Below are 144,179 nucleotides of genomic sequence, written 5' to 3' on the forward strand. Positions count from 1 at the left end.
ACAACTAAACTCATTCTGTTATTCGTCATGCTATACAGAGGTGTATACTCAGGTGAATACTAGTGAACCCCAGTTGTGGTATCTTTGTTTCGTATTGGTACGTCAGGTGTACGATCTCTTTTTGCGTCTACTCTATACACTTTCTACGGAATTTATTTACTTTCTGACCATTAAACTTGTCTTTGTGGTTCTTTATTGATATATTCATAAAGCTTAGTTTTCATTATTCATATTGTGTGTGTTATTACACTTCTTAAGTTTTCTGTTTCTTTTTCGCAGGCATTCTCGTTTCATTAGCATAGGTGTACGAACACTTTCTGCGCTCACTGTATGTACAGTAAATACAAATTTATAATTTTTGACTTTACGAATTATACAATGTAATTGTTCAATAATTAACATAAGCAGGCATTCATTAATTTATATTAATATAATAATTAATAAAACGAATAAGCGGGTGATTGATGACTCAGTGGTAGTTTTCATCTATGGTATTCTAACCCAGGACATGTGAGTTTTCGATGGCTAATTTTGTTCGAAAATTTTTCCGGTGGTAGGCCTACTCTTGGTTCCCTTTCTTATATTTGTTCCATCATCACTCATTAACGAATTTAGTTTATCAAAACTCTATAGCCATATATTCATTCTGTCCGTCAGTGAAACAAACAGTCTCAAGAACTATCTGATGGATTACCACCAATTTTGGCCACGATGTACAGAGTCAATTGTTAAGAATCGAGTTCCCTGATGAATGTAATATTCAAACCGGAAGCGGTACAGATCAACCATTTCCGGTTTTAACGTTAATCATTATATAGTAAATATGGTAATAGATAGCGAGAAGCGGTTTCCAGTAATCGACATATATAACATTCATGTAGATAGAATGTTACCCAATTTGTGCATCTGTTGAAAATAATGAGCTTAGGTATTTAGAGAGCATTTTTCGCTTTAGAAAATGTGTGCTTGGTAAAGAATGTAGAGAATTAGCTGAGTCAGGCACATAGCTAGAATATGGTAATAGGAGGGGGGGGGTCTGTCACGAAATACTGTGGTTATTTACCAGGGGCTCAATCATTCTACACTATTTTATTGGTAACATATATTGGTTCGTTTAGCCAAGATTTCTAATGGAGGGATGATATGAAATACTGTGGTTACACACCAGAGGCTCGATCGATCTAAATATTTTACTGACAACATACCCATATTGATTGGTTAGGACAATAAAATGAGGATATATTAGTAAGTATTTTAATAAGAAGCTATGAAGAAATCTCGAGTAAAAAAATATTAAAAAGTATTGAAAAAGATATAGTCTTCCGAGGTCATTCGAACGGTGTCGAGAATTTTGCGTCTGGGAAATTTGCGCCCTACCTCAAGAACAGGGAAAATTGCGCCTGCGATGTACCTCCACCGGGAAGTTTGAGCCCTGCGAAATAAAAGAACTTATTGGAGCTTACGCATTTGCTCGGAGGGGCTGACATTACAGCATAAACAATCCTCCCCCAACAACCATGCCATTTGTGATTTATTTTCATTGTGGCTATATAGGGGAAGAATAAACTTCAATATAAGCCAAAAGAACACAACGGATCAACGCAATCACTGCTTCTTCCAGAGATGATTTTGGGGGAAACTGGCCTCCCCAGAGCTCTCAGAGTGCCCCCTCGGAGGAGACCAAAATAATACGTCTATAATATAATAATAAATAGAATAGTACCAGCAGTGACCCCCTCCGGAATACTAAGTGTGCCCCCCGGAACATTTTTTCTGAAAGAACGACTGAACGTAATTGTGTGTTTGAAGTGTAATTCCAGCAAGTAAACACACTGTACATAGTTTTTTTGATAATATTACTGAACTGATTTTAGATTCACTTTACATTTTCTTTTCTATATTTTGTGTCCTAAAAAGCCAAACAACTCGCAAGGATTGTGAACAGAGATATCTGGGTAGAGCCAAACAGCCTTTTGTAGATTAAATTATACTCTTTGATTATATTCATAAATAACTATATATCAGTCATTTATACTTTTATTGTAAATTTTGTAGTATAATGAAAAATTGTATTTGTATGGATTGCCCTTTAGTGAACTAAAATTGTATTTTTTTCATTTATTCGGAATATTATAACGGATGGAGTAACTCACTGAGACGATGAGAGGCAAGCCTAGTTCAAGTGTGAGTGGAAGTTACTTTACACAATACAAAAATAAGTTGAATTGTAGGGCGCTAACATCCCAGTGCATATATATAGCCGGCGCATTTTCCCCTCTTTTTGCGGTAGGGCGCAAACATCCCAGTGCAAATATATTGCGAGCGAATTTTTTCCTATTTTTGTGGTAGGGCGCAAATTGCCCGGGCGCAAAATTCTCGCATTCAAGGAAAATATAATGTCCGTGAAGTTGACAAGCCTCTTATGTCAGACTCCAATTTCGACTTTAAACGTCGCTAGTGCTATGTTAGTGTTCGATAGTGACGCAAATCGTTAGTACTCCACAGATAACGTGTGCTTTTTAAATAATGGATATAAGTCTTTTAACTGCATGCCAACACGCCCACTTCTAAGAATCATCTCAAAAATGAGGTTAACCGTTAGAGCAAGTAAGTGCTCATTAGTGCCATTAACATTAGCGTTAATGCCTCCATCGTACGGCCCTTTGAGTAATAATAACACAACGCTCTTTGCTAGAGTCTCAATGCGTCCCTATATTCTCGCGAACATTCTGACATTCCCAAGTTAGTTACTTTTTTTTTGTAACTATTGTTTATCTGTTATTGTTTATTGTTTATTGCTAGTCTGCAGAGTAGTCCTTATATTAATATGCCATTGTCCTTGATAATCATTGCGTATTTACAAGCAGTTTGTTATTACTGTTAGAAGATATCAAAAAACAACAGATAAAATCTACTACTTAACGGTTCATATTTTTCTTTTACAGTACATAAACGATTAATAATAATAATAATAATAATAATAATAATAATAATAATAATAATAATAATAATAATAATAATAAGACTATTCCAGCATAAAAGTTATCAATTGCATCACACTGGCAACAAGCGACGCATATTTTAACTACATAAAAATTAGTTTCTCACGATTTTCTGGAAAACTACGTATGATAACATCTTCATTATGTCAAGTTGTTTATCTCAGTGTGATATATGTATTACCTCTGGACAATATCACAGTAAAACAAAAATTAAATATTAGGAGTACGTCGTACTTTTGGACCACATCTCATTAACCATGGGAAGATTGAGTAGTGTATACTTTAGGATGTAAGTTTCAGCTTAACTTGCATCATACATTCTTAGGATTACAAAAAGGAAATTTGTTCGTTTGCATTTGAACAAAATTCTTAGGATTACAAAAAGAAAAAATAATTTTTCCGAATTCCGGATTTTTTTCCGAAATCCGGATTTTTTTCGAATTCCGAAATTTTTCTGTATTCCGGATTTTTTCCGAAATCCGGATTTTTTCCGAATTAAGGAATTTTTCCGAAATCCGGAATTTTTCCGAATTCCGGAATTTTTCTGAATTTCGGAATTTTTCCGAAATCCGGAATTTTTCCGAATTCCGGAATTTTCCGATTTTACTTTCCGGATTCCGGAAAGTAAAAATTCCGGAATTGGCCATCCCTACTTAATACCTAATACCAAATACTTTACCTAATTAATACCTTACAGTCTTGTAAATGAGCTCCATACCTTATTCTTCATTTCGGCGAAAATATTAATAGCTATTTCTTTGAATTCAAATATCCTACAAAGCTTCCATACCAAGTTCTTTATTGTAAGTGTCCGTAATTCAGAAAGTTTGTCATGGTGTTCGTTAAGTAAGTTACACACTTTTCAGGGCATTCATTGAATGTTTACAAACAACTGGAGTTGATGGAATGCTCAATACCATATTTAGCAGCTTCGTTGTTTCCTGATATATGGTTTGAGGTTCATTACTGAGAATATATTTCAAGTATTCGGGAAGAGAAATGTGTTTGTTCTATCGGAACATATGTTGATAAGTTCATTCTTAAGCTGATCTGAGCAAAAAGTATTAGGAAAGGTGTATATCAAGTCATTCAGTTTGCCGTATGGAATAATTTGTTGATGCATACTAAATATTCTATAATTTATTAGTTCTACAATGACCAGATTTTTGTATTTTTCAAATCTTTCATCCGCACAATTATAGAGCGAAGAATCTAATATAAATAAAGTAGAGTTTCTTTGTGTGTCTATTTATCTATCTTTGTGTCTGTGTGTGCCAGCGGACCAGACGAGTGGACCGAGTTACCAAAATTTGTCACGGCTACCTTGATCCAGGCCCCAGACCAAGACAAAAATATTTCTCTTTTTCAAAATTCGAACGGGGGGGGGGGCAATTTACCGGGACATATAAAAGTAGTTGTCACTCTCGAAAACATGAAAGTGATAGAATTGCCAATACATCTAAACTTTTCGTTAGGGAGTCTTCTTTATTTATTCTGATGTTGGAGACATATAGGGACAATATATATATACTAATGTTCTTCAAGGATACGTTACAACAATTTAACATTTTATAGAGAGAGCTCGAAAGATGGTTTAAAATAAAAACAAATAAGAAGAAATAGCGGTCTGTTTCTTTCACTTACAAATCCAGCTTAAAATGAAGATAGGTAGCCCTGTAAACGTAGTCAGAACAGCAACTATCTTTTCGCAAGTACTACAGTGAAACCTCTACCAACGGACACCTCCCGTAACGGACATATTTTGTAATCCCCAAACACTGTAATAGGAAAAAACATATTGATAAATCTCTCTAAAGCGGACACTCTCTAGTACGGACACGGACAGTCTTTCCTGTTTTTTATAGGTATTATTTAACTCCGTATTACGGACACTTTCTCTAGAAACAAGTTGGAAAGTACAGTAAAAATACATTTTTAGTAATTTATACATGTGTCATCAAGGAAGCATTGTGACATTTTGCCTCCTCAACTGGCTGCTCAGCAACCCAGACAAAGTCTCTGTTTAACAAGACTCTCATGTCCTTTGCGTGCATCCACTCCCACCCAAACTGTTTTAGACAGAAAAGTGTTTGACAGTTACCCACAATTTGGGATGATACGTTATGGTACTGTTCCGCTAGAATCTGTAAGCAAGCAGAAGACAAGTTTGGTATTTGTGGCCCGCGGGTACACATATTGTCTGAAAAAAGACACTACTGGACTGCAATTAACTCACAAATTAAAACAACATACCGAAAATGTAGTAAGTAGTAGCAAGTGTAAAGAGCAGAGAACTATATCATCTTATTTCCATGTTGTGCCTCGAACATAGAGTATTGGGTGGCGGAGGATAATTCAGGCATTTTTGTAATATTCGTAAATACATGATTCATGCAAAAATATTTGTTTTCTAATTGCGTATTACCTTGTTTACTAATTTACGTCATAAAATATTGGAACCTCTCAAAGGCGGACACCTCTCTATAGCGGACAATTTTTGATTCCCCATGGCTGTGTGCTTTAGAGAGGTTTCACTGTACTACATAGCACGAGACTTTGGACTTCGCACGTGGTTGTTTGTTTCTCCTACGCTTCTAAAGGAATAATGTTCAAAGTTTCGCGAGATCCATTGCTTTCTGTCTTTCATACGCAAGCATTAAAAAAAAGCTCAGAATAAATTATAGGAAATTTTAAGTTCAGAATCAAAATTGCAAAATTTTAAGTTACTAATTTAGGCTTAATGGCTTAATACATATATCATTCTAAAGGGTAGGCGCTGTCTACCCTGTCTCCCCTCAGGCCTTGCCACTGCGTTAAACTCAAAATCAAAACTCAACACATACCTCTTTTTATTTAAAAATATTTTGTGATATACAATATGCGGAATTCAAGATGGCTACTATGATGTATACTAAATCATTTAACGTAGTTTCTATACCAATGCCAAATTGTAACATTTGCTTTTTCCGTCTATGCATCTCTTTGTTAGTGCCCTATCATGATACATTTTTTCTATTAGATACATATGTCAAATATAGCACACTCTGTCTCAAACAAATGATGTGTAATAAATGAGTTCACATTCTCATTTGTGGGAATATTCAAGACTAAGTTGAAGTGTAAAATCATAACCTTTTACATTTAAAACAATATTGTGTGATATGCAATATGGCGGAATTCAAGATGCCTTCCATATTGACCACACTCCAAATCAATGCAGGTTTTGCAATAATACCATTTGTAACATTTATTTTTCCTCCGTCCGCGCATGTCGTTATTATTGTTCTGTATCAATACTTTTCACTAACCCTGTATACAGATCCACATATGTATTCTCACCGTAAAATTAAACTAATCTTTTCCACAGAATATTTTTCATACTATACTTTGATCCAGGGGTAGAAATGGAATTTTACAAGTAAGGGGAAAATCAGCAATAGATAAAGTTTCATTGGGCTATGTCACGAGAATACCAACTCAGAAAGACGGGAGTCAGGGGCAGACTGGCCAGAGTCGTTAGGCCGCAATTGCGGCCTAGGCCCTCTCAGAAAAAAATTAAGAAACAATAAAGAAAGAAAGAGAAAGAGAGAAAAGCTAAAACAGAAGAAAGCTAAATAATTCGGTAGATCACTGTTATTATGCGGCCAACACACACTCCTCTTCCATCCTTTCATCAATCAGTAAGTTATCTCTTTCAATAAGGTCCTTTTGTTACTGGATTTGTGGCTAGGTCCATCTTTCATTATGGTCTTTTATTGTCAGAAACTGATTTAGTTTGTACCTGGGGCCTTGGACCATTCTTTCAATATATTGGAGAGTTGGGGCCTTCTTTCATTACATTGAGAAGTTGTGGCCCTGAGTCCTTTATTCATTATATTGGGCAGTTGGGGACCTTCTTTCATTTCATTGAGCAGTTGGGCTCCTAGGCACTGTCTTCATCATGTTGAGCTGTTGGGATCTGGAACTTTTTTCATTATGTTAGGCAGTTGGGGCTCTTTCATCGTTGAAGACTGGGGTCTGGTTTGTAGCTGGGTCCATATTTAACCACAGGCTGATTGGTCCTTTATGGATGTTAATACATCTTGTAGGTCTATATTTAATAACTCAAAAATGGAAAAACAGCGTATTTTTTTTTAAAAAAATATTTTCTATCAAAAACGTTTACAAAATTGCAGGAGAAAACAGTGAAAGACGGCAAGAAAGCGGGCATTTTCAGCATAATGGTTGATTCTATTTAAGATGTTTCAGTGCTGAATCAGCTCACTATAGCAATTCTCTGCGTTATAAGCGGTCAAATATTTGGGCGGCTGTTAGCAGTTTTCGTAAAGAGTGACACTATAAGACAAGTAACTTAAAATGAAAACAAAAGAGTACTTTGTGCCAACAATGTTTTGATGTCTGATATTGTAAATTGTTCTTTTGATGGAGCTGCTAACTTGAGTGGATGCTATAAAGGAGTTAAAGCATTACTGGAGAAGGATAATCCTAAAATTATTTACACCCAATGCATGGCTCATGCTCTTAATTTGGTTATGACAAATTTGACTGAGTAGATCCCTGAAGCTGCAAATTTATTTGGTGTGGTTGAAACCAGTGCTGTGTTCTGTCTGAATACTACAAAAGAAAGAATGTTTGGAAGAAAATGAGTTTTGTTACGAAACATGAAGCCAAGACGAGACGACTGTCTATCATCATCAATATTTCTTTCATTTTTATTGTTCCTCAATGATGATGCACAGGACAGGAGTTTTAATGCGAAATCAACATTTCAAGCTAAACTTTGCTGAATAAATTGACAGAATTTAACACTGTAATGATGTGCTCTGTGTTTCAGGACTTGTTTACAGAAACGAAGCATGTTTCAAAATACATGCAGTCTCAAGGATTGGACTATCGTACGACCTGGAGACTTGTAGACAATTTGCTGCAGCAGCTTCAGAAGAAAATAGGGGCAAAAGATGTCTAAGCTTTACGAAAATACAAAAATATTATGTGTGAAAAAAAAACAACAGGTTGTGCAATCTGGTGTAGATAGCAATGGAAAAAGACATTCTGCCCAGAAGAATCTTAAAGAAGAAGAAAACGCCAGGAGAGCTTGCGGCAGTTGAACTGGAAAAGAACTTAAATATAAGTGAAAATGATTTATTCAGAATAAAAAAATTTCAATGAAAATTCTGAATACAGCTATTACATGTGTCAGTGATAGATTTCAGCAGCCAAATGAACTCCAAATGCTGGATCCCAAGCACTTTTCGGAAATCAGGAAGAATGGTGTGTCTGCAGGAGCTTTCAGATTTCTTGCGAAAAAAACTAAATATAAAATAGGAGGAAATATACAAAGAGCTCCAGGAGTTCTTTGTCCTGTATGCTGTCACAAAACGTTCTGGTTTTTGATGATCCTGAAGAGAATGATGCCCCTGAATCCGTAGAAGATGAAGATGATGATAATTATGCATCTGAGCATGCTATGGGAGATGGAACATTTTGGACGGGATTCACGGCAAGAGTGATAATGATGCTGCAAACACATTCTGTAAACATTTTTTTTTGTCTTGTGCAGGGAAAATTTTGTACTAATTTCTGTCAGTCTAGTTGTTTTAATAACTTATACATTGCATACGAGGGTCACAACGAAAGTTTTGAGATGTGAAATAACTTACATACTTAAAATCAATTTAGCACTTACATTTTCGCAAAGTATTCACCATTACACTGTACCTACTTTTGCATCCTCGAAAAACCACTTTTGGAAGCTGTGTTGCCAGTCTTTTTCTTCAAGTGTTGAAAGTTCATTCTCGTAAGCCACTACAGCTTCTTCAGGGCTGCGAAATCTCTTCCCACACATGCGATCTTTGATCCTGGGGAACAGAAAAAAACCACACGGAGTCAGGTCAGGGCTATACGGCGGGTGAGTCATAAGTTTGACCTCCGTAGATTCTAAAAACTGAATTGTGATGTTGGCCGTGTGTGCGAACACGTTGTCATGATAAAGCAGGATCCCACGCAATCCAGTTCTTGGATGCCGTTCCCGAAGCTTCTGGAACACTTTTGTTAGGCAAACAGTGGTGTACCACTGAGCAGTAACAGTCCTTTGTTCATCAAGTGGAACAGTTGCAACATGACCAGTTTTGGAAAAGAAAGTTGCAACCATCTTCTTGCTTACACTTCGCGGTCGCTTCACTTTCGTGGGTGGATTTTCGTCTGGAAAGATCCAAACTGTTTATTTTCAGGGTCAAATTGATAGATCCAAGTCTCATTACCAGTAACAATGTCAGAGACGCGTCGAGAATTGACTCCATCAAATCTTTGCAAGCATTTCTTCACACCATTCCACACGCATGCGCTTCTGCTGTTCATTCAAAGTGTGACACACCCAACGAGATTAAAGCTTCCTGAGCCGAAGATGATCATGAAGCATTTTTGTTACTGCTGGCGATCCACTGTTCACTGTAGATTCAATGTCCTTGAAAGTTGTTCGAGGATTTTCTCGAATCATTTGTTCCACAGCGGCAATGTTTTCATCTGACATAGCTGTTGCCGGCCGTCCAGCTTTAAGCGATGTCCGGCCTCTTCTGAATTCATTGAAAAATTGTATCACGGGAAGGAGCAAGGTCCCCAAATGCCCCTGCAAACGGAAAATGCTTCGTGTCTCGTTCAAACCACTTTTGAAATCGTAAACGATCATTGCCCGAAAATGTTCCCTTTTGAGCTCCATTCTAGACAGCCGAATACTGCTCACATCAAAAAACAAGTGAAGGCGATACGGCCACGCCGATAAGCGAGGCAAGTTGAAACTTGCTTCGCTTCTTCGCTCTGGATACCACTACCGAACGCAATTGTTGGAATTCAAATACTGTGCCACAACAATGCCTATCTCAAAACTTTCGTAGTGACCCTCCTACAAACATGTGTTGTCTCTACCATGCACATGAGTGACATGTGAAAGGTGCTTCTCAAAGTTAAAGTTAGACAGTAAAGAAATCTCAGAGCTAATTTGTGTTAAGACATTTTGGACACATTTTTACTAATGAAAATGGAAAGAGATATGTTCAATTTAGTGTCTGTGAACGAAGTTATTCAGGAACTCTGCTATTCATAATCTGAACTGAAAAGAATCTTAACGTTGTAAAATTATTAGTTGTTTAGTGGTTCAGCAGAGTTTTTTATCTTCAGTAAAACGTCGTGTTCATTCCACAGTCAAAAGTTATTATTAGTTGTTTGTTCCAATTTTCAGTAAGCTGTTCTGTTCTTTCCATAGTAAAAAGCTATTGGCTATTATTTGTTTAGTGTTTCAGCTACTATACAGAGTGTCTCAAAAGTCCCATGACATATGGTAACTCTCTTATTATCAGAGCTACAACAAAATGTAGGAGGGGAAACCGTCTCCAAATATAATGTTTTCAATCTAAAGTGCAAGAATTTTTCAAATCGGACAAGCCGTTCAGGCTGTACGCTCTATATGCGCATAATGTTACATAAAAATGCAACGTTACCATTTACCTGGACCCAGAACATAAATGAATGAAGTTACTGTCTATTAAAACTTTATTTGAAGACGGTATCTTCTCTTACATTTTGTTGTAACTCTGATAATAACAGAGCTATCCTAAGTCAGGGGTTGTTTAGACACCCCGTGTGGCAATACAATAATAATTATAAAATATTCTCTTGAAAGTCTGTTTCTGGAAATCGTGTGCTTGATATGACATCAAATTTCCAATGACCAATAAAAAATCATAGCTTGCTAAAACTATCATGTAACAACGAATTTACCACTACTTAACGCGATGGCTCATCGCATATATTCATTGTACGCACTGCCGCAACCAGGAATTTATTTCGGGAGGGGACAAGAATATCCAATACAGTAGTCCGCAAACAACGTGCTGCACCATTTGATATGGACTAAATTGAAAGTTTGAATTCTCCTCATTACAAGCAATTTAGTTATCCTTATTATTAACTTGCTATAAAACCTTAAAGTGAAAATTCCAATTCACAAATTCCCTATTATTAACGGTTACAAGTTTTAAAATTTGCACTATAATTATTATTTTGTTCATCTATGTTTTTGCATAAAATGTTGCACTCTTTACTAACATTTATTACTCTAAGAAATTAATGTAGGGGTTTTCTCTGTGTATTTCTCTTTCGACAGTGCTTTGACTTAATTCAATATTCATTTATGCATTGATCTATTTTGAAATTTCACCGAAATTTGTCTGCAGCGCGGCTGTATAAGGTAGACCAGATTTGTTTCGGGGAGGCATGAGCCCCCGAGCTCATAGCTGGTGGCGCCACTGATTGTACGATATTTTAGAAATTGGTGTTATAGTCTGAGGGCCCTCCATGGTAACCGCGGCCTAGGCCCTAATACACCCAGTCCGCCTATGACGGGAGTGCAAGCAAACTTTCATGGAGAACGACTTAAGAGAAAGCGATTGTTGCAAACCAATCAACAAGCAAACAAAACTAATATCACCATTCAAATTTCCTATTTGTTACTAATAACCACAGATATATTTCCTTCTTTTGCACAAACACTTCAATTTACTAACAGGACAAAAAACCCTTGTGCATGCTTGATCTCCAATCATGCTTTGATCTAAGGCTTTTTACCCGTGAAACCGTATTTACCGGGCCCTTTTGACGCGGGACCCTCTTGACTTGTGCCACTTTGAAGCGAGGCTCTTTCGACTCAGGCCCAGCTGACGCCTGGCCATTTTAACCCGTTCCCTTTGTAGCGGTTCCCCTTTGACCAGGGCCCGTTTGACGTAGTTCCCTGTTGACTCGGGCCAGTTTGTCGCTGAACCCTTTTGACCCAGGCTCTTTTGACGCAGCGCCCTTATGACTCGGACCCTTTATTCCCGCAGACCTTTTACCTGGGCCCTTTCGACGTGGGGTTGTTTTGACTCGGACATTTTGTAGCGGGACCACTTTTGACCCGGGTCCGTTTGACGCAGAGCCCTTTTGACTTGGACCCTTTTGTCGTGGGACTCTTTTGACCCGGGCCCTTTTGATGAGGGGCGTTTTGATTCAGCTCCTTTTGACTCGGGTCCTTTTGTTGCGTAGACTTTTGGTCCAGGCTCTTTCGACACGGGACCGTTTGACTTCGGCTTTTTGTAGTGGATCCCCATTTCACCCGTGCTCCTTTTACGCTGAGCCCTTGCGATTCGAGACCTTTTGTCGTGGGACTCGTTTGACCCGGGCTCTTTTGATGGGGGCGTTCTGATTCTGGTCTTTTGACTCCGGCCCTTTTGTTGCGAAGACATTTAACCCGGCCCATTTGACGCAGGTCCGATTGACTCTTACCCTTTTGTAGCGGAGCCCCTTTCTGATACGGGACTGTTTGACGCAGGTCCTTTTGACTTGGGCACTTTTGTCGTGGGACCATTTTAACCCGACCCCTTTTTATGAAGGGCGTTTTGATTCGGACCCTTTTGACTCAGGCCCTTTCGTTGCCGAGATCTTTTGACCCGTGACCTTTTGACACAGCGCAGTTTTGACTTGGCCCCTTTTGTAGCGGGACCCCTTTTGACCCGGGCTCGTTTGAGAAAGGTCCCTTTCGACTCGGGCTCTTTTGTCGTGAGGCCCTTTTGAGCCGGCTGTTTTGATGAGGGTTGTTTTGATTCGGGCCCTTTTGACTCCTGCCCTTTCGTTGCTGAGATATTTGACCCGAGCCCTTTTGTTGCTGAGACGTTTGACCCGAGCCCTTTTGTCATGGGTCCGTTTTGACTCGTGCCCTCTTTAGCGGAGCCACTTTTCACTTGTAACCTTTTGTTGCGGAGACCTTTTGACCCAGACCCTTTTGACGTGGGGCCGGTTTGACTCAGGTCTTTTGTAGCGGGACAATTTTGACCAGGGACTGCTTGACGCAGGGCCCATTTGTCGCGGGACCCTTTTGACCCAGGTCATTTTGATGAAAGGTGATATGACTCGGGCCCTCTTTTACGGAGACCTTTTCAACCGGGCCCCTTTGATGCGGGGCCGTTTGACTGGGCCCTTTTGTAGCGACGCCCATTATGACCCAGGCCTGTTTGTCACAGGACCCTTTGACTCGGGTCCTTTTGTTGTGGGACCCTTTTGACCAAACCCTTTTCTTAAGAGGCATTTTGATTCGGGCCCGTTTGACTCAGGCCCTTTTGTTGCGGAGATCTTTACACCCGGGCACTTTAGTCGCGGGGCCGTTTTGACTGAGGCCCTTTTGTAGTGTAGCCCCTTTTGACTCGGCTTGTTTGAGGCAGTTCCGTTTTTACTAGGACTCGTTTGTCTTGGGACCCTTTTGATCCGGCCCTTTTGATATGGGTCGTTTTGATTCGACCCCTTTTGACTCTTGCCCTTTATGCGGAGACTAACTCGGTCCCTTTTGATGCATGACTGACTCGGGCCCTTTTGTAGCGGGGCCCCTTTTTCACAGGGCCCTTTTGACGCAGAACTTTTTGCTCGGTTTCTTTTTTGTGTGATCCTTTTGGTCAGGGCCCTTTTTATGAGGGGCGTTTTCATTCGGGCCCTTTTGAATTAGGCCATTTTGTTGTGGAGACCTTTTCACCCGGGTACTTTTGACTAGGGGCCTTTTTGGTCTGGCTCTTTTGTAGCGGGTCCCTTTTGTCGCGGGCCGTTTTGACTCGGGCCTTTCTGTGTTTGCCCTTTTGTCTGCCCCTCTGACATGAAACCCTATATATAAGGCAGCAGCTGAAATACCTGGGACAGGGGGCCTGGTGGAGTATGAGTCAATCAATAATCGATCGATCCAGGGTGCAGTAAAACTAATTACGCAACTGTTCATATCTCTTTCTTTCTATTCTCTCGACATCATGTCTGGAGATGAATGTTCTGACTAATGGGCTACAGCGGCGAAAGACGATACACACTATCAAAATTTATCTTATGGATTTTAACTTAACATATATAGGGCAATAAAATGAAAAGCTCTATATCGGTATTTTGCCCTCCTCCCCCCGGTTAGAAAAAATCCTGCGGGCGCAAGTGATTATGATGTTTCTTAGTTACTGTATTATATTGTTCTATATACGGAATAAATACTTCTGTGTTTTGTATAATAATAAGAACCTTATCTACATTTATTACGGTCCTTGCTTTACGACAGCGAAACATATTTACGTTAAGCGTAATCAGTTTCCATTCTCAAATAATTACAGTGAGAGGAATGAAATAATTCACGCACACATTTAGGACTTACAAAAGTGTTCTGCGAACATGTAGTAAAGTCCTGAAGAGTGAAAAGCGTTTGTTAGCAGTTATTAACTTAACATATAAGACAGTGAATTGAAAAACTGAGAATACGAATCTTTTTAGAGAGGACAGTGCGCTGATGCTTCTAATCTATGCCTTTACTCCCTATACCTACGTTATTTTCCTAGTCAAAATAAAAACTCTTCAAAATTAATCACAATTTCTTATGAAACCATCCCTTCCTTAGAGCACTGCGCGGTCACATACCCGTCACGGCGATGTAAAGGCACTTTTGGCGACGAGGATACATTAATTGGAAGCAATACTACAACACCACTCAGCATCTCCGTTTGAGAACACAAGTAAACAAAAAGGAAAACTCCATGAAACAGAAACTGTAGGGAAGTAACAATGAGAGGAAGTATATAACTGCTCTCCAGAAACGAACCTGGAGGAATAATGTCATATAAAATCTTAGCATATAAGTAGTAGGAGAAATGCATTGTAGTGGTGATAAATCATTGTTACAAAAAAAGTACCAAGAGGTACCAGTAAGTTTCCTGCATGGGTGTGAAGGACAACATGTATAGGTAACGTACATAACAAAAATTGTTGCACATGTTTGCACATTTTCAGACTAGTCACCTGTTAACATGGGTCAGTACATAAAACAATGCATAATTTGACCCATACTATATCCGCATTATGTACTGTCTTGACACGTTTCGCTTTTCATTTGGTCTTTATCAGAAGGAAGATAGGTGAACTACTAAACCGCACATCGTTCGCTGTACTTTCGAGGGAGAATGGTTTGAGAACAGTATGTATTGGATGTGCAACAGTGGAAATCGCAATCTAACGTAGATTTTGGTGTTGAAGGGACTATAATTGACAGTGATATATTTGTTACATCTCTTGTTCCGTTGCAGTTATAAGCTATGTCATCAAACGCAAAGCAGAAAACAATCATTTGGCAAAATCCAAGGCCATCATCTGTACGCTTCTGCAGACCTCTGCGGCTTCAGTTTCGTAAAGAAACTCCTCAAATATGCAAGAAAGAAAAGGAGCACATCGAACAGCAAATTTCATCCCTCAAATAAACGGATGTGACGCATGCAGATAGACATATTTCTGTCACTCATAATTTGATATTAACAATGGTTGATGGCAAGGTATGTAACGCTTTAACGGACACATCATCATCTCTGAGATGTTACATTTGTGGTGCTCTCCCGAAGGAGAAGAATGACATGACTAAGGTACGGAAGAGTCATGCTAATCCATTGCACTTCTAATTTGGGCTATCAACGTTTCATACATGGATTCGGTTCTTTGAATGTCTTCTTCATGTCAGTTATCGTCTTGATATAAAGAAATGGCAGACCCGTGGTCAGGAAAATATCAACAAGATTGCACAAAGAAAGAAGGACATCCAAGAGCGGTTTAAACAACAAACAGGTTTATTGGTAGACATACCTAAACCTGGCGGAAGTGGGTACACTAACGATGAAAACACAGCACGTAGATTCTTCGCTGATCCAAAACTGTCTGCAGAAATAACAGGCATAGATGAAGTTCTAATTCATCGCTTTTCTTCCATCCTGCTCGCCATGTCTAGTGGTTATGACATAAACGAGTCATCATTTCGGAAATATGCACAAGAAACTACAGAAAGATTTGTCAACCTTTATCCATGGTACTACATGCCAATATCTGTTCACAAGATTCTTATCCATGGCCCCGATATTATCACATCTCCTCTACTGCCAATTGGGCAGTTATCATCGGACGCTCAGGAAGCGCGACACAAAGATGTCAGAAGCTTCAGAGAAAACAATACCAGAAAGACATCAAGAACGGAATGAAATGTGGACCTCTTTCATCGGTTGCTTTTAACATCAGATCCTGTTATTTCCACTCTTCGGAAGCTACCCCATAAGAAGCTTGCTACACTTTCTTCTGATGTTCTTCAGCTACTAATTTCACCTACGCAGCAGATGCATGTAGTTCCAGTTCTGTGGACGTAATGGATACACACCTCTCTGCAGACAGTTCTCACAGTAGTGAGAGTGATTAAGGTAAAGTAAGTAGGTTCAAACTTCTTAGATACATACATATATCTAACTAACTAACTCTATGGCCTATGGAACTCGGAGGTTCAACGCCGCGTTCACAAAAGCTCTCCACTGACTTCTATCCTTAGCTAACTGCATCCAGTTTCTACTCTGTATTCCAATCTCTGCGAGATCCATCTTAATATTGCCCTCCCATCTGCGCCTAGGTCTTCCTAATGGTCGTTTTCCGATTGGTCTTAAAGTCAAGACTTTGAAAGCGTCTCTACTTTCTTCCATTCTATCTACATGACCCGCCCATCTAAGCCTCCTAGACTTGACGACCCTAACAATGTTGGGTAAACCATATAAATTATGTAGTTCGTCGTTATTAAGTTTCCGCCATTCCCCATTCCCGTTCCTCTTGGGTCCGAATATTCGTCTCAGGATCTTGTTCTCAAATACTTTCAGTCTATGTTCTTCCCTCAGAGTAAGTGACCATGTTTCGCAACCATACAGAACTACAGGTATGATTATCGTTTTGTATATTTTAAGTTTCAACTTCCTCGACAGAATTCGCGACGACAAGAGATTTTGAACCGAATAGTAACACGAATTCCCTGCTTTTAGTCGACATTTATTTTCTCTGTGAATATGATTTTCCTCTGTTAATATTGATCCTACATATTTGAAAGTATCCACTTTATCAAAAGTATTATTTGAAATAAACAGAAATGAATAGAAATAAACAGATATATATATATATATATATATATATATATATATATATATATATATATATATATATATATATATATATATATATATATATGCATTTTTGTTTATTTCTATTCATTTCCCCTATATGGGGCCACGTGCCCCGTACCTTCCCCATGGCTACGGACCTGGTTCTCGAACATAATTTACGATTTTTTTTTTGGGGGGGGGGTTATGTTATAGTACCATGTTTTCCACATAGGAACAGCATACACCATGATTTGAATTTCGCTCACACAATCATGCCTTTCGGACGACTGTGCACTGGAGTGGTCTAAGAAAATGCCCTCTTAGGTCCGGTCGGACCCACGATTTCTAATTCGTCAAATTGTCGTTAGAGTACTTGTATTTTAAAATGTTACCTCTAGTGTTAATGAACTGTAGTGTTTCTATCACACACAATGTAGGAGATATTTATGCTGTAGGTTTTGTGGTTAGATGTTGTCGATTAACGCCGCTAGAGGCGCTGAATATCAATTAACAAGTATTTGCTGTTCTCTAGGGCCGATCGGACCTAAGTATTGCTTTTTGAATGACTTTTATTTTGATATGCCAGTGTTGTGAAATCCCTGTCAAATTGCTGAATTTTCAGAAGGATCTAGATTACTATACTGTTATTACAAATGAGATCAAGCTCTGCGTATATTTTTTCGGTTTACATTGCACAAAGGAACTACTTACTAGCACTAAAACCAATAGAAACTCATCCAGACTTCTCATACAAAAATAGCTTTTTCATATAATAATGAATAAACGACTATCAAACAGAGTTGCCAATTCAACAATTTATCTCCTTGCCCATAAACAAAACATACACTAGTAGATCCGATCGAACTCCCAACTTTCATGCGCGCGGATTCAATACATCGCTTTAGATTATGTTTTAAAAAACAAAAATAATGTAAGTAAGTATGTTTGGCACTCTACCGGTGAAGAACAAAATTCATCCATGACAGCTAATGTGTTAAGCTTTTCAGCCCTGACACCTGTCGAGCAGAAGCACATCCATCGAGGGTCCATCATGTTCAGACCCCCCTAAACTTTCTTTCTTATCCTATTGTACACTTTCTTAATAAAACTATACTCCTTTAACAGGAAAATGATTGATGTAGCATGAAAGTGATCTTAACAGTTCATCTGTACTCTTTCTTTTATCTAAACAATCTAGTTTTATATTTTTCTCTAAAAATATAGATGGAAATATTTTACAATTACTTATCGTCTTTTCGAATGCAGAATAATACCGATTTAATATTATATAGATGTAATGGTTTGTAGTATTAGACCCTTCTCCAAAGCTTGGATCCTCCCTCCGAACAAAAATTTCTAAGTGCGCGCCTGCTGTTGACAGACAGTCGGACTGATATAGTCGTTCTGTAATATTTGCAAAATTTATACATAACGTGTTTTCCATATTGAAACGGGCCCGCAGTGGTAGAGTGCTCACCTCTGGTGCGTAGGGTACTTCATTCGATCCTAGCTAAATGGCATTTATAGTGGGCGAACATGATGCGCATGGGATTTCATGCGGTTTTCCCCCGTTTCCTTCCATTTTCTCCATTCCACTATTTTCATGAATCTCATCTCTACCAAATTCCCTTAGCCTCGGTACATTACATACTTGTGGAATGTTAAAGAAAAAACAAACTGAAATTCAAATTTACACTTAAGTAATGTTAGCAATTTATTAGCAATTTGTTCGAATTTTTTTTCTGACAAACTGCCTCTCTTATAAATTTGAGGTAGAGGACATCACAACTTTCTAAATACTTTTATTGGAATATTAGCTGAACATACCCATTCTTCGCATGGGGCTGTATTTGGAAGTCAATGCCTGAGGGAGTATCACCATTCATTTCACCGACCGCGAAAACTATGATTTGACACTAATATCGGTCATTTTGAGCTATTTTTACATCTCTCGGTATCCCCTCCCCGCTGACCCCTGGTCCGCATATAATGGTAGCTGAATTTGCAAGTCATCGCTAATGGAAATGTAACCATTTATCTCGGTCATTTTGGATTACTTTTACATGTCTCGGAACCCCCCGGGTGACACCCGGCCCGAAGCCGAATATGGTAAATTTCGAAGCTAATGCGATCGCAATTACACAATTGGTCTCCGCGATCGCGGAGACTGAATTTGACACTCATATCGATAATTTTCTATTACTTTTACATGTCCCGCTAAACGCCTCCCTGAGACCCCCCTGTTTCGAATTAAAATAAAACGCTTCGCCTTGGTCTGGGGCCTTGACTAAGGTATCCGTGACCAAACTTTGGTAACTCTCGGTCGACTTGTCCGGTCCCCAGGCCGGTCCCTCCAAACGCCAACCCTGAGACTCTCCCTGGTTCGAAATTTGAAGAAAAAAAAGCGCTTCATCTAAAATAAAAGTTTGTTTGTATGTTTGTCTGTCTGTGTGCAGCCCGGACCAAGGTATCCGTGACAAAAATTTGCTAACTTTCGGTCCACTCGCTCGGTTCACAGGCCGCACACAGACAGACAAATATACAAACAAACTCTTTATTTTATTTATATTACATTATTTTCTTCATATTAGATTATTTTATTTATATTGCAATGTAGACTTCCAAGTAATGGCATACGTAAGTACGGGAAATCTTATAGAACCTTACATATATGTCCGTCGGTCTGTCAAATGGTTTGAGAGATCAAAACAAGGTCAGATATAGCAAGAAGCTGTAACGTTAACTTTATGTTACATTCCAGTCCACAGTTCACGTAACTTTTAGCTATATCAACACGATCAAATTGCATTAAATAAGACACGTCACCTTGTGTGATTATTACCTTTTATTATCCTCAAAACTTGATTAATAATACTTTTCCTTTTCAGTGGTTGTCATAGCAACTTTTAGATAAACAATTATTTGCTGTTATGGTAACTAAGAGTGCAGATTATACATTAAAATCAACATATAATTTGAGCTACTGAGATTAAATCTTATTTTTTTCTATTTAGAATCAACAACATATATATTCTTTTCTTCTTCTTCGTCTTCTTCTACACAACAGATTGTGTACTTTTATGCACCGTTGCTCGAAATCAAAATATAAAAATAGAATAAATTCACAAAATAAATATGCAATATCGTTGTATATATGGCTCCCGACGATGACTTCTTGAATTGGTTACAATTTAAGAAAGAATCCTGGACCGTTACCTATTTTTACATATATGGTTACATTACCTTCCGAATAGCCCTCCTATATATTACAATACATACAGGCCTATATATATTAATTTCATTTTATTTCATTCTTGTATTCATTTAACAATTAATTCCATTTTAATTTTATAAACTTACTAACAAAGATGACTTATTCAAAATGAAATTAATTTATTTAATTATTCAGGTCCTAAGGCATAATCTTTAATTCAATATTACGGGAGCTCATCGACGAATCAACTTAGTATATGTTGACATACTATATAACTTATTATTTCCATTTGAGCAAAAGTACAACACTGATAAACAATATTTGTATCGATGCATAAATGTAAATTACATAGAATTCAGAAGAAGTACGAATTGCAAAAAGATTACAACAATACACAAAATGGAACAAAATAATCAATATCATAACAAGGATTAATACAAGTAAAGAAATTATTATATTAAAAATGAGTAAATTTTATGTGTGTTAGAATATGATGTTCTATTTATTCGGGCATAATAACTTTTAGTAAGCAATATTCGTGTTAATACCACTACTTGCTGCAACTTTGTATCCATTATTTTTGATGGATTGATTGATTTTGAGTTTTACGTCCCGTTCAGCAGCGAGGCTATATGAGACGTAGACCTACTGATTAACGTGGAATCCGAACCACATGAGCTCCCGCCGGGAATCGAACCCGGGTCTCCCACGCCAAAGGCGTGCACGCTAACCGCTTAGCCACGGAGGAGCTCTCCTTTATTTTTATTATCTGTATAGAATTCAAACAAAGTACGAATAAGAAATGAAATCATAACTGTATCCAAAATAAAATAAAACAAAAATCAATTGAATATGTTTTGTCGGACACCACAACGTTAGCTTAAGTTACATTGCTAAAGGGTTCGGTTAAGTTGCATGGTACGCTACAATCTTGTGTACCGTCCTGCTTTTGTGTACTTCAACAGTATTCTGACTTCTATTTTAATGATTTCTGCCACCTATGAATCTATTATGAAATCCATTTCGTGGAAAGTTAAAATTATTGTTCGCTTGATTCCTGAATGTATTACGATTATTGTTCTTGTTCCTCCTAAAATTGGGTTCAGTTCTATTACCGATAAAATTAGGTTCAGTTCTATTCTCATTACAATGGAATCTATTATTATTTCTAGCATTAAGATCACCTTTTTCTCTGACATTAATGTTGCGAACAGGTACATAACTAACTTGATTACGATTAGTATTGGCTTGATTAGGATTATTATTAGCCTGTAACATAGAATGACTTTCAAAATTTTGCACTATCATAATAACGTGATTGAAATTAACGCATTGTGCATAAATCAACATTTGTTGCAACTTAAAAGGTAACAAGATTCGGATTGACGCTATTACTCTTGATTCCTGTTGATATGGATTAATTAACTTCAATTCATTGTATACGGAGATCACAAAATCCATTGTGTACGGAGTGAGGCTCTTATCCAATTTTGGGTTATAATATCTATTTTGAACTAAGGCGTCTCTGTTAGCCAACATGAAATCGTTTTCGAAATTAGAAAGTAAGGCTTTTTTTAAAATCTAGATAATTCCGTAAATTACTTCGGATTGCTTTAAACCATGCGGAACAGGATGGTAATAAAATATGAGGCAGAATTTTCAACAATTTAGATTTATCTATTCCCATTAAATCACACTCTTCCTCGAACTTTTCTAGGAAAGTGCTAGCTGAGATGTCATCTGATCTTCCACTAAATTTTGTTAGGGATCTAATTTCACTAAATCGAAAATGATTATTTTTACTATATGCTACAATATTTAGAATTTACGGGAATGTTTTTCCGATGGTGAGATGGATGATTTCTTCTCTTATCTCTCTCCATACTAGATTCACTATCGTCCTTGGCTGAGTTTCCTTCGTATAAATTACTATCTTCCACTACTGTTCGGAATTCATATGGTATGGGTTCAATGTTGACAGCCGGAACTCGATCACCATTTGCAGTGTTAAGCTTCTCCTTGATCGTATTTACTTCTCCCTGCAATTCCCGAATCTGACTAGTATGCTCATTGATTAAAATTTCTACCACTTCTACCGAACTTTGCACATCAGTAAATCGATGAAAAATCTGTTTCATCTTGTAATTTGCTTGTTCTAATTTGGAGTGTATTTGTTTGTTGGTCTATTTGTCCCAATTTAATATCAATTTTAGTGTCCATTTGATTAGTTATTTGTTCAAACTTAGCATTTATGGATTGTGTTAGTTGCTCCAGCTTGGTATCCATTTTAGTGTCCATTTGATTAGTTATTTGCTCAAACTCAGCATTCATCTGCTGTGTTAGTTGCTGTGTTTGATGTGACAATTGCTGACCAAGCTGTCTTATAACATCAGCCACGTTCGTTCATGAATTCGTATCTGGTTGCTCTACATCACCACCTTCCTCATTTATATTTTCACTTCCAGAAACATTCATTTCGATGTTTCTATAGATTCTTTTTTTTACTTTTGGGTAAAGTATACTCCATGTTGAAAGCTATGATGAGACTGCTTTACTGAACTTCAAACTAATCTCAAGGTACTCCTGATCGGTAAACACCATCTAACAATCTAACGTTATATTTATGTTACATTCCAGCCCACAGTTCGCGTAATTGTTAGCTATATCAACACGATCAAATTGCGTTAAATAAGACAGGTCACCTTGTGTGATTATTACCTTTTATTATCCTTAAAAGTTGATTAATAATACTTTTCCCTTTCGGTGGTTGTCTATTTGCTGTTATGGTAACTAAGAGTGCAGATTATACATATAAAATCAACATATAACTTCAGCTACTTAGATTCGATCTTATTTCTTTCTATTTAGAATCAACAACATATAAATTCTTTTCTTCTTCTTCTTCTACACAACAGATTGTGTACTTATATGCACCGTTGCCCAAAACCAAGATATGAAAATAGAAGAAATTCGCAAAATAAATATACAATATGTTGTAAAGCGACCTTTACGGAACCGAGTTAGCGTTCTAAAAGTAGGTTTCATCTCCTCCATTAACCCTCTACTTAAGCCGTAAGTGGTGGAAATAAACCATTCGCGATTTTAATGTTAAGATTCACAGTGCATGAATTTCAATATATATTGAGAAGCGGCTTCCTGAAATTAATTCAAAAACAAATTTCATTTCTACTCTTATCTCTATATTAAAACCATAAGTAGTAGAAATCCTCTAAAATTTTCGGTTTACACATTGATATCCAAACACCAAAACACTAAGAGATCATGAGAAATGTCTTTTTGCTATGGATTCAGCGTTCCAAGTATAAGTTACAGCTCTTCATTTCCCCTCTGTTCATACTGGAAGTGGTGAAATTCTAGCCTAGAGTTTAACGCTCTATTACTGAGCCACCGCGGTTCCTTCAACTTTGGAAAACAATAGAAACGCACACGATCGGGTGCAAGTACGGTAATCTTACAGATTACAAGTTCACTGCTGCAGACTACATTGAAATTCGAAAGACAACAATGAAATTATCATATGAACTACTGGTGAACCAAATTTTTAGAAATTTGACACAGAAAAAAGTAGGCAGATCAATATCATTTACTGGAATCAACTTTTGTATATTGTTCACAATTCTTATAATACTAAGCCCTATGAATGATGGAATGATTGAAGTTTCCCATAACCTGGTTCCAACTGGGATGCACTTACTCTCAGGAATTAAGTTACATGGTCATCTGTCAGTCTGTTTCTAACGCAACTCTGTCATTGTAACCCTGCTCTTTAATTCATCAGATTAGGAACCATATCGTGAGTCTGTTAGAACCTCTGAGGGGGTCATACCTGGCCCACACGCCGTAGTTTGCCCATCACTGGTATAGATGATTGCATAATTAAAAAATTGCAATGTAGGCTATTCCCGTGGAAACTCTAGGTTCGGCAGACAAAAAGGTTTGCTCTTCAACCGGCAATGCATAGGCACCCGACGAAGGGATATACACGGTGTTTCAAGACAACACCGACAACGTTTGGGAGGTGATTCCTGACACCAAAATAAGATGAAAAGTATAGACCAACCAGGGTGCACAAATGCTTCCTTTCGGGGTTATAGGGTACCGAAAACATGAAAAAATGAACTTTAGAGCTCTATACCTCCAAAACTATGGGACTTACCGTAATCGGGTCAAGACTTTACTTAAGAACTAGTGTGTGTGCTGTCCAAAATTATAAATACATGTTTCAGGATCCTAACGTACTCACGCAACATTTTTTATAGAGGGAGTTTGGGTACGGGCATATAGTTTGAAGTACTCACTACCTACCTCTATAAAAATTGTTTCATGAGTACCTTAGGATTCTGAAACATGTATTTTTGGATACAACACCTATTAGTTCCTAAGTGAAGTCTTGACGCGATTACGGTAGGTCCCATAGTTTTGGAGCTATGGACCTTGAAATTTCATTTTTTCACTCTTTCGGCAACCTATAACTTCGCAAGGAAGCATTTGTGGACCAAGGTTGGTCTATACTTTTTATCTTATCTTGGTGTCAGGAATCCCCTCCCAAACGTTGTCGGTGTCTTTTGAAACACATCGTATATATATTCTGTGTGTATGTCCTTAGGTACTCAACATAATATAGCATTCATTCCATAAATTATATTTATTTTCATGATTTTTTCTTAGATTCTTCGAGTTTCATCTTGTCACATCTTTTAAACTCTTTTGTTTTCTTTTTTCGTGATCTTTCCTCTTATATTTTATAGAAAGAAAACAATTGCTAGAGAAACACATACGAAAAGAGTATCAAAAAGTTAGTGCAATCACCTAAAGAGGTGATAAACTACGAACTCCCTCGGATATGTATTTCGTAGTTAGATCCATCTATATTAACCATGTAAATTCTAGACTCATTTGAACAACTCCTCCTTTCTTTGTTTTATTGCAAGTAAATCATTAAAGGTGCGATAATGGAGTAGCTCGAGGCACGGAGCGTCATTATTTTCCTCTAGCTTCATGGGAAATCAGGAAAGCAGGCCCACGAAAAGACGAAATAAGTCTATGGGGATTAACGCCCATCCTATGAGATGGTATTCAAGTGGAAACGGCAATTACAAACTAGACACATGACTACTGCGGACACCTCTAGATCAAGAAGACCACCTTTCACTGATGATGTCGCTTTGACGGAGAAAGTTGAGAAGATTATAATGGAAGATAATCACTGAAATTGTTATGTGTGTAATAGGTATAAGTTAATGGCCTGACTGGAATATCATTCACATCCACCTGCATTTTCAGAAAGTGTCAGCACGGTTGGGTGCTACAACTGCTCACACCTTTCTAGAAGAGAAATCACGAGTGCGCTGCAAGAGAAATATTGCATCACTGTAAGATGGATGAAGAGGACTTTTTCGGCAGACTAGTGATAATGAATGAAAAGTTTGGTTTATGTTTATGAACCAGAAACAAAGAAATTGAGCAAACAATGAAAATACTCATCCTCCTTCATCTCTAAAACAGCACAAGTGCAGCAGTTTGCCGCCAAAATGATACTTTCCGTTTAATGGGACTGTAAGAAGTCGTCATGACAGATTATCTACTACAGGAGCAAACTATTATTAGTATCAATCATTCCCACCTCCTGACTAAGTTACGAGAGGAACTGAAGGAAGAGAGATTGGTCACAAAAAAGGGGTTGCTGTTGGCAGACAATGCACCACCTCATTCCTTCCATGCATCCATGAACGAAGGCAGTGGAATTAGGATATGAAATATTGTTCCATCCCATACTCAACGGACCTAGTACCGAGTGACTTCTTTCTCTTTTCAGAAATGAAGTATCCTTTCAGAGAACGTTATTTTGACGGTCAGGATGACGTCATTTCTGAGGTTGAACTGTGGTTTCAAAGCCAAACTGCACTTTTATAAAATGAGCTTGCAGAAAGTGCAGAACTGCTAGCAAAAATGTGTCACTAGGCACGGTGAATAGATAGAGAAGGACTAATATCATCATGGTTTCAAAGTTCTCCAGAATAGATTTCTTCTAGCTAATTGGACGAACTTTTTGATACCTCCTCGTATGTAAAAGCTGATAATTAAGAAATCCAGTCTTTCTGCAATATAAATTAAAACGAATTAAACTTACCAATGAATACAATCACAGAATAAATAACAGTGGTATTAAGTAGACTTTTTGTTACAAGTGTAGATTAAATTTTATTGTTTAATTAAACTGAATCTCCTTTCCTCGTTTCGTGTGCGATAATATTCAATCACAAAGAAGATAATCAGGTGTCAAGATCAGTATGTTATGACGTATGAAGGAGATAAAGATGTGCAATTTTTCAGACATTACGAGACATGTATACGTTGTGTAGTCATGACAAATTTGAATTGTGAAACTTTGCTTATAATTTTTTGCACATGGCGAAGAATTGGATACAACTCTGGATATGCTTCATTGCATACTACGTCATTGCACTACCGGTAAGACTACGAAATCTGTTTTTTTCTTATTTCGATTGCAAAATTATTAGATGTACTGTAAATAAAGAAGAAACTGCTATCGCATTAGTTATTAAGCAGTTTATGTTAGTTATTCAGGAGAATTTTCCAAAAGAAGGGATACATCCTAGAAATGTCAGATAGTCAAACAACTCTAAATCGGGCCTACTTCCATAAAACAAAAATTTCAGTCACTGAGCTTGGCGAAAATTAAACCAAACTTATTATATAATTTTCAAATTTAACTTCTGCCCCCCTGACTGCCACCTAGACTGCCCCCCAGACTCCTACAAGCTTTAAACATTCTAGATGTAGTATTTTATATCGATCTTACATCGGTTCGCCTAATCCACGTTTCGCCTAACCAATTATCTGACACTTTTATGACAGATAAAAGATAAGATTGATATCCGCCATTTTAGGCGAAGTAAGGATACTCCTTTGGCCTAATCCTCGTTTTGCCTAATATGGTGGACTGTAAAAAAAATCGTGGAGGTAAAACTGGAGGGAAATTTTTCGAAAAAAAATATTCCCTACTATGTGAAGAAAAAACAAGTTAAATCCCTCTTTCATATTCACTTTCATAAACTGTTAAATCCCAAACCTGCAAATAACCTAATGAGAAAAGCAGAATCAAACCCAGTTAATTCCATATTTCAAACAATTTGAGGTTTCGTACTGTATAGGATTAGTTTAGTAATCTGAATATTTATTACAACTCTTCGTAAATAATTCGAAATTTTATTTGGCAGAATTTGAAGTGTGCTTTCATTATTTTTTTTATTTTTGGACTGAAAATTGAAAAAAAGAAAATGAAATCTTTAGTTTTACGTCCCATGGTTATGCCGGTTCGGCTAAAGGAGACGGTGATGATAAGAAATGAATGAAATGGTGGAATGAAGAAAGTGGGAGGAAACGGGAGAACCCCAAGAGAACCCACGAGCACGGTGTTTGTCCACCACAAAGTCCACATGGCGCGAGCTGGGATCGAACCAGGGACCCCAAGCACCGGAGGTGAAACTACTGTCGTGAGCCACCGCGCACCTGGACTGAAAATGGAGACACTATACGTCTTAACCTAACTGTTCGTGAAACTTTTCTGTGCTTATTTGCTTTCTTTTTTGTGCTTTCTTTTCTGTGCTTTCTTTAATAATTACTAGACAAATGCACGCAAAATCGAAAGAAAACGATACTCTAAGCAGCGATGATCATAATTTTGTTATCAGACAACAACGAAATTGTCTAGAAAACGTACAAGATACATGAAAAACTGGAAACGAAATGTAGCCAAAAAGACAAGGTGAATGGACTATCTATGGTTAAAAGTCATTTGTTTTGTATTTCAGGGTAACTCTTGACTTTGAACAGAACATAGTTGGATTAGGTTCTTCTCTAAACGGTCTCTTCAGCTTCAGCAGAACCTCTTTCTTAAAATGTCTCGTGTCAATTATCATTCAAAATTATAACATGTTTCTGGTACAACATGTTAAAAAATGTTACCACTTATTTACCATTTCTGATTCTCTTTCTGCCACTGTTTTGCTCAAACTCAACATTTGCACATTTTGTTTTGCTATATTTCAAATTCATATATTGGGATAATTGCAAATTAATATTCACCCTATGTTAGTCCATAAAAGGTTACAAACTCTTCCAAAATATAGTCATTCAGTTTAGAAATGTGTACGGATAGGTATAATTAACTCCGCTTGTAGTTACGAAGGGTTTGACGATTGAAAGCAGCTCAAAGCTCACGTTTTACAAAGAGGTTTTTGAGGAATAGAAAACCGAGAAAATGGTGATGCACCAGAAGACGACGACGATATGGATTTCCATTTAATAGACGATTATGGAGAGGAGGTTACATAATTCAATTTTATGCACATTTGGATCCATTGTTTTCCATTTAGAACAAAATTAATGTAGCATTTATGTATCCATATTCATTTGTGCCAATCGTGTGCAATGTATAATTGATAATACATTCTCCCCCCCCCCTATGTTTTAGTAGGCATAATACTGATTTCTGACTCTTTCCCCCCTTTCTGATTTTTGACTCGCTTTCTTTTTGATAGGTTTTGTATCTTGAGCCTCGCTCATCCAGATGCAAAAGCTGTTATTTCCATTTACATACGCAAAACCTGTTAAATCCAAACTATTTTCTTCAATAACGCAATTCACAGACTAGTGTGATTATACAGCTTTCGACAGACCAACACACATTATTCTTAATTTTTTAATGTTCTCTAGTTTCTAATGTTATTTTACAATTATGATGTGTTTAAACAGTTTTTCTCGGTTTGTCACAAATTTTAAAATGTGAATTTAACGGGTTTTGCTATTCACCTACTCATATACGAGTATATTCGTATATATCCATGGTCCTAGTAAATACATAAAGGAGTTTTGGTAATCCCACCTAATCGAAAATAGTTAATATAATATTAATCTATATATTTTGCATTTCTTAACTCTTTATATACTAGGGAATTTTCTCTTATATAATTTCCCTCTAGTTGAATTTCCACAATTTTTTCTTATTGTCCGCCATTTTAGGCGTAACGAGGATTAGGCCAAACGAGGATCCTTTTTCGCCTAAAATGGCGGACACATATATTATAATTTATCTGTCATAAAAGTGTCAGATAATTGGTTAGGCGAAACGAGGATTAAGCCAAACGTGGCGACACGTTTTATATCAGTATCATAACCAATCTCATTGTCAAATTGTACTCTACTTTCCATGCATTTACTATGTGGCAGATTAATCCTCAAGCTTTCTTCTTTGAGCGTCTGGGTATGCACGCATACTTCTGTTTTCTAATTTAGCGCCTTTTGATGTAAATTTTAGTTATACTTCTTTCCTATGATTTTTAATTATTGTGCCTAGCGAACAATAGTAAATTTGGTTGATCTGTTTTCTTCTCATTGGATCAACTTCGGTTGGAAACAAAAGAAAGGTAATACCAGTTACGTAACTTGTTTGTATTTATCCAGGTTTGAAGTTTTCAGTTTCATATTTTGTTTTATTTAAAAGTTCTATATTTCTTTTTTCTGAAACAGTAGTCTCGGATTTCAATATTCAGAAGATGTGCTTATAATAGCTTAGTTTGCAACTACCAGACATTAATTTTTTGAATGGGATAAAAAGAGTTGTGTTTTCCCTTCCTCGAAATGATAATAATAAATTTATAGAATTTTAATAATAATAAATGTATGATTCCCAATAAAACGTATTGTCAGAGTGCTGATCTTTCGTTAGTAATTGGTTTATACTAGTGCTCCGTTACGTATTTTGTTTCAAAGTACTGACGTGACGTCTACCATATTGACTAGGAACTGCTGAAACATTCGTAGCCCAACCCAGAAGGAATGCACGTGGTGAAGTTTTACTTCTTCTTCACTTCCCCCGAGAGTCAATATACTACCTTGTACAGCGCTCCAGTTTTTACAAAAAAGTTAAAAAATCTGAAGATTTCCTCGCACCACTGTTCATAGCACTACCCCTATCAGTTCTAAAATGGCGTCCTTTTAAGTGTTATTTAAGTTTGGGAAATAAGTACACGTAATAGTTAGACGGAGCTAAATCTGCGGAATAAGAATGATGATATAAACATTGAAATCGTAGATTATGCAATGTCAGTTGTGTTCGCAGGGGCTTGATGGACAGGTGTATTCTCCTGAAAAAGAAAAAAAAAAAAAAAAAAAAAAACAGAATTCCTTTCTTTTCATTTTCCGCGGCTTGAACTTCGAATTTTTCTTTCAGTTTTGTAAGTAATGTAGAGATTCTGGATTAAATATCTGACCATAGCGGAGGTAGTCTGAGTACGACTCCATACTTATCCCAGAAGAATGTTGCAAACAGTTTCTCAACCTACTTCAGTGTCTTGAACTTCTTGGGGCGAGGGAGAAATGAGTGCTACTACTCCATTGACTGTTGTTTCGTTTCAGGATCATAGTGTAGAACCATATTTCGTCCATGTTTACTATTCGTGAGCGAAATTGATCAGCACTACGGTCAAATTGGAAGAAGACTTCTCTTAATGCCGTCACTCTTTTATTCTCCTGACAGATTTTTTCGGAATCCATTATGCCGAGAAGTTGCGCATACCCAAGCCATTCTGAATTATGCTACCGACGAGTTCCAAAGAAATGCCCAGAATCTCTGACACAAGTTTTGCTGAGGAGGTAAAAACTGAGAAAGCGAGGTGTAGCCAGACCTCAGACTTTAATAAGTATATCGTGAGTTTACTATACCCTTTAAAAACTATATAAATAATAGTTTAAGTTTTTTTTTTTTTTAACTCAAACTGGGGTGACCTCCGACCCCGGGCTATATCCACCACTGGGTGAAATGCTGCAATTTTCAAGAGTAATTCACAAATTGCATCCATGATTTCGGGAAGATTCATTGTTTTTAATCATCCTGGATGTAAAGCATAATTTGTTGAGAAATCGCCACGTTTATACTAAGCCACTTACTTCTTCACCACTGTATATAACGGAGGGGAGTCCCGTGGTGTTTCACTGATTTCCTAATTAATTTACTTCGGTGAGTTTCCTTGGTGGAACAAAAATGTTATAACAGTTATTATCTGGATGTTCGTGAAATTATTTGTTTGGGCACACATAATCACTTCAGAGGCCTGAGAAACAATAAGAATTTCATTATTAATATGAAAATTTGTATTTCTACATACAGAGATATGTTTTTCTAAACTACGATTTTCTTTTTCTACCTAGTACCTACACTCCTTCTGGATTGGACTACGACATTTCAGCAGCTCCTCGTAAATTCTCTCTCTGTCTTAATATATGTATATATCTATCTATCTATCTATCTATCTATCTATCTATCTATCTATCTATCTATCTATCTATCTATATATATATATATATATATATATATATATATATAGAGAGAGAGAGAGAGAGAGAGAGAGAGACGTAGCATATAGTACTAGACGAATGTGTTACTTGTAGCATACGCGAAAGTAATTCAATTTATGTTTATGCTTGAAAAGTTTCATTGAAAAATATTTCATGTGTAGACGTTACTTATTTGTTAGTTACAAATTTTACTTGGAATAAGTTTAATTTCTAACCGTATAGGTCTAGTATGAAAACAGCTGCGAAATACACAATGTAATGTAAAATAAGTCAAACGTAATAAATATGTCATTTTTGGTATGGCAAATAGTCGCCCACCGAAAATGTATTTGCCCCTCCTTTGCCCCCTTAAGAACTTAAAGCTGGCGTCGTCACTGATACAGATCTTCGAAATGTGTGTCAAAACATAACTACTTACTTATTTACACACTATAGTAATTAAAATACTTATTTACAGTATACGCAATAGCACTGTAGTTAATAAATTTATGTATATGCATAAATAAGTGCTGTTTTACATGAAATATGTACATGAGTGTATCAAGGCGTGTTGTATTAGCGATTGTGCTTATGTGTCAATTTTTTACCACCCCAATTCACTGGAAAAAATCCTGCAGTGTTCCTGATACTGTAGGTCAGTTCTTGAAAAAGAAATTAAAACCTGTTATATGATACGTTAATTTGCATATTATAGTTAGAAATTTGTAAAGTCATTCGGTTTATTGCATTATTATTTGAGCGTGTCATTTGCATAATAATAATTCTTTACTTACACTAGTGTCCATCTTAAGCACAATGCAAGAAATTGCATGTAAGGGCCAGGTAGAATGTCGCGAGCACGAGAAATGTGGTGGATCGCGCGTATTGCATGTGAAGCTCATTGAACTAACCCGTGGAAAGCGTTAGCCTGGGAACATATGCAAAAAAATCGAACACTATTGCTTGGAGCCAAAAATGCCAGCATTCTGGTAGGTTCAGTTTAGTGAACGGAATGTACTGCCGAGTTTAATATGCAAACAGACAGCAACGAATATGACACACAGACAGTTCATTTCGGACACTTAAAATGAGGCGGCACACAGACAGCAATAGTAAGAGCTATCAATGTATCGCAGTGTCATGTTCGGGTCGTAAAAGCAGGTAATCGACACAGAAGCAGGTAATCGTCAGCCGTAGGCTCGGTGGAGATCATCCACATGTGATAGTTCTACAACAGGACCGATATCTGATCTTAACTGCGTTCCGCAAGCGAACTATGTCTGCAAGACAACTGTCAGCAGAGCTAGCAACCGTCAAAGAGGTGGTAATGTGGCGCCAAACTGTGTACCGGAGACTGGGTGCCAGTGTTCTGCATGTCAACGACCAGCAATATGTGTTTTATCGTGGTTTCCACTGACTCCAGCGCAAAAAGGGCCAGTTTACAATGGTGTAGAGAACATTGCAGTTGGACCTGCAATGAATGAAGCCATGTCCTGTTCACGAATGAATCCCAATACAGTACTCAGAGTGATTCCCATCACATACTGATCTGACGCAAACAAAAGCCGGTTTTTATCCCGTGAATATTGTGGAAAGGGATCAGTATGGCGGTAGTGGTGTGCTAGTGTGAGTAAGCATTATGGTGATGGTTGAGCAGACCTGAGCATGTTCGCTGTAAAATCCACCACAGGTATAGGGGACGAGATTCTGCATGTCTACGTACAACTTTTCAGGGACACAGAGGGCTCACTGTTTCTGTTCATGGGTGAAAATGTCCTTTCTCATCATACCAACGTAGTATGCGGTTACCTAGCGACGGAGGTCATGCAACACATCAAGTGGCCAGCTTGATCTTCCGACTAAAACACGATTGAAAATGCTTGGGACACAATAAACAGACGTGCTTGAGCCCGAGAGACGCCCTGCATAACACACACAGAGCTCTGCACTTCTTTTCGTGAGGAGTGAAATCAACTGCCCCCGGAGCTCCTCAACATCCAAGTCTTTAGTATGAAGCGTCAGTGTCAGACTTATGTGCTCGAATTATCTGGATAGGAATTAACTGGAGAAAGGATAAACAGAGATGGCCATACCTCACATTAAGCTGTTTTAGTGCCAGCAGAGAGTATCACATTGTTTTTGTTGTATGTGACTTCAGGTCTTTATTTTATTTATTTATTTATTTGCGTTTGCGTCGTGTGATCTCTGCTATCATTCTTCTTGCAAATACTGCTTGTCCTATGTGGGATATGTGTGTGTTAGTATCTTAGTATAGTGGTTCCATTTGGGGAAATTTATTTCCGTTCTTCATGCCCTATACTCTCGAACAGTCATTATGCTTTAAGTTTTGGACACTAGTGTAATTATTTTTACACCGAAAAATTTCGTTAAGTGTATAACGACAGTGGCGGATCTACAAGGTAAAAACTTTGGGAAAGGCACCCAGAACCCAAACTATGATAAGTATGTCATGAGTTTATTATAAATTTTCAAAACTATATAAAAAGAAGCTTACATTATTTTTGTCACTCGAAAAAAACTGAGGGGGAGGGGGCTAGATTCACCTGTGTATAACAACCTATCAAAATCGTGACGTCACTTCTGTTATTACCTAGTAGTATATACATATATTGAAAAAATACCACCAAATGATGCATGTTATTACCATGGTGGCTGCTGTTGAAGGGCCAATCGCAAGAAAAGTAAATTAGGAGCACAAATTATCTCTAACCAAAAGCCTGATTATAAGGAATGAAAATTAAACTTTTGTCAAGCTTGAGAACGAGGAAGTGATAAGTGGTCGCCATATTTGAACAATGGAAAAAATTCAAGTATACTTTAAGCAGGATCTCTTAACCTGTATCATAGCATGACTCCTCTTTTACTACATACATCCTCTTGCCAGCAATCCCTAAAAGTAATTTCGTTTGTAATGAGCTTTAGGATTATTGTTGCTTATCGCTTATAGTTGTATAAGTGTGCAGCCATCATTTTGGATTGTAGTTTAAACGTCAATTCAGCTGCCATGCATTATAGAAATAAAGTTATATGGTTGGTATTACGCAACAAAGTAGTGATTTATACATTTATATGATATACAGGGTGTTTCAAAACAACACCGACAACGTTTGGGAGGAAATTCCTGACACCAAGATAAGACAAAAAGTATAGGCCAACTTGAGTGCACAAATGTTTCCTTTCGGAGTTATAGGCTGCGAAAACATGAAAAAAAGAACTTTGAAGGTTCATAGCTCCAGAGCAATGTTACCTACCGTAGTCAGATCAAGACTTCATTTAGGAACTAGCATACGCTGTATCCAAATATCCATGTTTCACAATCCTGAAGCACTTCTGCAACATTTTTTTTTATTGAGGTAGTTGGTGAGTACTTCAAATGATATGCTCGCAGCCCAACTCTCTCTATATAAAAATTGTTGCGTGAATACCTTAAGATTCTGAAACATGGAATTTTGGATAGAGCACATATTAATTCCTAAGTGAAGTCTTCATCCGACTACGGTAGGTACCATAATATTGAAGCTATGGACCTTTAAAACTCATTTTTTTATGTTTTCGGCAACCTATATCTCCGAAACGAAGCATTTATGCATCCAAATTGATCTATACTTTTTGTCTTATCTTGGTGTCAGGAATCACCTCCAAAGCGTTGTCGGTATTGTTTTGAAACACCCTGTATACGTTGTTTTGTGTAGATAAAGGAATTACGAATGACAAATTCGATTCGTCATAGTCAGTAAGAGTCCCAAATTCGTTCTGCGGTGAAAGTGAGTTTTATTTCACGTTCTACTCTCGGTTCAAAGTGGCACAAGACTTCTGTAAAATGTATTCCTATGGAAATTTGAGATGGGATGTAAAGGCATCCAGTGCGTGATGCTGATTCATGTTGCCCCGAGACGAGAAGTACCTCATTAACTTCAGGACGAGATGAGAAATTTCACAAGTCTTGTGAGTAACACTAGTTCACCGGAATCTTAGATCTCAAACACTGTTACATGAAACATACCATAAAAATTATAAATTGATATAGTGATTTACGAGAGCGTTTATTTAAACATTTTTGAAAAACAATGCGGGTATTTAGTGCAGATTAAAAATAGATTAGGAATTAGATTTCTGGGCTGTTTGCATCTAAGGCAATTGTGCCTGTCACGTATATGAGGGATGAGGTCCCTCGGCGAGCACACTATCCGATGAAAGGAAAGGAAGAAAGTATTGGGGAAGAAAGGAAACGGCTTGGGACCATTCTGTTAGGTACCATCCCAGCATTTGCCTGGTGTGAATGAGAGAAACACAGGAAAAAACCTCACTTAAGATGGCTGGCCTGAAAAAGTTGTGACACTTTTTCAATCGAGTGGTCGCACCAGGAATTGAATCCGGAACCGTTCGCACCAAAGGCGAAAGCGTTAGCGACTACGTTAAAAATAGATATATGAATACGAAATCATTTCATACAACCTGCGAAAATACTACTTTTTCTAGATGAATTTCACCACATCTAATTTATTTATATTTTTACTCTAGAACAACACAGGATGCTTCAGCTGCTAATACAGAAATAATTTTTCTCTACTATTTCAAATTTTGATAAATTTAAATCCGTTTTGTTTTATGCCTCACAAGAGTGGTACTCAAGTATATCAGTCTCAAAACTAATAAATACTGTAATTTATATGCATGAATATTATAACAATAACAAGGACGACTCTAAAATACTCCTGTATACCGCTCTGTAGCATATAAAGAAAATCTACTTTGCAGCTTCCTATCGTTAACAGATGAAATATCAGAAGTTTTATTGATTTACCATCATATAATAAATGATTTATGCCATACGTTTTGAATATTGCGTTGTGATTGCAGAGACTAAGCGATTGGCAATAAAACGGATTTACTATAAAGAGGAAGTCAAAGAGGATTAACCCTGATAAGAAATCATAAATTTTTCAATAGTCTATATGATGTCTGAAACAAATTCACTAACAGATTGTGGTAGAGAAAATATCAGGTTGTAATAACAATATCGAAGTAAAGAAAACGCTGTAACTTATATTTTTCTGGGGGGGGGGGGTCAAGCATTAATACTTTGGGCCCCCTAGAAAAAAGTTATTTTTATAATTCTTAGGCCCTTCTTCCATCTTTCACTTATTCTTTATGTGCCCTCCCGCACGACAAGGTCTGCGAGGCCGATAGTTACGCTTCCGTTCCATACGTGACAAATTAATTAAGGGTACAATATTGACAAATCTCAAAGCCATACGAATAAATATTATTTCTAGGGCCCCTAATACTAGACATTTTTTAGGGCTCATGAGTCATTTTTGTTTTATTTACCTTTTGTTTCCTGTTTGGTTTATGTAATCTAGTGGACCTGATTGATGCTTCATTTATAATTTCATGTTCGTATCGTATGTGGAGTGAAAATAAAATGTCTTAAAATGGGCCCCCCTCGAATGTCTGGGAGCTTCCCCTGCGGGAAAATTGCCCCCTGCCCCCCACAAGTTACGGCTCTGAGTAAAGACGTATTTTATCTTTTATTAGCCAATTCAATAGAGAAAAGGATATCATTTTTAAAATTAGTTTGTATATCAAATTATTCAAGATGTATGTAAATACTGTATATTATTAGAGATAAAATGCAGAATTTAGTCACACCTGTCTGACTCGTCGACCAGGACGTGACATGTATCTGTTCGAAATATGCTTCAAACTACAGATCTACTCTTAAATATGAGTCAGTTCTCTTCCCTAGTTTATTAGCTAGCATGTATGCCTTTTATTCATATGGTTAGCGAATCGATTTCCGGTAAGAGATCATCAAACCACTATAGTGGTTCCGATCCATCTTTAAACTGCAGGTCCATTACTACACGTCCTCACTGCTGATAAAGGAAAAATAAATCAGAATCAAATATGTGTCGGAAAGGAAGACTAAATACTAATAACAAGTGAGTTTCGTTTCAAAGTGAGAAACTACAGCAGATTTCCAAACTATGGGAAATCAAACTTGATGTATGATCTGTAACTACTGGTTGCAATAGATTAATAGGGTTAAAAATTAACCTATTCCTTGGGTACTGAATCCGTATCAAAAAGCCATTACTCGCTATTTCTTACTGGTTTTGTTCAATAGCGATAAAGATTGAAACCGGAAATCTTTAATTTGAACCAATACCGGATTAAATAGATGGTTAAGGGAACCATGGAAATAAAAGCTACTCTTGGAAAACAGAATCAATTACAAAAAGCTGCATCTCGATGTCTCTTACCGTTTTTTTTCTCTAGCCGAAATCAGTATTGAAACCAGAAGCAATAGTAAATTTCAACCACTTCCGATTTTGGTAGAGTGTTTCAGATCAGGTGGTAGAGTGTTTGGTAGAGTGGTACAGTGGTTGTGACAATATGCTGTTGAGACACTGAATTGATTGCAAAAAGTCACTTCCCGCTATCTATTATAAGGTTGTCCCAAAAGTTCGTAAGCACTTGCTAACAATTGACATTTTATTCGCCAAGTATTTACATACCAAACATTATTCCTCAAAATAAAGATCATCATGTTCTAAGACTTTCTGCCACCGAACTGCAAGCATTCGGATCTGGTCAAAGTACCATTCAGCCGGCTTCGAATTAAAGAATTCTTGACACGTTTCCGCGACTTCATCTAACGATTCGAATCGGCGGCCCTTCAGAAAGTGTTGCATTGAGCGGAAAAGGCCGTAATCTGATGGAGCACAGTCCGGACTGTATGCAGGATGTGGCAAAACTTCAACGCCGTCCAGCTCTGCAAACTTGTCTTTTGTCTTCCTGGCGGTGTGTGGCTTTGCATTGTCCTGCTGCATCAACGCGCGCTTTCGGTTGATCAGAGTCGGGTACTTTTGCTTCAACTTGTCGTAGACACGCTCCAGTTGCTGACAGTAAAGTTCGGCACTGACGGCAGGACCATTCGGAACCAACTCAAAATGCACGACTTCTTCAAAGTTCCACCACACGCATAACATGACTTTCTTGCCGAAGCGATCTTGTTTTGGAACTGACGGTCTTTCTTGTCCTTTCTTAACCCATCGCTTGTCTCGATTGCGCTGGACCAGATAGACCCATTTCTCGTCCGATGTCACAATACGCTTCCAAAAACGGTCGTCCAATGGATTACTGAGCAATTGACGGCAAATTTCAACTCGTTTGTTGGCTTGTTCTTCGGTGAGTTCGTGCGGATCTTGGCGTGCCTTTTTGTGAACAAAATCAAGTTGCTTCAAGTGTCGGTGAATTGTCGATTTGCCAACTCGAAGCTCAGCAGCCAATTCCCGAGTGGTCGCTGAAGGCGCAGTGTTTAACCCGGTTTGCAAGTCTTCATCATCCAACTTCAAAGGCCGTCCGGAACGAGGATTATCTTCAAGACTCATGTTGCCTGACTCGAAACGGTTGTACCACTTTGAGATCGCAGCATATGCAATTGTTCCTTCACCTTCGGCAGCACAAATCTCTTCTGCAGCTTTTCTGGTTGAGAGTCCTCGCTTCCAGCAGTAGCGAATCAAAACTCGCAGCCCCATTTTAACAATTGCCATCTGGAATACACAAATGAAGAGCATCACTATCACGATATAAACACACAAAACACTTAACAATTGCATAAAAGTTCAAGTTTTTGCATGTGTTTACGAACTTTTGGGAAAACCTTGTATAATTTTTGTTTTATAATGATACGTGTTGAAGTGTGGAAATGGCCAACTTGAACCATTTCCAGTTTAAATAGAAGGTTAATGAAATAGATGGCATCTATCCTTGGAACAATGAATCAATTGCAGAAACCCACGTCTCGATATCTCTTACTATTTTTGCTCTGTGGTAATCAGTATTGAAGCGGGAAGTAAGCTTAATATTGAATTTGAACCACTTCTGCTTTTGGTAGAGTATTTGAGATCAGGGGAGTGTGTCTGAAAATGTACGGGGACGGTAGGTAGCAGCATGATGTCACGCTGTCCCCCTGCCTATCTTTGTCCATTGTAATTTTTTAGAAACTGGGGGAATACCGTACATATCTTTTGGAGGTGGGAGGATGGCGATTTAACCACTTGCCAGTGGCGTAGCACACTTTTTCGACCCCCCCCCCCCGCAAAGTATAGAGAAGGGGCCCTAGTTGTAAAGCCGACAGAAATAAGGTTGAAGTTCTATTTCTTTAAATCTTTATTCATCGCAAGACTTGGGGGCCCCCTATACCTCGGGTGCCCCCGCACTGCATGGGTTGCGGGGGTTGCGGGGGCAGCTGCTACGCTACTGCCACTTGCGATTTGAGTAGAGAATTAACAGAGTAGAGAACCTATTTCCAGGACGCTGAATCGAATGCAAAAACCACATCTTGGTATCTTTTACCGTTTTTGCTCTGGTGTCTGTCAACAGTCGGACGGACGGACAAAGTTGTTCTATAAATCTTCCGACATTTATGCATAGTATATTTTGGAAGCCTAACAAGTGAGTTTCATTTCACTACGGCAGACTTTCAAACAATGCGATTTCAATACTCAAACTTGAAGTAATTAGATGTAACAAAACTACGATGACTTCAAATATTCTTCAAATACAATAAACGGTGTTACCATCTACCATCTTTGGTAATCCTAAAGCGGCCTGATTGCTCATGCCCAAATTTGTACACAGAGAAATATATATTTTCATGAAGCAAAATTTAAATCAAAAAAGACACGAAACAGAAAACCTGTAGCGTCTCCCTGTCTCCCTGACGGGTAGTTGAACAGAAGTTATCAATTATTGAACCTGTCAAAGTAAGGTATAACCTTAGTGGCTGTGACTTCACTGCTGCTAACACGATTTTTTGTTTGTACGTATGTCTGATAGAACGATATCATTATATCGACAGTCAACGATATGCATCATAAATTGCTATTTACAAATGCCACCAGTAAATCCTGTTTCTTATGTTGTGCTTTGGATAATACGGCGTTCCACCATATAGACTAATGCGTGTCTCGTGGGGATAATTCAGGACGCTGAAAATTTTCTTAAAATTTCGCGATATTCTGCCTCATTCAGAACAGGTGACAACCCTAGCAATACCTTGAAGTAGTTTGCCGCAGAAAATTCCAAAGCACTTTGTGTTAACACAGGATTTATGAGCTTTCGTTCTTTCTGCAATATTTCTATGAAATCCTCATTTGTGTCAAAAATAATTCTGAATATAAACTACTCAAATAGTTCCCTAACACGTGTAGAGTTACGTATTTGATTATCATAGACCCATTGTTCTACCTTCGCTGCTTTGGTTAAAAAAAAAACCTCAACTTTTCCTCATTCGATCGAATAGGAAAAGTCATCCTTTCCAGATTCACACATTTCTTCCTCATGCGGAATAGAAGTAAACGTCCTTCATGCTAGACCAACTCTTCTTTTGAAAGGAAGAAACAATCATAACACTCGCACACAAACAATATAGAGTGAGTTAATCTTGGGATATTCTTAGATTTCTTCCTTACTTGGATTAGATTGGATATGAGTTTAACATCCTTTTCAATGTGAGGCTATATAAGATGTAGACCTACAGATTAACATGGGATCCAAACCACACTAACTCCAGCTGTTCCGCGCCAGACGCACGTATTCTAAGCTATAACCACGAAGAACCTCATACACTGTACTATTGACAAATGTATATACAAGAATCTACAGGGTCTCAAAAATTGATTCTCGGAGTCTAGGCTAACATATGCATAAAATATATTTCTGAATTCAAAAATTTCGTTTCACATTTCACTGAGCTGTGCGATACATCTATTGAAAACCACTGAGCTATAGGTTCACGAAGACTCGGTCTTTTTGACCCTTAAAACTACAGTATTTACCCACAAATATTCCCGAGATATCAGACTGCAGAAATTTCTAAGTTTGGGGTGAATTTATCCTCTTTGCCCTTTAACTAAGAGATGATTTCCAATTCTTACAAAATTGAATTTACTACTTTTATTTAAGGATTTATTATTTTCACCGAAGTTATCACGCGGAAACTATTTTTATAAGTATATGTAATGCGCAAAATTTCAATTTGAAGTTGATTTTAAAAACCATTTCAACCTCTTATTCTTTACGGATTTCAACCTGCAATAATATATTATTTTCTGAGCCTCAAAGAGAACACATGCTAATTTTCACTAAATAGGATTAATTTCATATAAATTATTATGTAACAGATACACTGACTGAGAAATTGATAGCCATACTCAAATAACAATTTGTATTGTTTGAATCGAATGATAGAACCTAGCTTCACTTATACAGAATTAGTCATTTTAACTTTATATTTTTCATAATAGGTCGTGACGTAGTTGAAGTTTTTAATTGGCTATTTTGTTCTTTATAACATTAGTCGAATGCGAAATCAAAACCTATTTCTGATTCTCGTTTCTTGTTGTTTATACGTTATTATTACTACTACTAATGCGCGTAATAATAATAATAATACTGAAATGTTAGTTCATTAAAAATACCACGATATATATAATTAAAGTAAGCTTTAAAATGAAGTAAGAAACAATCTAAAAAATAAAGCGGGCAGAGGTCTCTTAGACATCTCACACAGAACAAGTCGACTCCCAGTTCTCCCGCCCCATCTGACACACACACAAGTATTTTATTTTATAGTTTTATTTTAAAATCGTCACTGTAATTTTTAAGTTATAAAATATTATACAATATAGAATGCAATAATGAATACAAGTAGATTACAATTATTAAGACAATAAGTAATGAAAATAAAGAATAATTTAATGCTCATTATATAGCCATTTCTCTTTCATTTCATTTTGGTTCAATATAATACCCTTTTTTTGTGCTTCAGCAATTATAACTAATTGTTCGATTAGTAACACTTGACTGATAACATTCAATTTAACATTATCAGCTTAATGTATTGATAGTGAAAGCACGTATAAACATGGAGGAAAAGACTGAATTGTAAGTATTTTTTCTAGATCTATACGTGCTTCATTCTGCAGTATGTCGCTTCGTATTATTACTCACCGTCAGACAATGTAAACACATATGGAGGTTGGGGGGAGAGTGAAAAGCAGATGAGATATAAAAGTTGAGAATTTGTCCCTTCTGATATGGCGATATATTAGTTCTTTTTACGTTTTAAAGGGACTAATTTTATAATGTTATTTTCACGTCATACTTTCTTACAGTTGTAGTTTATTTTGCTAAACATTTCCGTCACCAATGCCTGGTTTCAAACCATACTTTAGGTAAGCACGAGAAATCAAAGAGAACTACTATGTTTATCCGTGAGCAGGGTCGGATCCAGGATTTTCTGAGGGGGTGCACGAACAACTACTAAGGATGGCCAGAACGGTTTTCGGGTCTGAACGGAACCGGTTCTTCGGACCCAGGTCTGGAACCGGTTCTTTGGATCCAGGTCTCGAACCGGTTTTTCGGATCAAGTCTGGAACCGGTTCTGAAAACCGGATCTCCAAGAACCGGTTCCTCGAGGGGCCGGTTCCTCGAGGAACCGGTTTCGCTGGAACCGAAACTTTGTCACCATCCCTACGCTAAACCCGAGGCTGCTGGCAGTGAACAGTGTGCTAGATGTTATGGTGGAAGTGACAGGCAGGCGCCCAGGAGGCCGCCGCTTGTTTCATTTGGCTAAATAAACTGGGTAACTGGCAAACTCATTGGCTAAACAGGCAAACTGGCCAACTCATTTGGCTAAACACCCACTGGGGAACCAATTTTTTTTCTGGGGGCACAAACGGGTCTGGGCGGGGAGGGCACAAGCGCATGGTCATTTTGCAGTGTTTTGAAGGTGTACTTTGTGCCTCCTATACTAGTCTTTGGGGGCTTTCAGATCCAGATCTGGAACCAGTTCCTAAGATCCGGTTCTGAAACCGGGTTTCCAGATCCAGGTCTGAAACTTTTTCTGAAAACCGGATCTCCGAGAACCGGTTCCTCGCGAGACCGGAACTTTGTGGCCACCGCTAATAACTATCAAAATAATCAATCATACTGAAACTCTTCAAAGTGGCATGCGAAAATATTCTTTACCCCTGACAACACTGGTACATAGAACGGAGAGGGGAGGGGAGTATTTTAAAGAGGCCCGTGAGTGATATGTAGCAAAAAATGTTCTCTCCTCCTGGCTTCTGTTTTTTCCTACTTCATAAATGCTATCTTGTTTTGCTTGGTGAATCCTTTTCCTTTAAGAGCTCCTTCGTGGCTAAGCGGTTAGCGTACGCGCTTTTGGCGTGAGAGATCCGGGTTCGGTTCCCGGCGGGAGCTCATGTGGTTCGGATTCCACGTTAATCAGTAGGTCCACGTCTCATATAGCCTCGTTGCTGAACGGGACGTTAAACTCAAAATCAACTCAACTCAACTCCTTTTCCTCCAACCTTCAGAAAATAGACTTAAACTATTGCTTTCTCAAAGCTCTGCTTTCTCTTAAGCCCCAAACGAAGAAATAATGGCAGAAAGTTTCGGAAAGTGTTGCTATTTTCACCGCTAGCTTCTCATCTTAAACAGTTAATATTTACAACGAAGGGGGGGGGGGATCACTTGCACGTCCACCGATGCAGACCCTCCTAAATCCGACCGTGTGCGTGAGACTGCGGTGGCTCAGTTGGCCTAGAGACTAGGGAGTGTGCCTGTGACGCACATGGTTCCGCGTTCGATCCCCGTGGAAGAGTTTTGGGATCTTAACTGTCTTCGACCTTTATGAGTTCTTGCCCCTGTAATTTCCAATGAAATGAAAACGAAATCTTTCAGTTTTGCATACTACAGTTATGTCGGCCAGGCTAAAGGAGATGAAACGGGTTATACCCCGAGAAAACCCATGCACACGGTGTTTTTCTACAACAAAGTTCCCTTGCGCGAGCTGGGATCCAACCAGGAACTTCATACACCAGATATGAAAGCTCTACCACTGAGCTGTTATTTCCAATAGTTCTCAACACTTGAAAAATATACCTAATAAAATAAGAGTAAGGAAGTTCTTTTTTTAAAAAAAAAAAAAAAAAAAAAGTTGCTGAGCGTTCATCTCTGACGCATGGGGCCTGGCTTCGATTTTAACTGTCGTCAAGTAGCCGTTGTGGTGGACAAACACCGTGTGCATGGGTTTCGCTGTAGTTCTTACTTTCTTTATTCTACCATTCTTCCACTTTCATTCCACCATTCTCCCATCCTTCCTTCCTACCACTTTCTTCATTGCACCATTTCCATTCATCCCATGACCACCGTCTCCCTAATCCTTGGTGCATAATCGTTGGACGTTAGACTAAAATAATTACGGTATATCAATATATCTGTCCATCTACTATCTGTTTTCATGTATTAAGAGCAAACATGATAAGAGCTATAGCCGAAAGCACTTTTTCGATGTGGATCCAGTGTCACAAAAACAGGTTCCACACTTTCTCTTAACCGCCTATTGAAACCTTAACCATTTCTGGTTTCAACATTGATCACTATAGAACAGAACTATAGTACTTTTTTTCTACATATGTTTGAATAATTTTGGGGTCCATTTTTCTGCACTCTTCATATTGACTTTGTGCAAATGAATGACATATTAGTGTTACATGTGGAAAATATTTCACCAGAAAAAAAAAAGTATGCCTTTATGTCTAACAGTTTGAAAGAAATATGTAATTACAATAATATTTTCTTTCCTTCGCGATACACTGTATTTTCAGTGATAAAATAATTTTCCCAAATGACCTGTCATTTTACGCGTGACTATATTCCACATCCCACATATATTGAATTCGTGCATACAAAGGAGATATCTTTTTTTTTTCTGATATAGTGGTTAGAGTCTTTAATGCACGAGATTCCGGGTTCGATTTTCGGTGGGAGGGCATCGAAGAATTATGATTGTGTAGCTTCGACTATAAATTGCAGAACAATTCTACATAACCTCTTTGCTTATGAACCCGTAAATATAAATTAATTAAATGATATATTTGTATTATCTGTATCAATCTGTCCTTTACTCCCAGCTTTTAATACTTAAATTTGTCACACATTCCAATCTTATATGATTTTTTGGACTTCCAAGATATGCATAAGTATTGGAAGTTTTATAGCATGACTTTGTCCGTTTGTCTGTCAACAGGTATCAGATCAAAAATGGTAAGAGATACCGAAACGTGATAGCGTTTGTAGCATTCGACTAAGCGTTCCAAAGCTAGATTCCATCTCCTCCACTCTCTATTGAAACCGAAAGTGTTCAAATTATTCATTTCCAGTTACAACGTTTTTCGTCATAGAACGAAAACGGTAACAGATAGCGAGAAGCGCTATTTTTCTTTTCAAACGATTCAGCGTCTCAAGACAACATACCATGACTATCCACAGCTCTCTACTAAAACCTAAAGTTTCTCAAATTTACTGTAAGTTTCAGTTTCAATACTGATTTCCGTAGAACAAAAACGGTAAATGCTATCAAGAAGTGGCATTTTGAAATCGATTCAGTCTCTCAGGAATAAGATCTATCTAATTTAGCCCTGTATTCAAACTGATTTTTTTTTAAATAAATGATTTTTGGTTTCAACTTGTACCGCCTTAGAAAAAAAAAAAAGGAAGCAGTAAGTGATAGCAAGTAATGGCGTTTCGATATGGATTAAGAATCCAAGGAATATGTTCTATCTTTAACCTTGTTGCTTTATTGCAACATGCGCTACTTCCAAGTTTGTGTATTGAAAATGAAATGAAATCTTTGAATTTTACGTCCCATGGTTATTCCGGCAAAGCTAAAGGAGAGTGTGATGTTGAGAAATGAATAAAATGGTGAAATGAGGAAAGTGGGAGGAAATGGGAGGACCCCGAAGAAACCCACGCACACGATGTTTGTCTACCTCAAAGTTTACTTGGCGTGAGCTGGGATCGAACCAGGGACCCGAAGCACCAGAGGTGAACGCTCTACCCTGAGCCATCGCGGCCCCAAGTTTGTGTATTGAATTCGCATTGTTTGGACGTTTCAGTTTCAGACTGTAAAACGATACTCATTTGTTTTAATAACGGACTGTCTTTAATATTACTTAAAACTAGTATGTGCATAACTATTAGGAGTACTTATGTCATTGTTTGGACCGTTCTGAGAACACAAATAATAACACGGGCTACATACAATATGACAGTACATAAATAAATTAAGAATATTCTCCAAAGTAAATAACCTCCCAATAGAAGAAAACTTCCAAATTAATATTGATAAAGAACAACATAGCTACTTTTACCACAACTATTTTTCGTTTAAATTATACAAAAGGGAATTTAACCTCAACCATGTCATTTTGTCTAGCCTAATATCATCTATTGAACAATGTATGAGCAATTCGGAGGAAGACAAAGATACGTAACATTTTCTAACTTTTGAATAAATTGAAAAATAAATAAATAAATCAGGGGTGCCCACAAAGGAGGGCTATGACGCAAACTGAGTCATAGAAATATTTGGGGGGGTTAAAATCTATATAAATATGTTTGAGATTTTTTTCATGGAAGAACACCTACGGATAGACAATTGAGGGGGGTGCGTCATGGACACGAGGGGGGGTGGGCACCAGTGAATAAATAAACCAACATCTCCACGCAATGCAATGCAATGACACATACCAAACAAGTTTGCACCATCATCTGCAGGTTATTTCGAAATTAAACTGTTCTATAGTTTGATTCCAGCCCATTCCAACCTAACAACTCAATTTCACTGGAAGAAGCCTTTACTCAATTGTCTTCCCCGAGCCGCTCTATGTATCAACTTTGAACATTATTTTAGTTATACAGAAATTAAATTTTAAGGATTGATGATAATTTGGGGCTATATCTCATTAACTATACTATTGTTGGCGCAACAAGAGCTGGCTTCTGACAGCTGGATAGAGCACGTGGAGCATTGGAGGCGCTGTTGCCAAATGCGCGGCACCTCTGGCGCAGTGGCGACCGGTGGATTGTGGTTTCGGGTGTTGCAATACGAACGACAAGAGACAGAAGATATAAAGTTGAGTCATTGACTAATCATCAAAACTTTAGATGCAAATGCTGTGTGACATGTTAAATTAAATAAAATTCTGTTTTAAAAAGTAAAAAATGCAGCACATTTTATCCGATTAATCACCTTAATTAATTAGTAAGTTCATTCTCCTCTCTTTGATTGGAGCAAATCTGTCTAATACATGCTGGTTGAACTCTGGTATTCTTATTGTCAGGTCTTTTTAGATGGAAAGCATAACCAATGGCGATAACCTTTCTTGAGACATTCAATTCCTTGAAAGTGGCAGTTCTTTTTCATGTGGAAAAAAACTTTTCGTCTTTTGCTGACGCCATAGGTACACTTAATATTAATTTCAGAAGTTTTGTAGATCCACTAAATATTTTTTCTAGATTATTGCGAACGATTCATTCTACTATTAGCAAACTCAGTCCCTGACAATGATCCGAATTCCTCTTCAACGTTGACTGAAGAGAGTTCGTAGCAGAGATTAATGTTATAAAAAAGTGTACATTGAACACACTTTATTCACAGTTTATCCAGGAAAATTTAAAATAATTTGAGAAAATGTATCTGGTGCAAACAACACTACTGCCATAAGATATCCTGTAAATTTAAACTGTTTTTTTTTTTTTTCAAGCACTCTCCTGAATTGCCCTTTGCTTGTTTTGTCTAACCCTTAATTGCAAATTTTTCCTCAGTTGAAAGCTGGTCAATGTTTGTAAGTTATTTACAGAAGTCATGGTATACAATTCATTCAGAACTTGTAGGTTATTTACAGAATTAAAGCACACACAATAAAATTAAACCTAATAATTAAAGACCAAAACAGCTGATACAAAATTGGTACTGGTATATGAATTACGAATGTCACATATTCATACATCAACACACACACACACACATGTGCGTAAAAGAAAAAACTACATTTCAAATCATCCGTCTTGGTTGTTACGCTATGCACGATGAACACAATATACTTCCACATGAGGCGAAACAATGTTTACCAATGTGATATGTTCTGGAAAGGAAACCTTGAAACCCGCCAGATGAAGGATCAGCATATAACAGAAGCCAAAAATCAAAGAACATCAAAACAAACAGCATTACCGTACAACAGCAAAATAAATTATATAGCCTACATCAATCGTTTCTCTGTTAAACAAGTATAGTTCGTTAAGAAAGTCTACAAATGTTAGTCAAGTTTTGAAATTTTTTAGAGGTCCGGACCCGGTGGACCCCCCTCGTGGCTACGCCCCTGAATACTGCTAACTAGTCCCAAATTCAATGTGGCGTTCCCCATCATACAGTTATATGTGGAAATTATCAAAAGTATAAAATATATTTATTTTATAAAAGAAATATGTTTATACTAAAATACTATCCACAGAGGGGGGGGGGAGCGATTCTACATACTGACTTATTAATATTTGGTTCACAAATTACTGTAGAAGAAACCTTCATTATCAATATAAGCTAAGAATTAACTTGTAAATGGGGGTCTACTTTCATTTGTTTTCTCCTCTACTAAATATTTTCTTTCTTATTTCGTAATTCTGCAATCACTTTTTTTAATTGTCATTATATTGACTTGCTTCAGTATGGTCCCGTAATTTAAAAATATGAATGCATAAAAACAAATTCCATTTGTTAATTGCTAGTGAAAGAAAATTCAGAAATATTATTTAGCGTGAAAAACCTTCTATTTCACTGGAAACCGTGCTGTGTTGCAGAAGCACTGCAACGATCAGTCCCTTTAACTTCTGAGATAGGGGAAAGGAGACTTAACATTTGCTCCAATTGCCGCGCTGAAGGAATCTGGTCGTTGTATGCTCGCTGCAACAATATAAATTAGAGACTCTGTGACGGATTATTTTTCGCTTTTTAAAACGGATTAACTGAGTGAACAGTTACAGAAGTAAAAAAAAAAAAAAAAAAAAAAAAAAATGTGTTATTTAAAGTGTATATAGGCAAGTATTAAAAAGTATTTTTTCTGTTCTTTACTACTATTGATAATAATATTTTTTTCTTGAAATACTTTGGTCGTTGCGCAACGCTGCAACACTAACATTAGCCGCCACTGCTCTGGCGACAAATTAGGGCGTTTAACAAGTCATAATTTTATAATCGTAAAAATATATAAAAGGAACATATGATTTCCAAATAACAACAATTGTAGTACTTGGAATATTGATATTCTACAACAAAAGTAAAGCATATATTAATAAACTTTTTTTTAAACCTTGAGTTTATATCAACTTCGAAACTTATGCAGCTTCAAAATTTTTATTCACCTATCGGAGAGACTTCCTAATCTTCTAATACTGAAAGAAACACCGAAAAGTATTTAAATTAAATTTTCATTAAATTTTTACCAAGTTAGGCTAATTACTGAGTGGCTTTCCCAAAATATAGCAAGTTACAGCTGCCCTATACTTCGAATACAAACTCTTGTGCTAACTAAAAGATCTTTTTCTTTAGAGTAACTGGAGAGCAAAAAATTATCAACAGCAAATAATCTACTTGGTTTGGTTCTTGTTATACTTTCAGAACTTTAGTTAACTCTTAGTAAATCATTTTCGTTATAGTTGATCTTTCGTGCACAGCCAACCAAAATCCTGAAGTTTGAAGGGAAATAGTGTTGCCCACAGAAGCGAGAAGGGAAATAAAGTTTTCTCGTCTCGTCCCGTAAATATTTGTCTATTGTCTTACGCGATGTAAACAGAAGAATAATGTTTGGTATGAAGCTCTCACATGTGCCTGCATGCAACAAAATCAATCTCCTTCTTTTATTAATTGAAACAGGCATTCTACGTTTAAGTATCAAGTTAGGTTAACATTTGCTATTTGAGTGGTTAGCACTTACCCGTGTTTCGTCAAGCCATACTATTTTCCCGGTTTTGTTATTTTTCTTGAAAAAAACGACAGCGTATAATAACTATATCCACCTTCTCTAATAAAATCTTCCTTCCTGTAACTTTCTTGTATCGAAACCCTATCATTTTTAAGTACTTTCCGCAGAGTTCACTTTCCAATCAAGGAATAACGAATCAAGGAGAAAATTTAAAGTGGAAAGAAAAAGAGTCCTTTATTCTTTTTCTCATTCTCGAAATAGAAACGAGCGTTATATATCATTTCCCGTGACTAACTTCTATATGTTGAACCACTTTTGTTTTAGATTGTTGTTCCAGAATTTTCAGTTGTCATATTTATTTTGTAGCTACAGCACATACTGGAACTATTCACAATCAACAACTATTATTAATTTGGAAAGAACACTTAACACAGGATACAGTATCGCACACTGAAACAACTATTTTACAGAAGATTCAATCCTCAACTACCGGCAACAGCGCGGTTGTTGCCTAGAAACAACGTGAAAAAATACTGCAGTGATTGCTAACAATCCTCCCTTTCGTTTTGTTTATAATACGTGCACTTACCTGTCAGAGGCCAGGTGTTGTTATGCAGACAATAAGTACTGTCATCTTAGTAATGCCATAATGAAGAGTTTAATATCATACTTTAGTATCAGTCTGATCTCAATCTCGTACACAGTGTTTCTTCCAAACCTGTTTTTTGGGGGGCATTCCCCCCCGGAATTCTGAGAGTGTCCGCCCGGAGCAGATCTAAATAATATGTTTAGAATATAATAAATATAATAGTATCAGCAGTGTCCTCCAGAATACTAAGTTTGCCCCCTCCCGAACATTATTTCTGAAAGAACCACTGCTCGTACAACATCTCTTTTTTGGTTTGCAGAAACAAATTCTTTTTTCTTGATTGTTTCAAACAGCTTATACCCTTACCGATATAATCTGTATGTATATCTGGTGTCTGGACATCTCTCCCCCAGTTAAATGCTAATAGTTTTGTAAAAGAGATATAACTTTCCGTGTATTAATAGCAAATGTCCATGCATGTCTACACGATACATTTTTTTTTTTAATCCTTTTTCTTCCCCGTCCTTGACATTGACTTCGCAGAAATCAATGATACAACCATTCATGATATTTGAATCATGAAACACTCATGTATCATGTCTTTATGATTAAAGATTCAAAAAGAAACATATAAATTATAACATTGTTTCCACTTTATTCCTTTTCGACTGGAATTTCTAGAATTCACAGCATAATGATATTTACATTTTGTGTAACAAGAAATTAACTTACACTATATAAAAATGTTCGATTCCGTCATGAGTTTGTGGTGGACAACATCGTTTTCGTAGGTTCTTCAGTTTGCTTACACATTTTTATTCCACGAATTTTTTCACAATCATTCACTTTCATTAACCCGTAAGTGCTCGCGTGGGGGTCTCCTGGACCCCCAGCAAGTTTCCTTAGTGATTTTCTTGAAAATGGAGTTGGTTATACTGCTGCCACTTACAGTACCTTCCTAAAATAGAACAAGCGTTCTATCAAGGCCCGAAAAGAAAGGTTATAAGGAATGTCTCTAGCAATTCTCACCGCAATATTTCAATTAACAGCTAAAAATATGGGGGTCTGTGGCACCCCCACGCGAGTACTTACGTTACAAAAAATGGCGCGACTACTTACGGGTTAATTACATGTCTCCTTTAGCAATAAGGACACAACTATAAGGCGTTAGTTTTTTTTTTAAAAATCTATAATGTTATTAGCGTTTACCAGGAAAAGATTCAAAATAAAACATAAACCAATCAATACATCTTATTGTACTGAACAGAATGACACGCATGAATGTAAAACCTTTTTCGAGGAAATGAAGAAAAACAAATTCAGGTGAAACTGAAACTGAAATTTATCCTTATGCATTATGACATGCTCAAGATGACAATACATAATGTGGATAATAAGATACATATAGCCTAAAACTATTATCTTAAATGTCAACTTCCGTTGAACTAAAATTATATTCAAATATGAGAGATATATGAGTCAATGGATCACATCACGCTGAACAAAATAGCGTGCTTGTAAGTGAATTCTCATGCATAGTTTTTGAGAAAATCAAAAAACGTGAGCTTTTGTGACACTAAAACTGTATATTGTTCGTTGTCAATAATAATTTGACAGTTTTCAATTTTGCTGGCAGAAATTGTTATTTATTTACGTGCTTGTAATATGTAAAAAAAAAAAAAAAAAAAAAAAAAAAAAAAAAAACCTAGAAATAAATTAAACATTCTTATTTTGAGGAATAAGAAGTTTCCATGTTCATATCCTCCACGTACTTTCAAGGTTTAGAAACGAGTAATAAAAGTAAACAGGTAGAAACTTCTTATCCATTTTCGGATGTCATTTCAAAACAACTTGAAATTTTACAAACCTGCTCCAGTAACCAGTTAATAGCCTATAACAATATCAGGGAAAGCTCTGATACAGAAACCACTTAATGAAATGTACATATTCCACTTTTATGTAGTAGAGCTTTTCATCCATAACTATCACACTTCGTGGATAGATTTTCAAACCTTTTACTCCATATGAAATATGAGGCGTTCAGTGCACAAGGGATTGAATTCCAATTTGGTCAGTTTGGACACGTATTTAAGATCTTTACCTGAAGCTCTTTCCACTATTTAAAAGTGTCATGTCTATATATTGTAAATAACTCTTATAACGTAAAAAAACAGTATTCACTTTTCCAAGTATTTAAATGGAATGTATCTACTTTATTTCTCTGTTTCTTAAAGCTTTTGTAATTGCACTTGAATCCTTTGCACTTATATCTCCAATTCGTTACTTGTCTTGCTGGAAAAACAGAAAAAAATCGGGAAATCAGAAGCGGCCCGTCATAAGATGTCCAATGGACCCGTCCCTCCCATCGTTTTTCTATTAACATAGAAAAATGTATGTATCTTATATTATTCTGCTAGTATTGCTTCCATAATTTCCCTCTTAACCAAAAATAGTAGTTCTGACTCATTCAAATCAGTTTTTCCATGTACTATTTAAGCTTATGTGTACGCTATTCACGCGGTCAGCACAAAATAAAGGCAGAAAGGACCTGAGCTGTTTCAGTGTGGACTTACGTAGTATCATCTCGCATTGACTCGTGTAGCGAACAACGTGAAAACTCAGCTTGAATGTAGGTCCCATGGACCAAGGATCGTAAGCCCTCATCACACAATTGCGCCCAATATCTTCCGGACTAAAAGGTTTGAAGCTTGCTTGTTGCCAAAATTCGTTTTGTCTGTAGAGGTTGTTGATTCCACACTTTCAGTTCTTTTGTTCCTTGACCTTGCTTTCTTGTGTTACTTCTCCTGAAGGGATTTAAAATCAATCGCGTGTCCACCCCTCAGTTTAGACGTGTAACTTCTTAATGTCTTTTGTGTTATTCTCTCCCCCCTGTGTTTTCGTGTGGTTGTGCGGAAATGAATAAAGTACAAGTGTTAGAAAGTATTACGCGCGTTTCCAATAGGTGAACCCTCAGAACTTTTCCATTTTTAAATATTCCATCCCGGAAAATGACTTAACAGTTGTATCCTTTTCCTATTCGATGCTGAACAAAGAAAAGCTGTAATCCGAACTACTGGCCACATAGAGCAATGATATTCTTTGCGCAATTAGTAACAAAAGTTATTTATTACTATTTCTGCGTGACAGTCACTTAACAGATACATTTTCTGAGGTGTCAAAACTGATGGATATAGTGTTGTTGCCCTATGATTATACTTAACGTGTCAGTATGATAAGTTTTTCTAACTGCAATTTCAAACTTTTTAAGCAATTCTTAATCATAACAATAATAATACATTATTATTAGTAGTAATAGTAGTAGCAACCATAAAGTATTTGTCTTGAGGTTTAGCCTACCCTACCTTTTATTTCACGAGCCGCCACTGGTATTTACTAAGATACATGATTTCTTATCTTATTCTAACATTAGAAACTTCCAGTAAAAAGTATTGAATGATATATAAGCACATAAGTGCTGGACAAGATAATACAATAATTTCATTATTATAACAACAATAATCAATAACGTGAAAATGAATTTTTTATATTACAAAATTTGCAAATCTATAAAAGTCGCAAAATGTAATTTGATGTTAGGACGTCCGTGCAAACAGGTTGCACAAAGACTTGAAAATTCTGCTCCGAAGATGGGGATAAAATGAACCAAATATTTGACTATTATCACATGTTTCTTTCGAAATATCTTTAAAAGCATGAAGTTGTATATATGAGGACTTTTTAATTTGGCAATGTGGATGTTATTCACCTACTGGATTTCAATGTCGCGGACGCACTGAGAAAGGGAGCAAAAATTATCAGTACTTTCGTTCCTCCAGTTTTCATGCAAATCATCTTCTATTTTCCGCAGTGGCGGCTCATGAAATAAGGGGGGCCGCCTCTGGTAAATAAAGTTGGTCTTTGCTAGGTTGTAAAGAAATTACAAACCGAAGTGAACGGAACTGAGAAGCTACTAGCGTGCAAAGCTGTGAAATTCATCCCCTGTTACGAAACCATGCCAGTTTCTGGCTAAACTCGTCCACCAGACTAGCAGCTCGAGGGATTTCAATAATATGTAACATGTTCTAACTTTTGAGTAAACTGGAAAAGAAAGTTCAACATTCCCGTGCATTGCAATGCAATAACACATGCAATAATACATAACACATGGAAGAAGCATCAATGCCATATTTAGATAAATACTGTGCGAAATTAAACTAATACTGTTCTGTTGCTCGATTTCAACCTATTCCACTTAATAACTCAATTTCATCGGAAGCGGTTCTTACCACTGTGTTTATCCGAGTTGCTCAAATATAGCGATCTTATTCTTTGATATAAGGGGTGATGGATGATTCAGATTAGTTTAGCAGAAATCATACGTTGACCGTGTATAACTATTTTCTCCAACCAGTGAAGACAAATAATTCTCTGTGTGTGTAAGGAAACGAAAGAACGAACAGAAAACTCTCACACATTGTTTATACAGAGACTTGACAAGAGCTGAAATGAAGCCAGGGACACAGTGCACCAGAGATGAACTCTACTACCGTGCCACCTTGTATGTCATGTACTTCTGCATATTTATATGTTATAACCTGGGTTAAAAGTGAAGGGGAACGAAGTGGATGCCGTTATTCCACTTCTAGAAAATATTTTAGTGTTCCTATTCTTATTAAAAACACAATGGACAAAGATATCTATGAGAGACGATGTGATGTCGTGCGTCCCCCTACCTTTTCAGATCCACTTTTATCCCTGGTTATAACAAGAAATTTTATTGTGCTTATTTCATAACAGTTTACAACTTGTTAAATGTGATAATGTCTTAATTTACTGTTTATTTATGTATGGAGGTAAAAATCTATAAAATAGCTACATGGTGTAGCATATTATTATTTCTAATTCCAAAGGAGATATTTTTGCCAGTATTTATTTCATAATACTGATGTAAATTCTGTAAAATCCAGCAAACATCTTCCCCCTGTGCCCACTGGAATGAACCATATGGACATGTGATTGCCTGGTTTGTTTTCAGTTAGAATATATATGGAATGAAGGAACTGTAAACTGAAGTTGAAATATTCTGAATATACATATAAATGTATCGAAGATTTATTTATTCTGCGTATTAACCTATGGCTCATAATGCATCAGCTTTCGACAACATGTGTAATATGAGGTGGTGGTATTTTACACAGATGCAAGCTGAAGAAACGACCGTCACCAACTTCAGCTAGTGTTTATCCAGCAATACGGAGTGTTTATCAGCGTATACCATGGATAGCAGCTCAACCAAGTCTTCCATCACTATAGCCGAGTTCAGCTGTATTCAAGATCACAGTGATTCATTTCAAACCTAGTATTGTGACCACCTTGCCCCTGAAAAGAAGATCTTCTTATTCAAGGCTTAGTCGTCGCATCCACAACTCCAACATTGCTTTCGTGAATGGTTACATCATCATCTATTGAAAACATTATCGGCAATACTCCTTCATTAATTTACAAACGGTATTGGCATTTCGATAGTAACTCTACAAACAAATTCGACTGGACATAACAATTTACGTACGCTAGCTTTTTCCGGGAGTACTAATTGAAAACATTTTGCCTTAACTGTTTTCGCAATATACTAGAAGACCTACATTGATAGCAAATATGTTGTCATTAATAATAATGTGAATGTATTGATATTTCGTTTCCATGTATGCGTTTTTACAATAACGAACACAAACAATTTATTACTCAAGAGTTTTGTATAATGATACTGTGAACAATCATATTAATAGTTGATATTTTATCTGTCTCGATCATTATCTATTAAAAATGCAGTCTTGAATTGAAAGACAATTGTTTCAAACTTGCCTGAAAAGAATACGTGGTAGAAAGCAGAATAATAGGAATCTATTTACAAATATCTATATATTTCCTTGTTATCTTATAAATATGCGCGTTATAGGTATAAATTGACTTTCGAAACCACAGAACTGACCGAAGGTGATGCAAGATTTAAAGGACGGCTACATTCAGTTTCATACAAAAGCCAAATAGAGGGGTTTCTGGGTCTAAACCCCTTCCCTGAACAAGATATTATCGAAAAATTAACATTTGCTATATTAAGATGTATATAGAAAACTCACGCTTACCTCAAATAGAAACAAAACCAAGTACCTTGAAGTCCCCTTGACGAAATTCTGATTATACCGCTGACCACATTCAATGCATTATTATTATTAATAATTGCAAAACATAGTTTTCAATAAACTTGCAAACTGCAATATGATAAATCCAGATTTTCGATAAGTTTTTTTCATAATTATATTTTACTATTTTCGAAATATCTTAAGCACTAGGGAGAAAAAAAAGCATTAAGTTTCAAAGCGCTTGATCGATCAATGGTTGCAAAATTGGTTAAACAAAAAGTTGTCTTCATTAAAATATATGAGATTAAACATTTATGTTAAAACGCCCTGCAACTTACAAACTATTTGATTAAAAACGCTGAAATTTCGTATCATTCAAGTATCGACAGAGATTCATTGTTTGACATATTCCAAAATAACATCCAACTAATGGTTGCGTAAACAATACTTACAGTTATATAGGCCTATATATTTTTATGTGGCACAACCTAAGGTTGTTAAATATTTCAAATCTACATGTTAAACAAAAACTTTCAATATCACACTCATATTTCAGTGTAACAACTAAGGACGTTACAGTATCACAAACATCTGTAAAAATTCAGATTTAGAGGCCTCTACAACAGTAATAATTACGAAAATGAAACAGATGTATCAATATACATCGAAAGTACATCGGTAGTACCTTAATGTGGAATACTATGGCCATGGTAAGACGAAATTCAATTAGGAACAAATTACAAAATGAGACGAGAAAGAATCGATCGAGAAGAGACAAGAATTCTACAGAAGAGACTAGATAAGAAAACGTTATTTTTCGTCTCGACTCACTTCGTCTCTTGGGCAACGCCTCTATTGAAATCGGAAATAGTAGAAATCTTTGGTTTCCTGGTCATTTTCGGTTTCATTATTGATCCATATACAGAAGAAATGGTAATTGATAGTGAGTTTTTTTTCCCTAAAACATACGTTCAGTTTCAAACATTAAGTTCCTCTTCCCTCTTAACCACCTATGAAACCAGAATGATAATTACATAACTTCTGGTTAAACTATTAAATTCCTGGAGTTTAAAATTCTAGTATAATATGAAACGGATTTTACTTGCTTAAGAGAAGTCTCACACTCCTGAATTTCCTCCCATCAATTTATGAAAGTGGATTATCTATTGCATTATCTACGTGTATCGAAATTCTTTTGTTGCGTGACACAGTATTTAACAATCAAAATTCTACGTGTTGTAAAAAAAAAGTTTTCATGCCTTAATACGTGTTTAGATATTTCGATTTACCTTTTACGTCATATTAATTTCTACGGAATTAAGTGTGATAAATATTTGTAATCCGAAACCTTGTGAGGTTTCAGTGAAGATATTGTTGAAAATCATCTTGAATCAGTCTAGTAGCTTTCAACTGTTACTGACCGTAAAATTGTAGTCCATTCACTGAAGTTTGAATTATATTTATGTAGTTTGTAGATAATATATATGTAATCGAATCAGTGGCGTATTTAGGGGGGTGGCTTCCGGGCTTAAGCCCCCCCCCCCGAAATCTTACTTAGTATAGTAAAGTAAATGAAATATCTTGCAGAATTTTCACATTTCCAGGCAAAGCCCCCCCCCCCCGAAAGTTAGCAAAGCCCCTCCCGAAACAAAATCGTAAATACGCCACTGAATCGAATAAACAATATATAGATGTACGCTTGTATCCTGGAGCTAAAATAAAGAATACATGTGTTATTTAATTGTTAAACATTTTTTTTTCAATTGTGTGTTGAAAATACAAGTTTTTATCAGTCACGACTAAGCAACATGACAACTTGTTAACACTGATAAAGATTTCTGAAACTCACAATTCACAATAAGTAAAGATTAACTGATGACACCGTGTTGTATCAGACAAAAAGATGATTGATGTTTTCTTAGAGGCGTGATTTTTATTTAGCATTAGCAAGCGCTCGATACAAAAGCCAACCTTCAAGCCTTGATCCTAATGTCACTATGAAGTGAACAATCACGTGGAATAATATATTGTATATAGATACTTCCCATGTGTCACGGCCAACACCTTCTTGTTTTAGTTAGCTATCGAACTGCCAGGGATTACAATGATGTCAGTTTGTTTCTAACCTTGACTTGTAGCAGTGTGAAACAAAGCACATATGTTGCCGGAAGCCACCTTGCCTCATCACTCATGTCTATTGTATTTTGTGCAATGTTCTCAGCCAGGTTTCAATATGGACAAGGCATGGATTATTAGGATCTATCTTCTCAAGGATCTTAACCGAAGAGCGGGACCTCCCATGATTTCATGGTCCTCCACACAAATTTTCTGTTACTCTTCCCCCTCACATATTTGTCGCTGAGAAATATGGCTTAAACGCTAGATACAGCGACTTAACGTTGATGTTGAAGATACTTGGGGTCAGGCATCACAATCGATTATCAATACTGGTTGAGTCAAAATGACGTTCCCGATTTCAATGATGATGATGATAATGATTATTATTATTATTATTATTATTATTATTATTATTATTATTATTATTATTATTATTATTATTATTATTATTATTTTAATAACACGAATGTAAACAGAGATTACACATACTGATTGATCAACTCAAAAAGCTTTTTTTCTAGCATGTTATAAATATTTAATATGCCATCAAGTGAGTTACACGACACACATCTAGTCTATAACCAAGTTCCTACCAAACTTTTCTTAGCATGACAGGGTCGATATCGGCCACAGCTACAGTGATACGCTCACGCAATTCAACCACATTTGTAGAAAGTGGCGGCACAAATATCTTAAAGTAAAGTAGATAGAACAACGCATTCTTCACCGGAGAAGTACCGTTTAATAAATATAAAAGAAGCTATTTGAATAGTGTTGAAATTACGCTATTCCCTACAGAAGAGTTATTTTCCAGAGAGCTGAAACACATGTTTGCTCATCTTTAATTAAAAGTTTATATACCGTTTTTTCACATCTCCAACTTAAGCGATTTTTCTCCTATTGAGCATTATCTGTATAAATAATCGAAAATACAAATATTACAGACATTACTCTCCTTTCTCTGTTTACGAGTGGAATTTTGGAAAACGCTGAAACTCGTATTCCAAATCGTTTAAATATAATGCTGAAACTCCTCATATTTAAAAAGAGTTCATATACCGAATTTTACCCTCCAAGTTAAAGGAATCCTCACTTTGGTTGGGAATGTTTTGAATAAAGGAAGGACAACTTAAATACTATATAAACTGCCTGCTTTTCCTCCTCAGGAGCAGGATGTTTGAAAACGCTGAAACACACTTTCAGTTACTTTTAATGAAGATCTTACATACAGATTTTCATCTTTCTAACTTCAAGGATTCGGGAGATAATTTATTATTCGCAAAAATACAACCCTTTCAAAGAATAATCTTTAGAATAAATATTAAATAAAACATTTTACCCCTTTCTTGTGTGACAGAAAGTGTATTCTGTCCAAATTTCATGTTTCTAACAATGGTAGTATAAACTGGGCATTAATGAGTGATTCGATTTCACAGTTTTAAATAATAGTATAGCTACAGCTTACAGTATAGCATATACTGCCTACAGCCTATAGTACAGCTTACACGAAAATTACCAGAATGTGTGAAGATTCAAGAAAATTATCTGAAGAATGTGGGATGCAAATAAGTGTTATGAAATGGAAATACAAAAATGAAGGAAATGAGAAAAATAGAGTAAAATTCTTCAATTATAGGTCCTATAAGTCAATGTATTCAGAAAACAAACAGGCAAGCAAACAATAAAATAAAAATAATTGTCTTAAAATTACATTTAGCAGAATATTGCTACAACTACCACCACACTAAAAGAATCAGTTGAATCTAGTAAAAATTATACTTTTTAAAAATATAGTTGGTCTAAATCTGTTTATTTGGAAAAATAAATCAATCAACTTTCTTAAAATTTCAGATATTCTGCGTAGAGGAACTAAAATTTTACAATCTCTTGTACTGTAGTTTTGTCACTTTGAAGTCAATATTATATGTGCAGTATTAACTAGAGTCTATCACTACAGTCTATCACCTAATACCTTTCGTATGAGTACTTTCATCAAAAGCTTTATGTTGGTAAGGTTCCCTAAAGCCCGATAATTATTTCACTGCCTACAAATGTGAAAATAGTATTTCATTTTTATCTCAAAATACAATGTTCTAACTAGACACTTCTGCATACACTCAATTCTGTTCATCGAAGTTGTTGTTCCATATTACAAGTTCTATACCTAATTTAAATCTTATAAGAAATAATAATAATTGAGCTACGAACCGTGATCAGACAATGTACAGCATTTTGTCAAATTCAGAAGTACAAATATATATATAAAAGTAAACGAAATATGAAGAAAATGTTCACATACTTACAATAGATTAAAATTTATTTCGATCACATATACTGTTGTTTCATGTAAATTCATTATAGTACAATTATTGTAACTTTTTAACAATTTTCTTGAGGTTATTTAAAATTATAATTTATTAGCAACCCGCCGTAAATAGACCTACTGTACCTTTAAAATATTATTATTATTATTATTATTATTATTATTATTATTAATAATAATAATAATAATAATAATAATAATAATAAATGAAAATTTTAAACCCACGAATACGAAGTTGTCACCACAAACTCACAGAATCGAACTAAGAACCTTCCGCAGCAGAGATGATTGTCCTATTACTGAGCCAAAATTTTCAATGATAAGATAATTACAATAATAAGTTCCATAATTGATCAGTTTAGTAAAAAGACATTTTAAAGACATATCGTAACGAAATTAATATTTGAGTATGAATGTAAGAATAAAGTTAATTATATATATATATATATATATATATATATATATATATATATATATATATATATATATATATATATATATATATATATATATATATTATATGCATGTATTGATAAGACAATTCATCAAGGAAATCACATTGAAAGGTCAGTGTATGATAATCGATAAACAATTCGAGAAATAGGATATAAAATTACATCCTAAAGGTGATAAACTGCAGGTGACAATTTGTTAAACATTGTTACACTCTCAGGTACTGTCAATCAAAATCGTCCTTAGATAACATCGTTCTCTTAATCCAAATATGATGTACTATTCTAGAAAAGAGATTCTTCCTCATTCCGACTCACGGAAGAGAGATCAGGACGAGGAGCACCTTTTACAGACTTTCTTCCAGTTTGGGAAGTGTAAATCACTGAAAGACTTTGCGATTGATTAATCTGCAAATGCCTTTAGCAATATTTCATGCATATATTTATTTTAAGTTTATATATCTGTGTTACACTTTCGGCTATATATATACTGCTTTGGTCAGTTGGAGTTCTATTAGCAATCTTGAATTTTCCAAAGCTGCAATGAATAATTTACAAATTTCATACGTCTTTCCTCTGAATGAGACTTGAAATCGCTTCAACTCGTAGCTGGAAGCTTCGAAACCCTTTTATGCCCGTGTATTTTTGAGGAACGTATTCACTTTCAGTTAAGTACCTTCTACCTCAGTAATATTCATTCGAGTGTCAAGGTTTATATAACGTTCTCTTCAGAAAACAACCTTTCAAACGGCACCATGAACATGTGTGTATGATGTACAAGGAACATAAATTCGAGATAAATTAGGGAAATTTCCTTCTAAAATAATCCTTTTTCGACAATTTGGCGTTCTATGGACTGGTCATGGCTACACGTACTCGACCATAATCTACCTTGGAAAATACTATGGTATGTATGTAACGCATATGCTCACTGTGAATCTAAAATGCCACACAATAATGATAATTTTTTTTCCTTTTCCACCATTGCTAAGTAAAGAAAGAATTGTTGTTATGCTCCAACAAAAAGTGTGTGTGTATTCGTTTTAAGGCCAAGCTTTAAGTAATGAAACCATCATTTATCCTCGAACGCAAAGCGTAGAAAATTCATTTCCTTGTAGCGTTATACCCCCTTTAGACATGAGAAAGAAGTCACTTGAAGCTAGGATATAATTCTTAGAGGATGGTAATAATATGTATGCGTGGCATAGCATATACGTGTCAAAGGGCTTTAAAGGATTAATTGCCAATTCGAAGTTGAAGGCTTTATTCTAAAAATTTTACCAACTAATGAAATATATTGGAATGTGAACACTAAAAAGTTAGTAATAAAATATTGGAGAAGCATGAATAAACCTCAAATAATGAAAAAGCAAACTATAGACTTTCTAGTCGGTAGAATCCTATAATTGTCGAGTGTTAATGGTTTCTCACGAATGTTAGAATTCTATTTAACACTTTTATTTTTTCAGGAATTGACACATGGACAGCATATGTTTGAAACTGTAAAGGACGATGGGTTATTGCTACAAGAAGATATTGATTTGACTTCCACAGTCAAATATTGCAGATATAGAGAATGGGAACTTCAAGAAGAAATATTTTCCTTGGTTGCTGGTTGGGGATGTTACACATATAAAGCAGATGGAAGCTTCAAACCAGGCATGAAGTTACAAGTAAATTCGTGCAAATGTCCTGGGCATGGGAATTCCTCTTGTCCTTGCATCAAGACTGATGAAGGCCAAATCTTCTTCAACCATACAGACGAAAGAATGAGAAGATTTATTGCATCTACTTTTTTGGAGGAAGAGGATGAACGAAAGTGGGTGGAATGCTGCGAATCAGCTGTCAAATGTTGTCAACGAACAGGAGGAAATCCAACGACTGGTTCACGTAAGATATATTTTTGTTGTTGTTATTGTTGTTGTTGTTGTGAACGAATATTACGTTATCGAAACTATATTCAACCTTCTTAAAACAAAAAACACGAAATACATCAAGTCAGATTTAATGACATATTAGGTGGTAGCCCGCATTACAGAATAGCAAATCACACAAAGTGTGAATTCCGAAGTAGATTAATTTAGATTACCAACTAATGTGTTTTATCACATTACTAAGAATTTTACCTGTATTCAGGTCCGTGTGGTAGCGAGGAAGTGGGAAGGGGTCTGAGCCCAACTGTAAACACCTTCAGCCACCCTCAAATTTTCAGTTGTTTGTTTAGATAAATATATGTTCAGAAAAATATGCAGTTCATTAAGTACTTATAGACAGTTTCGTTCCGATTGGTTCTGAGACTGCATAGAGTACCCAACTTTAAAACTTTAGTATTTCTATCCCATTGTTTCTCCGACAGACAGCTACAAATTGTTTTCTTACAAAAAGAGCTCTGTTATCATGGAGGCTTCTGTATTTATTGACTTGCTTACTTTACTGGTATTATCGATTTTTAGAAGTTGTTAAAATTACATTAAACTTTACTAATTGTTCAATGTATTTTAAATTATTTTCTCTACGTAACTCCTTAAGAAAAATCGTAATTTCACAATAACAGCATTTATGTACTAAAATAGTGTGAATGTAAGGAGAGCTCAAATCAACCATCACAAGACTTATCTCAGCCCTACCTGAAACAGTAGAATGAATGCAATATTTGATACTATTGGAGTTGTACTCCAATGTAGAAAACAATAACACTAGAGAACAATTAAAATTTGATTCTATATAATATAATTAAGGAAGAGTTAGTTATTCAAATGAGTTTTTGAAAGATCTTGATTTACTTTTACATGTTGTATTGTTACGGATATCAAAAGATGAAAAAAATCGCTTTTATGTCTATCTTCCTGCGCGGGAACTTTTGTTTGTTATCATGTTCATTATTGGTTGACTGAAAACAATACAGTTATTTGTCGCTTACAGATTCTACTTGTCCTGCCACGTGGGATGCATGGTATTGTTGGGATGAGGCACCAGTAAACACTACTCAACTAGGAGATTGTCCGAGCTTCACTTATTCTGGAACTGGCCCAACATGCAAGCGTAAGGATAAATTAATATATTTATATACTATCTTAAAATTACAACATTCAACCGTCGTTAGTGGTATTTTATATGGTTCATTAAGTTCATTATTTCAAGCAGATAGAAGATTAAATCATGTTTTCCTATGATTTAATCATTTATATCAGAGAAAATTTAGTAGAAACATAGATCTGAAGATAACTCGGATGCTAAGGGAGAAATTACTCAATATTTTCTGTTTATCAAAGATTAGAGTGGATTTAAATACGGAGCTTATATTCTTAAATTCTAATCTAGATTATTTTTGAAATCAAGATTGACTCCAACTTGTATAAGGCAATGTGAAAAATCCTTGGGCACGGGGGGAATTTCCGCCACTTTAATTTTTGAGATAAAATCCCCCTGCACTAATGAATAAAGCAACACTATTGTTAGAAATTTGCAAATTCATTACAGAAAATTCATTTGTAGTTAACGTGTCTTTCATAATTAATTAACGGGTGAAATAGGGATATGAAAAGACTCAGGCAATTGTAGTTGATTATGATCTGGCAATTTTGTACCAGTAATCCCACATAGTGTAATGATTATGGATGATATTTTTATGCCATAGAACTCCAGTGCGAAACTTTTCTTTTAACATTTTTTACCTTCCCCTCCCCAAAATATATAATTAGACTGTGATTATTTTGTACCCTTCTATAATTTAGTTTTCAAAAATTGATATTAAGTCAGAATTGCCGAATTGGGAAGAGACAAGTTTTAACAATGGAATTAAACTATACGTAGTTTTAATGACAGCAATAAAACTATGAATAATTTGTAGAACATGTTAAATGTTAGATAAATATGTACGTATTACTAGCATATGTATGAGGTAACAACATAATAAATACATAAGTTCACGTTTATTCCTTCAAATTATGAAAGAAATTTCGATAAAATCTTCTCAGAAATTACTCAAGATTGTTTTCCATTGTCCAAGCTTTGCTTTTAATATACATACATTTAATTTAAACTACTCGCTGAGCAAAACAATAGTTTATTGTAAAAGTTATTAACGTGTAACAGTTTCACCAATATCCACTTTAGCTTCATCAGATATCTATCTGATAAGGTCTAATGAAGCCAAAGTGGATATTTGGCGAAACTGTTACAATAAACGTATTGTTTTGCTCAGTGAGTTGTTTAAATCAAATTTATTTAAGATGTTCAAAATTTACATTAAATAAGTTTTATGTATTGATGAATTTTATCATCATGTTATAGACATGTTGTATATGTACAAGTATTTATCTATTGCACACCTCGAAAAGAAAATCTTTATTTTATTGTTATGAGTAACATTACTTGAATCCTTTGGTAAAAATTAGTTCTTAGCTTAAATTTTGTGCAAGAGACGTTACTGCTTCTGAAGGCAAATCTAAGTTTATACTTTCACTCCTGGACTCCTGGACACGGGTATAGCCATACGAATTCTAGATATCTGTCAGTTTAGTGCACTTCTAAAACTGTACTAATGTATAACGGATAGTAAAAAAAGTATGCATGCGAAATATACGGCAAATACATTTTCAAACGTTTTAATTTAAGGTAAATATTACATTTGATAGTATTGTCGAGTGCAATTACTACAATATTGCATCAAACAATTGCTCTTTCACTTACATGGTTTTATTATTGTAATTATTACTTTTACAAGGGAAACGTAGTATGGAAAAGGCGTAAAACCTTATTATTATTGCTGTGATTGAGTGAAACTGCTGCATGGTTCATTATTTGTTTTTCATTCACTTATCAGATTCATCAAAAAAGTAGTGAATTTTTTCGCATTAGATAGAGCTAGTGAGTTTGTTATGAATAATTTTTCTGTTTAATTCTGTTTCTAAATAATGGTATTCCTTGCTTGAGTAGTGAGATTCTTTTACAAGAAATGAGGTTATGTATTCATGAATTATTTTTACGAGAAATGAGTTAAACTAAGGTTGACAGATTTGAGGACATTATCCAGCCTTTCTAAGTTAGAGAAACAACGTAAAAATTAGTACCCCTTCGTACACAAACTCCTGGGTACTAAAGATGTACCTCCTCCATAGTATTTGTTTTGAGATTGTAGATCATATATGTTACCAAGTTTTGGAAATTGCTCAAAAAGTTCCAGAATTATGCTGCTGAAACATATAAACATACATACACACGATAATCTATTCAACACAATAATAATACTTACTTACATTAGCTAGGAGAAACATAAACCTATTGTGCAACATGAAGTATCTCTAAGTTCTTAAACGTAAGCGCGTACCTATTGGGGAATAAAATGTTTCACTATGTGTAGATATAGGTATTAATATAAATTTAGATATAGATATAGATATAAAATGACCGTCTTCCACCACTTAAAACGAAAATTTTCAAACATGTGAGGTGTTATTTTTAATGAGGAGTTTGTATATACTAAGTTTAATGTTCCTAGCTTGAAAGGCTCTTGAGACATTAAATTTTTGCATGAATTATGACCCCCTCGCTCCCCCTGTAAAATATGCATTTTCATCAAAGTAATGATAAAAACCCATTCTAGGTAAATGATATCCAAGAAATCATATCAATCAGTTCAGTAATTTACCCGTGATTTGATCACAAACAAAATCACTTTCATGTTTTTATAACAAAATATGACCTATCTCAGTACGGCCCAACTAAAAATCACTGCTAATTAAAAATATAAATGTAGAGAAATATACAAATGTAACAATGAAATATTGTATCGTCTCCTGACTTCCGTAGCTATGGTAAATTTCATGATCGTGTGACGTCGGGAAATAAGTAAAATGGTTTCCTTAATGAGATACGGTCCGTACGGTCCATCTCCGTACGGTTCAAGTAATATTATTCTAAGAAAAAACAACTTAATTATAAAGATGATAACTATATCCAACTATAACTATAAATGGAATATTGTACTACCATTAGACTTCTGTTATTGTGCTAAATTTCATTGTTGTATGACGTTGGGAAATGAGCTATATTAAGGTATGCAAAATTTGATCTCTCAGTTGAACCATTATGAGTTAAGGAAAAACATGTGAAAAGCTTTAGCACAAAACATTTATCTATGCTCGTCAGTGCAGTCCTATAAACCAAAAATACTGACAAAAGTTTTTAGCATATATCTTCACATTTTTATCATTAGAAATCAAGCAAATAATATTTTCTTTTAGGTGCAAGTACGAATAGAGTTTTCTCACAGAGTCGATAAACGGTCAGCACCTGCCGAAGGTATTTGAGATACTCATACGTAATATTCGAAACTAAATTCGAGCTTCATAGTTTCGCATTAATAAGGTGCCCTGAGTTCCTGCTCGAGTGTAGAATTGAAAGTGTTAATCTTAAGCTGATAAACCAGACTTGAATAAATGAAACACTTTGTTGAACTTATACTTGAAGTAGAAAAATTAACTTTATGATCTGCATTACTAAGGTAAATATTTTTACTTAATACGTTAATCATCTTATATTTATTCACGTATATTTCTATATGATGTGTTCAAGTGTGGGTGATTGAAAAAATTATTTATTCAGTGAATATTATCTTATTCCAACAGATATAAGCAAAAAGGAATGTTTTGCTAATGGGACATGGAACGTACAGACTGATTATACGAGTTGTTCTCGTACGCCATATTTATGGACTCGAGCTGTATTTCACATATGCGTTCTTGCGTTACCTTTTATCACCCTAATTCCAGCAGTTATTGTCTTTCTTAGTTATAGGTAAGTGTATTATTAAAATACTTGTACAGTCCTATTAGTAACTTCATTGGTGAACAATAGAGGTAAGAGTAACTGAAATAGTGTATTTCTTGCGTTCGACCTTAATTTCATTTTCCCCTAAATGTCAAGAGCACTTTCGAACGGCTCGGAGAAGACAAGAAGATGGACAACCTGTTCAATATAAATTAATCAACCTCTGTAATGTGGAAATTTTCTCTAAGAATGGGCTCTTTACACGAGATATGGACGACCAATTTTAAGTCATATTTTCAAAAAAAAAAAAAAAAAAAAAAAAAAAAAAACAATAACAAGAAATACACCTAACTTATCCGATTCGAATCAAAGTTGGTATCGGGGTAGACTTAATTGTATGAAATACATATATGGTGTAACTTCTGCTTATCGAGTATGAGCAGTCAAAAATTTTGAGTCATATTTTCGAAAAATAAAACCACCTAAATCATCCGATTGCGATCAAGTTTGGCAGAATAATAGATGTTGACTTGTTGTACAGGGTGTATCAGAAGTTTGTGGCCATAGGCCAGCTTACCTATGAGTAAGGATACCCCCTAAAGAGTGTAAGGAAAATAAGTTGTTGGAAATAAGTGGTTTCCAATGGAGGGATATTTCCAATTGCATCAACCGTTTGATCTCCACACTGGTAAGGCACCGTATGTTACATAAAAACGGAACGTTGCCAGTTCAGTAGGCTACACGCTTGAGCCTTCACTGTACTAACAATAAAAGATTATTGGAAAAATGATTTGAGGTGTGCTAGGTTCCCTCACATGACAATGTGCACGTTCTCTATGTCATGTTTGCATGCACTTATGTTCCGTTCGAACAGCCCACTAAACTTAAAAATGTTGCTTTTTATTATAACATCGGGCGTCATACCATCGTGGAACCCAAACAGCTGTAGCAATTGGAAAATTCCACCATTATAAATTGAAAACAATCTATATCGAATAACTATCCTCTCTACCCATTTTTCTTATCATTACTTAGGTCATTCATAGTTCACCTATAGTCCTGGACTTTTTATACACCTGGTATAGCGTGTGAAATATTATGTTGTGCGGATATTTGGTTTTTGAGTTACAAGTGGTCAAAGTTCCTGAGTTATAGGGTGGTCAAAGTTTGAGTCATATTTTCGTAAACAAGAAAGTTTTGACATGATTGAGATTAAACGTAGCATGATGGTAGACGCTATATATAAGCGCGTGAAATACAATATTATGTTGTGCAGATCTACGGTTCGCAAATTATGGGCGGTCAGAGTTCTAAATTAGTTTATTGGACACAATAAAAGCGTACAAAAAGTACTGTTTGAATAGGAATTAGAAGTCAGTCTTGAACAATAAATAAATAAATATATACAGTCCACATAAAGGACGATTTTTAAGATTATGTGTATCTTATTTGAGTTGTATTTCTGATTTTTATATGGAAACTCATCACTTGTAACTAAAAGAAGCTATGTTTGAATACGCGAAATATGGTTCATTCACATCTTACGAATAGACCATGCTCAAAAGAGTGAATCATGAAATAAAACAACAAAAAAAAAAATCGATTTTAGTTTCATTTCATAAATTAATTGACGATAACAAAACATAGACTTCGTACTTGAAGACGAAAAGGTTAGCTGAAGATCGTGGAGCATGGAAGCTTCTCAGTTGCAGGAAGTGATCTGGCAACAATATTAAAATACCTATGATGATGATGATGGTACCTTTCTCCATTTGTGGATTCAGTGAAGACTACTTTATATGTGAGCTACGTTGTGACTAAATTGTTTGTATCTTCTCTGCAGCCAGATATAAAGGAAAGGAAGGGAAAAAATAAGGAAAGTTGAACAATACTCATTTTTAATACTATGGGGAAAGAAATTGTATTCCCAATACGAGTTAATGTAGTTTGAATCCTACGTTAAACACTGCGTCCCTGTATGATGACTACGAGACGATGTTGCTGTTGAAAATATCATGATAATTTCCTTGGGTAAAATAGCATTCATCCAGAGTGTTAACAACTGTAAATCTTAACCTATGCAAGGTTTATAACAAACGGGGCACATGTAAAAGCACAGTGCACAACGAGTTGTGGGACGCAGAGCAGAAAATTCTTGTGGCGTAGTAGAATTGTTGGAAAAGAAAGTTTACGTAATTTTATGAATGACAGAAAGATGTAACATTGCCCCTCTCCGCCACTGTTATTACTACGAGGAAAATGGTGATAACGAAAGTCAAGTTGTTTATTATTCTGTACGTCCATTGATAACATGCCAAATGATAATTATGTTATTGTTCTAATTTGTTTTTAACTAATTTGTTTTTAATTAAATCTGTAAAGGCATGTGCGAGAGCAAATTCAGCTCGAACAAAAGTTACACTGTATTTCGGATTTTTTATTTAAAGGAAATAAGTTATATACTATAAACATATACATCAGCATGTAAGCTTATCAATGTAAAATAGGCGGTCATAATTAACTTATCAGATAAGTTTAATGAATGGATTTGAAGATTGAACTGAAAAATAGAACAAACATAATCTAACAATAATTTTTCACTGTAGAACATAATATTTGCAATAAACAGTTTAGACTCTAGAGTAGTTTATTCTAGAACTCCAAATAGTTCATAATTGTTATAACATTTAATTTAGGGATACTACCCGTTCTCAAAATTCGCTGAAATTTAAGAAATATGTTATTCAATTTTGCTACAGAGTTATTAGGAACTTTAATATAGTAATATCAACTTAAAGTGGTTACTATTTGTTTGGTTAATTCTTCATTTTGAAAATTTCGTGAAAAATTTTCTCTTTAAAACTTAAAAAAATTGTGAATGGCTTTATGATGGTTTATTACATAATATTTAACCATAATTTTAATTGATCCAATGATCAAGTCATTCTTGGCTGTATATATTAAATAAAATAAAAACTACACCTTTTCAGTTTATTTGTAATAGACTGTGTGCCGCTGTTGATTTGCACATCTCTCAAGGGTAGTCTCGCAGTGTAGGAACTGATGATCTATCAAAATCAGAAGATAAGACGACACGATTTATCTCATAAGCACCGAAGTGTGGCCATCCATGATTAGAATTTAAAGTTGGCGGCTATGCTTCTAACCAAATGTATGTAGTACTAATGTTTGATTGATTTTGAGTTTTACGTCCCGTTCAGCAGCGAGGCTATATGAGACGTGGACCTACTGATTAACGTGGAATCCGAACCACATGAGTTCCCGCCGGGAATCGAACCCGGGTCTCCCGCGCCAAAGGCGCGTACGCTAACCGCTTAGCCACGTAGGAGCTCTGTAGTACTAATGTAAATGAAAGTAACACAAAACATTATTTGGAGCTCTTCACTGCGTCAAGAAGAACCCTACTTTCTAGAATAGTTTTATAGGAATCTTTACGGTCACTTTCAAGTTCACCTGAACACAAATTTTGGTTATCGCAAGTTCCGTTGGACATCCACTTTCCATTATCTGATTATAAAAATTTCATTATACTAAACATTGGTTCGATATGTTCATTATTCACTAGGATTGTCAACTCTGAAAATTAAAATTACCGACACCAGCTCACAATTCTCAAAGAAATGAAGAATAATTGTATTTCAAACCTTCAAAATATATAGTTGAGCCTGACAAAATTACTGGTCAGCCGGTAAAATACCAGTCAGTTGGCAACCTTATTTCTGACTGATATAGCAAGAGGATACTACATAATTTTGAACAATTTCTACATCCGCTTTCTCGAAAATCGCACTCCATGATTTACAAGTATCATTATAATATTTGTCATGTGTTGATATTGTAGATTTTAAATCAAATACTTCATTTTACAGTTCATTTCCATCGAAACTAATTTGAAGTTTACTATCATTATATGAAAACAGTGTTGATGCTACGCAATAATATAGACGCAACAATAAAATTAATTTAAATCTAGTCTTTGGAGACAATAGAAACATACCTGTAAATAACTAACAATGAGTAAACACAGCATAAATGCCATAGATACCATAGCATACCTTAATATAGATACTTTGTTTAGACCAATTCTGTACAGGAGCATGCAAATTGGTTTTCTCTGCTATGTTTATTTCCAAGAACTTAAATATTTTAAAATAACTTTAACGATAATGAACTCTCTATTTGATGTAGGAAGTTAGGATTGATCAATTAAAGGGATTTAACATTTTCAGCAACGATCCAATGTGATTCATGAACTTTAGACTTAGAGATGGTTTGAAACCACATAATACTACCTGAAATACAATCAACAAATTTGTTACTTTAAAAATCAGTGATTTGATTTTAGCTAAAAATTAATTATTTTATTTACTGTTTTAATGTTCATTTTTGTTGCAGAAAACTTCGTGTCATGCGACATATGCTACATTGCTCTCTTGTTGTTGCTCTCATCTTCCGAAATTTGATGACTATTTTGTACAAAGGTATCCTACTTCTCGATGATATCAATACTTCAGATACGGTAAGTATTCTCTTTGAAATATATGTGCTTTCTTATTAAATATGCATATCTAAATAAGTCTATAATTTAAAATTGCCTACTCAGGTGTGTGCTCCTTTTGTTTTGGAAATTATCACATGATTTATACATGAGTTTCCTTATGACTGAAATTGATTCATTTTACTACGCGTTTGTTAAGCTGGAAGAATAATGTTTAATTTTCTTATTTAAATCGATGTTTTAAGGCCTGAAACACCCACTTTTAATACGTAATTGATTATTTATAGGAATTAACCAATTGTTGAAATATTGATTACCTATCTTAATTACAAATTGATTATACTACATTAAACATTAAATAGCAATTAGAAGTTACAGTAATGACATGCTTTGAATTGCTTCAATCTTAGTGGTTATTGTTTTAAATATCTACGAGTAGATAGATACATTCTTTGTAAATTCATGAACTCACTAATCATATCTATAATATGATCTAAATCTATCATTGAGTTCAATAAAAGTAAACTCTGACCAGAGGAAACACTTACTAAGCGGTAATACATCAGAAACGTTATGAAAGCACAATCGCATAATCTATGGTTACAGCTTACATATTTCAGAAAATGAGACGATGTAGGTAGCTTTTAACAACTAGTGAGATTATTAATTTCGTTTTTACTTCTGAACAGTTTTAAATTTTTAATTAAGAATAGTCCTCAACATTTAATTAGGTTTAATCTTTCTTTAAAAAAAAAAAAAAAAAACAACTTTAAATTACACACACATATATGCACTATCCTTTCTCATATCCCACACTAAACTGAGTGTTGGCTCTTTTGCAGTCTTTCTCATGTATTCTATCTAATACTTTGCTCAACAAATTATGTAAACTTAACTCACTAGCCAAATCTTTCTTTATCTATTCTCTTGCTTCAACTGTGCTTCTTTTTACTTTCTTCTCTTTTTTCTTTCTAGTCCTCCAAAATCTTCCCAGTCTATTTTATGTCCTATTTTCCTGACATCTTTATAAACAATGTTGTTTCACTCGTAAGGTCATTTTATGTTGTTTTATCCTTTCTTCTAACCTTTTCCTGTCTCTTTTATGTAATTCATATTAAATTCGTTACACTCAGTCTTATACACCCCATTTCCTCCTTTGCTGTATCTAATTTCCCTTTCTCTTCTTTTCTTTCACTTGCTCCAATATTCTCCTACTTTCTTTATGAATGTCCTTATTCCTCTTTTTTAACAGCTTAAGAACTAACTTTCTCTCTTATGCTTTCTATCCCTACCGGTCTTACTTCTCCTCCTCCTCCTCCTTATTCTTCTTCCTCCACTCTTTTTCCTTTTCTTCTCTGTTTTTGCTCGTTTTCCTTTTTCAATTCTTCTTTATTGAATTCATTTTCAACTAACAATGTACGGGACTAACAATCTATCAACTAGCTTACGACTTCCTTTCTCCCCTCATCCTAGCTATTCATTTTAATAATAAGTTCCTTTTTAACTCCTTCATCCACTTCTATGCAATACACACCCATCGAGAATTCTTCCTTTTACCACTTTGTTTTAAGACTTCCTCTCTCCTTTATCGTTATACTACACCTTTTTAAAGCTTCTTTTGTCATTTGATCATTATTATCTCTGACAGTACGGTTTAATCTTGATCCTTTGCTCAACCGCCCTTTTATCCTTACTAATTTCTCCTCCATAGTGCACATACTGTTTTCCCACATCATTTTAGAACATTTTCTTTTTTTATTTAATTATAATTTTGTCTTTCATTTTCTTTTACAACCATCAAACTATAACCTTTTTCTGATGATTGGGAACATCGCTTTAACATCTACACTAAACGTTATCATTTTCTTCTTTCTTGCTAATACTTGACCTATAATTCCCTTGACTTCGTCTGCATTTTTAACTCTATTACTTTCTTCTCCATATTTTATTTCACTCAGACTACATATGAGTGAAATCTTTATTTAGTTATTCTGAGCCCGAAAAAAGCATTTAATTGGAAAATATTAAACAAATTAGAATAAGATCACCTCCCGCCAGCACTAACAGTAGATACCACATCCCAAGGTTTGACTCCAGCTGGGCAGTCGATCCCAATTCGGAAGCTCCAGCCATGTCCGAGGGCGCTTGATCATTCCCGTTACTTACAAAACGGCCGTTTAAAATTTCAGAATGGAGTATGAGTCGTTATTTAGGTTCAGTTACCTCAAGCGTTCAACGGCTACTGTATTTCGAGTAAAGGTACCGCGAACACGTCGAGATACTCCCGGATCCAATGGTACGTGTTAAATCATCATCTAAGTTTGATGCCTGCCCTTTATCCTGAAGAGCTTCATCCCTTTTACTGAAATCGAAAATCTTTACCCAGATACCTGAAATAAGCATCTTTCCTCAGTTAACGTTCAACTCCAACAGGCAGTATACTGGCATTCCCTCCCCAGTAGCACGTCCAAGCAATACGGGATTTCCTCCAATTACGGTGGAGGTATACCGTACATTACCAGAGCCAATGAGTGATGTAGGCCACTTGCGAAGAGACATGTTCATTTGAGAGTAGAACAACCTCCCCAGAAGGCTGGCCAAACAATTTAGAACTGCCTATCTTCAATGTGTTTAGGTACCACGTACACGTTGTAGCTATACTACCTTCCAAATCCAATGTATGCCAAGATTTGGAAGAGACCACCACACTCTTCCTCGATAGGGTCGTTCAAGCAATACGGAACTTCATCTATTTACGGAAGAGATATACTATGCATTACCAGATCCAATGGCTGGTGCAGACTGTCTCTCTTTAAAGACAATGATACCCAACACTGTTAATGACAGAGACTTATGTCAAGAAAACTTAATTCAATTGTTCTATACCTCACAACGTTATTAGTGACAGAGCCTAGCGATGGAAAATCATTGATGTTTCTGACTGAAACATCTTTTATTTGAGTACTACTAATAATAATTGTGTCTTTCATTATTTAAGAAAGGAATAATTTATATTATTTTTTCTTTCTTTTCAGAGGAAAACGATTTCGACCCAAAACGGTATCGGATGCAAAGTGCTGATGACGTTGGAGAAGTTGAGTGCTTCCATGGTCTTCACATGTATGTTTCTGGAAGCACTCTACCTTCACAGAGTTCTAGCTAGAGCGTTCAAAGGAGAACCCAATGAATGGTACTTAATCATCGTTGGTCTGTGTAAGTATAGCACAGAGCATAGCTTAATATAATCTTATTAAATAATTCTTGGTTAGAAAAATTTTACTATTTAATTTTCAGCGGCGGCGTGAGGGAAGCCGTATTAGTAAAATTCAAGTTTTATCGCTTCAGACTAAAGGAAGAAAAGTTGCCTATTATACTTTGTACACTAGTATTAGTATATTAAATAAGTTCTCTTGCTTTATTTTGGAGTGGGAGCACGGTGGCTTCGTGGTAGAGCGCTTACCTCTAATGTGCAGGATCCCTGGTTCGATCCCTGAACAAGTAAATTTGTGATGGACAACATCGTGTCCGTCGGATTTCATCTAGGTACTCTCTTTCCTCCCACATTATCATTCCACAAATTCTTCCATCATCATTCACTTTCTTTAATCATTATCTCTCTTAGGCTAAAGAACACAATCGTGGGACGATAAACCGAAAAGATTTTATTTTGGAGCGATAAAACTTGAATTTTTGTTGATGTAACTTCTCTTACAGTCTGCCTGTGTTGATTTCGCATTTATACTTTTTTCCTTTATCATTAGCCAACATGAATTCATTCGCACGTAGAAATAGTAGGAAAAAGTAAGTACTTTGGTGGAGGGCATACAGAAGTACCATAATTAATTCATAGACCTCTTCAACGTACCATCAAATTGAATGATGTTTGACAAATTGTATCTTATAACGGCAAACGTTAAGATGCCGTATTGCACTTAAAGCCATCATTTAACTCTGTTAGTAAACAAAATGTAACATTTTAAACATATACCTAACTGTATAGCCATGCTACAATTCGAGTAATCAATTGCTTTGTACTCCCAAGTATGGAGAGGCTTGTATCAAGAAGTTACTTGGAAAAAGTTTATTTAAATTTGACAAAATATTTCAGTGGCACACTTCATAATTTATTTAGGGATACATTATAATATATACTTCTATATGTATTTTTAATAATGCTTTCCTTTTTGACTATAAGCAAATAGACCAAATTTCATAACTGATATGTCATTTTTCAGTCTGCAATCTTACAAGTGCTAGGACGGAGCTTCCCGTACTTTCTTATAAGCTAAACCTGTTTATTTATTTCCCTGTAGTCTTTACTTTCCTATTTCTTGTAGTAGCAAATGGCCCCATGTGTTACTGCGGACAAAATTTCGTATTCTTCCTTCTGCGTCTTTCATGTAGATTGTACGAGATTCGAACAGCTTTTATGGGCATCTTAATGAAACATTCCACCCCTCTTTCTTTTCTTCTGAGTAAAACTCTGAAACACGTATTTACTTATTTTAAATGAAAACCCCAAGTACCAAATATGAAGTTCTGAACTTAAGGAGTTCCCAGATATGGACATCTTGTTACAACAATTGAAATCTTTATTTTCCTTTCCCTTTCACGTCGAATTTTCGAAAATACATTCTTAGTGGTACCTTATAGTGGTATGTGCAAAATATGATCAAGGGGTAGTTAAAACACTCGATTTTATCCTTTAAGGACACGTGTGCTTTATATACGTAACGTTCATTTTTGCATAATACCTTGCTCATAGGGCCTAAAATTCCGATACCCCCTGTGTGTGCGCCACTGATACCCAACATCGTAAATCCTACGTACTGTACAAATTACTAGCTCAAGTTTCTAGACCAAGTAATTTGACTTAGGCAATTATTAGTCGTTCAGTCAGAGCTTTTTCATGTATATGTAGTGTCGAAATTTGAAATCGAGACTTGAGCTGTAGAAAAAACAATACACATAGGAAGTTTCTAATCTTGCATCATTCAAAATACGATCTTCCTGCATCCATACATCGTTGCGTCGTAGTTGTCAGTGCACAGAATGATTGTTGGAAGTCCTTTTGTTTAATGCTGTTGAAAACTTGTCGTACCTCTCTTGATGGCCGTTCTGTCATCAAAATACGAATCTTTGAGCGGAGACTTGAATTTAGGAAATAGAAAATAATCGCACAGGACCAGATATGGTGAATAGGCAGGGGGACAACATACATAACCTCTTTTTGGACAATCCTGTCTTGTGACTTGGGGCATTGTCATGGAGCAGGCGCCATTAAACATCACTCCGATACTCGGGATGATACGTTAAAGTAACCGCTTCAGTACCACAAGGTAAAATGAGGTATTAACTGCCTGTCCTGTAAGTACGACTTTCTTATTCACAATACCCTTAATATTGTTCAAAAACAATGAGCAAAAACTTGATTTAGGATTTTGATTGGCACAGTGTTTTGGTTTGTGGAGAGCGAGGGATTTCCACTCTACATTCTGATGTTTTGTTGATGGCCATGTTGAAAACTCCATGTCTCATCCCTAGTGATCATATTCAGAAGGAAATTAGGGTCCTATTGTCGATAGCAGTCCAGTCCTTTGTAGTGAGCAACTCTGATCCTCTGTTGGTCACTTGTTAGGGAATGAGGCACGAAACGGCCACAGACCTTCTTGTTGAGATCGTAGCTTATTATTTGCCGCATAGTTTCTTTATTTACGCATAACTCCTTAGCAAGGATTAGCAATGTCGCATTTCGATTTTCCGTAATGAGTGTTCTCACTTTCCCACCAATTTCTGTGTTCTCACTATTCTTGCTCGTCGTCTTGAATTGACTCTTGTCCTTTCCTAAAACTCCTCTGCCATGCAAATGCACGCGCACTCGACAAACAAATGGCCTTACACATTTATTCCAACATTTGATAAGATTCTGTAACAGTTTTATTTTACAGTATACAGATACATTTTGCTCCATGTTGAACTCACGACGCAGCTTAGCAACATCTGCTTACACTTATAACGCAAACACACGTAACTGTCAGACAAGATTGAATGACACATATATATTTCAACGATATATGGAGTGTTTAGAGCACAAGGGAACCAATTCAGTCACCAAAGCTGAGAGAAAAAGAGACAAAGTACGATACGTTTAAGTACATGCAAAAGTTAATACTGTTTTTTAATATGTAAGAGTTATTTATAATATCTGGATATAAATCTTTTAAGCTATAAATGGAGCTTCAAATAGAGATCTCAAAATGAAATACGTATGTCCAAAATGACTTTTAAAAAATAGACTTGATTCTCTTATGCATTGAAGGGCCGCGGTGGATCAGTGGTAGGGCATTCACTTCTGGTGCTAGGGGCCTCGGGTTCAAACCCTACTCCCTCCAAGTGAACTTTGTGGTGGACAAACACCGCGTGCGTGGGTTTTCTCGGAGTTCTCCCCTTTCCTCCCACTTTCTTCATTCCACCATTTCATTAATCTCTCGTCATCACCGTCTCCTTTAGCCTAACCGGTATAATCGTGGGACGTAAAACTCAAAAATTTCATTTCATTTTCTCTTATGCATTGAATGTACTATATTTCACTCTGACCTTCCAATAGACAGATCATCTGCATTTCTCTATATAGTCATTGGCGCAAATCAGGCAGGGATGAGGGGGACATATCCCCTGCAATCTTCGGACTGGGGGACTTTCCGCTCCAATAATCCAATTTGAAATGGAATTTTTATCTACATTCTGGAAGAGGACCATTGCGAAAACCTAAGTAGAAACATACCATCTACCGTAATATGAGTCTCATATCCCCTTCCCCCAGAATAAGCCTCTCATCGACCCGTCTCCTAATGTTGAAGACAACTCTGGTCCCCTGATCTTCCACAGCATTATTTTTCAACTTCATAAATGTTTTGAACATCGCTTAAAAAATCTATATATATAAAAGAGAACGTACAAAATCCTTTGTCCGCTCATCACGCTAATACGGCTGAACCAATTTCTTTCATTTTTGGGGGGTTATTAGGATTTGGACCCTAGATGGTTTTTATCATATCACTTTAATTTTTAATTACCAGTGTCTTGAGATAATTGACCATTCAAGTGTCCATAACGTACAAATCCTTTGTTATTAGTTCATCATGGGTAAAAATAAACGTATTTATATGCAACCCGCATGACCGTGTCACTCGGCGGGTTAACATAAATGACAGGCGATATACAGCGGAAAATAGCTTGAATCTTCTGTTTAAAATTTTTTAATTGATTTGCTTATTTTTACAGACACTTTTACAATATGCCAGCACCGGGATGACCGCAGCGAAGCGGGGCGGGTTAACATAAATGACAGGCGATATAATGTTAAGATTTGCTGCAATCTTCTATGGTTTTTATCATATCACTTGAAAGCGAAAAAGTAAAAATTATCTAAGTAACAAAGTTTATTGCGTTCCGGGGTGACCGCAGCGAAGCGGGGTGAACGCTGCTAGTATATTATAAGAAAGATCTTCCCCGACCCCCACCCCAATGTTGAAGACAGATTTGCGCCGCTGTCGAGAGTCTTTATATAACATGACTCCTCTGTGTCTTATAATATATCTAATCATGCTATGTGTTGTTTCCGAAAACATCAGCATACTTCCAATTTATGGTGTAAGTACAACACGCTTTCATTTGATACATTATTCTCGTCTACCTTTTGCCATTCTTCTATTGCACCATATTTTGAAGGCTTTCATCTGTTTCTCTTCAGAAGTTTTCTTTAAGTTCATACTCCACATCCATACAAAGCCTCTCTCCACACATATGTTTTCATCAGTTTTTTTTCTAAGTTATCTTATTTTATCGGTCACAAGCCTTTGCTGTTCTTCAAATTCATTGTACATTTGATATATTCTATAGTATTTGATGTCTTGTTTCTTTCTATTATCCCCTGTTATTTTACTAAATAATACAGACATAAGAGTCCAGCAGCGAATTGGTCGATTTTTAAGTGGTAGTGAAATCACAAAAAAACAAAATATTACATGCTTTGACATACTTTTAGTACAAAATATACACCTTGCATTTGATAAACCTAACATTAAGGTCAATTTTTCAAAATGACATCCTGAATATGCCCTCCATTTACACGCACACACTTAACCAGACTATCACGAAAACGTGTCACAACCCAGTGTAATATTTCTACCGGGACTCTTGAAATCTCTTCCTGTATTCGCACATAAAATTCTTCAGTTGTGTGAGGTGTTGGTGAGCAGTACATAGTGCTCTTCAGAAATAAATGCTATCATTAGATCTGGCAATTGTGCTGCCCATTCGATGCCACCTTTTTTTGGAGATAAGACATCTAAATAAAAGTAGGTGCAAAAAATTAGTGTGATTCTTGCAGTGTATCTTGTACCTTCAACCTGTTGAACATAAGGCAAAGGATTAAGTAATCCTAGATCACTGTTTACAGTGTAATAAAGGTCTACACGGGCTCGGGCCGAGCCCGCGGGCCGGACTCGGGCCTACAAAGCATTATCATTTCGGGAGCGGGCCGGGCTCTGGCAGTAAATTTTTAATATATACAACCCTATTTCTCGGGCTTCTCGGGCCTAACTTTGTGAACATACTGTATAACGATATTGTTTTTTCTGGAGAACTTTTAAAACACAACTACAAAATTAAACATCTAATTGCTGTAAATAAAAATATAATTTTGCTTCAATTATTAACTTTCTGTAATTCGGGCTTATTTGATTATCACATGAGCTCGGACCGGGCTAAATACTAAAGTACATTTCAGACTCGGGTCGGCCCTCACATTATTAATTGACGGGCCTAGGTAAAGATTCCGACCCGTGCAGATCTCTACAGTGTAAGTGCAAGAGGCACAATGGATGTTTTACGTTCATTCTTCCCTGTACGCCTTATCTCTAGACAAGGTTACATCGAATCGCCAGCATAATCCTGTATAATTTCTAATCGACAAGCATGACAGAATAAAATAGTAATGTATTAATTTGTCTCTTATTGAGTCTGTTATCTTGAATTTTCTTGACAGGTTTTACCTGTGTACCAACTCTCGTGTGGGCAATCTGTATGGCACTTCTTAATGACACACACTGTTGGATGCTGGATAACAAAACTAAGCTGCATTGGATTAACGATGCTCCTCGACTCATCATTATTGTGGTAAGTTAACTAAATTTGTTATTAAACTTACGTGTGACATCTTCAGAACTTTAAAGAAAACTCTTGTATCTAGGCTGGACAAGTTGTTGAGATAAGATCAGAAGCAATGCTGGTTCCGTTTTAAACTTAAACGATTTCGATACTATGATAGTAAAATGTGGTCAATGGGTTTCGTCAAGTTGCCTTAAATATCTATGTAATGTTAGTGAACTTATTTAAAACCACCGCATTTGAATAGTTTCTGCAACAAAAATAGCCAATTGCTTTAACGTGCGTTTATTTATAATCTACGTGAATTGCATGTGTGTTATCAGCAGGGCCCGGATCTTGTTGACAAGTCAACTTTTTTCTGTTACGCATAGGACAATTCAAGTTTAAATAAAAACGTTATCCATCAACTCCAGGTTCTAAAAATATAGTTTTTTAGGGTCAACTTTTGGTCACTTTTTGCCGTTTGGAAATTTCAGGTCATTTTTTTTAATATTGTAAGGTAACTTTTAGGTCACTTATGTTTTTTTAATTCTCTTTCTTCTACATAAGGATATCTTTAAATGAATACGGTTTACGGATGTGGAAAAGACGAAGTTGAAAAATCTCTTTTCTTGCTTCCTGACTATTGGGGTGGAAAAACTGCATTCTTAACAAGCTAATGAAAACTAAGATGTAGCTGGTTAACGAAAAGTGGGGGTTGGTAGGTGCCCAAAGAGATAGTTTTGGGTTGTTGACCACAAAAAATGTGATCACGTGAATAACTAAAAATGGATTAGAAGGCGTACACAGATTTTAAATAGGTTTTTATCTATTATTCTCATGTAGTGTACACTTGGGAACTTTTATTGTTTAAGAGTGCTCCTTAGTTTCAACTAGGGAGCGAATTGACACTTTCAATACTTACAATGCCGTACAATGGACTGATCAATAGAAATAAATGATCAACGGAGTGCAACTAACTGAAACAAAATTTTGTGAATATGAGTGAGAAATGTTAATTAAAAATCCAATGGATATTAAAAAAATGTCAATGTTTAACGAAATAAACGTTTAAGAAAACGCAAGTGTTAATGTCAATTTGTGTGACTTTTAGGGTCATTTTACAGGAATTTTAGTGTCATTTTATAGGTCACTTTTTAGAAAATTTTAGATCAACAAGATCCGGGCCCTGGTTATCAATTTTTATCTAGTGGCCGACGTATGACTTCGGAATAGACTTATTGGCAATGATATTAATGTACACTTCGCTCATTTGTATGCCATAAACATGATTTCCCAGTGTCAAGTTTTCACTTTATCAGTATAGTTGCATGGTCAATTACAGTTTCCAATGTTGTATCTATGTTAATGCAAGATTTACATGTGTGCTGTCTATTATGGTGTACCCAGAAAATTTTGTTGGGTAGAGGGTTCAAAGTCGAAAGAACCATCACCCCCGTGAATACGCCTCTGGTGCGAATAAAACACAAGTATACTATAAAATAAAATAAAAAATTATGAGGTTCTTTCAGGACGGGGTAAAAACCCGGTGGGCCTGGTGGGTACACTGCTTCTCTTTTTTTCTTCTGTGTTGTAGTGTGTGAGGGGGTGGGTGGGAATTTTATCTGTGAATTTTGCAAGCAGTTGCCCCCAAGTTCTTAATCTGCATTTTTAAACATTTCTTTTTCAGACTAATACAATACTACTTCTGGATATTATTCGAGTATTACTGACTACATTACGTCGTGTGCATACGGATAACTCTGTTCCCATTAGGTATGTTCATCTGATTTCACACATTTAAAAATATCAAATCTGCTGTAAATGTTACGTGTGAACGTTAATTGAGGTTTCTTGACTTCAGTTAAGCTTTTATATCTTTAGGTATAAACTATATAACTGAATTTTGTTATAAATAATTGTTTAGTAATGTAGTAATTTTAATGTAAAAATTGATGAAAATAATGGACAGTGATGAAAGATGGCGGATGTGATTCTTCATCCTGACAGTAAACGACAAGCATATTTCAATTTGCTTCCTCACAGGATTAGAAATACAAATGTTAAGCTTATAGTATTTAGAGTCAAAACATGGTTTCGTTTACATGGGAAAACAACGGCCTATAGGAGGGACGTACACAAAGGTGGTTTCTGGGGGATTCGAGATCCTCCCCTTGAAATCCTGACTTATGTGTAAGTTCCATCTAATATTAAGAGTACCGGTATTTATACAAATTTTTGTATAACTTATTCTCATATTGAATTTGAACAATGTTCCATGAAAATCTTGGACTCTCTTTCCGAAATAAATTCCTGCGTACGTCCCTGGCCGATGGTTTAGATAAAGATCTTGAATTTTCAAACAGGAAAAATCACTCTTTGTTCACTACTGCTAACTGTTGAATCCCACTTGTCCCTATTTCCATTTATTTGGAATTTCAAAAATATACACGGGGCCGCGGTGGCTCAGTAGTAGAGCGTTCACCTCTGGTGCTTGGGGTCCCAGGTTCGATTCCAGCCCCCTCCAAGTGAACTTTGTGGTGGACAAACACCGTGTGCGTGCGTTTTCTCGGGATTCTCCCGTTTCCTCCCACTTTCTTCATTCCACCATTTTCATTCATTATTCATCATCACCGTCTCCTTTAGCCTAACCGGCATAAACGTGGGACGTAAAACTCAAAAATGTCAATGCCAAAAATATACACATATCAGAAGAATTACGGTGTTAAAACATGGAGGACCTGCAGAAAGAGAAGAAAATGATGTTGATGGTGCATAATAAATTTTAAAGGAAATTAATTTTCCCATAATGTTACGTCTTTCAAGGAGGATAATCTGCCTCTTCATTCCCAATATGTAATTACGATATTATATCACGTGGAAGGCCTTCCAGTAGTCACTTATGGAGATATCGCTACTGTCTTTCTAACAAATTGTACAATGCTGCAATGTTATGGCTGCAGAGTGTGCCATCCAGAGTTATGAGTAATGATGAAATTACCTGTCACTCTACCTCTTCCCTGAGATTTTAGAGCAAGTGATAAAAGTTTTCTGGAAATAAACATAACTGAAGTTCATATAGCTCACAATCAGCTATAGAAAGCACCGTCTTAATGATATTTCCCTTATCAACAGTTTAATTAGTACGCTCAAGAGAAATTCTACAATAGTATTATTACTAGCGTTTAACCGAAAAATTGTCCATATATATATATATATATATATATATATATATATATATATATATATATATATATATATATATATATATATACACTAAATGGTTTGATCTCATTAAACTGAATAAAGTGATGTGGATGAGTGTAAATATTCATGCGTAGTTTTCGAGAAAACCGACAAGAACGCATTTTTTTTTTGTTTACTTAAATTTTTTTGAACGATAATCACGTTCAAAAAGCTCTTAAAGCTCTTTTCTAAGCTCAGTCCCACTTAAAAAAATATATATATTGAATAACTTAAAGATAATGGACAATATCAAAAATGTAGAAAGTAAGCTAGGTAATATGAACATAACGATATTAAATAACATAATAACCGTTTCCAAACCGATTGTTGGACACTTAAATGTATACACAAAGTGAGAGGTCTCAAAAAATTACTTTGCTAGAATATAGTTTACATGTAGGGAGGCGCCTTACTACAAATGCAAGATAGTTGAGATTTATTTTCCATGCCTAGATAATAAATATCTTGGTCTTATGAATGATTTTGAGAAGATATCAAAGCATGGTTGAAGGGCTTCCGAAAATGAGCAGGATCTGATTCGCAATGCTTCTTCACTAACGTTGTTAGACTTAACTTTAACTTCACTAACTTTGAAATTCTCATAACGGAATTTCTGTTACCAAGCAATAGTTGAAGTTAATATTCAGGGCCTTTTTCCTTGGCCGAGGGCTCCCAAGCACATGGGCTTGATGTTTATTTGTGTATATCAAGCGATTTCCTGTAGACCTAAGTGATCTCGTAAAAGCTCTAGCTCATTGATTTGTATTAAGTATCCATAATGCTGTCTGTTTAGAAGGTCCTGCTAATTGGCATTACATAAATATGTAAGGTGGAAGAATTCTTCACGAATAAATAAAAAGTTGGCTGATTCAGTTTTGCATCATCATAGCTATTCTGCCATCTTTCGCAGGTCACTTGCCACAATATGAGAATATTCCATGCACAACGATTTTCAATCAAGTTCTTCTTCACGCAAAAATTTTGTTTTAAAACCTCCATCAGCTATAACCTCTTTCATACCCCTACCTCTTTTACTGTCACTATACCTTTTAGCACATCCTTCTAGCAAATGTCTTAACCAGTTTTTGTTTCTTCTGTAAATTACATACAAAGTTATTTTCTTCTTCTTACTGTTTCTAACACTTCCCCATTCGTCTTCCGTTCAACCCAGCTAATTCTCTCCATTCTTCTCCGCACACATCTTCAGAAGTCAACAATCTTTTTTTTTTTTTTTTCATTGATTTTGCTTAATGTTCATGTTTCTATCCCACAGCGTTCAATATTCTACACGGAGAATTTTGTTATTTTTTTTTTTAATGTTTATTCAAGGATCCAAGAAATTGACTTTTCTTTCTCCTAAATGCTTCTTTGTTTGTTTGTTTTTATTTCACGCTCGAACATCATGTTCTCACGAATAATACTACCGAGGTATCAAAAATTAGCAATCTGTTTTACTTTCTCTCCTCCTAATTTTATATTTGATACCGACCGCTTCGTTTCAGTTACGATTGATTTTATTTTTGTGGCGTTTATTTTCATCCCAAATTCTTTGCAGCCTTTTCTTAGTTTTCTATATCTTATTAATTTTGTTTTCGGATTCCGCAAGAAACGCCATATCGTTCTGCAAACTGTATATATACATTTAATGATTCTATCTTCTATTGAAATACCGTCTTCATGATATAGACTCTTCATTATTTCTTTTCATTTTTCGAGTTTATCTTGGAAAGAACTGCATCCATGATTTTACTTTTATTGTAGCTTATTTCTCTCTTCTGTTCGGATTTTATTCCTCAGCAGGTTGAGGCAAGGCATATTTTTCTGGTATCTAAACCATGCCGTTTTACATCTTTCTCTATTCTTTATTTATTTTATTGTATTTTAATTATGTTTTCACAATAACGGAAAACCTTGTAAAAGAATAATACAAAGAATACATAGATAAAGTTTCTTTCTTTCCATTTCTCATTTATTAAAATTTTCATCAGTTGCACTATTTTGGGCTGCTTCCTCCTCTATCGCCACCTGAAACTAAAAAAAAAGTATACATTAATAGTTAAAGAGCGACAAGAGACACAGTGCGAAACAAATATTGGTTTAGCACAAGTTTCTTCTGAGTTTTTTTTCTGTCTTTTATTATTTTTATATAATTATTATTTTGTTTACTTCTTGAGGTCGCACCAAACATTCACATTTAAGACACACGAATAACAATATAACACTAGCACTGACACTAAACACAAAACAAAAGTAGCGTCTTTTTATGATAGGTATATCATGAGTTTACTATAAACTTTCAAAAATATATAAATAATGGCTTAAATTAGTTTTGTCACTCAAAAAAACTTGGGAGCCCAGGCCTCCGGCCTCGGGCTGTATCCGCCACTGTTTGCTTCACTTGTGTATCTGTCCTTTAACCCCTTCGTGCCCTGGAGGAACTCTATGGTGGCTATGTGGTTGCATCCTACGTTAAATCGTAGGTGTACGTCCCATATAGCCTCACTGCTAAAAGGGACGCTACATTCAAATTTAAATTTACCAATCTTCTCTTGAAAAAGATCCTTCGGGCTGAATCGACTGTGATCCTAAACAAAAAAAAAAAAAAAAAAAGAAGAAGAAGAAGAAGATTTCTGTTAACAGAATGTAAAAAGGAAAACGTAAAGCACACTTTAAACTGGTTTCCGTTCAAAATACAATTAAGTCATCAAGTGTTAAGACTCCAGAAATTGTAACCTCATTTCTTAAGTAACTATTCAACTACATAACATTCTCAAATTGCATTATTTGTTTGTGTTCAATGCTTAATCTAATCTTTTTACTGTAGAAATATGGGACATTATGCAGAGTTGTTTTGACGTATGATAAGCGTCATATTAATTGCCTGACTACTACAGGAAACACATGTTAGTCGAACTCTTTAGTACGGTACTAGTCACGCGTCAGAACGACTCTACATAAGGCCCATGATGTTTTAAGGTACGTCTTGATTTCTATACTTTTGTGTTTACATGAGTTTAAAGTAATTTTATTTATTTATTTTCAGGCGAACTGCAAAGGCGACAGTAATGTTATTTCCAGTGTTTGGGCTTCATTTCTTGTTTACTATGTCTCAACCGACTCCAGAGAGCTGCAATGCCGAACAAGCTTACTTTTTCGTTTCTTTCGTCTTGCAGAGTGTACAGGGGGTGGCTGTCCCTTGTCTCTACTGTTTCACAAATAATGAGGTAAATTGCATTCGCCATATTATATTATGTTCATGACATGTTCTATTGTGTCATATTATTTTGTGTTTATGTGTTCTGTATATACAGGGAGGCCCAAAAGTAAGTATACTTTCCCGTACTGACCGCTCATGGCATTTTATATAATTTACTTATTGTTATCTATACAAGCAGTGAGTATGATGTCGCTTTCTCAGATTACAAAGGTTTCTTGTCTAATGTTTAAGGAAAATGCTTATTCGGTACCTATCTTGAAAGTGAATCTGCAGTTTGACAAAGCGCCTTAAGTATGATAAAGAGGAAGTATAATCATGCTCGTAACATTCCAGTTGGAAGGTGGAGAAAAAACACTGGTACTGAGTTTGATGTAAGGACAGTTGTGATTCAAATTTCAATTTTAACAGAGGAGTTCTGGCTATTATTATTTTTTTTCACTTTCATTTCTCAAATATGAATTCAAATACGACGTGTGAGGTCGCGGTGGCTCAGTGGTAGAACGTTCCTCTCTGGTGCGTTGTGTCCGTGGTTTGATCCCAGCTTGCACTAAGTCAGCTTTGTGGTGAACAAACACCGTGTCAGTGTTCACAGTTTCTTCATTCCATTCATTGTCCTTCTTCATTCGTTATCATCTTCAGCGCTTCCTTTAGCCTTCAAACTCAAATTGTTTTGATCTAACAGATGTACGATGTTTCTTGTCAGAGTATGAAACTTTCTGCTTTCTAGTTTTATGTAGCGGAGAAATTACAAGTTTAAACTCCACATTGCAAACACCATATCTTTCGTTTGAACTTTTCACGTCACAATGCGTTCTTGGAGGTAAGGAACTTTTTTATTATTAGACAAAATGCGTGTTAGAACACAGTAGGAAGTTTTATATTTCTGTGTGGCTCATGCTGGCTTTTAATTTGCCGTTTCTTATTTAATTTACTTGAGTATTTTCTTTCCAGGTTTCCAACTTACTACGCAGAAGTTGGTACGAAACGAAGATGGTACTTCACCTAAGATTGCCATCCGTTCGGCGAAGAAGACCCACTGAAACTAGGAGTACAATAGTTAGTGCTGTTGTGGATATGGCACATCATGATCAGTCTAGTCGGCGAACCAGTAACAACCCTAAATATCCCAAGTGGAGACTGGCTTTACCAAAGCAACAAGAGAAGACAGACTGCAAAGACGCAGACAAACAAGTAATCTCAGACACAGAAATGCCAATGGTCCAACAGCAGTGTGTTACATCTGAACTTTAGCAGTGTGTGTTTGTGACGGTGCTATTTTGTGTGTGTGTGCGTTTGCTTGTGTGAATGCAAGGAGAGCTAGCTTATGCAGGAGTAACACCAGTGAATAGAATTAACTCATGTATTTACGAGTTACTACTGCCTTGAAATAGAATGAATGCATGAAACGCTTTATAAAGTGGAGTAATCACTTTCTAGCTTGTTCTCTCCTTTATGGAAGAAACAGCTATCGTTTAAAAGTGACAATCCTCCTTAACAAAGAAAAAAGAAAACTACAAAAATATAACAAGACAGTTACCATACATATTTCATTATCTAACACGACTCCGAATCTAAAATGACCCATTATTTAACAAACAATTTTAAAAAATCTACACTACATACTGGGTATATTTTCAGAATTTACTATAAAACTACACTAAAAATCAAATCAGATACAGGCTTCCCTTAGTCCTTCCTCACTAGAAAAGTCTACTAAATCTACAAACGTTCAAGGCTAAAACGGCAGGCGAGGTACGGAGCAAAGTTACAACTTAATGAAAGCTCATGATTATATTTAGTAAAGAAAAAAAACTCCACATCTTATGTCGCGAAAGCAAGATGACCCTATATTTATGGGCACAAAATTAAAGGGAAAAAGCTCGTCTTATATTCAGAAATATACAGTAAATGTTTTAACTATAGGTTAAGTACTTTTTTAAGGCTCAGAAAATACAATAACCGTCAACTACTTTGAAAGTTACTGTTCTTTTGTCTAATTGAAAATAACAATATAAACTACAGTACAGTACATACCTCTCTCTATAATTTACCTAGGTATATCATACACACAATACCATATCCATTCAATACAATATTAAATACATTACATACTTACAGTATATTAGCAAGGGAAAACATGAAACTATTGTATATACAATATGAAGTATCTCTAAGTTGTTAAAAGTAGGCGCGTATCTATCGGAAAATAAAATGTCTTTGGAGATGCTAAAGCTTCCTCCACATTCAGAGGGATAAGTGGAGCAAACTTTTTATTTTCTCATAATGGTAACTCTGCATATATTGCAAATCCGACAATATTGATAACAATAAATCCTAACCTCATTGATAACAATAAACAGAAGAATATTTTGTTCAAACTGTTACAATACAAAGTATATATATATATATATAAATGTCTGTTATTGTTTTATGTATTTATATATAATGTTTGTCAGATTAACATATATCTGGTCCGTTGTTGTTTTGGAAGAAATTTTGTTGAATACATTCATATATTTGACATTACAGGTCATATACAAGGGTACAGACTTTGATCTATGTCACCTATGTTTTTTATAATGATTCTATATATATATTTTATGTCATGTAGTAATGTATCAGTTATAATTGTTTGTTGTGATTGAGACTGTTCTATATTTTTTATTGTACATAATTTGTGTAATGTCTTTCATAATTCCACCTGTGTATTTTTTCAATGTTCATCAGAATTCACTTAGTCTAGTAATATTAACATTTCCATCCACCATATTTAATGTTAGATCATAGTATTTTTTAAATTAAAATTTGATGTTCCTAATTACTACAGTGTCATAAAGCATAACAGTAATATAATAGTAACAAAGTAATTGTAGCATAATAGAAAAATATTTTAATCATAGTGATAACAATAGTGTCAATTGTTTACATTAAGTTGTTTTGGTATTAATAATGTTTGTGATACGTTTGTTGGATCTCAAAAATTCCACAACCCATTTTGTTCGAGTAGTTAGTTTATTGTAATTAATCATTGTTTACAACTCAACACGTTGTTTGAAATTAAATGGTTCACTGAGTACCTTGTTGCCTTCTTAATTTTGAGTTTTGTTGAAATTACAAATTTAACTAAGTATCTGGTTGTCTTCCTAATTTTGCCACCTTGTAACGAAATATAAAGAAAAATGTAAAACTTGAAAGAACCGCTCACTCAATTCGATCACTCTCACTTTTGTCTGTCGTCCTTCTCATTTGCTAGTTGTTAAAATCCCATAACAATTCAAAAGATTTACAACACTTGAAGTAAACAACAGGAGTCTATACAATTATATTATGTCATTATCTGATAAATCATACTGAATATTTTTTTTATTTCTTTATTTTACAGAAAATTTTTGTTTTATTTCTGTCAAGGAAAAAAACCCGCCTCAATCCATTTTAGAAAATGATTACACTAGCCAACAGTGAAAATGTAACTGGAATGAAATAGGTGTTTGTTAACTATATCGACCACGCTGATAACGAAAACGACAATGAAAAACTCGAATTAGCTCTCGTTTCCAGGTTAAAGGGGGGGGGGCGTGCATTTAATTATAAATATTATATTTTATTAGCATTCATTGTCAATCCCTTCCCATTAGGCTTCGAAATCTCGATGATGGTAGACAGACTGACTAAGTTTCCTACAGGCAACAATAGCTATGTGTATTTTGTTGCTATTTTTAGAACGGGCTCATAGCAACTAGGGGTGGGGAAGGAGAAGAAGAACGGAGGAGCGGAGCATGTTTCCTTTAAGCGTAGTTTCAGTTTGTTACAAATTGTGTTCTGGAAAAAGGTATTACTGAAGTGTAGCTAGTGTGTGTAGTCACTAATTGCTGTGATTCATTATGCCTCGCAAATATGTAAACAGTGCTGACAATTTTTGCTACAGAGCAGACAGGCTACATTGAGATCGCAAAGGAGACTAATAACGCCATATATTAGGAACGCGTACAGACCGTACTTTGGCTGTGAAATCAGGGACTACGACAAGCTCTGGGCTCCTCAGCTATGTTGCAATTTTGTGTCTCGAGTCTTCATTCATGGTTGAATCGTAAAGGATCTTCCATGGGTTTTGCTATTCCCATGATCTGGCGAGAATCACCAAGCCATGTGAATGATTGTTACTTTTGTATGGCAATTCCATTAACATGGTATTTCCAAGAAAACAAATCTTTCTTCATATATGCTAACATACCGTCGTCCATGCGACCAGTGCCTCACCAGACGGACTGCCTGTTCCTGTCCCACTTGCCTTTGTTTAAATGTCAACAAACTTTCTAGGAAATAAGAGGGCAGGATACTGTAAGGATCTCATGGCAAATCTTCTGCACTGCTGAGGTAGACTGGGGTGCAATGTGTCCTCAAAGTTACATTTCTTAGATTCCCAAAAGGACTTCTTTCCTAACGACTATAGTGTTGTAAGCGCCGAGCACGAGGAACTTTTCCACCAGCAAATTTCGGACGTGGAAGTGAGATACCAGGGAAAGTGAAGTGCATCAATGTTAGCCGATTACTGGACACTAATCAGGGAACCACCAGCAGAAAACTACAAACGCCAGGCAAAGTGGTTTCGCTTTCAGTGACCTTTCTCCGAGGGATAATAAGGAAAATACATGCATAAGCTTATATAGGCAATAACGTAAAGTTATCGTAACTTCAAAACGAGAGCTAATCTTGCATTTTCATTAACATTTTCGTTATCAGCATACCCGAAAACATAAAAATTAGCTGCTTTCATGCCAGTCACAGAAAAAAAAAAATTGTTGGGTAGTGTTATTTTATAGTGCATTTCTCTGCTAAGTGTTCTCATTCTCAAGTCGATCCTCCGGTAAATTTATTAACGACTTACTACAAAGTATTATCATTCAATTTAATAATAACGAAGAAAAGTTTCAGTATAAAGTTTCATCATTCAATTTAATAATAGCATATAGAGAGCATTTCAGCTCAAATTATCAACAGTGAATTCAATAATATGTAGAAAACGTCTCAGAACAAATGATCAACAATCAATTCAATAATAACATGTAAACAACGATTCATTGCAAATTATCAAAATTTAAATTCTACAGTGATCTGTAGAAAAGGTCACTTCAAATTATCAAAAATTCAATTCGACAATGATGTGCAGAAAACGACTCACTACAAATTATCAACATCCAATTTGATAATGATTCATAGTAAATGATTCATTACAAATTATCAAAAATACAATTTAATGATGGTATGTAGAAAAAGACTCACTGTAAATTATCAACACTCAATTCGATAATGATACGTAGAAAACAAGTCAATACAAATTGACAACTTTTATTTCTAAAATGTAGCAATAAAATATTGATAAATTCATGTAGAAATAATGTAGAAATAAATGTAAGTAGAAACTCGTAAAAAAAAAAAAAAAAAAAAAAGAGAGTATTTTTGGAAACTTTTCTAAACTCAAATATGCAATTTATGGCTCTTCAAAAAAATAACTTATTATTACGAACATTATAGAAACTAAGAACTTAGTTAATATTTAAGGAAGAAAAATTTGGTTTTTACTCGTAATTTTAGACTAGCGTTTATTAACGTAATTTATTTAAAACTATTATTTGGAACAAATTGAAAATAATTATGACAGAGTTCACCACAACTATAAATCTCATGGACAAAAGCATAGCAAATGTTAAAAAAAAAGAAAAAAACACGTCACTTTTAAGAATCACTTAGAGGACAGTAACACAAATAAACGACAACCAACTGCCTGGCTCAAGAAAACTGGACTATTTGTCTAGAATTTGTGATGGATATTCAGAACTTAGTTATACCAACCCGAAACTACTGTAAATACATATTGAAGCAAGAAACATCGAATGAAGAATGCAGAAAGTGCCGAAACACATCAGAAAACGTTGAACACATTACAGGCTCATGCCATATAATCCCTCCTGTAAACTATCTAAAAAGACATGATACTGTTGCAAAAAAAAAAAAAATCACCAGTTTTTGGCACATAACATGGAGTTAATCACCGATAACAAACTATACTAAAGGTACCAGCCAAGTTCAGTACTTAAAAACGAAAATTCTACTGGGATCAAGAAATCAGAACGAATGCTAACGGTACCTGCTATTACCAATAAAGTGTATCAAGATGTAACTCTCATAGATGTAGCAGTATCATTGATTCATAACATATGTACAACACTCAGTATGAAAATAAGCAAATATGAAGACCTAGCAGACGAAATCAAAAAAGTTACGGAAATGTCAGAAAGTTATAGTAAGACCAATCATTATCTCAGCTACAGCAATTGTCCCTAAAAGTACTGTGACACAACTGGAACAGATAAATGCAAAACGTCTTCTAACACACCTACAAAAATCACTAATACTAGATATTCGTCATGTGGTCAGGAAGTTCTTTGGAAAAGAAGAACTCTTCAAGTAACTCGCACTTGTCAGAGAAGGCCGTTAAGTTATTAAGCTGAAACCGGTTTAAACCGACATAGCAGCAGAGCAGTAATAATAATAATAATAATAATAATAATAATTAACCCTGTCTCATTGGCAATAAAAGAAACTATCATGGTTTGCGACCTCTAATGAGAACGACTGTCTTTGAAAAATCTCTTTTATGTGCATATTCTACTATTTAGTTTACCAATTTGCACCATATCTATCATATGATCGTTCCTGAACTTTCATAATTTTTCTCTACGTCTTCAATTGTGGACACAGTACTTGAGCGTTCATCTGTAATATCAATCTCTTTGTACTTTCAGTCTTAGCATGAAAACCAAATTCTCCAGAAATTCCACTAGTATTTTCACTACCGTCACTTTCAGTTGCTTACCCAGAACTACTCCCATGTCATTTCGACTGCCTTTCTTGTTACATGAATTAGAAAGTTCTCTAACCAGGTTCGATTCCTAAAAAAACGCATTTTTATTTATCGCTTCCGTATCATTTTAAATTTTTTCTTCGCCTTACGCCATACATTCATACATTTCAAATCCATGTCATGATTCTCTCACTTGTTTGTTTTTCCGCATTGTTACCCCTTGTTACTTCCTCATTAATATTCTTTCACAAACCGTACCCCTCCGAAGACCCAAATAGGGGAATAGCTAAAACTCCAAAAAATGTTTGCCCTGTCGAACACCATTTTTCATAGTTTTCTATGTTTCCATAGACTAGAGAAAAATAGTGTGATAGTTTTCCGCTGCGTTTTACATCACACCAAAGACTCTAAGTTCAAAGTCTCTAAACCAGTTACCATGATTTCCGTCAACTTGACTACTGGAAGAACTGTTACCACCTTACCAGACGTGCTTTGTTTACAAATTTCACTATGGTGTACAATCCTCTTCATTCAAGATACAAAAGTGTTTTAGTAAAGATGTTTATTGTGGAGAAATATAGGCCTAACAATTGCTTGAATTACACATATACCAATCGATGGATTATCTCATTGAGTAGGAGAAAATGTGATGTGTCAGTATATAAGCTCATGTTTAGTTTCTTTTAGGAAATTGAGAAAAAAAAAACAATTATTTGGAAACTTAAAAATTCATGCTAACCAGAACCAAACCACCTATTAAGATGAAACTGTTAAGGGAATATACTCTCATGAAATTATTCAATATGACACTAGCAACATGACAGTAGGTACGGTGGTTCAGTGGTAGAGAGCTTACCTTTGGTGCATGGGATTCCTGGTTCGATCTCCGATCCTCTTGTGATGGACAACAGTATGTTCATGGGTTTTACCAGCAAGATGACAGTACTTAGTATAGTTAATAAGATATAGCCCAAAATTATTATTGACGAATGATTATATATCATCGATAGCTCACAACGAGCTTAATAAAATAACATCAGCATCATAAGTATTCTGCCATTATTGGCAGGTCACTTGCCACAACTGAGAAGCTTCCATGTCTCACGGTCTCCCGCTGACCCCTTCGTCTTCACATACGATTTTGCTGGTTTGATTTCGCCCATTAATTGTAGTCTCATTCGCTTCTCCCTCTCTTTCCTACCCTCTAAAACGTCCCTCTTGATACAGTCCCTTCTTATATTAGCCAAAATCCCAACCAGTTAATAATACCTAAAATTGTTCTTTTCTCTCTCACTATTTCTAACACACTCTCATTCGTTTTCCGCTCGAATCAGCTAATTCGCTCCATTCTACTCCACACCTACGTTTCGATAGCTTCCAGTTGTTTTCCATCATTTTTTTGTATTGTCCATGTTTATGACCCATACAGTCCAACACTCCTCTCGGAGTAGTTTATAAGTCCTTTCCTTAACACTACATTTAAGAATGCACAGAATGGTTTTTTCTTCCTAATAAAGGCTTCTTTCACCATTATTATTCTTGCTTTTATTTCACCTTCACACTTCATATCATCACTAATTAGACTACCCAGATATCGAAAACTAATCATCTGTTCTATTTTCTCCTCTCCTACATCTATGTTTCACATAATTAAGAGTGAATTCCGATGTGTACTTTAAAAGAAAATTGACAAAAAAAAAGTGAGCCTTTTTGACGCTGAAAAGTATTTGTTGTTCATTGTCAATTGATAATCCTGTTTGAACACATTGTTTGTATGTTTATGTACTGTATATAATAATAATAAAAAATACGTTGTTAACTACCAAATCCTGTCTTCTTCTAATAGTGACAGGTACACTCTTAGTAAAGTCACACTTACTCCTACCGACATACTACTTTAAAGGTTTAATATAAATATATATATATACACGAGGGTCATTGCAAAAGTCATGGCAATTATTTTTTCTCGAAAAGGATAACGAATAAAAAATTCTGAAATATGTTAATGGAACGATAGTTCATATGTAATCATTACATGTAGGAAGATGGATAAACATACACACTACCATAAAGATATAACACGAGAAAAAAGACGAAACAATTTTGTCGTTTTAAATGTGTTTCCTATCAATTGCAACAGTGCACAATAGTACAGGGTAGGAACACGTACTTGTGACATCTTAGAGTCCCTGCCATCTTGTGGATTCTTAGGGAGACTCCTGATGCCATGGAATGCACATAGTTTGTAATGTACTTTTGTATACAGTTGCAATTTACAGAAATACGGTTGATACGACAAAATATTTTTCGTCTTTTCTTCTCGTGCTATATCTTTATGCTGGTGTCTGTGTTCATCCATCTCCCTACATGGCATGTTTACATATGAACTAATCTTCCATTTGCATATTTCAGAAGTTTTTTAATTCTTTACCATTTTCGAGAGAAAATAGTTGCCATGACTTTTGCAATGACCCTTATCTATATCTATATATCTATATCTATATCTATATCTATATCTATATCTATATCTATATCTATATCTATATCTATCTATCTATCAATATATACCGGTATATATATATATATATATATATATATATATATATATATATATATATATATATATATATATATATATATATATATATATATATACCAAAAAAGGATTATAGTAATCCAATAACATTTCAATTCACGAATTATAATCAGATTAACATTTGTTTCTATGGCCTTACTTTATAAAAATAAAATATTGTTCATTTTTATGGGAATAATACCCGAAAGAAAAAGTAGTGTGGTAACCCTAGAAGGTCAAGGTTATATTCTTATTTCAGCAGCATAAATTATACTAATGTACTGTTTCTCTCACCGTGGGAAATTTTTAAACATTTACTCATTACTTACACACGATAGAAAAATAAACGTGCTTACGTCTGTAACTTAATACCAAACAAGTTGTGTAACGGAACTGTGAACTTAGATTCTAGAAATAATTATTAACATCATCTTAAAAAGTATAACATTGTTATGGGAAAATTTTAATCGTAGAAAAACCCTTTTTAAACAATATGTCACACTGGCGCCTGTATAGGCAGGTTAACTTAAAATATTGTGTTAAAAATTCATGGCTCGCTTATACAGTGTTAAATTGTACTCACATAAACTAGAAAACTAATATTCAAACTAAACTTACCTACCTAACTAACTAAATTACTATATGGCCTATGGAACCCGGAGGTTCAATACCACGTTCACAAAAGCACTCCACTGACTTCTATTCTTAGCTAATTATATCCAGTTTCTACTCTGTATTCCTATCTCTGCGAGATCCATCTTAATATTGTCCTCCCATCTGCGCCTAGGTCTTCCTAATGGTTGTTTTCCGATTGGTCTTCCAGTCAAGATTTTGAAAGCGTTTCCACTTTCTTCCATTCTAGCTACATGACTTGCCCACATAAGCCTCCTAGACTTGACGACCCCAACAATGCTGGGTAAACCGTATAAATTATGTAGTTCCTCGTTATGAAGTTTCCGCCATTTCCCATTCCCGTTCCTCTTGGGTCCGAATATTCTTCTCAGGATCTTGTTCTCAAATACTTTCAGTCTGTTCTTTCCTCAGAGTAAGCTACCATGTTTCGCAACCATACAGAACAACAGGCATGATTATCGTTTTATATATTTTAAGCTTTAAATTCTTCGACAGAATTCGCGACGACAAGAGATTTTGAACCGAATAGTAACACGAATTCCCTGCTTTTAGTAGACATTTAATTTATTCGTGAATATGATTTTCGTCTGTTAATATCGATCCTAAATATTTGAAAGTATCCACTTTATCAAAAGTATTATTTAATATTTTAACGCATCCACAATTTGCCGTATTACGGTCCCGACGCACTTCCATGTATTTAGTTTCCTTTGCATTTACTTCTAAACCCATGTCCCTGCAAGCGTTTAATAAGATCTCTCTGTATTTCTTTCTATTGTTCTCCTATCATCCCCTATTAAATTTACATCATCAGCATATGCCATAACCTGGTGAATACCGTTCAACTCTAGGCCCTGGTTGCTATCTTTGATTTTCCTTATGGCGTATTCCAGCACAAAGTTAAATAATAATGGCGACAACGCATCTCCTTGTTTCAGGCCATTTTCGACGTGAAAGCTCGTGGACAAAAATTTTCCTACCCGGACTTTATTTTGGGATTCATTTAAACATATCTTAATTAATCTAATTAGCTTTCTCGGTACTCCAAGTTCTGTAAGAACGTTGTATAATGTTTCTCTCCTAACCGAGTCGTACGCCTTTCTAAAATCAATAAATAATTGATGTACCGGGGTATTGTATTCCCACTTCTTTTCGAGTATTTGGCGAATGGTAAGTATTTGGTCGATAGTTGATCGATTTCGTCTAAATCCGCACTGATAATCTCCAATAATTTCATCTGCGTATGGGGTCAATCTTGCTAACAGAATATTTGAAAGGATTTTATAGGATGTTGACAGAAGAGAAATGCCTCGATAATTATTACAGTCAGTTTTGTCGCCTTGTGAATTGGAACAATGATTGATTCTTTCCACTCTTGTGGCAATTCTTCCTTATTCCAGATAAGGAGAATGACTTTGTGTATCTTGTTCCACAATTTTTCGCCTCCAGCTAAAATTAACTAAGCCGAAATTTCATCTACACCCGGAGATTTGTGTTTCTTAAACTAAACTTACCTTCACTCTTAAAGTTTAATGTGTTTTCTTAAATTTACCTGACAACATGATAAAATGTTAAATATAGAGCATTACCTTTAATTTTGAAAATTCGTTTTGAAAATCGTCTACTCGTAGACCCCTTTTCGGTTTGTAACGCACGAAAATTTAGTTCAACATTTTGAAGATGAAACTCACAGTCGATCGTTAAATTCATAACAGATGTGGTATATAAACACAACATCTGAATAAATAGGACTATGTGGTATATAAATACATCACCTGAATAAATAGGGTGGTGTGATCTATAAACACAGCATCTGAATAAATAGGGCTAGTGTAGTATATAACACATCATCTGAATAAGTAATGGTGACGTAGTATATAAACACATCATCTGAATAAATGACTGGTGTGGTATATAAACACAACGTCTGAACGGAAGACGGGTGTGTGGTTTTTAAGTCTTATTTGCGATTTATTTGTCAAGTAAGTTATTGTATGTATTGGAATATAATAATTTTTTTTATCTATAAACAAAGACTGATTTAAAATATAAAATATCTATTTAAAAAAAATAAATACATATACAAGTGATAGAACTAGTTTGTTTGATGCGTAAATAACGACATATGGGAATAAGTCGTACGCAGGTGCAAAAATGCAAGTTTGAGTTGTCTAATCTTATCTTGATACAAAAACTTTAACATCTGACAGGAAAGTAGGATTAGAGCCAAAAAAAAAAAAAAAACCTAGTGTTTCATTATATATTTACTTCTAATGTTAATACTGTCATGAGTGTTTAAATCTTTTGACCTCATCTTCTTACAACGTTATTGATTATTGAAGATACACTAGACTAGAGAGATAGGGTGCCGCAGGCTCTCTGCTCAATAAAAATATAATCCTTTCAAGAATGTTTCCAAGATTTCGGGAGATTGATCAGGGATATCTTCTTAATAATCTTCTTTGAAATTTCGCGAACTGGATGATTATAATTAAGTTAATTGTCACTGGTTTCTACACGGTGAATGAGGGGTGCCCTTTTGGGGTCTGGAACGTGCAGTAAATGAATCAAAGAAGCCCTATCCAAAAATCACCTAAGCTAGTAAATGCATAATAGGATATATTTAATAATAATAGGATATATGAATAATAATAGATATATTTACAAGGCCTGCTATTAAACATTAAATGTAAGAATGAAAGCGTGCCTCTTTGGGATTTGTTGTGAAACAAACTCAACAAATAAGTCACGCGCGACTTGTTTAAGATCGTTCTTGAACATTTAAAAGCTGTATCAGAGGCCTTGTTTTCAGGAATCATGATAGAACATATTGCAACAAACGTATAAGAAACACGATTTTTATAAAATCTTTCTTGTTTCATTTTCTTGCAGGGACATTGTGATATATACATGTGCATTTAATATTGATATTTTGAATCTTAAAATAGAGCGAAAAATGAAATAAATACCGTACTGTTTAATGTATTTTTCCTGAATAAGAATATGTTTTGTTTTTTAAAATCTGTAAAACTTTATTTAGAATTGTTCTGAAGCGAACTCATTCCTTTCAAGTGAATAACGAATAAAAGTTTGTTTTGAGATTTTTTTTTTTTATCTCCAAGGAATGAACAAAAAATGATTGTCCAGACGGATCAAATCTTTTTCAAGTGAATTTTGACTTTTCTATGAGAGATTTGGAGTTACGGTGACCCAGTGGTTAAGCGCCACTCATGTGTGGTACGAGGGGTCCTTGATTCGATCCCTGGCCATGTGAATTTGTGGTGGACAACATCAGACCTATGGGTTTTCTAGGGATTCTCCCGTTCACATTTCCATTCCACTAATTCTTTCATAAATATTTACTTTCAATAACCATTCACCTTCTTCGAATGCAGAGCATATACGTGGTACGTCAAGCTGAAATATTTCCTGTTTTGAGACAATCTAACAAGAATATTTATGGGAAAAATGTCATTTGCCCTTAAGAGTTCATATATCTCAACGATGTTATTCGTTTTTCGAAATCACAACGAGTACATATCTTGTGTATAACAAAGGGTGATTATCCTGGACATGAGTGTCTGCCACTGAATTAACTGAAAATGACAAACTACTAAAGTTTTACTCACGCAAAAAAACGTGTAAACACAAAGTTGCCTTTCCGGTTTTTCCTCTGGATAGCTTATAGACCTAAATATGCGCTGCTACGTGGTAAGGGTAATTTTCGGAAATAAAACATTAGAGAACGAATAGAAATAATTGCCTTTTACAGTACAAAAATAAATCAATTCATGTTTTCTTTATAAAAATGACTTCCAGGTACGCTTAGAGTTGCTTTTTTCCTTGGCTGGAAATTTTTATTGATTTCTTTCCAAGATACAAGGTAAATCACTTTTACCCTTCACAGTTCATAAGGAAAAAGTATTTTTAGAGATGGAAAGGGAGAAAAAGAGAGGTAATTGTTTAAGGAAGGTCATACTAAAGTCCAGAAGCACAATGACCTTTCCTTAAATGCCATAATATTTTCTCTTTTATTTTACCTTGAGCTCGTTCTTGTCTGAATGATTATAGATGAATCAGATGCAGTAAAGAGTTTAACTGAAACGATAAATAATCTCTTTATCTTCAACGAGCATAGACTTAATACTCAGTTAACTTTATCTCCTATTCTTGAATGGTTTGTATGTTACTAATATAGTAAAGGCAGAACTTAGAGTGGTATTATCTTGCGATTCAAAAGCTTGTTTAAAACTCTATGTTGATTGAAGTCCGGAAATTGGAAAATATATATTTAGGAAATGGAAATTTTTCCGGAAAGTGGAAAATCTTCCGAAAAATTGAAAAGGTCATTTAGTTTATCACCTATTTTTCAACTGAATAGCTTAAAAGTAAAAACGAAAATAGTTTTTTTTTTTTTAAAAAATTGAACCAAATGTAGTATGTGTTAGTGGGTGGTGAACCCTACATGATCACGATATGCAGAATTGTAGAATCCGGTTCCGGAGTCCGGACCTCTGTTTTCGTAACCACTTACCAGAATCACGTTATCAGAATTTTCAGATTCAGGTTTCTTATCACCGTTGTAACAAGATCAGGGTCGCCGTTGCGAATAGCGGAGTCGGTAAGACGCTCTGCTCGTAATCGGGAGGTTCCTCTGGATCGAATTCGGGTCCTTCCTCTGGATCGAATGCGGGTCCGGCCAGCCTCGTGGCTGCGGTTCTTTATGCAAGCGCTTTCTTCAGCCCAAACATAAGAATGCAGCTTAGTGCAATAAACGCCACAGGCATATGATACTTCTTTATCTTCCAAAACTATCAAAAAATATTTAACATAAAGCTTTCAGTGATATGTAGGAATAGTTAATCGTCTCTTTAGACTGACATCAAAATCTGAAAAGAAACTTGAATGTAAGAAGTTACAAACAGTTGAACTAAAAGTAACTACATATAATTATAAAGATGGTAAATGAACTAGCTGTATGAAGATATACAAGGCATAGTGTTAACAGTGGTTATGAAGGACAAAATCGTACACTATACTAGATATAACGTGTCACGGTGTAGGACAATAATATAAACATATAGCCAAGAAAATGAAACTTATGTATATCATGTTAGTTTTTTTTTTTTTCAATTTCTGGGTTAATTATCAATAAATTTCGATCTTCTATGTTTGTAAAATAGTTTGTGAATAACTATTTTACTTAATCGAAAACAAATATATTTTATGTTGTCCGAAATGCAACGACTCCGTCACACTTTCGTACGATCACCTTATACTGACTAGGGATGGCCAGAACCGGTTCCTGTTGGAACCGGTTTTCGGGTCTGAACGGATCCGGTTCTAGAAGATCCGATTCCGGAACCGGTTTTTCGGATCTAAGTCTGGAACCGGTTTTTCGGATCCAGGTCTGGAAACGGTTCTTCGGATCCAGGTCTGGAAACGGTTCTTCGGATCCAGGTCTAGAACAGGTTCTTCGGATCCAGGTCTAAAACCGGTTTTTCGGATCCAGGTCTGGAACCAGTTCTCAAGATCCGGTTCTGGAACCGGGTTTTCGGATCCAGGTCTGGAACCGAAACTTTGTGACGATCCCTACGCTAAACCCGAGCTGCTGGAAGGCTGTGAACAGTGTGCTAGATGAAATGGTGGAAGCGACAGGCAGGCGCCCAGGCGGCGGCCGCTTGTCTCATTTGGCTAAATAAACTGGGTAACTGGCAAACTCAATGGGTAAACAGGCAAAATGGCCAACTCATTTGGCTAAACACCCACTGGTGGACCAAAATAAAAACAAAAAACAAACAAAAAAACAACTGGTGGCCCAAATTTTTTTCTGGGGGCACAAGCGAGTCTGGGCGGGGAGGCCACAAGCGCATGGTCCTCTTTGCAGTGTTTTGAAGGTGAAATTAATGTCTCCTTTACGGGTCTTTGAGGCTTTCGGATCCAAGTCTGGAACCGGTTCCTAAGATCCGGTTCTGGAACCGGGTTTTCAGATCCAGATATGAAACCGGTTCCTAAGATCCGGTTCTGGAACCGGGTTTTCGGATCCAGGTCTGGAACCGGTTCCTAAGATCCGGTTCTGGAACCGGGTTTTCGGAACCAGGTCTGGAACCGGTTCCAGGACCGGTTCTGAACACCGGATTTCTGAGAACCGGTTCCTCGCGGAACCGGTTCCGCCGGAACCGAAACTTTGTAGCCATCCCTAATACTGACAAGGAAAGGACATGAACTTGTCAATGGGACTTCCTAATCAAACCTAGCCCATTCGAAAAGAACATAACAAAAATATATGTTCTTGCACAAAAAATTAGATGAAATGGACAACGGAGTAAGTCCCTGGGGCCCAAGGACTTTGTTAGTATAAAGAAAATCGTAGACTCGCATCAACACTGTTCATTGGAAAGTCGTGGTTTAGATTTCATTCTCTTCAGCATGAAATAAGCTTTCCAGAAGTGCTATGTATTGGGGCCCCTAACGTACTTGAACAAGGAAAACTGGGAGAATGTCGGGAAAATTCCTTTCATAAATCCCTCCCATCAACTTTGGACCCCTCTGGAGGGGCCTCAGGTAAAAACACACAATCCTAATGTATCTCAAAAATAGTTCACGGGATAAGGAATGTGTATACCATGTTTTGTGTTGATAGACGGAATAGATATGAGGGAAAAGCTTGTATACCAATACACTATTTTTCCTCATACTTATTCTGTCTATCAATACAAAACTTGGTACACTAATTTCCTAACCCCAATTTGGATTGTGTACTTTTACTCGGGGTCATTATAGAAGAGCCCAAAATTGATGGGAGTGATTTCTGGAGGAAATTTTCCCGACATTCTCCCAATTTTCCCTGTTCAAGTACATTATGAACCCCTGTACATATCACCACTGTAAAGTTTGAGAATGTCGTGCTGAAGAAAATGGACTATAAACCATGACTTTCCAATGAACAGTGCTAATGCAATAGGTATTTCACTATGATTCCACGATTTTCTTTATAGTACTAACAGTGTTAATGGGCCCCAGGGACTTACTCCGTTGTCCATGCAACCTAATTTTTTATGCATGAACATATATTTTTGTTATGTTTATCGAATGAACTAGGTTTGATTAGGAAGTCCCGTTGACAGGTTTATGTCCTTTCCTTGTGAGTTCATTCATAATAGAAAAGTTTTGCTCTCACACTGTGGACCGTTTGAAAATTTGATTGTTTCTTGTTTGATCTTTTGCTTTCTTCTTTTATTCATTCACTGTTTTGTTTTCTTCTTTCTTCAAATACCAGATCACAAATTGCGTTTCTTGGTACTTGATCTTTAAGGATAATTTCTCATTAGCATGGTCTTTGTCCATAAGGAAAAAAGGTCTTGAGACTAAATGTTGACAACATTGACACGCCTATTAATGACTCATTATATTTATTTCTCGCTCGTACAGAATTCTGTTGGCGTGAATCATACACATAGTGAAAAAATCACAAACAAACGCACACACACACGAACATATATATATATATATATATATATATATATATATATATATATATATATATATATATATATATATATATATATATATATATAGTTTGGGTGATTCCGGACAGTCGCTGAATTTGGACATCCTAAGCTTACAATAGTACTGTTCTTTGCATGTGTAATGTGAAGAGTTGTTGTTGTGGAGCCTATTTGAAGCACCGTACCTTCCGACAGTTCAGTGTTTAGTAGAAAGTGCAAAGACTGTTATACGTAGTTTCGACGCTGGGGGAAAGAAGAAGAAACAGGAAAGTTGATTCACGTTTTTTGAACTGATGTAACTTTTAAGCGGAATATGTTAAGGTTTTACACAGAAGTAGTTGTCAGCAAATGGTTAAGTAAGGCATATATCAAAGTGAAGACTACTTTACTAGTTGAATATTGGAAGAATTCTATTACTTTGCGCACGACTGCTCAATGCGTGCACAAGTTTACAGTGCTCAAAACGGGCGAATCCGGACGTTTAGGGAAGGGTAAATTCGGACACGTTTATTACGTTAAGGTGAATCCGGACAACGTAATTAATGAACTGAGAGGATTCAGAACACTCTCTCATCTCTCGCTTTTCACATTTATGAGTGTGAAATAGAGGTCTACTAAGGCCCTATGTGAAGTCTACTGCTTATATCTAGCGTCTATTCATTTTTGCCATAAATGGACTCCAAAGAATCACCGGAAAAAGCTATAAAATTATCTTAGAATCTACAAACACAACTAAATTACAAAATGCTAACCATAAGGTCTGAAACATTCTACACTACTGAATGGCTAAATCATTTGGTATGTTCCCATTTGATCGGCAACAAGTTCGAGAACATGAATTTCTTTTGTCGAATGAACATGATCCGCCAGCAGCTGGAAACAATTCCTCTTCTGTGTCATCAGACTCATCCCCAAACACGTCTTAATAGCCTCAGAGTCCTCAGTCAAACAATTCCTATCTTTTCCTGCTGTTCCTTCTTCCAAACCCACATTTCAAAGGCCAGGTGTTGCTAAACGATTAAATGTCACGAATTGTTGTTTGTTTCAAACTGTCTTCTCAAACACAATCGAAGGTATGGATGAAAGCAACTGTGGATTTTGTGGGAAGAATTATTAGGTACCATCATCAAGCAAATACGGTTCCTGGGTGCCCTGTACTGTGTATAAGACCTGGTTTCATGAAAGATGTGTGGGAGGTGATAAGGAACTGCATTTTATCTGTGGACGACGTGTCTGATTTATGACTAGTTCTTCACAAAACTAGCAGACGTCATTAACGCAAAAATAAATAAATAAATGCTAGTTTCAGTGAACACATAATATACATTTTACTAATAATCTAGTTGTTGCTAGCAAAAAGTAGTAGTACAATGTAGTTCTAATGGAAACGAATGTATAATGATTAATTAATGATTGATTATGTTTAATGATTAAACGCTATAGTGGTAGCTACACAACTATGAATTTAGCTTTCAATTATAACAGTAATTAGTATAGAAATTGCTACGTTAGTAATTTGTATGTATTTATCATGTATTTGTATTTATATTCTGTACTTGTCATGTTAAAATGTTTATGTAGCAAGATATTAAGCTAAAATATACCTATCATGTATATTAGGGTGTATCGAAAAAAAACTTTTTTTCGAAATCCGGTTACGGCTAGTGCGGATTTTTGGCCAAATGGCATCAATAAAACGTATCAAAAATTTCAACTCGATCAGACAACTCCTTCTGCTGCCGAGTAGAGCCCAAATATTAGAAAAATCAACAAAAGATTCACTTTTCAACTGATTTTCCAAAAAATATTTTTTAAATATTTCCTATACTTTTCGGTCTTTTAAATTTTTGAAATAGCACTGGAAAGGAGAAAAAAATACATAAAACAAATTTATTACGGTTATTTCTGTACATCACAAGCATAAAAACCTAGTTAATTATTTGTAAAAATGCACTGATTTTCTTGCCTATCGTACAATTAAATTTTAATATAAAATTATTGAAGTCTCTTGAATAACGAAGAAAACACTTTAGTGCTAAATTCTAAGAGCAGTAATAGTATAAATAATTTGCTCCCAATGCCGTGTGCATCTGCTTATCACACTAGATCACCTGCCGCCCACCTCTCCCCGAACGCCTCTTCTCTTGTACTTGCCCAGCTGAAAGAATCTGTCTTATCAGTCGCCAGTAACCAACCAGCTGTGTCGAACGTGATTGTCGATGCTTGAGTTATTTATTAGTGCTGTAGGAAATTTTAACTACATAATTTGTTTTCGTGTGACGTGCAGTATGTAGAAGTGAGAACAGTGTTTCAGTTGTGTTAAGTACTTTTTATTAGGAAGAGAGTGACAGATACGCTGACGTTACGGCATCGACAAGTTTGTTACGGTCTGACGTTAGGAATAGCATTATTGGGACACCCAAGGAATTGGGTAGAACACAGCTACCAACCGTTGAAATGTATTGAGACAATACCTATGGGAAAGAGCCCTCAACAAATGATTTATCTTCTATCGTCGCCAGGAAGATTGTAGAAAATTGAAATTACGCCTCAATCAGCGGCGAAGCAATATTCAGTGTCAGAAGGATTGTTGCAATGATCTTGAACTACCATAATATTGTCGGTGACTTGCAAAACTCAGCAAAGTCCGGTTTCCAAACTTGTGCGAAACGAATTGCTGATTTTCAACAGTCTGCCAAAAATATTTCATTTGATATAGCCTTTTGTAAGTGTTCCGATCCTCTTTCCTGCAAGTGCGAAAAAGGAAGAAAAGTGCCAGTGCTAGAGGTGCCTTTTCTTCTAGATCAAAGAATCACAAGATTGAGGCGTAATCTCAATTTTCTACAATCTTCCTGGCGACGATAGAAGATAAATCCTTTGTTGTAGGCTCTTTCCGGGATCCCGAAACTCTCATGTTTTCTTCTCGCCCCCATAGGTATTGTCTCAATACATTTCAACGGTTGGTAGCTGTGTTCTACCCAATTCCTTGGGTGTCCCAATAATGCTATTCCTAACGTCAGACCGTAACAAACTTGTCGATGCCGTAACGTCAGCGTATGTCACTCTCTTCCTAATAAAAAGTACTTAACATAACTGAAACACTGTTCTCACTTCTACATACTGCACGTCACACGAAAACAAATTATGTAGTTAAAATTTCCTACAGCACTAATAAATAACTCAAGCATCGACAATCACGTTCGACACAGCTGGTTGGTTACTGGCGACTGATAAGACAGATTCTTTCAGCTGGGCAAGTACAAGAGAAGAGGCGTTCGGGGAGAGGTGGGCGGCAGGTGATCTAGTGTGATAAGCAGATGCACACGGCATTGGGAGCAAATTATTTATACTATTACTGCTCTTAGAATTTAGCACTAAAGTGTTTTCTTCGTTATTCAAGAGACTTCAATAATTTTATATTAAAATTTAATTGTACGATAGGCCAGAAAATCAGTGCATTTTACAAATAATTAACTAGGTTTTTATGCTTGTGATGTACAGAAATAACCGTTTATGTATTTATTTCTCCTTTCCAATGCTATTTCAATAATTTAAAAGACCGAAAAGTATAGGAAATATTTAAAAAATATTTTTTGGAAAATCAGTTGAAAAGTGAATCTTTTGTTGATTTTTCTAATATTTGGGCTCTACTCGGCAGCAGAAGGAGTTGTCTGATCGAGTTGAAATTTTTGATACGTTTTATTGATGCCATTTGGCCAAAAATCCGCACTAGCCGTAACCGGATTTCGAAAAAAAGTTTTTTTCGATACACCCTAATGTATATATCTTCCTTCAAAGTTCAGTGTCCGGAATCGCCAACCTACTATCAGGATTCACACCTTCCAAATTTGCAAATCAAAGACTTTGTCAACTTTCAGAAAATGATTTTTTATATCTTAACATCTCATTCCAGGAAAACTATTTCAGTTGCACATGCATACCAACATATCATTAAATAACATGACGAAGTATTGGATTTTTCGTTTAGCGGGATATTAGTAAAAGAAAGAAACATCAGAACTGTCCGGATTCACCCAAACTTACGCTATATATATATAGTCAAATTCGCTTTATCCCATTTCGAGTTATTAATATCAAAAATCCCACAAAAGGGATATTTCCCACGAGGTGGTATCACTAGTCGCCCTGAATGTTCTGTACCTACCTTCTAACGAAGACACCTGCACCAATAATGCCATCCTACAACTTTATAAAATCCCATCTTGAAAGGCAGAAATTCGGATTTTGCTCTTAAATTTGCTGCGCGCTATACTAACTACAAAATTTTCAAAATGTATAAAATATGAAAATTGAAACTACTGTATGTCATTTACTTTTCTAATATTTGAGGGAATTATTTATAAATTCCCATCTTCTAGATTCAAAACAAATTTTCTTCTTGTTGTTCACCTCAAGCATAGATTGGTGGGAAACATGGAAATTTTAAAACTTTTTTCTCCCTTGGGAGAATTGTTTTATATTTTGATAACGTCACTTGTTCGTAACTGCATCTAGACATTCTCTCCTTGGTGTTCCTCTTCCTGGTTTTCCTTCTGCCTTTCCCTCTATCTGTACGATGATCCAATCGGCGTCCAACGACACGTTCCTCAACGGTAGTAGTCCTCTTTTCCTATTGAATGCTTGTTTAGCCTGCGGTATTCCGGAAAATCGTTTTTTTTTACTTCTTCCGTCCGAGAATATTAGAGTTCCTAAATAGGGAAACTTCTTAACTTAACGTCTTCGATTTCCTCTTCATCTAGCCATACGTTTGACTCTTCCTAACCTGCTCTTGTGCACTTTATCACTTTGGTTTTCTTCTTATTTATCTTCATTTTGCATGTTTTTTCCAGTTGGTCCCAATAAATATCTTCCTTAATTAAAAAAGACTATTGAAATAGTTGATGAAAATAAATGCATTTTGTTATAAGAATTTAGTATTTCACAATCACACTTTTGTGCTATAATCTTGGGCTGAATACAGTGAAATTAAACAAACTTAATTCTCCAGTTATTTCGAGACTTTCTAGAAATTGCCGTTTGGTAATTTACTTTCCTGCGTTATTAACTTTTTTTGTTTTTCCAAATTCTGGAGTACAATTTACGTCCCTTGGTGCCTTTTTCTTTTTTATTTCTTTTTCTTTTTGTCTTTCTTTCTTTTTCTTTTTTTTAGATTCACAAGTTCCTGCATAAATCACTTTCGTACTACATGTACTTTTCAACAACAACATTTGACAATTAGCACTGATTTAATAACGTTTATTGAAGCGTCGCTACCGTACTTCCTAGTCATAGAGAATTTTGTTGGTATCGCTAAAATAAATATTTGAAAAACATCCATGTATACTACCAATTTTGACGAAAATTCCCTTTTATCTCAATTCGAAAAATTGTCAAACAATCTCCAAAAATCCTATGGGTTGACATCACTGACATGCAGTGAGTGGGCTTATATTAGCTATAAAAGGGACTATGTCACAAGAAATTGCCACAGAGAGCAGCGCAGTGCATTGTTAAAACGCATGTGATGGCGATTTCTCATAGGGACTGGGTAATAATTACGTGATAATTTTAAAGTTTTGTTGCAATTTTAGTGTCAATGTGTTGAGTTTTTTTTTTTTTTTTCTGAACATAGAGCACATGCTTGCACTTTTCTCTAGCCTTGTTGGAATCAGTACAGGACGATGGAGCGTTCCGGTTTTCAATTGAAGCAAATGAAAAGAAATCATAATCAAAAGACCAATTATATCTAGCAAACAAATAATTTATTTTCTTACTTCTCATTAGTTCCACATGCATTGGCGTACAAAAGGGAGGTTGAAATGGAATTGAACCTCCCATTACAAACTACTTCTACTAAAAGCTAGTGATTTTCTATTAAAAATAAGCTATTTTGGGGATTTACAGTACTGCCCTCTTAAAAATTCTGGGTTCACTACAAGTGACTGATTACATAGCGGTCTTTGACTTCGCGAGACAACCTCACGGTCCAAAAAGGCACTGACCAAAACTTCGCCGTCCCTTGCCGGTCTAAAACCATGCCGGGGTAAAACTCTGCTAGGCTGAAAACTTGTCGCTTCAAAATCTTGCTCGTCTACAATTTCGTTGACCCAGATCCCCACGGGGTTTTGGACTAGAGGTATTGGTCCGGGGAGGTTGTGAACCCAATTCCACGAGGAACAACTATTGACGTTTTTCATTTTATGCGTATTGTAAAATATAAATACAAAAAAAGAAACATTTATCTTTAAAGAGTCAATATTTAAAATGACTAAAAGTTTAATGCTCTGTTAAAGCATTTGCACCTCTCTCCAATGATTTGAAGCTCTCGCCTTCAGTGCGAGCAGTTCAAGGTTCGATTCCCGGTGGGGGGCACTCGGTCGAAAATTGTGGAAAGAATTTTCAGGCCAGCCATCCTGAATGAGGTTTTCCTGGGTTTTCCTCATTCACACCAGCCAAATGCCGGGATGGTACGTAATATAATGATCCCAAGCCGCTTCATTCTTTCCCCAATCCTTTATTTCTTCCCTTTCCCTGGATAGTGTGCTCGCTAAGGGACGTCATCCCTCATACGTTACGGGCTAAATGAGTATAGATGTCGAAAGCCCAGAGATCTTAATACTAAATCCAATTATTTCAATAAGTATATGAAAATGACAAAATCTTGCATGTTGATTTGTCCACTTTATTAGCTTGCGATTGTGCGGGTGTGTAATGCACACTCCTCGTCTTCGGCGTAAAAGTGAGTAGCTTCTGATATTACTAATGCTCAACGGTAATAGGTTTTAAGATAGGCGTCCAGCCACGATGCGAAGAAACCACGCTAGGCGACTTTCAAAGCCCGAGTTGCCAGTTTGGAGCGTAGCCACAAGCAACAATAATGAATCCAAATTCGGAATGTGGAGAATCTAAACCTCAACAAAGCGAACTTATGAAATAGTTACATTCAAAAAAAGAAAAATCAAATTACCAAAACAGAGATTGAAACAGAAATTATTATTATAATAAATTGAAAAAGAAACACAATTTGGTAATACAAAATATAAATATACAAGACCAGAGAAGTAGCTAGAGATTTCGGCGCCCGGGGCGACGTAGAATTCAACGTCCCCTACACTCACCTTATCATTTTTTTTGTTAAATTTACATATAAGACAGGCAGCTCTTTCGTGGCTAACTGGTTAGCGTACGCGCCTTTGGCGCGGGGACCTGGGTAGATTCCCGGCGGGAGGTTAAGTGATTTGGAGTCCACGTTAATCAGTACGTCCACGTCTCATATAGCCTCGATGCTGAACGGGACGTTAAACTCAATCACCTCAACCACAGACAGCTTTGGGTGTTACGCTATGCTGAATTTTTATCAAGCTTCTTGGAGAGACCATTGCAAAATCGATTATTACGTATTCTTTTACAAATAAGAACTGTTTTCAAGAGGCTTATTTTCGACTTCTTGTTAAACCTGACAAAACTACCTTTGGTTGTATACAAATCTACATGGAGAACAGTTATGGAAATTTACAACTATTTACAACGTTTCATACTATCAATAAAAATTGAAGCGTCAATACATTAGAAACCACGTGCTTTTTAAAATGTTCGAAATGGGTTACACCATTAATTTCCAGTAATAATTGTAAACTTTTATAATTGTATTCTGTATGTGACCACATAAATATCATAATCTTAAGATTTAAAAAAATGCTTGTACAATTAACGGAAATTCAGAAGTGGCCTTCTTTGCGCATTTCTCAATATTAATCCATGGAGGTGAAGAATATACTACGTATCTTTAATGTTTGTATTTAAAGCAGGCCCGTAGCCAGCCCAAAAATGTAGGGGGGCGGCTGAAGTTAGGGGGGGGGGCGATCCAACCATATGATAGCTCATCACCATATTATACTTCATTTGCAAGCCTACCGTGAAAATTTTATGGGGGCCAGCAAAAGGTTAGGGGGAGCCCGGCACTCCTAGACACCCCTCGATACGGGCCTGATTTAAAGTCCAAAATATTGACTTTAATTACGTTAAACAACCAACCTTTACATAGACAACTATTACAGTTCTATTACGCTTAATACTTATTTGTACCTGATTTAACTTTCAGAATATTGATTTGCACTATTTAATAATTTGAACAATTAGCACTTTGAACAATTAGCACAATCTGTTGAAGAGTAAAGTCCGTTTCCATGAAGTTTTCACCTGCCAACCTCAAAGATGACATCCTTTGTCTTGTCATATCTTCTTCACCATGTACGGTGTTTTATATTAATGGGTGCATCAGCATTCAGGGCTAATATGCTACAATTGCGTATAACTTGAATTGACTTATATTAGAAATGTATTTTTAAAAAAATTACAAATGGCGGACAAAGCCATTTTCAGTTTTAGCCAACTTTCTAGTCGAATATATTAAAGAAAATGTAGTAAACTAAAATTGCAATTATGTAGTCATAGTCAAGCATATAAAATTGCCAAGATCAGGAAAATAATTGAATAGTCACAGCAGGATGAAAGAATAGTCAAAATCGAGGAGTTTCAGTGGGATGAAGAAGGCTAGATATCCAGATAGTCGGGGCAAAAAATTGGAAAAAGTGAAAATTGAATGGAAGTGGGAGTGTGTATGATACTTGTGGATGTATGTATGTGTATTTGTGATGAAATAAAACATTATGTAGACAATGTGAAATGTAGAATTTTCACTAATTCTCCTTCCTCTTCTGCAATCCACACTAGGGGATGTTGACACTACGGAAGTCATCAGTGAACTCTCCTATCCTTCCTTCTGAGTAAATCTTATTTGCGTTCTTCTTGTTTTGTGCACTAAAATTTTAAGGTTTAGAATTAAGTTCAGTTCGCCATTGTCTCAAATTAATATTGAATTATTAAACATTATAGTAGATTACTAACATACAATCCATAACGAATTGTTAAAACGAAATTGTTAAATGATTAACAAGAAATTACTAAGATTAAATTACATAGATTTAATAATTAGGCCTATATAACGATATTTAACTCTTGTAGTGTCATTGCGGAACGCGGGGCATTACAATTTACCGGCGGAGGCTCAAAAAGTTTATTGTAAAATAAAATTTTGAATATTTTTTTCTAAATATTAACATTTTACACCACATAATTTCTGTTGACAATCGTTACTATGTAGGATCCAAGTAAAATTTGTTGAATTTCCATAAATGTGTTATAGCAAAGTGCTGATTTGACAACAGGAACAGTAACAAATAACTTGAACAATAAATTGGTCTTATTGACAAGCTTTTCAATAATAACAATAAATAAAGTACAATATACAATGGAACTGTAATAGTAAGTAAATTCCAATATCAATTTCATAAGATCGAAGTTTCTGATAATCTTAATCTGGCATCTCTAAAACTTTCTCTTTTTCTTGTCTACCTTTCCAGATTTGCATTTCTTGATTTTATTTAGCTTCCTATAAATAAGTCTTTCTGCTCTCAATATCCTCCGGAGTCGTTTTCTTTTAGTTTTCCGATGGACTCGATCTTCCTCTAAGATGCCTCTCCTAACTTGATATTTTAAACTTTTCCAAAAGCTAAGATGCTTATATATATATGTTTCTTTCTTACTTACTTCCAAAATTTATGAATTCGCAAATAGTATTCGTATTTTCTTTAACTACAGCGATTTTTTTTAAAAAAATTGCCAAAGTATTATTTTGTTTTGAATTGTGTTTGGAGGTTCCGATAATTTTCCCACTACTTCCGCTTCGAATGCGTTGGTGCCGAACAGACTATCTTAAAGGACTTAGAAAAATTCAAGCGCGTAATTATATTTTAGAGGAAGGTACAAATACGAGTACTGTAGTTAACACAATTCGTGTAAAGGATGCTGCTAAAGACCGAATTTACTGTACATCTTTGAAACCATGAATTATGGTAGTAGACATATCTTTTATAAGTATATTGAATGCGGAAAAGTTCCGGATTTGGAGATCCATCATTTCCGTACACCATTACATATGTTTTGCCTCACTGTTTCTTGTTTAGAAACCGCTTAAATGCTAGAGCAAGGTCATGTTTTACGTCGTCTTCCACGTTACATGAACAAAAACTGGTAATTATACTAAGCAAATACCCACGTTATTTCAACGATGCATGTGACGAAACAGTAAACAATTCTCACTTTCTGATCATGCAAAGTTATTACCTCTCTACATTCGTGGTACACGAACAGTCCAAATCTTGTTAGGGTTGCATCAAATTATGCATTATAAACAATAAAACAGGTTTGAAAGCAAATAAAATAAACGATATTGATTAGTTTTGAGTTTGAAGTCACTTTCTATTACTGGGGCTATTTGAGACATGGATCTATACTTTAATCTGGGATCTTAACCGCATGAGTTCCCACAAGGAAACTAACCTTTATCTTTCTCTCCGAAGCGGCATATGACAAACATTTAGTAATTAGGAAGTGCACGGATTAGGGTTCCCAACTGGCCTGGTTTGAACGAGATTAACCAATTTTATGTCGTGTCCCGGACATTATTTTCATTGAAACTGCTAAAATCCCGGAATTCAATCTTCTGTCTTTAAAATAATGAACACTCGGTTAGAAAATAAATAAAATGTAAATTTGCAACTATTCCAACAGTAAGTCTAAAGAAAAAATACCGATTTAAAAATTCAGCTAAGGTGACGATAACTAATTGTCCAAGTACCACTGATTGTAAGAGAAACAACTGCTTTTCCTGTTTTCTCCGTCTCTGTTCATGGAGTTCCTTTTCTTCTTTGCCTTTAAAACATGACGTCAAAAGAAAAGTTTATTTGAGCTTATTAACAAGACAAAATTCTGTTATTTTTATCATCCTAGTTAGTACAACCTTGAACATATTTTACAGTTGGTGAAATAAACTGTAACTAAAATTATCTCTTGTGTGTGTGACGATGATGATGTTAATGATACTTTTGCAAAATTTAATTTTTCATATATATATATATTCATCCTCACGGCATTGTCAAGGCTCTATATTTGTATTTTACATTTATTGTTGCAACCGGGTGTTACTGACTTCCGTATACGGTAGCCCGATCATCACCCTTGTTCTTCGCGCGCACAGTCATTCGAAGAACTGAAAACGTACTCTGTACACAAACAGTTTATGGTTGTGAACTCGGAAAGCCTGGTACTTCTGCTTGTCAAGGTCAAAAAGTGGGAGAAAAAAGGATGTGTAGAATGTAAAGAGGGTGCAACAGTGACTGATGCTTGTAAGGGAACATATTCATTTGTAGTTCGTGCACATTCCGCCTGTAGCGCTACTGTGGCACGACGTATATTGTAACTGTATAACTCTTGTACACCGCTAGTAGGTCTATTCGCGTTAGTGACGACCGAAACTATGTTGTCAGCTCTGACTGCGATAAGGCACTGCCGTGCTGCTTTTCCTTCTCTTTTTTTCCCCTTTTCCATTTGTGAGACGCCAAACATGTTGTTTTTGCTTGTTGCACGCGCTGAACGTGTTTCGGCGAGCGAAGTATTTAAGAAGTTGACTACATATTCTTCTTTGCGATAGTTTTAAATTGGTTAACTGTTGAAAAATATTCGAAAATAAAGCTGTACTTGTTAAGGTATATTAGTCGAGGACGTAGCTACTGACAGTGTTGATTACAGATTTTCTCGAGGAAGAATTTAATTACAGTAGAGGTGAAAAGGAGACGTCCATTTAGACAGCCCCCCCCCCCTTATCAGACTCAATCGGAAATGGTCTCAATCGTTTGTACACAAATGTGCAGGCGAAATTTTCGTTTGTACACAATTAGGGGCGCCGTCAGAACGAAAACAAAGTGGGGGCTCTCTAAATGGTAGCCCCCCAACAACATGTCCTATTCAAGCACAAATTGTCGCAATCATTTGTACATCGTTTCTACAGAAATGTGAAGGCGAAATTTTCGTTTGTACACAATTAGAGGCGCCGTCAGAACGAAAACAAAGTGGGGGCTGTCTAAATGGTAGCCCCCCACCAACAAGTGCTATTCAAGCACAAATTGTCGCAATCATTTGTACATCGTTTCTACAGAAATGTGAAGGCGAAATTTTCGTTTGTACACAATTAGGGGCGCCGTCAGAACGAAACCAAAGGGGGGGCTGTCCAAATGGTAGCCCCCCCCACCATGTCCACTTCAATCACAAATTGTCGCAATCGTTTTGTACATCGTTTGTACAGAAATGTGCAGGCGAGATTTTCGTTTGTACACAATTAGGGGCGCCGCCAGAACGAAAACAAAGTGGGGGGTTGTCTAAATGTTAGCCCTCCCACCATGTTCAATTCAACCACAAACTGTCGCACTTGTTTGTACGCCTTTGTACATAATAAATGTGCAGCTGAAATTTTCGTTTGCACATAAATGTGGCCCCGCCAAAACGATAACAAACTATGGGCTCTCTAATTGATAGGCCTCCCACCATGTCGAATTCAACCACAAACTGTCGCACTTGTTTGTTACGGTTTTGTACAGAAATTTGCAGGCGAAATTTTCGTTTGTACACAATTGCGGGCGCGCCAAAACGATAACAAAGTATAGGCTACCTAATTGGTAGCACCCCCTACGTCCGATTCAAAAGAAAATCATCTCAGTTGTTTGCACATCGTTTGAGCAGTAATGCGCAGGCGAAATTTTTTTTTCTAAGCTATCAGATGCGTGGACAGAACGAAAAAAAAGGGGAGTTGTCTAAGTGCTAGCCCCACCATGTTCGATTGAACCACAAATTGTCGCGATCGTTTATACATCGTTTGTGCAGAAATGTGCAGGTAAAATTTTCGTTTGTATTAAATAATATACGGATGTGAGTATTTTTAATATCTGCGATCAACATTAACCGGTTTGAATAACGTTTGATGAGTTTGAAAATGGTTCCTATTGCACTAGTTGAAAAAAAAAAAATCTTTTTCTCTGGCACACGGAAGAAAATGCCTGATTCTAATAGAACTTTTCACGTAGAATTCGAATCTGCAATCAGTTTTTCTCCATCACCCTCAGTTTTCCCGTGACAGAGGTGTTTTCGGAAAATTTCCCCTCAAATATCTGTTCTTTTTCTTTTTTTCTTTCTTTTAAACCATTTTCATACTTGTTTTTGAAGAGCCTTAACTTTATGTGAAGAGGAGGTAGAATTATCTAATCAGGGCTCACCAGTGAGGAATAAACAGCATTCTTCTGTCCAGGAGTTAATACATGCGTTGGCCATTCCTTCTTGATGTAATGTTCCGCTTTGTTCCTGCTGTCCCATTCGCAGAGGAAAAAACAATATTTCGTATAACCAAGCTGCAAACCCATTAACAAAGAAATGACTTGTAAATCACAGCAAACGGTCCACTTGTATTTCTCATACTGAATTTTTTCTAACACTATTTCGATGTTTTCATAGGTTTCCTTCATATTAGTTGCATAAGCCAAAGGCACTGAAGGAAATTTGTTGCTATTGTGCAAAAGGACAGCCTTAAAACTAGTTTTCAAAAAGTCAATAAGCAATCTCCACTCTGTACTTATATGTGCATGTCCAAGTCTATCCATCACAGCACAGACATTATTACAATACACTAAATCATTTTCTTGAGAATAGTAGTTTTGAAACTCTGTATGAAGGTTTCGAAAAATACACACTTTAGTGTCACGATGGAGCAGATTCCAGCCTTAAGTTTAGAATCAAGAAGTTCTGTCTGTGTATTGGAGAGTTTTAAATCCCGTATGAGGTCATTTAGTTCACCCGGAGTTATCAGATGGGAATCCAATGTAGATGTGCTTCCTACATAAGTAGGATCATCATTTTCATTTGGAACTTCAATAGTTGCCTCAAGTACGTAATCCTCATTTACCGTAAGATGAGGAGGTACCGGTACAGGTAATTCTGCACTGTGTGGAACTGGCCTAATTGCTGATGCAAATTAGGGTACTGTACTGTGTGGTTAGATTTACTGCTTATTTCTTTTATCTGTGTCATACAAAAGTAGCAGTCTGAAGAATGATCTTTTGGTTCCCTCCAGATCATCGGTACTGCGAAGTTCATGTTTCGTTCACCATTTGCCCACCCAGTCAGACGTTTCACGCAAGTACAACAAATGTAGTGAGGAACCCAGTTCTTATCCTGGTCTCCTACACAGCAACCAAAATATAACTGATAACACTTCCTCACAAGTGGAGTAAAACATCGACGTTGTGATTTAAATATCAGCTCCCCACATACATAACAGAAATTGTCCGGTTTATTTACACACTTCCTCGACATCTTGTATCCTGTAAGGTATCACACACATACATACACACACACACACACACACAGGAATCTACACTCCATCAAATTCCCACAAAATTCCTCTAGACATTCCCTCATAGAAAAATGGTGACATGGTGTACACATCATTGAAAACGTTTTATTGGAAGTCCAATGAGGTATAAACCGTGGTATATTGTAATTTTCGTGGAAATTATATGTGTTGAAGACCGACCCGACCCCACCCGTGACCCAAATTGACTGACCCGACCCGACAACCCGACCCGAGCTGACCCGATTGGCCCGACCCAAAGTGACCCGAGTGAACCAACCCGAGGTGACTTAACCCGACAACCGACCCGAGTGACTTGAACTTACAATCTAACCAGTTTGAGAGAGCTAGAACTTTACAAAGCTGCCACCAGAAAAAAAAAATGCTGACCAATTCTTATGTATAAACCATTGTTTCGGCTTTTTTTACTTGTAGTATAATTATCCTCCTCCTCCTCCTCAGTGTTCTCCCATTAATAAACAGGCCAGTTTCCGTGAACTAGGTAAGAAGCTTCCATTTTTGCGATTTCCCGCTAATATCTGCCTCGCAACCAAACATAAAGTACCACCCTCCTTATTACAATCTATCAATTCCAACCTTCTTACACACTCTCGCTCTCCTGATATCACCCCCTTTACTACATCCGTCAGAATGCAATCCCTTAGCAAGATCAAAACTTGTGATCCGTCCATTTTTCGCTTCCTTATATCGTCTAATATTGCTCTCGTCTCTTGCATTTTTTCAGCATTTCCTAATTCGTTTTCCTCTCTACCCTGCTAACCTTCTTTATTTTACTCCACATCCAAATTTCCAAGGTTAAAATTTAGGCAATCAAGTTCGAAAGTCAAAATAAAATTTGACTGAGTTCTGAAGGCTAAAAGAATAAAAGTTCTGAAGACAACATTATTTTCTAGTAAGGAATGTATATAGAACTTCTTTTAATATTTTTTGCTGTGTAACAAACAACAATTTCATCACGTTAACATTCCGATTTTTCTATTTAAAAACAGCGTTGCTGTCTGATAGAATCATAAGGAACTAATTGCACTGAAATATCATTCTGTAGGGAATTACCTTTTATTTTTTCTTGATTAAATTATCTAGAAGATATTTGCAACGTTATATAAAATTAGCAAGTATTTTATTGCGGACAAAGTCAAATCACTACCCCAGCAATAATAATAATAATAATAATAATAATAATAATAATAATAATAATAATAATAATAATAATAATAATAATAATAATAATAATCTGAAGGTGACCAAGAAAGTTCTGTCTCTTTGTGGAGGTCTGTGTTCAATTGGCCCTCACACCGTGAGTTGAATGCGAATGGATATAAGGTGAAGGTCAGTTGTTGGACGAGACGAGACGAGACAGAATTTTAATGAAAGGGTACGAGATGAGACAGAGCTCTTTCAATAGAAACATATGCACTTTTCCAGACGAGACTACCTTCACGACACATTTTCGAAACGAGAATGCCCCAAACCAGGTCTCGTGAGCAACACTAGTAAGTATATCCAACATACTACTTGGTTGTGGCTGTTCAGATACACCGTGAACGTGCGTAAGGACTGAGTGAACATGGGGCCTTCACAGAGCGTCATAAGGGCTCGTTTGCTGTACGAGTTCAAATTGCTGCACTGCGGGGCGGAAGATATGACAGGCCTTTGGTGAGAGTGTCGTGACTACGCGGAGAGTGCAGTGGTATGACGGTTTAAGGACGGTGACGAAACACTCGAAGACGCACCACGTGCCGGACGACGAACAGATGTTCAAAATAAAGATCTTCAGGCAGCAATTGAGGCGAAGACAGACATGTGAGGAACTGGTACTACCTTTCAGTGTAAGTGGAGAAACCATTCGGCACCACCACTATCAACTTGGGAAGCACTGCAAGTTGGGTTGATAGGTCCTACATGATTTGACTTGGAGCCAGAAAGCAACGCGAGCAGACACCTGTGTTTCTTTGGTGTCTCGTCTGAGGAAGGAGCAATTTCTGGACAGGGTGTTGACATGTGATGGGAAGTGGGTCCTGTACGAAGGTCCACGGCGCCGTCATTGTTGGATAGCATCCCATGAACCGGTTCAAAAACAGCCCAAGCCAGCACTACGCCAGAATAAGGTTCTCCTGTGCATTTTGTGGACTGCTCGAGGCATCGTCCATCGGGAACTGCTACCAGCTGGTCAGATCATCAATGCAACTGTGTACTGTCACTGTGTACTGTCTGGATCCAGCAGTTCTGAATCGCAAAGGGGTCCTCTTGTTACAAGGCAACGCTAAGCCCCACGTGGCTAAAATGACCCAGTACATCATTCTACGCCTTGGATGGAAAACACTATTGGATCCGCTATACTCCACGGACATTGTACCGTCCGATTATCACCTGTTCCATTCCTTGGACAATCACCTTAGAGAACGCCAATTCAAACAGCTAGAAGAGGTTCAATATGCACTTGATACCTTCTTCACTTCACGTCCCACCAAGTTCGACTGCGATGGAATCCATGGCCTTCCAGAACGTTTTCAGAAGGTCGTCGAGGCTGATGGAGACGATTTTTGATATTCCAGGTACGTCTTAGGTTACATACCAATACCAATGTTCAAAGGTGTTGGTGAAAAGGCGGCGGAACTTTCTTGGGCACTCTTAAAGTTATAATAAAATAATAATAATAATAATAATAATAATAATAATAATAATAATAATAATAATAAATAATAATAATAATAATAATAATATATAATAATAATGTGTCCTGCCCAAAGGCAGATGTTTGACCCGAAGGTCCATGGGTATTGATTCCAGCTCGTACCAAGTAAGTTTTCTGGTGGACAAACCCCATGTGCATGGTTTTCTCGGTGTTCTCCCATTTCCTCCCACTTTCTTCATTCAACCACTTCAATTATTTCTCATCATCACTGTCTCTCTTAGCGTTGGTGCATAACGTGGGACGTTAACTAGATATTTGCTTCAATTTCACTTAATGTGACATTTAACTTGACATAGAAACGAAGAAAGGAAAAAAGTCAGTAGAATATTAATTACAAATACAATACCAATTAGTTAATATAGGGTAAAATTAAAATTTTATTACTATTTCACCTTCAATTAGTCACATTTATCATTCATTCACCAACTTCGAATTGAATTCCACAACAAAGCTCTTTATAGTATTCCGTATAGAAAATAAGTGAAGAATGTGACGACCCGACCCGAGTGACCCGACACGAGCTAACCGACTGACCCGACCCGACAACCCGACCCGTAAGCCGACCCGTTTTGAGAGCACTATCAGAGGGGTACTATTACAGTACAATTTATTTTGTATGGTTTAGCATACTTTAAGGCTACCATACTTTTTGAAAACAGAAAAAACGTGACATCTTACAAATTAGTAGTAAATATTGCATTTTGTATTAATTTATCTTTCGAATTTTACTACAGTATCGCACTAGTTATACAACTTAAAATATGTATTAATATAGTCCATACTCAGTGGCGTATTTAGGGGGAGGGCTTCCGGCTCAAACCCCCCACCGAAATCTTACTTACTATAGTAAAGTATATGAAATATCTTGCAGAATTTTCATATTTTCAGGCAAAGCACCCCCGGAAGTTAGCAAAGCCCCTCCGAAACAAAATCGTAAATACGCCACTGTCCATACTTAATCAACAGTGCTAAAAATTATTATAGAAGCTAGAAGCTGTTATACAATATAAACGCAATCAGTGAACATACAATATTTAGGCAAAAATTATATATTTAAAATATTATTACGCATACCACCTTTACATGCTCTACATGTCTATAAAGAAAAATATCCAGATTTATGAAGTTGTTTCAAAATTTCAATAGGCTGATTTATTTTTGTTAACCTAAAATGCGAACTAAAAGAAAGCAATTTGCATAATTGTTTTTCTGAAGCAGAAAAAAAAAATGTGTTTTCGGGGCTGGTCTGCAACGTCACAAGAATTTGTTGCCACCTCGGGGTATACATTCTTACTTTTAGTGATAAGAGTTATACTTAGGAGGATTTAAACATTGCATGTTATATCCGGGAAAGCAGCGATTGCAATAATAATAAAGATTAGAATGAAATTGTTCCTATAGTATTGTCGGAATTGAAAGCAAAAGGAATAAGTCGATTTTATTATCTTTTCAGAAATTTTGATATGTAATTAATAATAATAATAAAGAAAAAAAACAGGACAAGAAGGAAAATTTCTGCACACCGGGACAAATCTTAAGAAACCGGGGTGTATGGTAGCCTTACATACTTATTTGCATGCGGAGTGTCAGTACGGAGCCACTACGTAGCAGAGTTGAAACAAAACCTCGTAAATAGGTTGCCAACTCAGGAAAACAAAATTACCGGCACACCCTCAAAATTCTCTGTACAAATGAGAAACTGAAGACTGTATTGATCGTTATTGTATTTACCAGCAATTGTCACTTGTTTAAAATTATCGAAACAGATGAATAATACTGGATATTAATCTTTATGTAACAATAGTTGATTCATAAAATGAAATTTATTCTATAAACTTCACTTCAAACAAAGGAAATTGCTTTAAAAAGTCATTTTCTACTCTCAATAAATGAATAAAATTCGTTTACAATAAAATATAAGTGTTATCAAATTTGTTATATTAAATAAATAAAAAAAACTGCCATACGTTAAAAAAATATCGATAATGTATAATACAACGGAAATTTGTGTTTGTAAAGGCACTGTTGAAAAATTTCGATGTTCAATGTTATATTCTGGATTGCAGATTCCAAAATACCGGTCAGAAGGGGTCTAATAAGAAGTTTGTACCGGTCACCGGCCTTAATCAAAATTACAGCAAATACCGGCCAGTTAGCAACTCTGCTCGTAAATCAGAATGCTGAATGCACCAAAATACTTCACCATGCATTCTATAGTTTCTGTAAAATGAGTTTAATGAAGATGATCAAATAAAACAAAATACTGTGTTATAATTTTCCCTTTAACAGTCTACTTTGTGAATTTGTTATATCTTCCACTTATCAATTTCCTGTACGAGATGAGAATAACGGTTTCTGCGCAAGATAGAAAGAAAAAAATACATTTTTCTCATAAGGATTCAGTTCACGTAAGAAATAATGAATAAGTTTAATAATAAGAGCCGAGGAGTGAAAAACTAACTCAGCAATAATGATTGTAAGTATAAATATAAATATAAAAAAAAACAAAAAAAAAACATTTAATTCCATCATCGTTAGGATAAGATCAATATAGTGAATCACACGATAGTGTGAACAAACAAAACCACACAATAGTGTGAACAAAGTCCTGTTAGAAAAATACTCCATAAATGTGACACATTTTTTTTAATGCTTCTACCATTTATACAATCCCTCACATTGTTTTCGTTCTGGCGGCGCCCCTAATAGAGTACAAACGAAAATTTCGCCTGCACATTTCTGTGCAAATGATGTACAAGCGATTGATATAATTTGTGATTGAATTGGATATGGTGGGGGCTACCATTTAGACAGCCCCACTTTGTTTTCGTTCTGGCGGCGCCATTAATTGTGTACAAACGAAAATTACGCATGCATATTTCTGTACAAACGATGTACAAACGATTACGAAAATTTGTGATTCAATTGGACATGTTGGTGGGAAGCTACCACTTAGAGAGCCCCCAGTTTGTTTTCGTTCTGGCGGCGCCCCTAATTGCGTGCAAACGAAAATTTTGCCTGAACATTTCTGTAAAAACGACGTACAAACGATTGCGACAATTTGTGATTGAATTGGACATGGTCGGGGGCTACCACTTAGACAGCCCCACTTAGTTTTCGTTCTGGCGGCGCCCCTAACTGTGTACAAACAAACATTTCGCCTGCTCGTTTCTGTACAAACGAAGTACAAACGATTCCGACAATTTGTGATTCAATTGGACATGGTGGGGAGGTATTACTTAGAAAGCACCTTACTTTGTTTTCGTTCTGGCGGCGTCCCTAATTGTGTACAAACAAACATTTCGCCTGCCCGTTTCTGTACAAACGATTGCGATAATTTGTGATTGAATTGGACATGGTGGGGGGTACCACTTAGACAGCCCCCTTTTTCTGTTCTGGCGGCGCCCCTAATTGTGTACAAACGAAACTTTTGCCTGCACATTTCTGTACACACGAAGTAGAAACGATTGCGGTAATTTGTGATAGAATAGAACTTGTTGGTGGGGGGCTACCAGTTAGACAGTCCCCCACTTTGTTTTCGTTCTAGCGGCGCCCCTAATTGTGTACGAACATACATTTTGCCTGCACATTTCTGTACAAACGAAGTACAAACGATTGTGACAATTTGTGATTCAATTGGACATGATGGGGGGGGCTACCACTTAGACAGCCCCCCACTTTGTTTTCGTTCTGGCGGCGCCCCTAAGTTTGTTCAAACAAACATTTCGCCTGCATATTTCTGTACAAACGATGCACAAACAAATGCGACAACTTGTGATTGAATTGGACATGGTGGGGGGGCTACCACTTAGACAGCCCCCATTTTTTCTGTTCTGGCGGCGCCCTTAATTATGTACAAACGAAAATTTCGCGTGCACATTTCTGTACAAACGAAGTACAAACGATTGCGACAATTTGTGATTGAATAGGACATGGTCGGGGGCTACCACTTAGACAGCCCCCAATTTTTTTCGTTCTGGCGGCGCCCCTAATTGCGTGCGAACATACATTTTGCCTGCACATTTCTGTACAAATGAAGTACAAACAATTGCGACAATTTGTGATTCAATTGGACATGGTGGGGGGGGCTACCACTTAGACAGCCCCCATTTTTTTCTGTTCTGGCGGCGCCCCTAATTGTGTACAAACAAAAATTTCGCATGCACGTTTCTGTACAAACGAAGTACAAACGATTGCTATAATTTGTGATTGAATAGGACATGTTGGTGGGGGGCTACCAGCTAGACAGCCCCCAATTTGTTTTCGTTCTGGCGTCGCCCCTAATAGTGTACAAACGAAAATTTGGCCTGCACATTTCTGTACAAACAATGTACAAACGATTGTGATACTTTGTGATTCAATTGGACATCGCGGGGGGAGCTACCACTCAGACAGCTCCCCACTTTGTTTTCGTTCTGGCGGCGCCCCTAAGTTTGTTCAAACAAACATTTCGCCTGCACATTTCTGTACAAACGATGCACAAACGAATGCGACAACTTGTGATTGAATTGGACATGGTGGGGGGGGGGCTACAACTTAGACAGCCCCCATTTTTTTTTGTTCTGGCGGCGCCCTTAATTATGTTCAAACGAAAATTTCGGGTGCACATTTCTGTACAAAAGAAGTACAAACGATTGCGACAATTTGTGATTGAATAGGACATGGTCGGGGGCTACCACTTAGACAGCCCCCAATTTTTTTCGTTCTGGCGGCGCCCCTAATTGCGTGCGAACATACATTTCGCCTGCACATTTCTGTACAAACGAAGTACAAACAATTGCGGCAATTTGTGATTCAATTGGACATGGTGGGGGGCTACCACTTAGACAGCCCCCATTTTTTCTGTTCTGGCGGCGCCCCTAATTGTGTACAAACGAAAATTTCGCCTGCACATTTCTGTACAAACGAAGTACAAACGATTGCGATAATTAGAGATTGAATAGAACATGTTGGTGGGGGGGGGGGCTACCAGTTAAACAGCCCCAATTTGTTTTCGTTCTGGCGGCGCCCCTAATAGTGTACAAACGAAAATTTGGCCTGTACATTTCTGTACAAACAATGTACAAACGATTGCGGCAATTTGTGATTTAATTGGACATGGTAGGGGCTACCATTTAGGGGAACTCCCTCGAGAGGAATCACTCTACTTATTTATTGCAAAAAGCAGAATTTAAAAATTCGCATTCGTCCAAACTTATCGTGTGAAGTAACAGCCGTTTGTATGTACGTACTAATATTGATAAGTTCCACTACGCGATCCCAATTAATAGTTCATATACCCGCGCCACACACACACACACTAGCATTTGTACACACGAAAGTATACCTAGTAGTATCCACACGCTTACGCCGGAAACTAGAAACAAACAAACACACTCACACACACACACACACACACACACACAGGGAGAGAGAGAGAGAAAGAGAATATCTTGTTGTACCTTTATACTGAATGCACCATTACTCACAAAATCAGTTAAAAAAGAAAAAAGAAAAAAGTTGTAAATGAAACTTTCAAAGATTGGTAGCACTGCTACGTGTCACACATGAGATTGTTCCATAATGATTGATTCGTAATATGATGTATATGGGTTTCTTAATGGTAGTATAACAAAATGCCTTCAAATTGACCACTAAATAAAAAGTGAAATTTATTTCTCAAATTTTGTAAAATCGAAGTCGGTGGGCATTATGGGAACAGTCTACAATAACAATATATGCAAATAAATATTAATATACTTCACGTTTTCCAGTGGGTGCAAGAAAGCTTCGAATAGTATTTGTTGCCAGAAGCATTAGCTGATGTAAATATATATATATATATATATATATATATATATATATACAGTATATATATATATATATATATATATATATATATATATATATATATATATATATATATATATATATATATATATATATATATATATATCGAGTGTTCTAAAAATGGCGCCTCGTGAAAATAAAGCGAAAATGTTATATGATGGAATGCCCTCCGGGGCCTCCTTCAGCCGCTATGGAGAATCAAAATTTCACAATGTGGCAACGTCACAGATTAATTTGGAGCCATCAGCATTACTCTACGAATACAACAAAGCAGTTAAATCGATTGCTAAACTAATAAGTGATGCTAGTATCAATCAATATCGACTTTAGTTGCCATCTGGAAAGAATCATAATTGGTATGGTTCTTTATTTGCGACGTTGCTACATAGTGCAATTTATGTCTCCAGACGATGATTCGAAAGGTATACAAAGGTTTATTTTGACTTGTAGAATAGTGCTCTGTGGTCCGTGGGCGTCATTTTTTAGAACACCGATATATCAGTCAGCTATGTTGTAAAAATGAAAATCAGAGATCTTGGAATTAGATAATAATTAAAATATAAAACTAGTTGTGTAATGTTTAGAAATCTAGTTTTATAATTTAAGTTGTAATATAAAGTTTTTTTAAAAAAAAAAAAAAAAAAACAAATGTGACTGGTAACAGATATGTTACTTGATTCTTGAGCCCCCTTCAATCATATGAATGAATATACTTAGGCCTATCATTAAATATTCGTCCCCTAATAGATCAACCTATAGTGCGAAACCGTAACACCGATATAAGAGGTTTTACATTATTCAAAACTTACTTTCTTTTTTCATTTCTAATTCCATCATATTTTGTGGGATTGTCTTCATATTTCATAATTTAGAGCAACATTTTAAATAGTTATGCTCTCACTAAGGTAGGTAATACTGAACTTATTTACTTTCACAGCACACCGTAAATTTAAAAATTATGCATACGATATGCACAGGGCCTAGATGATCAATAATATTTTAAACAATACACAGGGCCGGATTTAGCATTTTGGCGCCCCTAGGCCCAATAATTTTTTCCGCCCCCTAGTCTGGTTAAAGTTACTTTCCTAAAAATCTTCATTAAAAAATTATTTCAGGCCTACATGTTAATTGCTTAAACACCACTCCACGTTGCAATTTTATCATTGCAAGTTTTTTGAGAAATTTACTTGGGTTATGGGCTTAACAAAACACTCTTAATGTATTAACAAAAGATTGGTGAATAACTTTGGTTTTGTTCAATTTAACTAAAAAATAAGTTATGGCTATTTATTTTTATTTCTAGATATTTTTTATTTTTTTCTCTCTCGGCCGTGCGCCCCCTGGGAGCTTGCGCCCATAGGCCCGGCCCTATTGGGAAATTCGGCCCTGACAATACAGTTTGCGAAAGAAATCATAAAATAAAAAAAAATGACCAAGGAAAAATTGCAGAGAAGTTATTTTCTAGATTTCACACAAGAGAAATTTGAGGATTTTCTGCTTAAAATATATATCATTAACTAAGCGTTCGCATCTGTCAACATTGTAATTGGATTGTACTCAATTCTTGGCCAAACATGTGTTCCTTCTTTGTTGAGGAAGAAGCGAAAGTAGCAGGTACTGTAATGAAACACTTGTCTATTAATGCTATAAATATCATTGGTATTAAGAATCAAATGTTTGATTGATGTCGCTTGGACCAAACTTTTTTAAATCCAAGATTTTATTATTTTTTATTGTAGGAAAAGTAAATTTAGTAAGTTACGTGAAATGCGTGATGTGAAATAAAGAGTGCTTATTTCTTCTACTTGTTCTACTGACTTCTTCCACCCGTTTACATATTGTTTACGCAGTGTATATATATATATTTAACCCTTGTACGTCACTCGATTTTTGCATACACATAAGTTCCTCTGGGTCAAAATGGACCCATTAATTTTTTCATGTTTCAATTTGTAGTTTACACTACATTTGTACATGCAATAGCGTTGTGACTGGCTTGTGTCAAATATAACAAAAGATGGGTGAAATCTAGACAAGCGTCACTGTTTGGGGGGATGTTCTCGGCCCCCTATATTTTTTAAATACATGATATATTTTCCGGTCGTCCTCAAATATTTAGAAATAATTGTACAATTGTTTTATTATTCACCGAAATTTAACATGCCAGAGATGCCCGTGCATCTACAATACTAAAACATCACACACACACACACACACACACGCACACACACACACACACACACACACACACACACACATATATATATATATATATATATATATATATATATATATAATACTTTTGACTTCTGTTGCAAGCAGGTTTTATTTAGGTTACTTTTGGTTAGGTTAGGTCATGCATTCCTGTTAACATTTATTGAAAACCTCTGAGAACAAAATCCACGTAAGTGGTTGTTTTCTTTTATGCTACTTGAAACATGTGACAACCCATTTTACTGTTTTTGACATTGCTCACAAATCTGATTGGGGTGTCTTTTACAGATAAATTTGTTTCACATACTTTATTTGATCGTATTTTTGTCGTCTGTTCCCTTTCACGTGTGGCAATACCTCTTTTCCTCAGAACATCAGGGCTACTCGTCGTTTGATGAACACACTCCTCCTGTGTCTCTCCACGGAGCGATCGTGCGATTTCTTGGGCTGCACTTTTCTTAGCACATTTTTGTTTGTTTTATGTAGTTTTCAGTTGAGTTGATTTTAGTTTAGCGTCCCTTTGAGCAGCGAGACTATATGAGACGTGGACCTACTGATTAGCGTGGAATCCGAACCACATGAGCTCCCGAAAGGAATCGAACCCGGGTGTTCCACGCCAAAGGCGCAACCGCTTACCAACGAGGGAGATCTTGATGCAGTTTTCAATCAGAGGTTTCCGAAGAATTTTCATCACACAGGGAAGAGGAAGACAAAGAATCCTGCACTGATAATTGATCCCCCGTTTCAAATGTCAGTTCATCGTCAGAAAAAGTAAGAAAGTTTTGAATTCTTCTGGTGTCAAAGCAGTCATTTTGGACACCAAAATGGTCTGTAGTTACTGCACAACGAGGAAACAAGCAATACTACGAACAAAAACTTATCCAAAATGAACGTAAACAATGTTGCCAATACAAGGTATCTGAAAGAAACTAAACAGCTTTGCCAGTATAGTATACTGGAAGAAACTAAATTATTTTCGGACAGTGCAATAACTAATAATAATAATAATAATAATAATAATAATAATAATAATAATAATAATAATAATTATTATTATTATTATTATTATTATTATTATTATTATTATTATTATTATTATTATTATTATTATTATTATTTTTGCATTGTTTTGTGGATTATTATCATCAGAAATCCATTCAATAATGATTTTTCAGTCACTTAAATATTCATTGAACTAATGGGTCTAAATGCACCCGAGGAACTTATATGTTAGTTTCTCTTCTGTGACGTAACAGGATGGAGATTTGAATCGAAATTTTTACAAAACACATATCTGGTAAAATAACTAAAAGTGACGAAGCATGATGATCACAGCTCACATAGGGTCCGAGATGATCAAGTTGAAAAATCGCTTTGGGTCAAAATGGACCCGAGGGACGTAAGAAGGTTAAGCAATGCTTATAGAAAACAATGCACATATGTACGAGCATGAACTTCTGTACAAGAAATCTTGACAGCTACACAATTTCCTTGATAATCTGTATCGCAGTACACAGCGAAGCAATGTATATTATTATGTTTCAAGACAAGCAACATTATTCTTCCTTTGGTTGCTGCAGCATAAAAATCTCCGATGTTTGATCGTCTCCCACATCAGATTTCTTCAGTTTGTTTCCTACTAATAGAATGATAGTATCTCAAATTGCTCTCAGATCAAAAATAAGTAATACAAAAAAAAAAAAAAAAAAAAAAAAACGGTGTTGAATCTATAACTCTTAGAATGTAAGTGTTGTAGTGCCTGGCCATCTAAATACAACCAATTTTTAAAATATAGAATAGAATGCAGCACATTTCCGCATGACACTCTTGAACAGCAAAATTAATAGCTATTTCAGTAAATAATCATATATTATTTACTTCAGCAACCATGTCTTCAGAATCGCATCATGCGGTACATATTTATCATTCTTGTGTTAATTACGTGGTACCCATACATTAGATAACTAAATTTGAATTACAAAATAAGACTCAAAATATAACTTAACTATTGTAACTGCATTCAGATCTTTTGCCTTGTGATGGCCACCATCATGAGCAAATAACGTAAGTGATCGTGGTAGAGTGTGTGACAAATTTATGATTGTCGTTTCTCCAACTCTATTCCATGAACTTAACAATTATAATCGTCGAGGTCATCATGTAAATTAAAGTAGTTGTGATTATTAATTATTCAAAATATAAATTATACTTCTCTTACTTTGAGCTTCATTTATAGTTGCAATTCGTTTTTTCCTATTTTAATCACCCTAGTAACAATCCAACAATACCATATTATAAAGAGTTCATGACCCTGAGAAAGAAAATTAGTCTATTGCTAAAAATAGCTACGAGTAAATTAAAACTTGTTTACTTCTTTATTTAAGAAGCTGCCAAGGGATCACCTCAGCCTATGTGGTTAGCCTACATGCCTTAAGTGCACGATACCCGGTTTAGATTCCCAGTGGGAGTTCGTAGGGTTGAAAGATCAACGTCTCGTATAGACTTGGTGCCGAAAGAGCCCTTGGAGTCCATTCAACTAACCAATCAAGATGCTGCTAGGACTCTAAAGTATCGCGGATAAGAAAGAAGAGAGATTTTTAGTATCATTCTTCATCATTTAAACTTATTTTGACATGTAATGTAAGGTTCATTTTTTTAAGCTCTAAGTTAACATGAGGCACTACTTACGGACTAACAAAGAATCCGAGTAAATTGTGATATTTTCCATAAGTAGAAGCTTTGTTTTGTTATACCAAGATACTGTATCACATAGTGTCTGAAGAAGCCAAAGAGTTAGTTGGCGAAACTGTAACATGTGTTGAATTTTAATGAAAATATATAGTTTTGCTCAGCAAATAATTAGTTTATATTTGAGTAAATTGTGTTTCCGGCGGAGATAGAATACAAATAAATTTGTATTAGATGAACCTGCGCTGTTTACACAGCGCACCGGTCTGATATGAATGTGAATCTCCTTCCCGTTTCTCACAACATCTGTAGAAGTTCATTTACAGACACAAATAAACGACAGAGATACTCTCAAAGGGAGTGAATTGCTAACGACACACATGTAGTACTTTAATATATAGAATGTTGGAGTGAGTTTGTGGCAAACTTGGATATGTGATAGATGATACCAAATGCAAATATTTTTAAAATATAATTCCATATCCAAGTACGCCTCATTGTGGGTCCAGAAGAATTCGAAGTTGCCAGCATGCAATAGGTTTTGTTATTCAGATTAAAACAAAGCGCCTGAAATGTCCGTCAATCCGTTGTACGTAGCTCCTCTACTGATTGCCTTTCACAAGAGTATCAACCTTAACACACTAGTGGCAATATACATTAACAGGGTCAAATCGACGCCTAAAATGTGGGATAGAAAACTAAAGACAAGTTCCTTGAAAATTTGAGTCAGAACTGGCGAGTCTACACGAAATTTGGAATCAACCAGCTAAAACGGCACGTTTCTAGAGCTTGTGGCTTTGGAGATCTCATTGTCGAAACGAGCTGAGTTGATTTGGGGTTTAATGTCCCTGCGAATCGGCAACAAACATATAAACTTTCTTGACGACAAACATATATACCTAGCATTTTAATATGTACATAGTATCTTCTAAGTTCTGTATAGAAGTTTCGGAAGTGAAAGAAAATAGTAATACGAGTATTATAATGTATTTTCCGTAGCCATGAAATAAGAAAAATAAGTAATTTTTGAATACCACAAATAAGTATTAAAAAAGCAGAGAAAGGGTAATTACAATTATGTTTATAAAAGTAGTAATAACATTGTTATAGATAAATTTTATAAGCTGGCAACTGGTTATAGGTAGGTATGTTTGTATGGAACTTTTTAGCAACTGCTAAACCGGTAATGCCTTCAAGAAACAGGGAATTGAAATCGAACTCGAGAATGAATTCTCGAATTGACCTTTATTTACGAGACAAAATACGTATTAACTTAATTTCGCATAAATATGTATTTAATTTCACATAGATTAACCCATGTTGCGTTGCCCACGCGAGACAAGAAATAATATTGTTAGTAAATATTATAGTAGCCGAAGTTTACTCAAGAAGAAACATAGCAGCGGGTCCGGTAGCTGACACAGGCAACACCGAAAGCATTAGTCTTTGGTATTTATATATTTCATTCATATTGACAGTGTGCCCAAAATTAAGCATGCAGATTCACAATCATGCATATTACTTGGTTTAGCTGAATGAGTTCTGTCTATTGAAAAATACCTTTTTTTCTTTTCTTTTTTTTTTCAAATTTTTTGTTCGTCAAATGCTAATAACATTGTAGGATCTCATTTGCTGTACTTTAAGTATGTAAGGATGAAGCAGACGCTGATGTCTTCGAGATTAGTATTAACAAAACATCCTTTTTCGGCTCATAGTATGGTTTATATGTCAGGATATATGCACAGCACCCTAAAGCACTATGACACTTAGTTCAGGAAGTATTGTATGAAATGCTTCCACTATTAGTAATAAACATTATGACCACTGTGTATTTCCCATCTTTGAGATTGAGGATGTTTCAAAGCGTTCATAAAGATTCACAATGTTCACAGATGACTGAAAAGTTGACCAACACAGAGTCAACATTTGTATGCAAGAAACACAACGATCTTAGTTTTTTTTTTTAATTATCTATGCGTGAGACGGAACATATTACATGACCTGCCTCACAACAGCAAGTACATGTGCGCCACATGATCGTAATACAATTATAGTGTAGATTACGTAAGTGAACAAAAACAGGTTAGATGCACCTTGAAAATACTTGTTTTCAAATCAACCAGAAAAAAGCTCCAAAACAGCTCTTTATGTGAACTCCAAATTTGATAACCTTCTTTGTTTATTAGGACTGGAAGTAGCTTAAATATTCGATGAAACCAGAAGCCAAGGCCTTGAAACACCCTTTCCTTACGTACTACATAAACTAGAGATTAACGTAAACAGTAAACGTCCGCTCTTAATACACCGTAAAAAGCTGCAAAGTGTGATTTAACACTATATAATTGGTTTCATACACATCAAATGTGACAGTGGGATTTTAGACTTTCAAACTATATTATGCTTAATATCAGAAATCATAGAATGGCAATGTTCGTCTTTCTATTGAGAAAGGGAGTCGCGGTGGCTCAATGATAAAGCGTTCACCTCTGGTGCATGGGGTTTTTGGTTCGATCCCATAACGCCAAGTTAGCCTCGTGGTGCACAAACACTATGTGCGTGGGTTTTCTCGAGGTTCCCCCGTTTCCTCCCACTTTTTCATTCCACCATTTCATTCATTTGTCATCACCACCGTCTCCTTTAGCCTAGCTGGCATAACCTGTGAGACGTAAAACTTTAAAATTTCATTAAATTTCATTTTTCTTTATTCCTATATTCAAAACGGAAGTGATAAAAAAAATACAACATTTCCGGTTTTAATGTATATCGCCGTAGAGCGAAAATGGTAATTAATGACGTGAAACGATTTTCCCCGAACTATTAAATATTCCAAGAGCAGAATTGACATCTTTACTTTGAATTCTCAATTAAAACCGGAAGTGATACAAACCAACTACTTTATGTTTCAAATTTAACTTTTATAGAGCTAAAACGGTAAGAAACAACGAGGAATTCGTTTTTGATGCGGCTTTAGCGTCGCAGGAATAAGTTGCGCCTCAACCTTTTATTCCTCTATTCAAACCGGAAGTGCTGAAAATCTGATTTCCGGTTTCAATACTGAACACTATAGTAAGAAAATTATGATAGACAAGGGCGCCGATTTCTCTGTAAATTTGGGGGGGGAGCATTCAAATGCAGAAGGTATTGATATGAGGATTTTAATACAAACTGCATTCAAATTATGCCAAATATTGTATATTCATAAATACAACTCGGGAGATCACATGAGCTTTGGGGGCCCCCGGGCCCCCAGGATCGACGCCCTTGATGATAGATAGCGAGAGACAGCGTTTTGATATGAATTCAGTGAAACAAGGATATGTTCCATCTTCAACTTTTTTTTTTCCTATATTGCAACTGGAAGTAGGAAAAATATAGTAATTTCGCTTTTAATATTAGTCTTCATACAGTAAAAAGGTAAGATATACGGAGAAATTATTATTTACTAAGGCTTCAGTATTCCAAGTATCAACACCGTCTCTGAGCTTATCCCTCTGTTACAACCGGCAAGTTATAAGATCTACTATTTCTGGTTTCAGAACTTAGTTTGCATACTTTGGGAGTCTATCGTAGTTTCAAGATGTTACAACAAAACTCACTTCTTCACTAATTGGTTTTATTACAAACTCAATTCACTTTGTGTTTGGTTGAAATAAATCTCTTGTTATCCTAGATTTGATATATACAATTTCGTTGAAGCAAAGCTTCTTAATAAATAAATGGAAATTAAATGTATTTACGGAGTGTGTAGTTCAAGATTCAATCACCGGAGAGAACACTTAGCTTAGATACTGATCCAACTACTTGATCGGATCTCACTTTAAGCGGTACTTATCGTCTCTCATTGACTTGGTGCCAACGGCGCCGACTTTCCAAAATTTATGTGGGTACATATCAATGTGATTCTTGATATTTTGTAAGTGATTTCCTTTTAGTTAAAAACTTTTATCGACACAGTCATAAAGGAATGGGCTCAATTCTATTCACAATATAGTTCAATTTCTTATTGTTAGGACTGACTGCCTTTGACTAGGATAGAGACAGCAAGGAAGAGGAGGGAGTGTTGCGCTTGGTTGCCTTTGCACAAACTCATTTAAAACAAAACAATTATATTTTAGAGGTTAGCAATTTTACCTTCCATCTCAATGTTTTAATTGCTTAATATTTTTTTTTTATAATAGCAAGTGAGATATATTTATTTTATATTGCTTCTATCAAACTAAAAATTTTGTGGGTGCGCCGCATCCACAAGTTTATTCGAGTGGGTGCTAAGGCCCGGAGTACCTACGCAGTCAGCGCGCATCACTAATCACACTGATGAACCACTTTCTATATAACTAATAGAAATTAATTTTTTTTTCCACAATGCAACGAAAGTATACTATATAATTACTCTATGGCCTGCATGCTTCGTGCTGCAAATGAACGATAGACTCCAACAAATCAATGAACTAGCCTTTGGAAACGGTGGTGGGATTTAGCGTCCCTTTCAGCAGGGACGCTGTACGAGTTGTAAACTTATAGCTTAACGTGCAATCCGAACCGCAACAGGCTCCCGCTGGGAAACAAACCTTTGAAGGAAACGTAAAAAGAGGTGCAAATTTCAATCCGATTATTTTGTAGAAGAAAATAAACAAAATCTAGGTTTATGTCCCATGTTTATTCCGTATAAGCTAAAGAAGACGGGGAAGATGATAAGGAATGAAATGCTGGAACGAAGAAAGTGTAAGGATACGGGAGAACCTCGAGAAAACCCGTAGCGTTTGACTACAACAAAGACCACTTAGTGCAAGCTAGAATCGAGTCATACATTCCCTTTTTCCACTGAGCCACCGAGCCCTTTTCAATGGAAGGCTATGTGCCAGAACAAATGAATAAGTTGTGGAGAAAGGGATAGGATTTTTAAGGGAATGGGCATGACAGAGAGAATATATGTATAATGTTTGTTAATACGGAAAATAATTTGGTAAGGCAAACTATGCACGTGTATATTTTGATGAACTTATTCGAATAAAACTAAAAAGAATATCTTAAGAAGATTATGCATGAACAAGGACTGAAACAGAATAAGAAATGACGGAGAATATTGTGTCTTTCACCACCATTGTTTGAGAATGACTCATTTAGAAGAAATAATGAAAAGTAATTCAGTTAGAAAAATAGAAGAGATTCACTTTTCAGACGGTATAGCTCTTACATGCAAACAAAATCTGAAATAATAGTGAACAGAAAATTTGGAAAAATTTGTAAAGACCATGCAACAGAGAAAAATGTTGAAAGAATGATAACAATATTGGTAGAAACAAATAGAAGTGTGTACAAACTATAATGGGGAAAAGTAAAATACGGGACATATATTGGGTGATTGATAAAATTATTAATGAAGATCTGAAAAGTGAACAGCAAATAATACATTATATATTTATAGGTTATAGTATTACTAGAGCGTGCATGAAACTAAGTGAGCAATATGATAAAAGCCAAGTAAGGAATAAGAAAAGACTCCTTAAGAAATACAAATATCGTCTGTTATTTCGAATTATTGAATAAAGAGTTAAGATAAAAGATCCCTGAATGGGTGCATCTCGACCGTTGTACTTTCAAGAATACAAAGTGAGTCAAAATTCTAAGTCAAAAGTTTTCTTACTCAGAAATGGAGTTGGCTATTCCTAGAATTTACCATTGCACAATATTGTTTTAAAAAAAATTGAGCACCCACTTTTCTTTGAAAGTACTCTTGTCTGCAGTTGGAATTAGATTTCGATTTTGTTTGACCAACCGATAGGGTATACCGTTACTTAGACCACAGTATTATAATTTCCTATGTAGGGGTACTATTGTCACAATATGACATTCTAAAGAAAGGTGAATGGGTAGTTTGTTTCTAACAAGACTGTATATCGCGATAGTGGTACGTGGCGTATGGTAGAGGATATTTCCGGTACGGGGTAGCCATTTTAAAATTCACTCTATAGAAATGACATTGGAGATTTTCTTCAAATGGAAAGGGGATTATGCTGATTTTCTCAAAACTGCTTGAACGATTTTGCTTAAATTTCATTAATCAATATCTCATTTAGCAATCCTATACTGTGGTGTAAGCTATTCCTCTGAGAAAAATCCAGAAGGGGCAGTTACTCTTAAGGATAAGCTCTTTTAGAACGATTTCTCTACAGAAGCTCAAGCGATTTTATTCATGATTCATATATACTGTAAGTGTTTCCTGATAATATGGCATAACTCGTTTGTCATGTAAATATTCACAAGGGATACTTTACTCTTGGCTGAGATTTTCCTGGGTGCTTTTCTCAAAAGTGACACATGAGATTATGTCCATATGTCATACATAAATATTTCATTAATAACCCGATAATGTAACATAACTTATTTCTCCTGGAAAAAAAATCCAAAGTAGATTGTTTAGTCATGGCGGTAAGTTTTTCGACCGATTTTTTTCAAAAATGACTCAGGCGATTTTGTTCGTATTTCATAAATAAATATTTCATTAATACCTTGACAATATGGTATAAGTCGTTTGTTTTTTTAAAAAATCCTAAAGGGTAGTTTAGTCTTAGAATTTTTTTTTTTGGGGGGGGGGTAATTTTCTCAAAAATGATTTAGTGTAATTTTGTTCATATTTCGCAAATAAATATTCCATTTATAACCTATAATGTTGCTTAAATTATTTATTTCTTATGAAAATATGCACAAGAGATAGTTGACTTTTGAGAACAAATATTTTTCGGACAAAGTTTCCTTCGAAAATGCGTATCAAATTTGTTCGTAATTCACTAATAAATGTTTTAGATATAATTACAGCATAACGTGATCTAGCCTTTGTTTAAGAAACTGAAGTTAGAAATTTTAGTGCGGTGGCACCGTACTTCGTGTCAAAGCGTTCACATTTTATTTCAGAAGACGACTAGAGAAAAGTACCTTTAAAAAATGGGAAAATAATGATGAACTATAGAAGAAAGTAAGAGAAGAAGAAAAAATAGATAAAAATAATTAAAGAAAGCAATTGTTAGAGGAGAAAGTGTATTATTTTTAGTCAGGGCCGTCTCTACGATATGTGAAACAGCACGGAGCGGCAAGTTTCGAGGGTCGTTAAAATCTGTCACAACTATATTATTTAAAATAAAATATTTCTTGTTGGAAACAGACTTAATGATGATGAGTAAGTTAAATTTACTAAGCCTCTATTTGAATATTACATTCATAAATCATGTTTAGGTCTCATTAGTTTAAGATCACATGAACAATGCTAAAGCAATACCTGTTCGATTTAGTTAGTTATCACAGTTTTGATATGAAAGGTAGTCTTGTCTTTGACACAAACAAGATTCATATCACTGAAGATCTAAACAAGTTCTTTTTTATAGATGTAAGTATTTTTTAACAGGTGTAGAAGGAAAAATCAAGAAATAAAGATAAAAGAGCTAATTGCATTGGAATTGCAAACTGATATATTAAGATTAAAGCTCGTTATTGTATTCTATAAAAGGGATTACCATCTTTATTATGCAGGTGTGTTTGTTTTATGTTTCACTAATATAATAGATTACTATTTAAAGAAGAAATAGACACAACGAAAGTGTATCTGTAGTGTTTAGGCCTTTCTGAGTGCAAGTGCTTTTTCCTGCCTCTTCGTTGTTCATGATCGGGTAGCATACTTAAAATAGTGGCTTTTAAGATTTGTTCTTTCTAAAAAAAAAAAAAAAAAAAAAAAAAGAAACTAAAAAAAAGAAAAACGGGTAAATAATGAAATTGCACTGGGTGACAAGGCCTTGTTTTTGACTTGATGGAAAGTGTGATAGAAGATAAACGAGGAAGGCGAAACACACTGCAAATGACAATTTATGGATCATATTAAAGAAAATATCTTTTGCGTCGAGATGAAGCTAACATAGCAAGGGAATGAATGGGCAATTCTCAATTATGGTTCAAGTAACATCTAAAATGAACTCTTACAATAATACAAGTCCATTAAAACTAAATCAAACTCTCTGGCATATACATCTACAACCTTCAGATGGTTTTAGTTGGATGATAATATGGGGTAATAACTGCAATCGTTATGCAAGATTCTGCATCTTATGTAACTGGTTATTCTGCTCAGTAATACACAAACATACTTACTTAGCATATAAATGAGATAATTTCTAACAACGATTAAGCTCAATATAATTGAATAAGCAATTTTGTTTCAGTATACAGGAAAGGATTTCTAGTTCTCTTACGTTATTCGTATAAAAATGCGGATGTCCTTCCTTCTAATTTTAAGGTCTTTCTCTTCTGAGCAGTACATAAAGAATCACTTCCATTCTTCCGAAAAATAAAAAACAAGAGTAGCTGTTGGTTTTGAAGGTCATCCACCTTCTACTTTAGGTAGTTTGACACGGCAATATGTATAAATATCGTTATCTTCACAAATTGCTTTGCAGAAAGGAAATTATACAAGCTTTCCTTTGTAAAACAATGCAAACTGCTTATCATCATTTCTTACTTGGGCAAGACCTATGTTTCCGTCCGCAAATTTTCACTAGTCATCGGAAAATTAGAATCACTTAGTCTAGGATAGATAAAAAGAAGAACATACATATCAATAAAATTATTTGATCTTGTCAGTCTTGAAAGGCCAAACATGTGAGTCTGCCCTTGAAAAAACTTGCCTTGGGACAGGTGGTTACCACACACACACACTCACTCCTTCTACTAAAGAACATATACACATTTACAACATTATATCTCAACTCAACCTCTACCACAAGGAAACTCCTCCTCATTCCTCATTTGTTGTTCTGCTCTTTAGTGTGGAGTGTGTACAAAACCTGTTCGTTGTGTTTTTTCGGATTAAATATCACGGGTGAGTAAAATACTCTCTTGCACTTACACATGTGAGAAAACCGTAAAGGGTTATGTAAGTATTGTTACTGAAACTAGTAAACACACAAGACTCTTGCTTGCCCATTTAACTCTTGCTTTATGGATAACGATGCAAAATTTATGAAAGAGAAGCGGTGGACACTAATCTTAGAGGACTTAAGTGACTAATTTGTTAACGTTATAGTCTCTGGTTCTGGAAGTTTGGACTCGACTCCCCGTAGGATGGATGGATGGATTAGAATTTAGCGTACCTTTCAGCAGCGAGGCAATATGAGACGTAGATCTACAGCTGAACGTGGAATCCGAATCATATGCGCTCCCGTCTTGAATCAAACCAAAAACGGGTATACTAGTTATATAGCCATGAAATGAAATATTTATGTTTAACGTCCAACGTTTATGCTCTTTTAGGCTAAGGAAGAGGATGATTAAGGCAAGTAAATGATGATGGAAGAATTGATAGAGTGAAAAAGTGGGAGGAAACGGGAGTACTCTTTGAAAATCCACAGACATTGTGTTGTCCACCACAATAAACTTACTTTGCAAGGATCGAATCAGAGGTACAGTAAGTGCACTATCACTGAACAGTGTTGGGCAAATTTCAATTGAATTAACAATTAACAATTAATCTGTAAATTTAATTGTTAATTGCAATTAACAATTGAAGTAAGTAATGGTTAATTGTTAATTGCAGTTGGCCATTAATAATGGAGAATCAATTGCAATTAATCAATTGATTGAAAGTAATTGCAGTGAAAAGTAATTGCAATTGAATCCAGTCATTCAATTGCAATTGAAATTAATTGGCAATTGATTCAATTGCAATTGATTTCCACAGCAATTACTTTCAATTGATTGATCAATTGCAATTGATTTTCTCTGATTAATTTTCAACACTGTAATTCAGAGAGAGCGTGGGGCAATGAAAACCAATTGGCTCACTACCCATCGTGACCCACAACCCACCGTGACCCACTCTGACCCACCACCCACCATGAACC

At 35.8% G+C, this 144,179-nt stretch overlaps 2 protein-coding genes across 2 annotated transcripts in view; both read left to right on the forward strand.

Annotated features, from left to right (window-relative positions):
* Nucleotides 1-26,574: 26,574 nt before the first annotated feature.
* Nucleotides 26,575-91,328, forward strand: LOC145678828 (corticotropin-releasing factor receptor 2-like). The gene is made up of 10 exons (XM_081749378.1): nt 26,575-26,699; nt 63,538-63,958; nt 64,991-65,110; nt 68,698-68,866; nt 73,256-73,379; nt 76,394-76,571; nt 82,408-82,538; nt 84,199-84,284; nt 88,798-88,978; nt 89,923-91,328. The coding sequence occupies exons 1-10, from the start codon at nt 26,637-26,639 to the stop codon at nt 90,220-90,222; spliced, it is 1,773 nt and encodes a 590-aa protein (XP_081605504.1). The 5' UTR covers nt 26,575-26,636; the 3' UTR covers nt 90,223-91,328.
* Nucleotides 91,329-143,046: 51,718 nt separating this feature from the next.
* LOC145678835 (phospholipase B1, membrane-associated-like) overlaps nt 143,047-144,179 on the forward strand; it is a 69,358-nt gene continuing 68,225 nt past the window's right edge. The window contains exon 1 of the mRNA XM_081749392.1: nt 143,047-143,158. The gene's annotated coding sequence lies outside the window, so the exon portion shown is untranslated. The remainder of the gene's footprint in view (nt 143,159-144,179) is intronic.

This window comes from Thermobia domestica, chromosome 1 (genome assembly GCF_964235325.1).
Source record: "Thermobia domestica chromosome 1, izTheDome1.hap1.1, whole genome shotgun sequence".
Taxonomy (NCBI): Eukaryota; Metazoa; Arthropoda; class Insecta; order Zygentoma; family Lepismatidae; genus Thermobia; species Thermobia domestica.

Bases quoted from the DNA above. Each gene is read 5' to 3' on its own strand.
- LOC145678828 (XM_081749378.1), top strand. From the start codon at position 26,637: ATGGCGAAGAATTGGATACAACTCTGGATATGCTTCATTGCATACTAC. The intron at 26,700-63,537 runs GTAAGACTACGA...TTATTTTTTCAG, and splicing joins ACTACGTCATTGCACTACCG to GAATTGACACATGGACAGCA. The intron at 84,285-88,797 runs GTATGTTCATCT...ATTTATTTTCAG, and splicing joins GATAACTCTGTTCCCATTAG to GCGAACTGCAAAGGCGACAG.